The sequence below is a fragment of the Ranitomeya variabilis genome, chromosome 1, assembly GCF_051348905.1.
Source record: "Ranitomeya variabilis isolate aRanVar5 chromosome 1, aRanVar5.hap1, whole genome shotgun sequence".
Lineage (NCBI taxonomy): Eukaryota > Metazoa > Chordata > Amphibia > Anura > Dendrobatidae > Ranitomeya > Ranitomeya variabilis.
The window spans coordinates 1007869298-1008013476 of NC_135232.1; the positions used below are offsets into that span (position 1 = coordinate 1007869298).

Sequence of the window (144179 nt, forward strand, 5' to 3'; positions counted from 1 at the left end):
ATAACCAGACAAACACTAAATCAGGGATAGGGAACGGGTCTAATACAAATACAGGAGGTCAGAGGCAGAAGGATCACCAGGGTATACGGGTCAGCTGCTCTAGCCTGGAAGCCAGGCCAATGTCGCTTTTACAAAAAGACCTCCAGAATTTTGCCACAAATTGCACCCCACTATCAGACACCACACTGACAGGCACACCATGCAATCGGACCACATGCTCAATGAATAGGTTTGATAGAGTCTCAGCATTAGAGAGAACCGCCAATGGTACAAAATGCGCCTGTTTACTGAACCTATCAATAACTACCCAGATCACGGTTTTGTCATTAGAGGGGGGGAGATCGGTGATAAAATCCATGGCCAGATGAGACCATGGTCTATCTGGAATTGGCAGCGGCACCAATTCCCCGGCCGGCCAGTTACAGGGAGTTTTTGTGCGGACGTAAGTTTCACAGGAGGACACAAACCCAGTGATGTCAGAAACCAACAAGGGCCACCAAAACAGCCTAGTGATGGCTTTATGCGTGGCCGAGATTCCAGGATACCTACTCAGAGCCGAGTCATGGAACTCCCGAAGCACTCTTAATCGATTCTTAACAGGCACAAAGAGCTTATTATCAGGTATGGACAAAGGAGCAAGAGTTTGGGCCTCATGAATCTCTCGTTTCAATGTCAAGGACACCGCAGCCACCACTACTCCATACTGAAGAATGGAGGAAGAAGGTTCAGGAGGTGATATTGGATCTAGGCTATGGGACAAAGTATCAGCATTCACATTCTTGGACCCCGGTCTGAAAGTAATAAAAAACTGAAATCGGGAAAAAAAAGTGATCAGCTTGCCTGTCTCGGAGTTAAATGTTTGACGGACTCGATGTAAGACAGGTTCTTGTGATCAGTAATGACAGTGATACGTTGGACAGCCCCCTCCAAAAAATGCCTCCATTCTTCAAACGCTAATTTAATGGCCAATAGCTCCTGGTTACCCACATCATAATTCCTCTCAGCAGAGGAAAATTTTCTCAAAAAGAAGGCACAGGGTCTTAAGTTAATCAATGTGGTGAGCCCTTGAGACAACACAGCCCCTACTCCCAAATCTGAGGCATACACCTCTGTGATAAATGGTTTAAACACATCAGGTTGAACCAATATAGAGGCAGTCATGAAACAGTTCTTCAAGGAAGACAATGCCACCACAGCTGATGCTGACCACGTCTTGAGATCAGCCCTTTGAGAATTTAATCAGTGAAGGGTTTGACCACCTGAGAAAACCCCTTAATGAATTTTCTATAATAATTAGTGAAACCCAGAAAATGCTGAAGAACCTTGAGATCTCTGGGATGCACCCAATCCACAATAGCCTGTACCTTCCTAGGGTCCATGCAAAACCCCTCAGCATAAAAAATGACCCCCAAGGAAGGACAATTCTTGAGTAAACAATGAAAACTTCTCTGATTTAGCAAATAGTGAGTTCTCCCTAATCCTCAGAAGAACCGCCTGGAGGTGGCTCATGTGACTTTGTTTGTCAGAAGAATACATGAGGATGTCATACTAATAAACTGCCATGAAGCGCTCGATAAAATCTGAGAAAACATGATTCATGAAATTCTGGAACACTGCTGACATGTTAGTCAGGCCAAAGGGCATAATCACATTCTCAAACAAACTGTCAGAGGTGAGAAATGCAGTTTTCCACTCATCCCCCTCACACATTTGGATGAGATTGTATGCTCCCTTGAGGTCAAACTTAGAGAACCACCTGGCTCCCGACAATTGATTGTACAAATCGGGTATAAGTGAGAGGGAATAAGTGTTTCTTATAGTGGTTTTATTCAGTTCGTGAAAATCGAGGCATGGGCGTAAACCACCATCCTTTTTCTACACAAAAAAGAACCCTGCCACCACAGGAGATACAGATGGCCGAATGTGCCCTTTACGGAGGCTTTCAGAAATATACTCCTTCATAGTGGCCCGTTTAGGGCCGAAAAGGTTGTACAGATGGGCTTTGGGCAATTTGGCATCGGGAACAAGACCAACAGCACAATTGAATGGGCGGTATGGTGGTAGAACCTCAGCCTCTTTTTCAGAGAAAACATCCTCAAAGTTATTCATTTACTCCGGAATACCCTCCAGACTGGCAGATGACACAAGTACAGTAGTGAGGCAATTTTTTACTACAATTAGGACCCCATTTAACAATGTCCCGAGATTCCCATTTTATCACAGGATTATGTAATTGTAACCAGGGAAACCCCAACACCAGTCCCGCAGGCAGATTGTCCATAACAAAACATGAAAAAAGTTCCTGGTGTAGGGAACTCACTTTAAGAACAAACTACTCTGAAACAAACTTGATGACATTCTTACCCAGAGGTGTTTTGTCAATAGCAACAATATGAACAGTAGTCTGCAGCCTAACTGTCCCCAACTTACACTTGGACACCAAGTCAGAGTCAATAAAGTACATGGATAACCCACAATCCACAAAGGCAGAAGTGGGCACGTAGCCACTCATATAACAAAGTTCCAATTCCAACAAAATTTTTGAAACTGCAGAAAACGGTACCTGAGAGTCTGGGTGACTACCACACAATCACCCAGACTCAGCCGCTTGGTAGTCGGTGGGCAGGAGGGGCAATTCTATTTCTAATGTCCGGGATCTCCACAGTAAAAACACATCATTCCTACACGTTGCCATCTCCTCTCCTTCTCCTCGAGATTGGCAGCCCCCACCTCCATAAGTTTCAGATGGAGGCAAAATAACAGGACCAGCAGGGAGCAATGGAACCTCTTGCTGTGTAACACCTCTCCCTCATAGCCTCCGATCCATGCAGATAGCCTGATTCATAGCTTCCTCCTAAAAGTGTGGTCATGGATAATGTGATGCAGCTGCAGTGCATTGTAGCACAACCTCCACCAGGGGGTGCTGGCGAAGGAAGAGAGGCTGCACACTCACAGAGCAGCAACACTGAGCAGCCGCACAGGTGTCACAGGTAACAAGAGTGGTCAGAAGTGCTAAGTCAGAACCTGTCAGGAGAATAAGTACCAGAAGTAACAACAATGCACGTAGTCAGAGACAAGCCAGAAGTCAGAGCCAAACAGGAGCGTGGTTTCCAAAATGTGAGACGTAAGACGAAGTCGGGATACAAACCAGAGAGTCAAAGCCAGTCGGGGAACGTGGTATTAGAGACAGAAAACAACAGGTGGGGTACAGAGATCAGGACGAGTGATACACTGTAGGGAAACAACTAGAGGAACACTAAATCAGAGATAGGGAACGGGTTTAATACGGGATGTCAGAGGCAGAAGGATCACCAGGGTATACGGGTCAGCTGCTCTAGTCTGGAAGCATGAACTATCACTGACGCTGGCCATCAGATTGCAGAGGACTTAAAAAGTTCAGCCAGCTCCAAAACGAGGCCAAGGGGATTAATCACTGCATGACCAGTCCAAAGAGATGATAGCAGAAAACAAACCCCAAACTGGATCATGACACTCAAAACCTGAAATTTCATTGTTTGTTTGAGGGGTTGCATCAGTTTCTGCAAAGAACATGCTTACAACTGTGAACATTTGGTTTTCTTTTCCTTGTGACGCAAGCAACAATTAGTACAAAATTACTGAAAACTTCAGTGTGCATAACTGTTCACCCCCTAAAGTCAGTACTTTGTAGAGCCTCTTTTTGTGGCAATTACAGCTGCAAGTCGCTTTGAATAAGTCTGTATGAGCTTTTCACATCTTGCTACTGTGATTTTTGTCCGTTTCTCAAGGCAAAACTGCTCCTTCTTCTTCAAGTTAGATCGTTTCCTCTGGTGAATAGCGATCTTCAAGTCTGACCACAGATTCTCAATTGGATTAAGGTCTGGACTGTGACTAGGCCACTCCAAAACATTCGTACAAAAAGGAAACAAGGGTGCTCACTGTCCGTAGTGGGGGTGCTCAGGAGAAGTTAGAATCCAATAAATTGTATAACTCCGGCACACCACAGTGTTTCAAAATTTTGTTGCTTTTATTATTTTTCACTTCAAAAAAATGGTGGGATACCATACAAAAAACGAAAGGTCACAGTATGTAGACACATGAGAAGAATCCCCGACGTTTCGGCGCTTATTGCCTTTCTCAAGGGGTTTCTGTCTATCTGTAATATACATAGATGTAAATAAATACACAAAATAATATAATATATGCGAAATACTATATATAAAAATGGACACAATGCATATGGAAAATAAACGAAAAAAGAAGAAAAAAAAACAAAAAAAACATCATATTTACCAGTCTCAAATCATTGACACTTTGAAACAGGTTTTGCTCAAGAATATCCCTATATTTTGCACCATCCATCTTCCCCTCGACAGTGAACAGTTTTCCTGTCCCTGCTGCCAAAAAACATCCCCACAGCATATTGCTGAAAGCACCATGTTTCACTATGGGGATGCTGTTCTTGGGTGATGAGTTGAGTTGGTTTGGCGCCAGACATCACATTTACCTTGGTGGCAAAAAAGTTAAATTTTAGTCTCATCTGACCACAGCACCTTCCTCCATACATTTAGTCAGTCTTCCACATGTCTTTTGGCAAACTCAAAATGAGCTTTACAATTTTTGTGTTTAAGTAAAGGCTTTTTATTTTGCCTACTGTTCCATAAATGCCACTTCTATGGAGTGTATGGTTTTTTGTGGTCGTATTGACAGATCCTCCAGTTTCTGCTTTTGAACTCTACAGCTTCTTCAGGGTTACCTTTGCTCTCTGTGCTTTCTCTCTGATTAATGCCCTAATTTGCCTGGGCTGAGAGTTTTGGTGGGCATCCCTCTCTTAACAGGTTTGTTGTGGTACCATGTTATTTCCACTTTGATGGATTTGATGGTGCTCTGGGGATCCTCAAAGATTTGGATTTTTTTCTAACCCAATCTTGATTTGTACTTCTCAACAACTTCGTCCTTGACTTTTTTTGAGATTTCCCTGGTCTGCCTTCTGCTTAACCTCTTAACACCCAATGACATGCAGTGTTCATCATAGGATGCCTCCCCCTGTTTGGTTTAAGGTCCGATGATAAGCACGCACCGCTTCCGGCACATGACAGCTGATCTGATTAGCTGTCATATGCCCCTAACAGCTGCTGGTGGAATCGCGATCCATGCGCGGCTGTTAACATGTTAAATGCCACTGTCAATCTCTGACAGGGCATTTAACATGTCACATGACTGTGGGTCACCGAAGGGTTGGCATGACAGTCCAAGGCCTGTTTGGGACCCCTGTGGTTGTCTTAGCAAAAGAGCAGTACTGCTACACAGAGCAAGGCTGCAGCTCTGCTCTGTGTAGCACAGGCAATCAGATGATCGCAGCTTCTAGTCTCCCATGGAAACTATTGAAGCAAATAAAAAGTTAAAAAAATTGATTAAAATATACAAAAATAAAAGTTTAAATCATCCTCATTAGACTCATTTAAACTAAAGCAATAATAATAATAATAATAATAAAAAATGCACATATTTGGTATCACTGCATTCAGAATCGCCTGATCTATCAATATATAAAAATAATAAATCCGATTTATAAACAGCATAATGAAAATGCAATAACAGGCAATCAAAACATCGCATCTACTCCCCAAATAGTGTCAATAAAAATGTCAGCTCCGCATGCCAAAAGTAAGCCCTCATTCAGTCCCAGATCCCGAAAAATGGAGACGCTAAGGGTCTTGGAAAATGGCAACTTTTTTTTTACAAACTTTGTTTTTTTTACTACTTAATTACAAAAGAACCTATACATGTTTGATATCTGCGAACTTGTAATGACCTGGGTAATCATATTGGCAGGTCAGTTGTAGCATTTAGTGAACACAGTAATAAAAAAAAACAATTGTAGAATTGCACTTTTTTTGCAACTTCACCGCACTTGTCCTGTTTTCCAGTACACTATTTGGTAAAACTAATTACGTTGTTCGAAAGTACAACTCGTCCTGGAAAAATCAAGCCATCATATGGCCATTTCAACAGAAAAAAATAAAAAGTTATGGCTCTGGGAAGAAGGGGAGCAAAAACGGAGATGGAATTACGGACCCTTGGTCTTTAAGGGGTTAAGGGTGTTGTAGCCCCTTTGGCCTTTCAGAAAAGGTGTGTATATACTTACAGAACGTGTGACACTTAGATTGCACACAGGTGGACATCCTTTCACTAAGCATGTGACTTATGAAGGTAATTGCCTGCAACACCAATTTTTAGGGGCTTCATTGCAAAAGGGTGAATACAAATTTTTAGTTACTTGATCCCATAAATTAATATATATATTTCTCACTTCACCAACTTACACTATTTAGGGCTGATGCATCATACCAATAATCGGATTACAAAAATATTTGTAAGCACAGGTTGTAAACAAACAAAATAGGTAAAAGGCCAAGAGGGTGAATACTTTCGCAAGCCACTGCATAAGAAAGAAACTTCAGATTGGGCTTAGTCTATGTATTACTAATAACTAGGGTTGAGCGACTTTTATTTTTATAGGATCGGGTCGGGTTTCACGAAACCCGACTTTCTCAAAAGTCGGTTCGAGTGAAATCGGCCGATCATATAAAAAAGTCGGGGTCGGCCGAAACACGAAACCCAATGCAGTGCAATGGGATACTATGGTTCCCAGGGTCTGAAAGAGAGGAAACTCTCCTTCAGGCCCTGGGATCCATATTAATGTGTAAAATAAAGAATCAAAATAAAAAATATTGATATACTCACCCTCGGACGCGCCCTGGTACTAACTGGCAGCCTTCCTTCCTAAGAATGAGCGCGTGAATGACCTGCGGTGACGTCGCGGCTTGTGATTGGTCGCGTGAGCGGTCACATGGGCGGTCGTGACAATCACAAGCCGCGACGTCATCTAAGGCCCTTCAGGCGCTCATTCTTAGGAAGGAAGGCTGCTGGAAAGAAGCAGGGCGCGTCCGAGGGTGAGAATATTCCTATTAGGTATATACTCACCCTCGGACGCGCCCTGCTTCTTTCCGGCAGCCTTCCTTCCTAAGAATGAGCGCATGAAGGGCCTTAGATGACGTCGCGGCTTGTGATTGGTCGCGACCGCCCATGTGACCGCTCACACGACCAATCACAAGCCGCGACGTCACCGCAGGTCATTCACGCGCTCATTCTTAGGAAGGAAGGCTGCCAGTTAGTACCAGGGCGCGTCCGAGGGTGAGTATATCAATTATTTTTTATTTTGATTCTTTATTTTACACTTAAATATGAATTCTGATACCGATTCCCGATATCGCAAACATATCGGAACTCGGTATCGGAATTCCGATACCAGATTCAGAAGATCGCTGACCTCATGGCCGTCCTCACACAGGGGTCGGGTCGGGTTTCATGAAACCTGACTTTGCCAAAAGTTGGCGACTTCTGAAAATGGCCGACCCGTTTCGCTCAACCCTACTAATAACTATGCATTTGTTGTGCTTTATGAAAAATAACGTGATTCTTGGGAATAATCCTTCAAAGCAATAATTGAATATTGACAACAGTTGCATTCAAAATTATTAAACCCTCAAAATTTACAAATGTTCTGTTCACAATAATCCAAACAAACAAAAACAATTTACATAACTTAAGACAAATGATTTAACAATTGGTTTCTTAAAATTTAATGACACTTGCAATGACTTCTGTGTTCTCATAATTATTCAACTCCCTGACTAGAATCCCTCAAAAGAGGAAGCTGTCACTGACTGCTACCAGATTCATGAGGAGGCAAGTGGACAAAAAGCCTTTAGTAACTGCAAAATAACTGCTGTAAGCTATGGTGGCAGTGGCTGTTGAGGTTTCAGGGAAGGTGCATACTAAACACCGAACATGTCCATGCCTAAAGTCTAAGATGAACAACTTTACAGACACAAAATGATAAGTAAACTCAGTTTCAATATTCTCAGAAACATACAAGCCAAATTAACTTTGGATTCTGATCTATGGAGTGCTGAAACAAAACTAGAAACTTTCTGGCCAATGGTATGTCTGGAGAAGTATGAATGAAAAATACACTGAAAAAAAAACACCCTGCCTATAGTGAAGTATGGCAGTTGCTTGATGATCCTTTGAGGCTGTTTTGTTTCCTCTGGCACTGAAAACCTACAGCTTGCAGAAGACAAAATGGATTCAAATAAGTATCAGGAATTCCTAGGAGAAAACATCATGCCTCTTGTGGAAGATGAAACTTGGAGGTAGTTAGACCATCTAACAGGACAAGTATCTCAAGCATGCATCAAGTTTTCAAAGACTTGGCTTCAGATGTCAGGTGGTTGCAGCATATAAGCAAAAGAATATCATTGAATGTGAGGCCATTGCCATGAGCAATGAGCTAAGACCTATCTAAACTACTAGCATACCAAGTTATAGACAGCTAAGGAGAGTGATCCGTGTATATCTCATATCTGATGCCTTGTTGTAAATAATCTTTTATCACATAATATAAATTACATCTTAGAGGCTGTGGGGAGAATGTTGCCTGCAAGAGAACTCTGCTTTCTGAGCTTATTTTAAATAGAAGGAGAGTTACCAGGGTGATGTGTAGTGGCTGCTCTCTGCTCTCCTAATCTCACTGCAGAGCTGTGTGTTATTATACTTGACACGTCTACAGGTTCCTCTCATCTTCAGCTTCCATCTCACAGGCAAACCAAGTTGTAACATTGTTGCAATACAGCAGAGCTCAGAGAGAAGCAAAATGTCTTTGCTAGAAGATAAATTTCAGTTCTCCAGTTCTGTGTTAGTTACTTGGCTCACACTGGTAACTCTTATTATCTTCCCAAGAAGGAGTAAAAATGGCACACCTGGTAGCATAATTTACTGTTTTATATTGGTAAACATTGTATATGAGTCCAAATGGCCAAACTTCAATAGCAGATACGAAGCTGGTCCATTTATTACATTACAGTGGCACCGAGCACTTAATAGCTGCTTTGCCTTCACTCGCAGTCCAACTTACCTCAAACTTTTCTCAATTTGGTTGAGGTGGGGTAACTGTGTAGGCCATTTTGTCATATGCAGCTCTCCATCCCTCCCCTTCTTTGTTTACATAGCCTGGAATTGTATTTTCAGCATTTTTCTGTAGTAACACAAATGATGGTCCCACTAATTACAAGCCAGGAGTGATGGCATGTTGTCACAGAATGCTGTGGTAGTCACAGTAGGCAATTTGGCTTGAATTTTGAATAAATAACAATGTCATCAGCAAAGCACCCCTACACCATCAAATCTCCCCCTATGTGCTTCATAGTGTGCACTAAATTTGTAATAAACATCTGTTCACCTGAATCACCTTTTCTGAGTTTGTCATTGGTAACAAAAATCTCAAATTTTGACACAGTACAAATTTCCAATACAATAATGTTTAAGTGTTGCGTTGCTTTCCACAATGAAGTCTATTTTTGTTTGTGGTACTTATTAGTGACTCTTTTGGTCAGTTGATGTTGAAATGTCTTCTACTCATCATCATTTCTTTGGCTGGTAACTCTGGTGAGCTTATCCTCTGCAATAGAGGTAATTCTTAGTTTTCCTTTCCTCGGGCTGTCCTAATGAGAGCAGTTGTATCACAGCAATTGATTTTGTTCATGACTGCACTTGAGGATACCTTAAACGTTCTAGCAATTTTCCAGATTGACCTTCATGTATTAAAATAAGGATGGACTGTAATTTTCCTAGTTACGTTTTTTCTTTCCATATTCCATATTCCATTCCATATCTGTATAAGATAAGTTCTTATAGTCTGAATCAAAAATGTTATTATTAAAAAGATCCAATATCATGTGTCTGTGAGTGGCAAAAGTATATGAACCTTTGCTTTCAGTACCCCTTGTGCAGCAATAACTGCAGCTAAACATCTCTAGTAATTGATGATTAGTCCTGCATATTTGTTTGAAGGATTTTTAACCAATACTTCCCTACAAAACAGTGTCAACTCTTGGATACGCCCGAGATTTTCCAAAAGATTTTGCTGGAATAATTCAGAATTCATTTTTATATCAATGATGGCAAGTCAACATGCCCCAGATGCAGCAAAACAGTTCCAAAATATGATACTAAGAGCACTGTGTTTCACATCTGGTATAAGATGTTTACGCTATAATCTATTGTTTTTCTTTCTCTAAACATTATTTTTATTATTTAACTGCGGAGTTCTATTTTTGTCTCATTGATCCACAGAACATTGTTTCAAAAGATTTCAAGCTGCTCTGGTAGATTTTTACCAAACTGCAGACAGACAACAATATCCTTTAAAGGGCAGTGGCTTTCTCTTCACAGTCCTAGTGTAGGATGAAGCCAGGGCTGTAGTCAAGGCCAACAGTAGCCCCTGTATCACCCCGTGGTCCCCTCTCAGCACACGATCATGTTTTCTACCCTGAGTACCTTGGTGCTGCTTCTCTGCGTCATCTGGAATCTCCCGGTATGGGAATGTATTGTCTACAGACGGTTCCGCAATTAAAGAGTCACAGTCCGGCTTCACTTTAACTTCAACTTCTTTACTCAACACGGCATCATCCAGGGCACAATCAGTCACAACACTTGGCAATTCTTTCCCTTGCCTCTTCTCTCTGCCACTAAGCCTGTCCCTGGGACGGATCGTATCCTCCGGTCTCTCAGTGTCCTCAATGTCCAGAATTTCTGCCTCTTGTGGGGGTATTCTCAGCTGTTTCACCCCAGTTCTTAGAATAGTGGCCCTCGCAAAAATCTGCCACATGTTGGATAACTTGTTCCCATTCTGCTTAGACTTCTTCCTCTAGCAACTGCAGTCCCACTAATACTGCACCGCTAGCACTGCTGCTGCTGTTCTCTCTTCAGTGCTCTGGCCCCCTGGATGATAACTGCTGGGCCCACTCTTGTTAGAAAGTTGTGTGGCATGGTGTTGCCCTGGGCTAGCCAGCTCAAGTCAGCCACGTGGGTGCCCCAGCCCTAACTGAACTGATCAGGAAGACCTCACTTACTTATCCCACCGTGCCCCTCCTATGTTAACTATATCCTATCCTATCTAATACTGTGCTATAAGCCTAACCCTGTAATGCCCCCATCTAGTGGCCAAACTAGACTTATACTTATACTTCCCCTTTTAGAATATACTCCCATCTAGTGGCCGACCCGGGGTAACTCACTTCCCTATCCATAACAGGGATACTAAATACATTTACATGACATAAAATGTACTTAAATTGCTATATACATTTAGCAGGAATGGTAATGCACATTATTAGTGTAGCAATACCAAAGATACAAAAATGACAATACACCAGTGAGTGTAGCAGTATCACATTACATAAATAAACGGCATTTGGCAAAACAGATTAGATAAATGTCACGTCCCCTACATTGCCATGCACACCATTGTTCTTCATTGTCCTCCTGAACACTAGCTAATCTGAGAGAAGTAATTAGTGGCTTAGTAGTTACTTTGGGTTTCCCTGTGACCTCGCAGACCATTAAACACCTTGCTCTTGGCATGATGTTTGTTGAGTGCAATTGATTGAGGAATTTCGTGATTCAAAATCTGTCCTGCCAAGTGCCCAAAGTATGATCAAAGACAGATATGTGGTATGATTGCAGTTTACCAGAACAGTACCCAAAACCGAACACTGACCCCATCCTTTTTGGAAGTGCATTTGAACAGCAAGGTGGCTTGTTGTTGAAGGGAAATAGAGAAAAAAAAAATCTATAAATCTTCAGCTTAGCGAGTTTGAGCGAGCTGAGTGTGACCTGAGCGTAAGTGTGGACAGCGGTAAGTGTGACTTGTGAATCAGTGAGGAGGTATTTGGAAGGGCTTTAACAAATACCTGTGTGAATTTGTGTGAGTTGCTGTATTGGGAGTAGCTATATTCACAAGGGGTTAACTTAGGGTGGGCGGTCATAATCAAGGGTTTATAAGGGGCAGCTGTTTGGGGCTCAAGTCCTTTTTGGAAGTGCATTTGAACAGCAAGGTTGCTTGTTCTTGAAGGGAAATAGAGAAAAAAAAATCTATAAATCTTCAGCACAGCGAGTGTGAACGAGTTGAGTGTGACCTGAGTGTAAGTGTGGACGGCGGTAAGTGTGACTTGTGATTCAGTGACTTTGGAATCAGGGAGTTTCCAAGGGAGGAATTGCTGTCTGTTTTTAATTAATACTTGTATTTATTTTTTATTTAACGTTGCTGTGTGGTGCAATCCGCATTAGGAAATGTGCTCCACTATTGTTAATGCCATCCAGTGCACATCTTGCCACATGTATGCAGTCCTTGATCAGCTGGTCGAGGGTGCATACTGGTGTGCGAGATGTGAGCACGTTGTGCATTTGGAATCCCAGATTCTGGATCTAAATGTGCAGCTGGCAACACTGAGATCCATAGACAATATGGAGAGGAGTCTTCTGCTCACAGAGCAGATGCTCAATGGGATAGATGAGGAGGGGGATGGTAGGATGGAGCTGCAGGACAGTGAAGTAGGTAGCTGGGTGACAGTCAGAAAGCGGGGTAGAGGGAAGAGTGCCAGGGAGGCTAGTCCTGATCTGGCTCACCCTAATAAGTTTGCTAAGTTGGCAGATGAGGGGGGTACCAGTACAGGAGTAGCACTGCTGCAGCCAGGCATGTCCTCTGAAAGCTGGAGGAGTGACTGCTCTAGTAAGGAGGGAAATTGGAGAGCAGGGCAGGCCAGACAGGTGCTGGTAGTGGGGGACTCAATTATTAGGGGAACAGATAGGGCAATCTGTCACAAAGACAGGGATCGTCAGACGGTGTGCTGCCTACCTGGCGCTCGAGTCCGACACATCACTGATCGGGTGGACAGATTACTGGGAGGGGCTGGTGAGGACCCATTGTGCACATTGGCACAAATGACAAATTTAGAGGTAGGTGGAAGGTCCTTAAAGATGATTTCAGGGAATTAGGCAGCAAGCTGAAATCAAGGACCTCCAACGTGGTATTTTCCGAAATACTGCCTGTACCACGTGCCACGCCAAAGAGGCAACGGGAGATTAGGGAGGTTAATAAGTGGCTCAAGAATTGGTGTAGGAAGGAGGGGTTTGGGTTCCTGCAGAACTGGGCCGACTTCTCAGTTGGCTACAGGCTCTACGCTAGGGACGGGCTGCACCTCAATCGGGAAGGTGCAGCTGTGCTAGGGGAGAAAATGGCTAGAAGGTTGGAGGAGTGTTTAAACTAGGGATTGGGGGGAGGGTATTCATTTTTTAGGAGGGGAAGATAGTGCAGATAGAGACCTGGGCACAAATAAGGAAGTTGGGGGTGGCGGTGGCATGGGGGGTGGGGTTAGAACAGTTAGTAATTTAAGAAAGAATAGAGGTACAGAGAGGAACATCAAGTGCATGTATACTAATGCCAGAAGTCTCGCCAACAAAATGGAAGAATTAGAACTAATGTTGTTGGAACATAATTATGACATGGTGGGGATATCTGAAACATGGCTGGATGAGAGCCATGACTGGGCTGTTAACTTACAGGGCTATAGCCTTTTCAGAAATGACCGTGCAGATAAGCGAGGGGGAGGGGTGTGTCTATATGTAAAATCTTCCTTAAAACCCATCCTGCGTGATAATATAGGTGAATCTAATGAAAATGTAGAGTCCCTGTGGGTGGAGATAAGGGGAGGGGGAAAAAATAATAAATTACTGATAGGGGTTTGTTATAAATCTCCAAAAATAATGGAAGCAATGGAGAATATCCTTGTAAAGCAAATAGATGAAGCTGCGACTCAAGGAGAAGTCATTATTATGGGGGACTTCAACTACCCTGAAATAGATTGGGGAACAGAAACCTGCAGTTCCAGTAAAGGTAATTGGTTTTTGACAACTATGAGAGACAATTACCTTTCACAACTGGTTCAGGACCCAACAAGAAGGGGGGCACTGCTAGACCTAATATTAACCAACAGGCCAGACCGCATATCAAATATAAGGGTTGGGGGTCACTTGGGGAATAGTGATCACAAAATAATAAGTTTTCATGTCTCCTTTAATAAGATGTGTAGTAGAGGGGTGACAAGGACACTAAACTTCAGGAGGGCAAATTTCCAACAGATGAGAGAGGATCTTGGTGCAATTAACTGGGACGATATCCTGAGACATAAAAATACACAAAGAAAATGGGAGACGTTTATTAGCATCCTGGATAGGACCTGTGCACAGTATATACCGTATGGGAATAAACATACTAGAAATAGGAGGAAACCAATATGGCTAAAAAGAGCTGTAAGGGGCGCAATAAGGGACAAAAAGAAAGCATTTGAGAATTAAAGGAAGTAGGTAGTGAAGAGGCATTAAATAAATACAAAAAATTAAATAAATTCTGTAAAAAGCAAATCAAGGCAGCAAAGATTGAGACAGAGAGACTCATTGCCAGAGAGAGCAAAAATAACCCCAAAATATTCTTTAACTACATAAATAGTAAGAAACTAAAAAATGATAGTGTTGGCCCCCTTAAAAATAGTCTGGGTGAAATGGTGGATGAGGATGAGGAAAAAGCCAATATGCTAAATGACTTTTTTTCATCAGTATTTACAAAAGAAAATCCCATGGCAGCCAATATGACTAGTGATCAAAATTCCCAATTAAATGTTACCTGCTTAACCCAGCAGGAAGTACAGCGGCGTCTAAAAATCACAAAAATTGACAAATCTCCAGGCCCGGATGGGATACACCCCCGAGTACTGCAGGAATTAAGTACAGTCATTGATAGACCATTATTTTTAATCTTTAAAGAGTCCATAACAACAGGGTCTGTACCACAGGACTGGCGTATAGCAAATGTGGTGCCAATATTCAAAAAGGGGACAAAAACTGAACTCGGAAATTATAGGCCAGTAAGCTTAACCTCTACTGTGGGTAAAATCCTGGAGGGCATTCTAAGGGATACTATACTGGAGTATCTGAAGAGGAATAACCTCATGACCCAGTATCAGCACGGGTTTACTAGGGACCGTTCATGTCAGACTAATTTGATCAGCTTCTATGAAGAGGTAAGTTCCGGACTGGACCAAGGGAACCCAGTGGACGTAGTGTATATGGACTTTTCAAAAGCTTTTGATACGGTGCCACACAAAAGGTTGATACATAAAATGAGAATAATGGGGATAGGGGAAAATATGTGCAAGTGGGTTGAGAGCTGGCTCAGGGATAGGAAACAAAGGGTGGTTATTAATGGAGCACACTCGGACTGGGTCGCGGTTAGCAGTGGGGTACCACAGGGGTCAGTATTGGGCCCTCTTCTTTTTAGCATATTTATTAATGACCTTGCAGGGGGCATAGAGAGTAGAATTTCAATATTTGCAGATGACACTAAACTCTGCAGGGTAATCAATACAGAGGAGGACAATTTTATATTACAGGATGATTTATGTAAATTAGAAGCTTGGGCTGATAAATGGCAAATGAGCTTTAATGGGGATAAATGTAAGGTCATGCACTCGGGTAGAAGTAATAAGATGTATAACTATGTGCTTAATTCTAAAACTCTGGGCAAAACCGTCAATGAAAAAGACCTGGGGGTATGGGTGGATGACAAACTCATATTCAGTGGCCAGTGTCAGGCAGCTGCTACAAAGGCAAATAAAATAATGGGATGCATTAAAAGAGGCATAGATGCTCATGAGGAGAACATAATTTTACCTCTATACAAGTCACTAGTGCGACCACACTTAGAATACTGTGCACAGTTCTGGTCTCCGGTGTATAAGAAAGACATAGCTGAACTAGAGCGGGTACAGAGAAGAGCGACCAAGGTTATTAGAGGAGGACTGGGGGGTCTGCAATACCAAGATAGGTTATTACACTGGGGGCTATTTAGTTTGGAAAAACGAAGGCTAAGGGGTGATCTTATGTTAATGTATAAATATATGAGGGGACAGTACAAAGACCTTTCTGATGATCTTTTTAATCATAGACCTGAGACAGGGACAAGGGGGCATCCTCTACGTCTGGAGGAAAGAAGGTTTAAGCATAATAACAGACGCGGATTCTTTACTGTGAGAGCAGTGAGACTATGGAACTCTCTGCCGTATGATGTTGTAATGTGTGATTCATTACTTAAATTTAAGAGGGGACTGGATACCTTTCTGGAAAAGTATAATGTTACAGGGTATATATATTAGATTCCTTGATAAGGCGTTGATCCAGGGAACTAGTCTGATTGCCGTATGTGGGGTCGGGAAGGAATTTTTTTCCCCATGGTGGAGCTTACTCTTACCACATGGGTTTTTTTTGCCTTTCCCTGGATCAATATGTTAGGACATGTTAGGCTGTGGGTTGAACTAGATGGACTTAAAGTCTTCCTTCAACCTTAATAACTATGTAACATTCACTTGTGCATGACAGCATGGCAAACACTGCCTCTGATCAGCAGAAAAATCATTACCGCCATTGAGAGAAACGAGGTTCACATGCTGTCAAATGACAATGTGAGATCATAGCTACTGTATAATTGGAGATAAAAAGTTTACCCCCAGTCACTGGCTGGACTACTACTCCCATCAACCTACACCTGTTGCCGCTAATATCAGCAAGAACAGGCGGCGGCTTACAAGAGTATTCATCAGCGATTTTATTTTAAAAGGTTCCCTATTTCTATATGTTTTTTAACTTAGTTGATTATATAAATTTTAATATTATTATGTCATTAGTTTTTAGATCCTGGGTTCGTTTTCTCCATCACCACTATAAAGTTTTCCTCACTATGGTGTCGTCCTCCTGGACTTTTTTTCCTGTGGATAGCCGGTGGATGTTATGTTTGGCTATGTGCTGTGGAGCTGCGCCTATGGGTAACTACTGGACTAATGTGAAAAGAAATATCAAGAAACTAAAAGATGAAAACTATGATAACCAAGACTAATTCGTACTATTATAATTAGTGTTGAGCATTCCGATACCGCAAGTATCGGGTATCGGCCGATATTTGCGGTATCAGAATTCCGATACCGAGTTCCGATATTTACCGCATATCGGATACCAGAATCGGAAGTTCCCAGAATTCAAACTGCACGAATTCAGCCAATGAGGAATGATAACAAGTGTGGGCACATCCTGTTCAGCATGGTGGGCATGCTACTGGCAAGGCTGTGATTGGCTGCTGAAATGATGTCATGATGCACTATAAAAAACGCTGCCGCCATTTCGGGCTCACTCTGCTGTGAATTCAGTTAGGCATAGGAAGCTGTGTTCTGACTGAGGGCCAGTTGAGATAGCGATTAGCTTCATTGTGCTTTCCCCAGGCTAATTTAGCAACCGCTGTGTGAGAACGTTGCTTTTGCCTTGCAGTGCTGTTTTCACAGCTGTCTGCAAGGTCTCTGTGTGTGTGTGTGTGTGTGTGTGTGTGTGTGTGAGTGCAGCTCACTCTGTAGTCTGTGTGCAGCCATAGCCGGTTGTATTCAACTCAGGGTGGTTCACTGCCTCATACTGTTCTATCCATTGTCCTTTTTTGCTAACAGTGCAGCCTGCTGCACATTTTTTCAAATATTTCCTATTAGTGGCTTTCCACCCGTATCCAGCTAAATTGTGGAAAAACACTACATAGGATAACATAGAGGAGGTTTTTTAGGCCTTGCAGCGCCGTTTACGGCTGTCTGCATGGTCTCCGTGTGAGTGCAGCTCGCCCTGTAGTCTGTGTGCAGCTACAGCCGGTTGTATCCAGCTCAGGGTGCATCACTGCCTCATACCGTAAAATACATTGTCCTTTTTTGCTAATAGTGCAGCCTGCTGCACATTTTTTCAAATATTTCCTATTAGTGGCTTTCCACCCGTATCCAGCTAAATTGTGGAAAAACACTACATAGGATAACATAGAGGAGGTTTTTTAGTCCACACTTTAGAAAATTAGTGTTTCTTATACCTGTTAGGAGCTGTTCAGGAATAAGCACACTAAGCCCTTAGTACTTTTCTGCTTATCTTTATCAGTCAACCAAGATGAAGAGGGCAGGGAGTAATGCACGTGGGCGTAGGCATGGGCGCGGAGCAGTGAGAGGACGTGGGGATTCTGTGCCTGCTGCGGGCACCGGTGACTAATCATCACCCAGTTTCAGCAGGGAACAGTCCTTCATGCGCAGCTTTGTAGGAGAGCGCCGTACACTGCTGCTGCGTGAAGACCAAATTGAAGCCGTTGTCGGATGGATAGCAGCTAACGCATCGACTTCAATTAGTGCCACATCCTCTCAGGCACAGAGCACTGGAGAGCACCCATCTGTCTCTTCACCACCTGCCAAATTACCCAGGCAGTCAGAGAGCCCAGGACAGGAGCCGTCTCTACTTCTGTTCTCTGAATCTCTTGGCTTGGAAACAGGGGGCCAGCCAAGCAGCATTGGATAAATGGAAGAAGAGGCAGTGTGCAGTGATGCGCAACAGCTTTGTCTCTCTGACTCTGAAGAGGCGGGTGGGCCAGTGCCTCCGGTCACCACACCGCAGTACGCATCTGATGATGACACTCAGGTGCCACTTTCTGGTGCATGCTGTGCTGCTGAGACTACCCTGGAGGAGCAGTTGGTGGCAGAGGGTAGTGTAGATGATGAGGTCCTTGACCCATCGTGGCGTGAGGTACAGGAAGGTGGTGGGAGCAGCTCTGAGGAAGAGATTCCCCGAATGGGCCAAAGAGGGAGAGGGAGGGGGAAGACTGCAGAGCCTGTAGCCTCCACTTCGGCACCAGTTAGGAGCATGCCTCTTCCAAAAGCCAAAAAGTGTGCTCCCAAGACTTGCAGTGCCTGGTCCTTTTTTGACACAGTTGCAGATGACATTTGCTTTGTCAAATGCAAGGTGTTTCATTATAAAATCAAAAGAGGGAGAAATGTCAGCAACCTCAATACCTCAAATATGTGCGGCACGCGGTGGAGTTACAAAAACACACTGAAGACCTAGGCCAACCAACAGCGGCAGCTACCACCTCTTCAGCTCATGTTGCCTCTTCCTCCAGCTCACACACAGCTGGTTCGGCTTCCTCCCAGGATCGCCATGGAAGAACCTCTGGCACTGTTGTCCAGAGACCCACTGTAATTCCACCCACAGCACCATGTTCCCAGTCATCCTCACACTCCCAGCCCAGTCTACAGCCATCGGTAGTACAGGCATGGGAGAAAAGGCGGCCATTCTCGGCAAACCACCCCCGAGCACAGGCTCTGAATGCTGGCATTGCAAAACTACTGTCCCTTGAAATGCTCTCATTCAGGCTGGTGGAGACTGACAGCTTCCGTGACTTGATGGCATTGGCAGTCCCACAGTACAATGTGCCCAGCTGCTTTTATTTCAGCAGGCAAGCCGTCCCGGCCCTGCACAAGCATGTGGAGGGACACATAAAACACGCGCTACTGAACGCCGTCAGTAGCAAGGTCCACCTCACCACCGATGCGTGGACCAGTCACCATGGACAGGGGCGATAACTTTCCCTCACTGCCCATTGGGTTAATGTTGTTGAGCCGGGTACAGATCGTGCGAGTGGCGCAGGACGAGTCCTGCCCACTCCAAGGATTGCAGGAATCCAGTCTGTACGCATTGACTCCTCCTCATACACAAGTTCCTCAGAATCATCGCTGCAGGAGCCGTCGCAGTCCACCTCCACATGGACCCGTGAACGTTTACCTGTTACGACCGACATGAGCACAGCCATGGCCAAACGTCAACAGGCCGTCTTGAAATTAATTTCTTTGGGGAATCGAAGCCACACAGCGCAGGAGCTCTGGAATGCCATCAAGCAGGAGAGCGATGTGTGGTTTGTGCCAGCGAATCTCCAGCCAGGCATGGTAGTGTGTGACAATGGCCGAAATCTGGTGGCAGCTCTGGGCCTCGGCAACCTCACTCACATCCCATGTCTGGCACATGTGCTCAACTTGGTTGTGTAGAGTTTTTTGAGGGACTATCCGGATCTTGATGCACTGCTGCACAAGGTCCGCCTAGAGTGTGCTCACTTGCGGCGTTCCAGCATGGCAAGATCGCGCATTGCAGCTCTGCAGCGCCGATTCCACCTTCTGGAACATCGCATCATATGTGACCTACCTACCAGGTGGAATTTCACATTACATATGTTGGAGCAGTTGTGTGAGCAGCAGCAAGCAGTAATGGAGTACCAGCTGCATCAGGCGCAAAGAAGTCGCACTGCGCATGCCCATGGATCCCAGGCCCACAGTGTGATTAAATCAGAAGACACTGCGAGGCGGGACCTCGGGCAGTGCGGCCGCACAGGCGCAGCCAGCCTGACACCAAATGATGTCAGAAGATGGGCAGCGCTAAGTGTGCATGGCCAAGGGATAACATAACAGCACAGGCTCCGGGACAGAATCAAACAACGCTGAGGAGGCGGCACACGGCACCAAGGGGGTAGGAATGATGGCTGTGCTGCGTCCCATTATGAAGGAAAGTCCCACCTCCGGGACGGTCTCACGGTATCAGGAGACACATTTTATAAATGTTTAGTTCTGTGTTTGCAAGGAGCATAATTAAAAGAGCCACCTTTTCCTTTTGCATCCTTAGTGCTGCACAAGATGGCTCTTTCAGCTACAAATTCCTTGGGGGGGGGGGTTAAAGGTTCCCTTTCGACTTGCTCCAATCAGGCTTCGGCCTACACTGTGTTCATCTGCTCCTCCTGCTGTCCAACCGCCAGTTGGTGCCTGGAAATGCTGGCTGCACAGTTAACACTTGCTGCCGTGTTATTGGGGTTCAGTAACGTCAGCTGATTCCCAGCTGTGTATCTGGCAAAACAAATCTGCTCCTCCTGCTGTCCCTGGGCTCTAACACCGCCAGTTGGTGCCTGGAAGTGCTGTCCGCACAGTCAACAGTCGCTCCTCTGTTATTGGGGTTCAGTAACGTCAGCTGTTCCCCAGCTGTGTGTGCAGCAATACCTCCAATCTGCTCCTCCTGCTGTCCCTGGGCTCTAACACCGCCAGTTGGTGCCTGGAAGTGCTGGCTGCACAGTTAACACTTGCTGCCGTGTTATTGGGGTTCAGTAACGTCAGCTGCTCCCCTGCTGTGTATCCGGCAACGTGCCATGCGACCGTCCCGCTGGCACACTAACAGACATTTACATGCCTCCAGTGCAGGCTTTGGCCTACACTCTGCTCCTCCTGCTGTCCCTGGGCTCCAACACTGCTGGTTGCTGCCCGGAAGTGCTGTTTGCACAGAGCCAAACACCTCGCCAATGTGTTAGTGGGGTTCAGTAACGCCTGCTGCTCCCCTGCTGTGTATCCGGCAATGTGTCATGCGACCGCCACGCTGGCACAACTACTTAAATTTAAGGGAACCTGTCCCCCCCCAGGCGTTTGTTACTGAAAGAGCCACCTTGTGCAGCAGTAATGCTGCACAAGGAAAAGGTGCCCCTTTGTCCTTGAAAGGCGGGACTTTCCTTTGTAATGTGACGCAGCACAGCCGTCATTCCTACCCCCTTGGCGCCGTGCGCCGCCTCCTCAGCGTTGTTTGATTCTGTCCCGGAGCCTGCGCTGTTATGTTATCCCTTGGCCATGCACACTTAGCGCTGCCCGTCTTCTGACATCATTTGGTGTCAGGCTGGCTGCGCCTGTGCGGCCGCGCTGCCCGAGATCCCGCCTTGCAGTGTCTTCTGATTTCATCACACTGCGGGCCTGGGATCGATGGGCATGCGCAGTGCATATCTTCACCTCAGGCTCTCACTCATCTCCCTCTGCCTTCTTCAGACTGTGCGCCGTCAGCTGATCCCTAATTGCATGCCACGGCCGTGACGCCGCACAGTCTGAAGAAGCCGGAGGGAGGGGAGTGAGAGGCGAGGATATGCACTGCGCATGCCCATGGATCCCAGGCCCGCAGTGGGATTACATTAGACGACACTGAGAGGTGGGATCTCGGCCAGCGCGGCCGCACAGGCGCAGCCACCCTGGCACCAAATGATGTCAGAAGACGGGCAGCGCTAAGTGCGCCTGGCCAAGGGATAACATAACAGCGCAGGCTCTGGGACAGAATCAAACAACGCTGAGGAGGCGGCGCACCACGCCAAGGGGGTAGGAATGACGGCTGTGCTGCGTCACATTACAAAGGAAATTCCCACCTCCGGGACAGTTTTACGGTGTGAGGGGACACATTTCATAAGTGTCTAGTTCAGCGATTGAAAGGAGTATAATTAAAAGAGCCAACTTTTCCTTTTGCAGCATTAGTGCTCTACAAGATGGCTCTTTCAGCAACAAACGCCTGGGGGGGGGGTTAAAGGTTCCCTTTCAACTTGCTCCAGTGCAGGCTTCGGCCTACACTCTGCTCCTCCTGCTGTCCCTGGGCTCTAACACCACCAGTTGGTGCCCGTAAGTGCTGGCTGCACAGAGAAAAACACCAGCCAATGTGTCAGTGGGGTTCAGTAACGCCAGCTGTTCCCCTGCTGTGTAGCCAGCAACGTGTCCTGCAAACGCCACGCAGACACAAAGCTGCCGCCAATGCAGGCTTCGGCCTACACTCTGCTCCTCTGCTCCTCCTGCTGACCCTGGGCTCTAACACCGCCATTTGGTGCCCGGAAGTCCTGGCTGCACAGAGAAAAACACCAGCCAATGTGTCAGTGGGGTTCAGCAACGCCAGCTGTTCCCCTGCTGTGTAGCCGGCATTGTGTCCTGCAAACGCCACGCAGACACAACAGACCTAAAACTGCCTCCAGTGCAGGCTTCGGCCTACACTCTGCTCCCTCTCCTCCTCCTGCTGTCCCTGGGCTCTAACACCGCCAGTTGGTGCCCAGAAGTGCTGGCTGCACAGAGAAAAACACCAGCCAATGTGTCAGTGGGGTTCAGTAACGCCAGCTGTTCCCCTGCTGTGTAGCCGGCATCGTGTCCTGCAAACGCCATGCAGACACAACAACTGAAATTGAAGGGAACCTGTCCCCCCCCCCAGGCGTTTGTATGTGTAACAGCCACCTTGTACAGCAGTAATGCTGCATTTGTACAAGGTGGCTCATTAAGTTATTCTCCTTGCACACGTCGAACTCAACACGTATAAAATGTGTCCCCTGATACCATTAAACCGTCCCTGAGGTGTGACTTTCCTTTGTAATGACACGCAGCAACCCCCTTGGTAGCGCTGCCCGTCTTCTGACATCATTGGTTGGCAGGCTGGCTGCGCCTGTGCGGCCGCCCTGCCCGACACAACGCCCCTCGGTGTCTTATTTATTTTGACTGCGAGGGTGTGATTGATGGGCATGAGCAGTGCATATGTTCGCCTGTCACTCATCTCCTTCTGCCTTCTTCAGACTGTGCTGCTTCATGGCCGTGGCATGCAATAAGGGATCAGCTGACGCCGCACAGTCTGAAGCAGGTGTAAGGACATGAGTGAGAGGCGAACATATTTACTGCGCAAGGCCATGAATCCCAGCCCCGCAGTGTGAATAAATGAAAAGACACTGCGGGGCTGGGATTCTTGGGCATCTAGAACCGCACCGGCCGACATCAAATGATGTCAGAAGACGGGCAGCGCTAACAGCGCATGGCCAAGGGATAACACAACAGCGCAGACTCCTGTACAGCAAAAAACGACGCTCAGGAGGCTGCGCCCAGCACCAAGGTGGTATTTTTGACAGCTGTGCTGCGTCTCATTAAGGAAAGTCCCGCCTCCAAGACAGTTTGACTGTATAAGGGGCTAAATTTTATACGTGTTTCACTCAGCGTGTGCAAGGAACAAAATTAAAAGAGCAACCTTTTACTTGTGCAGCATTACTGCTGCACAAGGTGGCTCTTCTAGTTGGTAACACCTGAGGGGGGTTTAAAGGTTACCTTTAAAATTGGTTCAATTAGGCTTCGGCCTACACTCTGCTCCTCCTGCTGTCCCTGGGCTCTAACACCACCAGTTGGCGCCCGGAAGTGCTGGCTGCACAGAGAAAACACTCGCCACTGTGTCAGTGGGGTTCAGCAAACTCTTTTGTTGCCTTGGCTGTATGTTTTGGGTCATTTTCTTGCTGGAAGACCCAGCCACGACCCATTTTTAATGTCCTGGTGGAAGGAATGAAGTTGTCTCTCAGGATTTTACGGTACATTGCTCCATCCATTCTCCCACTGATGCTGTGAAGTAGTCCTGTTCCTTTGGCGGAGAAATACCCCTAAACATATTGTTTCCACCTCCATGCTTGACAGTGGGGATGGTGTTCTTTGGGTCATAGGCAGCATTTCTCTTCCTCCAAACATGGCGAGTTGAGTTAATAATAATAATAATAATATTTATTTTTATATAGCGCTAACATATTCCGCAGCGCTTTACAGGTTGCACACATTATCGTCGCTGTCCCCGTTGGGGCTCACAATCTAAATTCCCTATCAGTATGTCTTTGGAATGTGGGAGGAAACCGGAGTACCCGGAGGAAACCCACGCAAACACGGAGAAAACATACAAACTCTTTGCAGATGTTGTCCTTAGAGGGGCTTGAACCCAGGACTCCAGCGCTGCAAGGCTGCTGTGCTATCCACTGAGCCACCGTGCTGCCTGGAGTTAATGCCAAAGACCTCAATATTTGTATCCTCTGACCACAGCACCTTGTCCCAAACACTCACAGAATCATCCAGATGTCCATTGGCAAACTTCAGACAGGCCTGCACATGTACCTTCTTGAGCAGGGGGCCTTGCGGGCACTGCAGGATTTTAAACCTTTACGGCGTAATGTGTTAGCAATGGTTTTCTTCATGACTATGGTCCCAGCTGCCTTGAGATCATTAACAAGTTCCCCTGTGTAGTTTTAAGCTGATCTCTCACATTACTCATGATCAAGGATTGATATTGATTGACAGTCATTTTGTATTTCTTTAATTTTCTTACAATTGCACCAACAGTTGTCTCCTTCTCACCCAGCGTCATATGGTTTTGTAGCCCATTCCAGCTTTGTGCAAGTCTATGATCTTGTACCTGACATCCTTAAAATGCTCCTTGGTCTTGCCCATGTTGTAGAGGTTAGAGTCTGACTGATTTATTGAGTCTGTGGACAGGAGTCTTTTATGAAGGTGAATATGCAAGATGGCTGTCTTTAATACAGGTAACGAGTTGATTACGAGCGTTTAACTGGTCTCTTGCAGCCAGAACACTTAATTGTTGGTAAGGGATCAAATACTTATTTCTCACTGCAAAATGCAAATAAATTTATATAATTTATACAATGTGATTTTCCAGATCTTATTTTTTATATTCCATCTCTCAATGTTAAAATTAACCTACCCTTAACCCCTTCATGACCCAGCCTATTTTGGCCTTAATGACCTTGCCGTTTTTTGCAATTCTGACCAGTGTCCCTTTATGAGGTAATAACTCAGGAACGCTTCAACGGATCCTAGCGATTCTGAAATTGTTTTTTCATGACATATTGGGCTTCATGGTAGTGATAAATTTAGGTCGATAATTTCTGAGTTTATTTGTGAAAAAAACGGTAATTTGGCAAAAATTTTGAAAATTTCGCAATTTTCACATTTTGAATTTTTATTCTGTTAAACCAGAGAGTTATGTGACACAAAATAGTTAATAAATAACATTTCCCACATGTCTACTTTACATCAGCACAATTTTGGAAACAAATTTTTTTTTTGCTAGGAAGTTATAAGGGTTAAAATTTGACCAGTGATTTCTCATTTTTACAACAAAATTTACAAAACCATTTTTTTTAGGGACCACATCACATTTGAAGTCAGTTTGAGGGTTCTATTTGGCTGAAAATACCCAAAAGTGACACCATTCTAAAAACTGCACCCCTCAAGGTGCTCAAAACCACATTCAAGAAGTTTATTAACCCTCCAGGTGTTTCACAGCAGCAGAAGCAACATGGAAGTAAAAAATGAACATTTAACTTTTTAGTCACAAAAATGATCTTTTAGCAAAATTTTTTTTATTTTCCCAAGGGTAAAAGGAGAAACTGGACCACGAACGTTGTTGTCCAATTTGTCCTGAGTACGCTGATACCTCATATGTGGGGGTAAACCACTGTTTGGGTGCACGGCAGGGCTCGGAAGGGAAGGAGCGCCATTTGACTTTTTCAATGAAAAATTGGCTCCAATCTTTAGCGGACACCATGTCGCGTTTAGAGAGCCCCCGTGTGCCTAAACATTGGAGCTCCCCCACAAGTGACCCCATTTTGGAAACTAGACCCCCCAAGGAACTTATCTAGAAGCATAGTGAGCACTTTAAACCCCCAGGTGCTTCACAAATTGATCCGTAAAAATGAAAAAGTACTTTTTTTTCACACAAAATTTCTTTTAGCCTCAATTTTTTCATTTTCACATGGGCAACAGGATAAAATGGATACTAAAATTTGTTGGGCAATTTCTCCTGAGTACGCTGATACCTCATATGTGGGGGTAAACCACTGTTTGGGTGCACGGCAAGGCTCGGAAGGGGAGGCGTGCCATTTGACTTTTTTAATGGAAAATTAGCTCCAATCATTAGCGGACACCATGTCGCGTTTGGATAGCCCCTGTGTGCCTAAACATTGGAGCTCCCGCACAAGTGACTCCATTTTGGAAACTAGACCCCCCAAGGAACTTATCTAGAAGCATAGTGAGCACTTTGAAGCCCCAAGTGCTTCACAGAAGTTTATAACGCAGAGCCATGAAAATAAAAAATAATTTTTCTTTTCTCAAAAATGATTTTTTAGCCCACAATTTTTTATTTTCCCAAGGGTAACAGGAGAAATTGGACCGCAAAAGTTGTTGTCCAGTTTCTCCTGAGTACGCTGATACCCCATATGTGGGGGTAAACCACTGTTTTGGCACACGTCGGGGTTTGGAAGGGAAGTAGTGACGTTCTGAAATGCAGACATTGATGGAATGCTCTGCGGGCGTCAGGTTGCGTTTGCAGAGCCCCTGATGTGCCTAAACAGTAGGAACTCCCCACAAGTGACCCAATTTTGGCAACTAGACCCCCAAGGGAACTTATCTAGATGTGTGGTGAGCACTTTGAACCCCCAAGTGCTTCACAGAAGTTTATAACGCAGAGCCGTGAAAATAATAAATGTGTTTCCTTTCCTCAAAAATATTTTTTTAACCCAGAATTTTTTATTTTTGCAAGGGTAACAGGAGAAATTTGACCCCAAAAGTTGTTGTCCAGTTTCTCCTGAGTACGCTGATACCCCATATGTGGGGGTAAACCACTGTTTGGGCACATGCCGGGGCTCGGAAGGGAAGTAGTGACGTTTTGGAATGCAGACTTTGATGGAATGGTCTGCGGGCATCATGTTACGTTTGCACAGCCCCTGATATGCCTAAACAGTAGAAACCCCCCACAAGTAACCCCATTTTGGAAACTAGACCCCCCAAGGAACTTTTCTAGATGTGTGGTGAGCACGTTCAACCCCCAAGAGCTTCACAGAAGTTTACAACGCAGGGCCATGAAAAAAAAAAATCATTTTTCTTTCCTCAAAAAAGATGTTTTAGCAAGCAATTTTTTATTTTCACAAGGGTAACAGGAGAAATTGGGCCCCAATATTTGTTGCCCACTTTGTTGTGAGTGTGCTGGTACCCCATATGTGGGGGTAAACCACTGTTTGGGCGCACGTCAGGGCTCGGAAGGGAAGTAGTGACATTTGAAATGCAGACTTTGATGGAATGGTCTGCGGGCATCACGTTGCATTTGCAGAGCCCCTGATGTGCCTAAATAGTAGAAACACCCCACAAGTGACCCCATTTTGGAAACTAGACCCCCGAAGGATCTTATCTAGATGTGTGGTGAGCACTTTCAACCCCCAAGTAGCAAGTAATTTTTTATTTTTGCAAGGGTAACAGGAGAAATTGGACCTCAACAGTTGTTGCCCAGTTTGTCCTGAGTACGCTGGTACCCCAAATGTGGGGGTACACCACTGTTTGGGCGCACATCGGGGCTTGGAAGGGAGGGAGCACCATTTGACTTTTTGAACGCAAGATTGGCTGGAATCAATGGTGGCGCCATGTTGCGTTTGGAGACCCCTGATGTGCCTAAACAGTGGAAACCCCTCAATTCTAACTTCAACACTAACCCCAACACACCCCTAATCTTAATCCCAACTGTAGCCATAACCCTAATCACAACCCTAACCCCAACACACCCCTAACCACAACCCTAACCCCAACACACCCGTAACCCTAATTCCAACCCTAACCCTAACCCTAATCCCAACCCTAACCCTAATCCCAACCCTAACCACAACTGTAACCCCAACACACCCCTAACCCTATCCGTAACCCTAACCACAAGCCTAATCTTAACCCTATTTCCAACCCTAGCCCTAATTCCAACCCTAACTCTAATTCCAATCCTAACCCTAAGGCTATGTGCCCACGTTGCGGATTCGTGTGAGATTTTTCCGCACCATTTTTGAAAAATCTGCAGGTAAAAGGCACTGCGTTTTACCTGCGGATTTACAGCAGATTTCCAGTGTTTTTTTTGTGCGGATTTCATCTGCAGATTCCTATTGAGGAACAGGTGTAAAACGCTGCGGAATCCTCACAAAGAATTGACATGCTGCGGAAAATACAACGCAGCGTTTCTGCACGGAATTTTCCACACCATGGGCACAGCGGATTTGGGTTTCCATAGGTGTACATGGTACTGTAAACCTGATGGAAAACTGCTACAAATTCGCAGCGGCCAATCCGCTGCGGATCCGCGGCCAATCCGCTGCGGATCCGCGGCCAAATCCGCACTGTGTGCACATGCCATAACCCTACCCCTAACCCTACCCCTAACCCTACCCCTAGTTCTAACCCTAGTTCTAACCCTAACCTTAGTTCTAACCCTAACCCTAGTGGAAAAAGAAAAAAAAAATATTTTCTTTATTTTATTATTGTCCCTACCTATGGGGGTGATAAAGGGGGGGGGTTTATTCATTATTTTTTTATTTTGATCGCTGTGATAGAACCTACCACAGCGATCAAAATGTACTTTGTAATGAATCTGCCGGCCGGCAGATTCGGCGGGCGCACTGCGCATGCGCCCGCCATTTTGGAAGATGGCGGCGCCCAGGGAGAAGACGGACCGACTTCGGGAGGTTCGGTAAGTATGAGGGGGTGGTGGGGGGGTGGATCGGAGCACAGGGGGGGGATCGGAGGACGGGGGGAGCGGACAGGAGCATGGGGGAGCGGACAGGGGGACGGAGGGGGGTACCGGACAGAACGGAGGACTGGGGAGGAGATCGGGGGTGGTGGGGGGGGGCAGAACATGATTTCCAGCCATGGCAGATGCTATTGCAGCATCGGCCATGGCTGGATTGCAATATTTCACCATTTTCATAGGTGAAATATTGCAAATTGCTCTGATTGGCTGTTGCACTTTCAACAGCCAATCAGAGCGATCGTAGCCACGTGGGGGCAAAGCCACCCCCCCCCCTGGGCTGAAGTACAACTCCCCCTGTCCCTGCAGATCGGGTGAAATAGGAGTTAACCCTTTCACCCGATCTGCAGGGACGCGATCATTCCATGACGCCACATAGGCGTCATGGGTCGGATTGGCACCGACTTTCATGACGCCTAAGTGGCGTCAAAGGTCGGGAAGGGGTTAAAATTATAGACTCTTCATGTCTTTGTAAGTGGGCAAACTTACAAAATCAGCAAGGGATCAAATACTTATTTCCCCCACTGTACCTGTACTTGTTCATACCTCGGCACCTGCTCTTTATCCAGCCTTGACTTCCATTATCAATGCACAGGCATATCTCCAGGGATATGCATAATTTGAGGGTCAGTCAGGTCTCTTGTGATCACGCGAAGACTGGATTAAATTATAATCCACTCCCTTTCGGATTGCGCAATGAGTATATACAGAATTTAATTTTTCATGCATAGTCATGTACTTCATTTGGCTGCATGCTTGATTTAGGATCCTCATGTTTGTGTAATAATTTTAATAAAATAGTTCTACGTGGTTTAAAATACTCTATGGCTCCCTGGATGCTTTAAGTTCGCTTTTCTGGGATTTTTGTTGCTAATATGCTTTGCACTGTACAGAACTTTAATGAGTGGAGGAGTACCACAACTATATTTTGCTCATAATATTTGAAAGAGGTTGAAACCTTCAAGATTGTATGTATGACCATGCTTGTAATTTTTGGCAGTCTAGGAGTACCAGTACATATAAATTTGAACAGAATTTGTATGAGGCCATCCTTTATATCTATTAGAGGGTGTATCTGAGTCACTCTTACATAGCATTTTTGGCTGTTCATGCTTCCCTCATAATTTACACTGAAATTTCCAATTTTTTATCGAAAAAATTCAATTTTGGTTTACCTAAATTATTTTTTTTTAATCCTTTTTAATTTTTGCCTGATATAAAAGTCATTATAAAGGAAAGAATGTTTAAGATTTTTTTTCATGTAAACTGCAATTTATTGTCAAATTTGAATGTTTTATTTTCAGTCCTTAAAGTGGAATAAAAGTGTGACACCATTGTTCTCAGCAATGATCTCGGAGAAAGCGATGCTTCTATTATCCCCCAGACCTCTTTTTAGGGTCTGCCGGAGAAATGCTCAGATTCTCCATTGACTCCATTATACTCGTTACTCGAAACGAGAATTTGAGCATTAGGAATTGCTCCATTCAAGTTGCGAGCATCCGAGCATTTTATTTAAAATGGGAAAAGTGGGTGATTAGAATACATTTGTCAATTATATGTCAAATATATATTTTTTATTTTATATTTCTAAAAACTTTTTGTTAATTTTTTTTCACATTATTTGCAGTCCCTTTTGGAAACCTGAACCTGAGATCATTTGATCGCTTGCACTATATACTGCAATTCCATGGTATTCCACAATATTGCAGTACCCTTATAAGGAAAGAGCTTCCTTTGATCAAACCACTGGTGACCAGATTTTTCTGAGCCCGTTGTCAGAGTAACTTTAGTGACGGTCTCTTGTAAAGGCCTTCCATCCACAGAGGAAATCAGACACGGCTCCTTCAGAATCCTGACCGGAATCTGGTGCTTCTTGACCTCCTTCAGACTAATGAAGTTGCCTGCCGCGCCCGAATCCAAATACGCCAACACCGAGTAGCGCTCATTCACAGAAGTTATCTGGACAGACATAGTTAAAGCTAGAGAGGAGTCACACACACCCAGGGAGGCCTCTCCTACCTGACCTAGGTGGAGGAGTTTCCCAGCCGAACGCGGCAGGAACAGAGTAAATGCGAGGCACTACCACAATAAAAACAAATCCACCTGATCCACCTGCATAGGTTCAGGCAGGGAAACGGAAGAGGACGCCACAGATCACAGACTTAGAGATCTATTAATGGAGGAAAACGGACGATGGTATCTCCTCTCCCAGACGGACTTCTGGCAGTGCTCCTGGAAGCGTAGGTCAATACGTGTGGCCAGAGAGATCAAATCCTCTAGGGAAGTTGGCATATCCCGACCCGCTAATTCATCCTTAATTTGACCCGACAACCAACTCCAGAATGCTCAGATCAGTGTCTCCTTATTCCACTCCAGCTCCGAGGACAGAGTACGAAAATGAATAGCATATTGCCCAACTGTAAGGGAACCTTGGTGTAGATTAAAGAGAGCTTCAGTGGCCGAGGCTACATGATGAGGTTTGTCCAACACTTTGCGAAAGGTTTCTAAAAAGGTAGACAATTGAAAGGTTATGGGATCATCACGTTCCCATAAAGGATTTACCCAGGCCAGAGCCTCGCCCTCCAAATGAGAAACCACAAATGCCACTTTTGCCCGATCGGTGGGATATTGGTGTGGCAATAATTCAAAAGGTAGGCGGCTGTCACGGGGAGACTAGGTGGGCAAGAGCTAATAACCCGGGCCCCTGCAATTTCCCTCAGACTAGGGAAATCTTGACTGACCCTCTACCTAGAGTTTACACTGATGGTGTGTATGTCTAGGCCTCGACCCTCGCCCTGTCTCCTGTTTCAACCCTAGGCTGAAACCACCGCCCACCACCCAGTGAAAAGATCATACACCAATACCCACAGTTAGAACAGATAAGGATAACGGAAAATATACACCATGCCGCAGTCACTCAGGAATACACTATAAATGCGCAGGGCAAAATAAATACAAATATAGGAAGGAGTAAATAAGACAAAGGGAAATACACCACCAATAACGATACTCCAACTTCTAGCTCACCACTCCAGACCGAGATAACAACGCACAAGACAGAAGCTATAATTGGCGACGCCCAATGTTCAGGAGAACTATTTAAAGGCAATGGGCATGGCCCAGCTTCCAATCCGAGCATCAGGTAAATTAACCCCGGACCAGCTAGATAAAATCTAGCCGACGCCAATGAGCACATAGTGGTCAAAAGCGGAATTACCGCTGTCTGTCGAACGACCTGGTCTGAACAGCGTCCGACATGACAGCGGCATTGATTCAAAAAACTCTGACACAGCTTGGGGTCACCATTATATTGGGGTGGTTTACCAAGACGCGGTGGAGGATGCGGAGAGGGATCAGGGTTACGAGACTGAGCTTGGGCAGAGGCTGCGGCGGCAGACTGAAGGGAAAACAGACGGTCATCCACTGAACCCATATAACTTAATATGTGAGTCTGGGTGTCATGCTGCAGAACTAGCTCCTGTTGGAGACTGGCGAGCTTGTAAAGTGGACATCCGAGATTCTATGGACTTCATGAACGACATTATACATGTCTGATTCTTCTGCAAGTACACCAACTCCTTCTGAGCTGCAGTCGAGGCACCAGCGGGGTCCATGGCCTGATTGTTCTGTTATGATTCCTAGAGTTGACCCACTGGATCGCGGTGACGACCGCTCCCAGGCGAGCTGACCAGGTGGAACCGACCCCTAAACAGGGGCAAGCCTAGGAGGGAGACACACCACAATATATTGTGCCGGGGGGCGGCTCGAGGACAACGAGGAGAAACAGAGTATTCACCGAGGACCAGATGGATGAAGCAGCCACAGAGAAAACCCAGAACTCAGGACACAGCAGGGTTCATGCAGAGGGTACTAGATCCAGGATGGAGCAGAGCACGCACTGGAAGTGTACAGGGACTGAGCAGAGCACGCACGCACTGGAAGCATAAAGGGTCAGAGCTTGAGCACGCACTGGAAGTGTACAGGGACTGAGCAGAGCATGCACCCACTGGAAGCATACAGGGACTGAGCAGAGCTTGCATTGGAAGCGTACAGGGACAGAGCAGAGCACGCACACACTAGAAGCGTGCAGGAACAGAGCAGAGCATGCACTGGAAGTATACAGGGACTGAGCAGAGCATGCACACACTGGAAGCGTACATGGACCTGACGTGCAGAAACCTTAGTGTATCTGGAAAGAGCACGGAAAGGCACAATAACAATCAGGCGCTTCCTCTAGCAGGAAGCGACCTGATATACCCAGAGGCCGCTACCCAGACAGGACAGCGCTTCCGGGTCAGTACAACCCGGCTTCATAAAGAAGCTGGGAGTGCGCCCGACTGTGACCTAAGCGGCCTAGCGCACATGCGCGGGGAACAGGATCCCCAGCGCGGCTGAGGACCCGGAAGAGGAGGCGGGATGTGGCGAGGGACCCGGTAAGAAAGGTGAGTATCTGCACACGCTGTAATACATACGCATTCACTCAAATCACCGTAAGACTGGCAGAACCCCTCCAACTTAATAATGGCATAATGGATGGTGCTATCTATGCCATGGTTCATCTCTATAGAAAGACAAAATTGTGATAAGAAACAATATCTATGATCTAAAATTTTAGCATACCTAGCACATCCCACAAACTAGCCCCCATATGAGCTCACCAAGAGGAAGTATGAGGATGTAACCTTGATCTAATAAAAAAGCAGAATTTGGGTGTCTGCCTTGGTCATTCTGGAAGACATAGTTCGCTGTAAGAGTTGTACATTTTCCCAATTGGAGTACTTTCCTTTATAAAAAAATAAACACCACTCCTCCAACATCAGCGTTACCAAAAAGAGAAAAAAGGTAGCGTGTATAATGAAGGATCACCAAAATCAGTATAGCAAAAAGGTATATATAAATTTATTGAAACATATCAACAAAAGGCAAACAACCAGACAATTAAAAACAATGAAAAAACATAAAAAACCATAAGGGGCCTTGTAGGTGCCCCCAAAGAAAGCACCTACCTCCTCTAAATGTGCCAGAAGTATATTATGGTAAACTACACTGAACAACTGAAGTCATTAAGTGCTGGACAAGATGATCTTGCATATAAATCTAAAAAGACTCAACAGGATGCAGTATGCCCGACTGGGCAAATACAATATATGCACAAAATATATAGAATCAGAGACAAAGTTTAAATAGGATAAAAAACTGCAGGCTGACAAATGACTAAGAATGTGATAGTGCACAAAATCCCAAACTGTCCATAAAATAGTTTAATGAGGAAGGACAAATTAGTCCAAAATCAAAGACTTTCCACTGAGGAAGCCACAACTGTGTGGTGATACATGTGGGGTGTCTCCCCTCCTCCACTACCATGACCGGGTGACTCTCTTATTTCAGGATCTAACAGGTTCTGTGCAGTCCTATTCCTCCCCCTCTCTTTTTTGATTTTGGACTAAATTGTCCTTCCTCATTGAACTATTTTTAGGGAGAGTTTTGGGTTTTGTGCACTATCACATTCTTTGTCATTTGACAGCCTGCAGCTTTTTTTTTATCATTTTTAAACTTTATTTGTCTCTGATACTATATACACTGCTCAAAAAAATAAAGAGAACACTAAAATACCACATCCTAGATATCACTGAATGAAATATTTCAGTTGCAAATCTTTATTCATTACATAGTGGAATGTGTTGAGAACAATAAAACATAAAAATGATCAATGTAAATCAAAATGAATATCCCATGGAGGTCTGGATTTGGAATGATACTCAAAATCAAAGTGGAAAATCAAATTATAGGCTGATCCAACTTTAGTGGAAATGCCTTATGACAAGGAAATGATGCTCAGTAGTGTGTGTGGCCACCAAGTGCCTGTATGACCTCCCTACAATGCCTGGGCATGCTCCTAATGAGGGGGCGGATGGTCTCCTGAGGGATCTCCTCCCAGACCTGGACTAAAGCATCCGCCAACTCCTGGACAGTCTGTGGTGCAACTTGACGTTGGTGGATGGTGCGAGACATGATGTCCAGATGTGTTCAATCAGATTCAGATCTGGGGAATGGGTGGGCCAGTCCATAGCTTCAATGCCTTCATCTTGCAGGAACTGCTGACACACTCCAGCCACATGAGGTTTGGCATTGTCCTGCATTAGGAGGAATCCAGGGCCCACTGCACCAGCACATGGTCTCGCAAGGGGTCTGAGGATCTCATCTTGGTACCTAATGGCAGTCAGGCTACCTCTGGCGAGCACATGGAGGGCTCCAAAGAAATGCCACCCCATACCATTACTGACCCACTGCCAAATCGGTCATGCTGAAGGATGTTGCAGGCAGCAGATCACTCTCCATGGCGTCTCCAGATTCTTTCACGTCTGTCAAATGTGTTCAGTGTAAACCTGCTTTCATCTGTGAAGATCACAGGGTGCCAGTGGCGAATTTGCCAATCCTGGTGTTCTGTGGCAAATGCCAAGCATCCTGCACGGTGTTGGGCTGTGAACACAACCCCCATCTGTGGATGTCGGGCACTCAGACCATCCTCATGGAGTCGGTTTCTAACCATTTGTGCAGACACATGCACATTTGTGGCTTGCTGGAGGTCATTTTGCAGGGCTCTGGCAGTGCTCCTCCTGTTCCTCCTTGCACAAAGGCTGAGGTAGCAGTCCTGCTGCTGGGTTGTTGCCCTCCTTCGGCCCCCTCCACTTCTCCTGGTGTACTACACAGTCTCCTGGTAGCACCTCCAGCCTCTGAACACTACGCTGACAGACACAGCAAACCTTCTTGCCACAGCTCGCAATGATGTGTCATCCTGGATGAGCTGCACTACCTGAGCCACTTGTGTGGGTTCTAGAGTCCGTCTTATGCAACCACAAGTGTGAAAGCACAACCAACATTCAAAAGTGACCAAAACATCAGCCAGAAAGCATTGGTATTGAGATGTGATCTGTGGTCCCCATCTGCAGAACCACTCCTTTATTGAGTGTGTCTTGATAATTGCCAATAATTTTCATCTGTTGTCTATTCCATTTGCACAACAGCATGTGATATTGATTGTCAAACAGTGTTGCTTCCTAACTGGACAGTTTGATTTCACAGAAGTTTGATTTACTTGGAGTTATATTCTGTTGTTTAAGTGTTCCCTTTATTTTTTTTAGCAGTGTATTTTGTGCATATATTGTATTTGCCCATTCGGGCATATTGCATCCTGTTGAGTCTTTTTAGATTTATATGCAAGAACGACGCCCATCGGATCGGAACGCCCGCCCAGGTGAGTATAATCAAATCTCTTTTTCTCATCTTTCAGGTTACATCGGGGGCTTATCTACAGCATTCCAGAATGCTGTAGATAAGCCTGTGATGCCGGTGGGCTTAGCTCACCTTCCATTTTGGGGGTGACAGGTTCCCTATAATGACTTCAGCTGTTCAGTGTAGTTTACCATAATATACTTACCGTACATTTAGTGGAGGTAGGTGCTTTCTTTGGGGGGCACCTACAAGGCCTCCTATGGTTGCTAACCTTATGTTTTTTTTATTGTTTTTAATTGTTTAGTTGTTTGCCTTTTGTTGATGTTTCAATAAATTTATATATACCTTTTTGCTATACTGATTTTGGTGATCCTTCCTTATACACGCTACCTTTTTTCTCTTTTTGGTAACATACATGTTTCTAGCATGTGGTCAGTGATCACATAGCTATTTATTAGTAGTGCCCTCAGGTCCCCTTTTTCCCTCCTGCAACATCAGGTTTAGTAATTTTCTTTCGTTATTCCTTTTTATCACATGTAATTGCATATACTGTATTGTGTTCTCCACGTTTTGTATCATCATTGTATATTTTATATACAGTATCTTTCCATATTAAATTTAATAGCTATGTTCCTCTTGCTCCGAAAACCGCACCTTTGAAGCTTTATGCTACCAGTGTCCAATCGTCCTGTATAAACAATTGGTGATGGCAGATAGTAGTTCTTTCTCTTATTGTGGAGTTGGCACTGACCGTACAGGGGTAAATATATATTCCATGCATCGAATCAGAGCTATATATACCATACGATCACTGAGTTCCTCAATAACTAGCCTAGGAAGCAGCCGCAGCCCCATCCATTACTCCTCAGTCAATTGCGTAATTGTCCTGATGACTGGATGCAGCAGAGTTGCCTCTCCTGACAAGCTGGTGACAGCGGTGGGCTCGGTATCATTCCTGACAATCTGGTAACAGGGGTGAGATATGCGCGACCCTCCGGCTGTTATCTTTGACAGCTGCCTTTGTGATTTTATTGATCTATAAAAAAAAATACATGTAACCTTCTGTATAACACAGATATCAGAATGATGTATTTCCTTAATGGTTTATAATGCAGAAACTACATGGCAATTAGAGAGGAATGACAAATTCATAGACTGTATAAAAGAGCTGCCTTTAATTGAAACATAGTACATGCCCTGTGTAAATCAATAGTACAAGTGAGTATAACTAACTTTCTAATATATCTTATTAGAGAAAATTTTGTTTTTATCTACCTATAAGTAACACTTCTTTTAACCTCTACCTCATTCCCTGCTTATAACTCATAAACATAAACTTAAATTTGCTCCAAAAAATACCAAAATCTATCATAGGAGCCAAAGGCGTTTTTGCTGAGTGATCAGATTACACACAGACCATAAAACTCTATGGGACATTGAGAGGGAAGAAAGTTAGCTGCAAGACTGAGAAAGACAAGCCCATAAACGCAGATGCTGTTTTCTCACCTCAGAGCTGGATTTTACAGCTATACTGCTCAGTGAGATCAGAGCAAATAAAAAATATCACATCATCAAGTGTCTAACCACTAGTTTAGAGGAAATTGATAATTAGAGACATATTTTGCACAGAAGAAAACTGGCAACTAGTGATGAGCGAGTGTACTTGTTGCTCGGGTTTTCCGGAGCACGCTCGGGTGTCCCCCGAGTATTTGTAATTTCTCGGAGATTTAGTTTTCTTTGCCTCAGCTGCATGATTTATGGCTGCTAGACAGCTTGAATACATGTGGGGATTCCCTAGCAACCAGGCAACCCCCACATGTACTCAGGCTGGCTAGCAGCTGTAAATCATGCAGCTGAGGCAACGAAAACTAAATCTCCGAGCAGTTGCAAATATTCGGAGACCACCCGAGCGTGCTCTGGAAAACCCGAGCAACGAGTACACTCGCTCATCACTGCTGACAACATATGCAGGATGAATAAAAGAATAGTGGAATTACTTATGTGCACACATACACGCACAACAGTTTATTTGTAAAAATCACCTGGTATGACTTACAGGATTTAAACAAGTACTTTACTCGTGGGGACTTTTTTCAATTGCTAAAAGAATTCCAACAATTTGAACAGATTTAGCAGTATGCATTATTTACTGGACTGCATGATACACTTGGCATTTTTTACACATTTGTCAAGGTTAAACATTGGATCCTAAATTCCTGACATTTTGCCACTATAAAATGTGTATTATGATAAATGAGAAGACAAACTGACAACAAACTCAAAGAAATAAATTCACAATTAATATCACAGCATATCACTTACAATCATGAAGACTATAATTTAATTATTTACATTTGCTACATTGATTCACAATGAATGGATCAATTTACCTCTTTGCCAGTTGGAATGTGCCACGGCTAATAACATTTTTGCCGAGGCGTATACTGCAGGTTTGAACAGAAAAATATGTTGTGTGTCTAATCCTACAAAGATTTCACAGTTTATTCAAAGCTTTCTAAATATTAATCTATTGTAAGTGCAAAGGATGCACACGTCACATATACCAAGGCACAGGTCACATCTTTGGCATAAGAGTGACACATTGGGGAAATTGTTCTCATATTTAGTTAAAGGGAAAAATGGTTTTGCAATCAATTCGGTTGCTGTAGAAATGAGAAGATCAGGCATAATTCAAATTCACCTGTTCACACAGATTTTCCTAGGAAATTCAATTTCCAGTTATTCTCTGTGAATTGAATGTCCCTTACTAGGCTCTAGGGTCTCTGCAGACCCAAGAGCATAATACATGTAAAATGGAAAAATAAAAAAATGATCCTTTTAATGGTTAAGCAAGTCATCTTCTCTTTCACAACCAATGCATAGAAAGAGTAGGGGCTGGCTTAGCTATAGAAATGACCAGTCAGCCAGCTCCCATTAACTCAGGTCATACCTTTTAAATCATTTATCTATTCTAAACATTTGGAGATGTGTTATCAGAAAAGGTCTGATTGCTGTAAAAAATAATTAGCACAGAATGTTGGATAGGTGATGTCTAAGAGCAAACATTTACATTTCTTCTAACTTAATGGATTATTTTCGAAGATTTTTCATTTTTTTCCCGTCTACATCAAAAAAGGAGTATTCACTTTAGCTAGAGTTCAACAATGAATAATCTTCTGTTCGAGGATTTAAACTTTTGACTTTTGGAGGGCACTAAATTCTTCAAAATGAATTCCCAGAGATGTTGTAATTTTCATTACTGCGCCGTTTGCAGTTTCATCTTCTATGAGTCTGACGAGTCCTTCTGCAATTAGTGCTGGACTGTAGACAAAAGATAATTAAAATAATTAGATTACATTTTATAGGTAAATGAAGCTTAAATATAAATAATTAAATAATTCAGATTATTAACGCATTTTATAGCTTATGTGAAAGGTAGAAACTTCATAATTTACTTGCTGTTAAAATTCTACCTTGTTCTTGAGCTAATACGTGATCATGTCAACTCAAGCTCTTTACTTCTTGCTAACATTTGTTCAAAACACAGAGTACAGAGATTTCCTGTTTGTTCTTTGAATGGAATGTAGCCTATCAGTCCAGCAAAGCCAAGCAGATAAGAGGGGGCTCTGCAATGTGCTTTGCTCTGAATGGTGATGTTATTGGGGGCATGGCCTGTGATCTTTGTCAAATTATTGTCTTGCAATCTGTACAGCGAGGGGGTATATGAAAATATCAAAACCCATAGAGCCAGTGCAGGCTCCAAAATAAGTTAATAAGCTTGTGACTTTGACCAGAGGGGACGGTGGTGGGCGTTCCAGAATCCTAGATTACATTATAATAGGTGAATGCATTATATGACTCACTGCTTCCCTGTAGTACTTTAAGCCTATGTGGTGCTAGTCTCAGCACCTGTAACAGTATTGACTACAGGAGAGTCTCAAGGACAATTAGGATAGAGAAAAATTGTAGGCAGCAGTTTATTCATCTTCAGACTACATAGGAGTCTCACAATGGTGCTTTGTAGTTGGTGAGTGCGGGCACTGAGAGTTGGAGTGAAAGATCTCTGGGACAGACACAGCTCTGACACAGAAGTTAGAGTGCACTGCCTCCGGGGAAATGTAGTTTAGGGGTGCATAGAAACAGTTCAGAGTATAAACAATAACCGACCACAAGGATAGCTCTAGGGGACTGAAAGGGAGAAGATACAGATTAGATATTAGAAAAAAACTTTTTGTCAGTGAGGGTGATCAATGAGTGGAACTGGCTGCCATGAAAGGTGGTGAGTTCTCCATGAATGGAAGTCTTCAAACAGAGGCTGGACAGATATCTGTCTAAAATGATTTAGTGAATCATTCATTGAGCAGGGGGTTGGACATGATGACCTTAAAGGTCCCTTCCAACTCTATAACTCTATGACTGGAGGGAAACTAACAAGGGAAACTAAAGTTAACATGGTTTTTTGGGGACTCATTACAGAACAGGCCATCCTTTTTTTTCTGCTCATAAAACCACTTTAATACACTGTTTAGAGACTGTTTAGTTTACATCGTACAAATATTGGTGGTATATTGTTGGGCGTCTGATCACTGTCACTCCCACTGTGTTCTAGAAATAAGTGGCAGCAGAGTGAGAAAAGTGCTGTACAATTTTGTCTATCTCTTCAGCTAAAACGTATCAACCAAATACCCTGTTTTTTCCATCTTTTTTACTAGCACTTGCTGTCCACTGTGATTTTTTTTTTTTTTGCAACAGAGTGTTTTTGGTTTTACTGTGCTTTTTTGTATTTTCATATCTCTTCAGCTTGTATTTTCGTTGACAGGTATGTAAGAGGAATATGGATTAAGGCCTTTCATTGTGGTGACTATGACCTACTAACACAGATTACATCAGCTCTGGTTCAAAACAAAGTTGAAAGTCACAAACAATGGGCCTTAGCTTAGGGGCTTTTGTCTATGGCACACAGTTTGGCTGTTTCAATTTTTGGCATCCAAAGTAGCACAATTTATTGAACTCGGGCACAAGGAATGGCAAAGATTAAGTTATACTTTTGTCTTACTTTCTGGTCTGTGTACGGAGTCAGGAATAAGTACCTTGGAAAATTGGTTGTAGTCACTCAGCCATAATGCATAGTTACTCAAAGGAAATTCCTACTTCTCTCAGGCCCACAGATGCTCCACAGCAGTTTCTAATACACCAGTGTACACAAGTCATATGGAGCTGGTCAAGGCATGGTACAGCATCACCAACCATGATTACTGGAAATCTTCCCTGCTCAGATATCAACAAGTATACCAGTATAACATCTGTTATTTGTTTTCCTACCTTGAGAAAGGTGCCAGAATGCTGCAGAAACGAGTTGGTACAATAAAGAACAATTTTGGAACACAAAAGTCTCCTCATTTACCACAGTGCATGTGGTTCAGCGTGATATTGTCCTCTCATACTATTACTCATCTGGAAGAAGTCTTTCTCACGGGGCCGCAGCAGCAGTTACATGCTTCTATAGGTTTTGGGCCTACACACAACACCACCCGGTGAGGGCATGCTCCAACCTTTCACTCTATGTGTGCGCTGCTTTGTCCCCCAAATAGTTCTACATGAAAAGAGTGGCTCTACCAGCACTGTTGCTACTTTGTTCTAGTACATTGGTCAGACAGGCAGCAATGAGACATTGGTGCCATGTTCTAGTTGTCCTATTTTGCAAAATGAAGTTATAGCAAGAGATGACAAAGACGATATTGAAATTATTCGAGCTGGATTGGATTATCAGTGGCGTGGTTCCAGTATTTTCATGAACTATAATATATTTCAGTGACTTTTTGCTTCATATCTGTGTAAAAGAGGCAAAGACTCTACAGGGTGTACATATGCTGTGCAGGATACTCCCTAAAAAGGCAAAGCTCAAGAATAAGATACAAGATAGTATTCTTTACAACACACATAATTGAAGGAAGGATGAGATAAAGTTAGATAAAGAATAATGTGTAAACTTTGCATTCAAAGGGGATTTGTTTTAAAAGAAAATGTGAAGAAAAATACATTTTAACATTTCATTATGTGTCTGCTCATTCTCCCACTGTGTGAACTTTTATATGTAAAAAAAAAAAAATAAGCACACATGTAATAACTCTTCAGGTTTTAAAATAGACTTCCCTCGAGTTTATAACCAACAACAAATCAAGTATAAAAGAGGCCCAAGGGAGGAAACGGCAATTGTTGTATGTGCCAAATAATGTTAAACAATATTCACTATTGCTGCACAAAGCTTGCCAAGTATACAATAAATAATGATTAATATACCATACATCCAGCAAACCATGCGGATACTGTGAATAAACATAACTCTGCCACTTGCAGTAAGAAATATGCCCAGGTTAAGTGTTTAGAAGACTAAAGTGCTGTCATCAATATATTATTCTGCTGTTATAAAGACATCCCGCTTATTAAATTATTCCACTGTGTACTATTAGCATATTAATAGCTTTTTGTTTTTTTACCAAATCCAGTATAATTTATGTATTCCTATATATTCATGTTTCATACATGACAAATAAGGATACATTCAGTGGGGGGAAGAAGTATTTGATCCCTTGCTGATTATGTAAATTTGTCCACTGACAAAGACATGACGAGTCTATAATTTTAATGGTAGGTTAATTTTAACATTGAGAGACAAAATATCAAAAATAAAATCCAAAAAATCACATTGTATAAATTATATAAATGTATTAGCATTTTTCAGTATTTGATCCCTCTGGCAAACACTTAGTACTTGGTGTCAAAACCTTTGTTGGCAAGCACAGCAGTCAGATGTTTTTTGTAGTGGATGATGAGGTTTGCGCACATATCAGAAGGAATTTTGGTCCACTCCACTTCATCTTTAAATCATTAAGATTTTGAGGCTGTAGGTTAGCTTGGCAAGTTGGATTGTTATGTGTCGAGTTCCCACCGCTGCACAGGGGGAATCTCGAACCATCTCCGCTGCGGTCTACCATTCTCCTCAAGCCGCAGTGGAGCCTGCTCAGCAGACTTCGGTCCCAGCATCTGGCTCAAGCTGATACGGTGCGGCTGGTTACTGCTGTCCTTCCAGGCTCAGCCATTGTAACCAGTACTGATCAGCGGCGAGCAGGCGTCCCTGGGACTAAGTCCTGCTTTTCTTCTTCTGAGCATGCCCAAGGGATGACCTCTCATTGGAGGTTAGGGGGTCACATCCTCAGGTCCTGTAGCAGCTCCAATTGGACCACTAGGAAGGTCCTGGAGAGCTTTCGATGTAAAAGGTTTGCATGGCCGCTAGTATAAACTTATTATTGTGTGTGTGTGGATGTATGCCTGTCGATGGAAAAGCTCTGAATCATTCTCATCCCTAGTGTTGCGAATGGTGGAAGCTACCTAGCGCCTGACAGTGCTTCCGCACAGCTAGCACAAGATACAGCATCTGATAGCAGTGACCACCAGTGCAACGCTGTGCGCTAATAGAGCACTTTCCTGGCCCAAGTCTGGGTGGTGGTTAGTGGCGTCCACCAGAGCAGCACTGCACGCACTCTTGTGCAGTAAATTATTAGTTCTGTAAACCTCTGACACCCCAGTAGCGGTGTCGAGCACAAGAGGTCTAGAGGAACTCTTTCCCTGAGTCTTGGGACAGAGTTCTGTGACTCTTTGCTTGCGCTCTTTGGGCAATACTGCGGCCCTGACGCAACAGGGTTCGATTCCATCATATCGGGTGAAGCTAACCCGTGTGTGTATCCACACACCGCCATATAGTCCATCATTACTCAGCAGCAGCTTCCATCTCTGCACGGTGGACTCCGGGCTGCGAACGCACCTTATACCATCCTTATAAATATTTGGTGCGTTTCGCTAGCCCTAACACGGAGCTTCATCTTCTTCCATAAGTTTTCTATGGGAGTAAGGTCTGGAGACTGGTTAAGCCACTTTATGATCTTAATGTACTTCTTTTTGAGCCACTCATTTGTTGCCTTGGCTGAATGTTTTTGGTCATGGTCTTGCAGGAAGACCCAGGCACGACCCATTTTTAATGTCCTGGGGGAGGGAAGGAGGTTGTCACTCAGGGTTTTATGGTACATGGCTCCATCCATTCTCCCATTGATGTGGTGAAGTAGTCCTGTGCCCTTAGCAGAGAACACCCCCAAAACATAATGTTTCCACCTCCATGTTTGACAGTGGGGACACTGTCCTTTGGGTCATAGGCAGCATTTCTCTTCCTCCAAACACGGCGAGTTGAGTTAGTATCAAAGCCTTAAATTTTTGTCTCATCTGACCACAGCACCTTCTCCCAGTCACTCACAGAATCATCCAGTTGTTCATTGGCAAACTTCAGATGGGCATGCACATGTCCCTTCTTGAGCAGGGGGACCTTGCGGGCACTGTAGGATTTTAAACCTTTACGGCGTAATGTGTTACCAATGGTTTTCTTGGTGACTGTGGTTCCAGCTGCCTTGAGTTCATTAACAAGTTTCCCCCATGAAGGTTTAGGCTGATCTCACACGTTCCTCATGATCAGCGATACGCGACGAGGTGAGATTTTGCAAGGTGCCCCAGACCGATGTCGACTGACAGTCATTTTGTATTTTTTTCATTTTCTTACTATTGCACCAACAGTTGTCTCCTTCTTACCCAGCATCTCACTTATGGTTTTGTAGCCCATTCCAGCTTTGTGCAGGTCTTTTATCTTGTCCCTGACATCCTTATAAAGCTCTTTGGTCTTGCCCATGTTATAGAGGTTAGAGTGTGACTGATTAATTGAGTCTGTGGACAGTAGTCTTTTATAAAGGTGACTATGTATGACAGCTGCCTTTAATGCAGGTAACGAGTTGATTAGGAGCATCTAACTGTTCGGTATGAGCCAGAACTCTTAATGGTTTGTTATTTCTCACTGCAAAATGCAAATAAATTTATATACATTATACAATGTTATTTTCTGGATTTTATTTTTGATTTTCCATCAATGGGAAAATGGAAATAAATATTTTTTTTTATTTTATTATTTTTCCCTAACTAAGGGGGCTAACTAAGGGGGTGATAAAGGGGGGTTTGATTTACTATTTATGACGGGTTTTCATACCGGGTTTTTATGAATTACTTTTGGGTGGGGCGTTTATACCCTTCCACGTGTGGTGAAGTTGATAAGTCAGTTTTATTCTTTGTGTCAGTACGATTAGGGTATGTGGACATGTTGCAGAATGTTATGCAGACTTTTCCGCACTGATTTTGGTAAATCCGCACTGCAGATTTACTGCGGAATTACCGTGGATTTACGGCGTTTTTTCTGCGATTTTTGTGCGGATTCCACCTGTGGTTTTACTCCTGCAGATTCCTATTGAGGAGCAGGTGTAAACTGCTGTGGAATCCGCACAAAGAATTGACATGCTGCGGAATAAACAACGCAGCGTTTCCGCTTTGGTTTTTTCAGCAGCATGTGCATTGCGGATTTTGTTTTCCATAGGTTTACATGGTACTGTAAACTCATGGAAAACTGCTGCAATTCCGCAGCGGCCAATCAATCCGCAGAGTGTGCACATAGCCTGACAGCGATACCTCATTTATATAATTTTTTTATGTTTTGGCGCTTTTATACAATAAAAACTATTTTATATAAAAAATAATTGTTTTTGCATCACTTTATTCTGAGAGCTATAACTTTTGTATTTTTTTACTGATGGTGCTGTATGGCAGCTCATTTTTTGCGGGACAAGACGACGTTTTCAGCGGTACCATGTATAGTTATATCCGCCTTTTTGATCACATGTTATTCCACTTTTTGTTTGGCGGTATGATGATAAAGCATTGTTTTTTGCTTCTTTTTTTATTTATTGTTTTACAGTGTTCACTGAAGGGGTTAACTAGTGGGACAGTTTGATAGGTCGGGTCGTTACGGACGCGGCGATACTAAATATGTGTACTTTTACTTTTTTAATTTACATAAAGAAATTTATTTATTGGAAGAATATTTTTTTCTTTCTTTAGGAATTTTTAAAAAAATATTTTTACACATGTAATTTTTTTTTTTTTTTTTTTTACTTTTTTACTTTGTCCCAGGGTGGGACATCACTATATATTGTCAGATCGCTGATCTGACACTTTGCACAGCACTGTGTCAGATAAGCGATCTGACAGGCAGTGCTGGAGGCTTGCGACTGCTCTCAGCAGGCACTGACAAGCCACCTCCCTGCAAGACCCGGAAGGATCCCGTGGCCATCTTAGATCTGGGGCCTGCAGGGAGGAGGACAGAGGAGACGCTTGGAACAATGCGATCAAATCGCGTTGTTCTGAGGGTCTCAGGGAAACACACAGGGAGCCGCCTTCCTGCTCGATGCTTCCCTATGCCACCAGAACACTGCGATCTTGTTTGATCGCAGTGTTCCGAGAGTTAAAGTGCCAGGAATGGTCCATAACCGCTCCTGGCACATAGTGCCGGATGTCAACTGTGATAATCAGCTGACACCCAGTGGCAATCGGCCACGGTTCCCCCGTGAGCGCGGCGGATTGCATATGACATACTATCCCGTCGAGGGTCAGATAGGCCCAGGTCACCTCGACGGGATAGTACATCTAAGGTCAGAGAGGGGTTAATTGTCACCTCTACTGTCCACTGTTGATCAAGAAATGGGGTGATTAACCAGTTTGGAGCAGTGAAGTTTCCAAAGACTGCAAGTACACTGGTATGCCAACTAGTGCACTTGTGGACTTAAAGAGAATCTGTCATCAGCAATGTATACCCCAAACTAGTGGCATGTATGTAAAGGTGCATTAACCCCTTTGCCCCGAAGCCTGTTTTCAGCTTCCTGACCAAGCCAATTTTTACAATTCTGACCACTGTCATATTATGAGGTCATAACGCTGGAACGCTTCAATGGATCCCACTTATTCTGAGACTGTTTTCTTGTGATATATTGTACTTTATGATAGTGGTAAAGTTTCTTTTACATGACTTTCGTTTATTTGTAATAAATGGAAATTTGGCGAAAAATTTGAAAATTTCACAATTTTCAAACTTTTCATTTTTATTCCCTTAATTCAGAGAGTCATATCGCACAAAATAGTTAATTAATAACATTTCCCACATGTCTACTTTACATCAGCACAATTTTAGAAAAATATTTATTTTTTTTGTTAGGAAGTTATAAGGGTTTAAAAGTTGACCAGCGATTTCTTATTTTTACAACAAAATTTACAAAACCAACTACCGTAATTTTTTTTTGCAACGACCTCACATACAAAGTGAGTTTGAGGGGCCTATATGACAGAAAATACCCAAAGTGACACCATTCTAAAAACTGAACCCCTCGAGATGCTCAAAACCTCATTCAAGAAGTTTATTAACCCATCAGGTGCTTCACAGGAATTTTTGGAATGTGGAAGGAAAAAATAAACATTTACTTTTCTTTCACAAAATTTTTCCTTGAGACCTATATTTTCTTTCTTTTGTAAGGGATACAGGAGAAAATGAACCATACAATTTGTTGAGCAATTTCTCCTGAGTGCGCAGATACCCAATATGTGGAGGAAAACAACTGTTTGGGCGCACGGCAGGGCGTGGAAGGGAAGGAGCGCCATTTGAGTTTTTGAATGTAAAATTTGCTGGAATAATTAGCGGATGCCATGTTGCGTTTAGAGAGCCCCTGGTGTGCCTAAACAGTGGAAATCTGCAAGTGACACCATTTTGGAAACTAGACCTCTTTGGGAACTTATCTAGATGTGTTTTGAACACTTTGAACTCCCACAGAAGTGCTTCACAGTAGTTTATAACATTAAGCTGTGAAAATAAAAAACACAAAATTTTGTTTTTCTAGCTCCAAATTTTGTATTTTCACAAGGGTAACAGGAGAAAATGGACGCCAAAGTTTGTTGTGCAATTTCTCCAGAGTTCACTGCCCATATATTGTCAAAACTACTTTTGAGGCACAGTGCAAAGCTCAGAAGGGAATAAACACCATATTACAGTGAAAATTTTGCTGCACTTCTTTGAGGGTGCCATGTTACATTGGCAGAACCCTTGAGGTACGAATACAGCAGAAACCCCCCTAAGTGACCCCATTTTACATACTAAAACTCTCAATGAATCCAATTAATCCATCTAGGGGTGCAGTGATTATATTGACACCACAGGATTCTCACAGACTTTTATAACATTGAGCAGTGAAGATAAAATAATTCACATTTTTACACCAAGATTGTGTGTTAGCCCCAAGTTTTAAATTTTCATTCTGGGAAATGGGTAAAAATGGCACCAAAATTTGTCCTACAATTTCTACTGTACGTGGCAAAACCCCATATGTGGCTGTAAAGTACAACTTAGCCATACGGAGAGAATAGTTTGATTCCATATTAAGAGCCCATAAGTGACAGAAAAGTAGAATCCCCCCTCTAGTGACCCCATTTTGGAAATTACTACCCTTTGGGAATTTATCTACAGATGTAGTGACGATTTTGACTCCATGGGTGTTTTCCAGAAACACGCAGAAGTAGATATTGCCAAGTGAAAATTGCAAATTGCCGTTATAGTACATTATGCCCAGCTCATGCTTCTAGAGACACACATCTGCAAATTAGGCAGGCTCTCATCAGTACAGAAATGCCAAACATGTGGGAGCTAAATGTAGTTTAGGCACCCTGGGGCTCAGAAGGGAGGGGGGCATTTGGATTTGGGAGCGGAGAATTTGCCGAATTTCTATTGGGGGGCGAGGAGCCATTTCACTTTTCCAGAGTCTCTGTGCTACCAGTAATGTGTAAGTCCCCTATATTTCCATTAACAGATGACAGGCCTGATTCAAGTCTTGCTTTTATGTGGATTAAGTTGAAGCTCTTATTGGGAACATTTTACATAATATTTATTTGGCGCTCTACGCTGATCACTGACATGGGGGTTTCCATCTAAATCTCTGAGTGACGTGACAGATGAAACCCCCGATGGATCCATTCACTGTAATGAGGCAGCAGAGTTACTCTGGACTCCGTCTGGCCTCTGTTCAGCTGTGTCCTTCTTTTCAGAAGTGCACAAAACTGTGGCCGATGCCACTTTTACGCAATCCTAAAAAGACGGACACCACCGGATCTGTCATGATTCTCAATGGCGAGAGAACATAGCCCAGCATATATAAGAACTAGCTCTTGGAAGATGGAATCTAAACTGACCATGAACTAAACCTGCCGCACAATTAACAGTGGCCGGGTAGCGTGCCTACGTTTTATCCCTAGACGCCCAGCGCCAGCCGGAGGACTACCTAATCCTAGCAGAGGAAAATACAGTCCTGGCTCACCTCTAGAGAAATTTCCCCAAAAGGCAGACAGAGGCCCCCACATATATTGGCGGTGATTTTAGATGAAATGACAAACGTAGTATGAAAAATAGGTTTAGCAAAATCGAGGTCCGCTTACTAGATAGCAGGAAGACAGAAAGGGCACTTTCATGGTCAGCTGAAAACCCTATCAAAACACCATCCAGAAATTACTTTAAGACTCTAGTATTAACTCATAACACCAGAGTGGCAATTTCAGATCACAAGAGCTTTCCAGACACAGTAACGAAACAGCAGCTGTGAACTGGAACAAAATGCAAAAACAAACAAGGACGAAAGTCCAACTTAGCTGGGAGTTGTCTAGTAGCAGGAACATGCAAAGAAAGGCTTCTGATTACATTGTTGACCGGCATGAAACTGACAGAGGAGCAAGGTTATATAGAGACTCCCACATCCTGATGGGAACAGGTGAACAGAGAGGATGATGCACACAAGTTCAATTCCACCAGTGGCCACCGGGGGAGCCCAGAATCCAATTTCACAACACGGATCACAGGTCAGACCGCATCCACAGTGCCTCTATCTGCCTCATTTTAGAGAATCTTCCGCTGTGGGTTCTGTCTGAATCACGTATTTCAGAGATTTACACGGAAACCCCGATGTAAGCGCTCAGCGTAGAGTGCAGGATAAATGTGCGCCATGCCTTATTGCGATCTTTGGGAGGCAGAATGAAAAAATCAACAGCATGTGAAGAAGTGGTTTTATTTATTTTTGATGCCTTTCTTCATGCGGTTTAAGTGATTAGGCATATTTATTCCACGGGTTGGTGCAATTACAGCTATACCAGATTTATACCGGGTTTTTATGCTTGACTGCTGTCACACACTAAAGGTACCTTCACACTGAACAACTTAACAACGATAACGATAGCGATCCGTGACGTTGCAGCGTCCTGGATAGCGATATCGTTGTGTTTGACACGCAGCAGCGATCTGGATCCTGCTGTGATATCGCTGGTCGGAGCTAGAAGTCCAGAACTTTATTTGGTCGTCAGATCGGCGTGTACCGTTGTGTTTGACAGCAAAAGCAACGATGCCAGCAATGTTTTACAATGGCAACCAGGGTAAATATCGGGTTACTAAGCGCAGGGTCGCGCTTAGTAACCCGATATTTACCCTGGTTACCATTGTAAAAGTAAAAAAAAAACCACTACATACTCACCTTCTGATGTCTGTCGCGTCCCCCGGCATCCACAGGGTTACGCGCTGCTGCTCAGAGCTTCCTGCACTGAATGTGTCAGTGCCGGCCGTAAAGCAAAGCACATCGGTGACGTCACCGCTCTGCTTTAGGGCCGGCGCTTACACAGTGCAGGGAAGCGGACGCCGGGGGACGCGACACACACCGGAATGTAAGTATGTAGTGTTTGTTTTTTTTTACATTTACACTGGTAACCAGGGTAAACATCGGGTTACCAAGCGCGGCCCTGCGCTTAGTAACCCGATGTTTACCCTGGTTACCCGGAGACTTCAGCATCGTTGGTCGCTGGAGAGCTGTCTGTGTGACAGCTCACCAGCGACCAAACAGCGACGCTGCAGCGATCGGCATCGTTGTCGATATCGCTGCAGCATCGCTTAATGTGACGGTACCTTAAAAGACACTTTTTATTGTGAAAACTAGTTTTGCATCCCCATATTTTGAGAGTTATAATTTTTCCATATTTCGTCCGACAGAGTTATGTTATGGCTTGCTTTTTGCGGGACGAGCTGATGTTTTAATTGATACCATTTTCGGGCACCTGACATTTTTTGATTATTTTCTATTCTGATTTTTGGGAGACAGAATGATCAAATGCCAGCAATTAAGGAATTGCTTTTTGCTTTGTTTTTTTTTTTAAACCGTTCCGCGTGTGGTAAAATTGGTAAAGCAGCTTTATCCTTTGGGTCAGTACGATTACAGTGATACTCAGTTTATGTAATTTTTTTATGTTTTGGCGCTTTTACACAATAAAAACTATTTTATAGGAAAAATAATTTTTTGTGCATCACTTTATTCTGAGAGCTATAACTTTTTTTCTGCTGATAGAGCTGTGTGACATATTGTCTGTTGCGGGACAAGATGTTGCTTTCAGGTTTACCATTTTTAATTAAATTTTTTTATAGCATTTTATTGCACTTTTTGTTTGGCAGTATGATGATAAAGCATTGTTTTTTGCCTTGTTTTTTATTTATTATTTTACGGGGTTAACTAGTGGGACAGTTTTATAGAGTGGGTCTTTACAGACATGGCGATACTAAATATGTGTACTTTTATTGTTTAATTTTTATTTACATAAATAAATGTATTTATTGGAAAACACATTTTTTTCTTTATTTGGAGATTTTGTTTAAAATATTTTTACACTTTCTAATATTTTGTTACTTTTTTACATTGATCTGATGTTCTGCAATGTGCAGTGGAAAGTGATGGATACATAAGAGAATAAAATCATTAACTTTTTCTGTTATGAAATATTCACTATGTACAACTGTAATATTAATACTTACTCAAGTACACCAAACAACTTCATCATGTCCTTTATGTTATCCTTGTATTGATAATATTCTCCCATATTTTCTTCTTTATCAATGGACTCCAGGAGAGGTGTGTCTACAAATGCCGGGCACACCGTATTTACCCTCACACCATAGTTTCCAATAGATGCCAAGGCCTGAAGACGGAAACGGGATACATTTTGGATTAAAACTCTATGTTGGGTTATTATTATTTTTATTTATATAGCACCATTGATTCCATGGTGCTGCACATGAGAAGCGGTTACATACAAAATACAGATATCACTTAGAGTAGACAAACTAACAATGATAGACTGGTGCCGAGGGAAAACGACCCTGCCCTTGAGAGCGTACATTATACAGGATGATGGGGAGACAATAAGTTGGGGGGTTGCAGTAGCTCCGATGGTGTTTACAAAGCAGGGTAGTCAATGCAGATTGTAAGCTTTCTTTATGGTCTTAAAATGAATATAATAATAGGACTTGTAACATGGAGATTTCTCTGAGTCTTTGGAGACGAAACTGAGCGAAAACTCACCAAATCCTCAAAAACTTGGATCTTGTGCTCAATTTCTGTTCTGAAAACTCAGCGAAAAGACCCCGCATGCTCATAAACATGTACTGACAAATACAGTATTTCACAGAAGTGCTTAATGGAAAATGTATTTGGAGACTAACGTCAATGAAACATTGGGCAAAATAATGTGTTCAAGAAAAAATAAAGTACAATAAAATAATGAAAACCTTCAAAGGCCAGGAAAACCTAATATATAAGATTTTCAGTTAGGCAGAAACAGCGCTCAATGTTCAATCCCAGGTGAATGAGAATCTAGGGAAAGCCTTATGTCTGCTGATTAAAAAAATACTATTATAGGACCTGCTCACAGGACTGTCATAAGGAAGTATATTTTACAACATGCTGATATTACAACATACTGTATTTCAGGTTAATATATCTTCATACAGTTTACTGACACTAACGAATGGCTCTCTCGAAAGTGGATGGATATTGATTGATGACCATGCAGCCTAGATCTATGATGAAGCTTAGGTTCTGCTTGCCGTTCTATGTAAAGGTCAAGAGCAGCCATGTTAAATCAAGCGAAGAGATGATGCAATCATGTTGAAAGGGGTCAAGGTTCCTTGAAATGATTTTCTTTTTGCCAAGTAAATCCCAGAATTGTGCTGCTGCTTGTCATAAGATAGGTAGAATTAACGCCTCCATATAAGATCCAATTAGCATGAAGAGATAATGAAGGCAGTATTGTAGCCTTTTGCATTATTTATCCTTTAATTATCTTGCTATACTCGACTGAAATATATCTCAGGATATGTCTATAGTGGTCCAAAAAATAATATAATATTTTAGACATGAATTCAATAGAAGTCTATTACTACGAAGGGCCTCAAAGTGTATCGACCATAGAGTCAATAACATCGAACAATTTATCACAAGCTAAATGATAAAGCCAAATGTCTGTCTGATTGCCGGTGGCTACAGCTTTTGCGTGACTTGTGTTATAAGAGAAAAGGTCATGGCAGACAGGAACATGTTTATCTCCGTGCAACTATTCCAAGAAAGGGTGAGTGTTTGTGAACGAGTCATGTGTACACCGTAATCTAGGACTTTGCAGGCAGAGTAGCCAACGCCTGACCCTTATCATAGAATCTCTGAAAAATATTTACTTACATTAAATATTTCTTACATTTAGTTCTGAGCGAATAAGATCATCTTATTTAAAGGAAACTGGTCACCATGAGAAAGCCGTCCAATCTGCAGGCACCATGTTAGAGAGCAGGAGGAGCTGAGTACATATACTTTTGTGAGAAAAGATCAATTTATTCTGTGTTTTAATCATTTTAGTCCTCTGCTCTTTCTAGTATTTTTGGCCCAGTGGGCGGTCCTGTCAGTGGCTGATAACTTTTTTGTATAAGTGTGCACACAGAGGTAGCTGTCAGTCACTGATAGGACCTCCCACGGCACTGAAAATCACAGAAAGAGCCAAGGATTACATTATTAAAACACAGGATATACCAAACTTTTTCTCACAAAAGTATACATTAGTTTGCTCAGCTCCTTCTGCTCTATTACACGAGGCCTGCAGATTGGACAGCATTTTCATAGTGACAGGTCCCTTTAAGTTGAACAGCACAGTGTTTTTGTCTAGTCATCGCTGGAAAGCAGTGGTTTAATTAGAATCTGATGGGCCGTTGAAAAACTTTGCATTTTCTCCAAATATCCACTAAGCACTTTTCCTAGGATGCCAAAGTAATTTTTGCACCATTGAGTCCAGATATAGAGTCAGTTTGCAGCAGATAGTGTGGCGGATAACACTGAACATATCACCCTGTATATTAAAATGGTGAATTCAAGAGAAATTCTGCAGCATTTCTGAAACATAAGGAACATGTTGTTGACCTGAAAATCTGCAGCGTGCTCATATGTGGAATTTTTTTGTTATGTCTAGGTACAATTTTTGAAATGTCTAATATCTAAAATATTGAGCATTGTCAAACATTTACGGTGCAGAGTCCACACTGCAAATTTGTAGCACACCTGCCATGCCTGTATGTAGCTAAGGAATTAATGTGGCTTCTTAGTTTCTAAAATCTAAGCGACTTATTTTCTGACCTGATGTCCTTCTCCTTTATTAAATATAAGTCAGGACCTTTATGAAACCATGCCTGCCCTCAGCACACATAAGAAATGGCTCTTGTCCGTGCCGTGATGAAGTATGACAGACCGCCAGTACTACGATGTCGCAGTGAAGCTCTTGTTCCTCCTCCATTACCTGCTCCAGAGACCTTTCAGCCATCAACTCTTTTTGCCTGCTCAAGTCAGGTATTGTGGGAAATTTAAGGACCTGCTCAGGAAGTGCACGTCCATGAACTTCTTATTCTAACACTTTGGTTTGGATTCCCCTGCACCGATCGTGCGTGCTGCAGCAAAGTGTTGCTGGTCAGTTGGACATCAGAGCCTCACTAGGGCCAGGTCACTAACTCCCTTCACCCACTGAGAACACTAAGCATTTTATCTTCCCTTGTTGGTGGACCCTAGTGCAGCGCCATGCATGTGAGTGAGGCTCCTGCATTTCTCCTGCTGATTGAGATATATTGACCCCACTGCCCATTAGTAATTACACCTGCTGCAACTGTGCAACTGTTATATCCATGCTAAGAAGTAGACTGAGGATTTATTATAGAATATTGTATGCAAGATCGAGCAGTTTTTCCATTTTTTGCCCTATAGGGGCAACTATAAATGATTGAAGTAAGGCTGCAATGTGAGAAACTTGCGCGAGTCTCTCGCCTCAATACCCGGCACAGGCTGCGGTTTATTTTCCACAGCATGTCAATTCTTTGTGCGGATTCCGCAGCGTTTAACACCTGTTCTGCACACAATCCACGGTAAATCCGCAGGTAATCTGCAGGTAAAACGCAGGCAGTTTTACCTGCGGATTTTTCAAAATCCGCGCAGAAAAATGCGCAATGGAATTCGCAACATGTGCACATACCCTTAGGGGTAACCAGTGGGAGCCTGGAGATAATATGCAAGTTTGTGGAATGCAGATCGGGCGCTGATAAAGGTGGTGGTATTTGTTCATACACTAAAAAACTGGTGACAAGTTCCCTTTAAATGCTCTGTAAAGTGGGCACTTGACCATTGATATCTTATGCACTTGCCATAGAACAAGCTACAAATTTAACGGAGTACAGAATTTTCGTCATAAACAAATTACAATCAGGTCATGAAACATTCCTGTCCCTCTGTAAGTGTGCAGGAAACTGAACGCATCACAAGTAGTTTACACGTGGCAAAAATAAGCAGGATTCATTATAAACAGCATCAAGGCTGCAATTGTCTTTCTGTCAGGATGTGATGTGTATAAACATAAGGTCACTCATTTGTGGGGAATTGATCCTCGCTGGGAGCTGTTACCTTGGTTCCAGAGCTAATAACTTTCCCTGGTTTTAAACACAGTAATCATTTACTTGTTCTGAGAAAGTTTCATTTTATTTGGCACAAAGCAATCAAGCAAGGAACACATTGTTCCCGGTGTGGACGCTATTTGCTCAGTGGATGACAATGGTTATATAACCTACATAAAAACACACAGATAAAGACAGAGAGCATCATTATTATTAGCTCCGCTCTGGAGAGGTTATTTCCGTCAGTGACCCTGGAGGCACAAAGGTTCCTCTCATTATTAATCAACAACCAAACAAGGATCCACTAACAACTCTTTGTGTCATGTCCAAATGTTCAATGTCAACCCAAGGTCCTTGAGTCCGCCAGAAAAAAAGATTCTGAGAGCCCATCCTCCAGATGTGCCAAACAGGTTCATGCTTAACAGTACATCATGTTGGTATCAGATCACACACCGGCCATATATTTTATAAGATTTAATAGATTATTTATTAATGAAAAGATATAAACAGCAGAAGCATATCAGGAGACTGACCTGTGTGAATCCAATTTGCAGCCTATTACAGACAGATCATTCAAGACATTTTTATTATACCATCTCTATACACTGTATTGAGGCACAGTTGTCTGAAAGCAAGCACTAGCCTTGTAGTCTGCCTTTACAAACACTTCCAAAAGAATGGCTCGTTCCAAAGAGCTTATTAAATTCAGGCCTGGTAATGTAATAGCATAAGGATTAACCACCTCACTCCAGCTAGGCGTCCCAAGAGGCACGGATCTGCAAGGAACCACTTGTAGAAATGAAGAAAGGAGATGATCCAGCTTCCAAGCTTGCAAAAATTTATTGGATTAAAAAATATTAATAAATTCCATCATGATTGTACATACAGCTGTGTCTACACTCATGATGGAATTTATTATTATTTTTTAATCCAATACATTTTTGCAAGCTTGGAAGCTGGATCATCTCCTTTCTATCTTCACTGTAATAGCATGCCACCATTGTAACTAGTCAGTTCATTACTAGCTCAATAATTCCTGACTCAAAAAAATATCTGGCCGGGCATAGTTTTCTGTGGCTGAGCCTTACATCACTAAGCACAATGCTAAGCGTCAGATGGAGTGGTGTTTAGCCGATGCTACTGGAGCAGTGGAAGTGTGTTCTGTAGAGTGATGAATTACGCTTCTCTAGCACTTTGATGGTTGAACTTGGGTTTAGAAAATGGCAGAACAATATCTGCCTAAATACATTGTTCCAACTGTAAAATTTTGTGGCAGATGCATAATGTTGTGGGGTTAGTTTTCAGGCATTGGCCTAGGCTCCTTAGTTTCAGAAAAGGGAAATCCTAATGCTTCAGCATGCCAAGATATATTAGATAATAATAATAATGCTGCAGAAACAGTTTTGGGAATACATTTTTCTGTGCCAATATGAATGTGCCCCAGTGCAAGGACCATAAAGACAGGGTTGGGTGAGTTGGTTGTGAAAGAATTTGACTAGTCAGTACAGAGCCTTGAAGTCAAGCCCACTGATCACCTTTGGGATGAAATACAAAACAGATTGCAAGCCAGGCTCTCTCGTCTACCCTCACAAATGATCGTCTTGGTGAATGGGCAAAAGTTCCCACAGATAAACCCTAAAATATTATAGAAAGCCTGTACAGAATAGTGAACAAACTCCAAATTATATCCTATTGTTTTAGAATGCGATGTCATAAAAGCTCCTGTAGGTTTAAAGTGTAGGTAACAATTATTTTTCCCATATAAATTTTGTTGTGTTGCACTGTACATAGGAGAACAAAGTTTCTAACAATAAAAAGTGGTAACTTCTTAGAATGGAACTTTGCTGTTGGTGTTAACAAGACTGTTAAGAAGGATAGCTAGGTTTCCTCATATGGTAGGGTGCCACATTTTTCTCATAATGATTAGTATTTAAACAAAAATGACACCATGCAACAATTCTTGATTGCTATCATTTTCCAAGACTAACATGCAGCTTTGAATTAGAACAATATAGTCTGTCTGATTGTATGTAAATTTTGCCAGTGGTAGACCAGGTACTCTCCAATTCCGGGCAAGGGTACTCTTCGTTGGTACACCAAGTGATCTCCACAATCCTTCCAGGTTCCTCTACTGTTGCATGACCTTGCTGACTTCTCATTCTTCTGGTTTTCCCAGTGTGAACTCTCGGGGCACTGCAAGGAATCTTAGCTTCTCTGAAGATCTAGCAGAGAATCCTTTTTGGCTGGTGTACTTTTAGAATAAGGAAAGGAATAGGAGGCTTTCTTTGTCCTATACCATTTTGCGTTTATCGTCTTCGATCTGCCACCAAAGCCTTGCTCTTCTCACCCCCACTTTCTCTGCTGCACCCACTACTGCGTGACAGCTTCAGGAGTGGTATGGATGACTGGCTGATGCTTTATAGGGATGAAAGGGTGTTGAGGCTGATGCATTGTGCCACTGTGTTGTCAGAAGATGTCAAGGGAAAGACCACATCAGAAAGAAGTCTGGGCTAATCTGAGAAGTGAAAGATAACCACTTGTGTGCTGAGGGTCTGAAGGGAACTGGTCATAAGTGGAAGCAAGCCTAGAGAGACCCCCATAGCATAAAAAGGGACATTAAATTCATAGAGAATAACTTCTCCACCAATTTAAATTCCTAGCAAAAATTGTGTGAACTGGAAAACTAAAATATTGCCCAATCTGCTCATCTCTAATTAGAAGCAAATGAACCACTTACCTGTTAGAACCAGATCTTCAGGTAAGTCTCTTGGCTACGTCTCTTGTATTGTAGCAGAGCTATGCTACTGAGGTTTTATTATGTTTGATCATCCCTGTGAAGGGAGGGTCTACTATTCTGACTTAATTTAAACTATGGTATGCACCTAAAATATATATGTATACCGTATACATATACATATACATATATATATATATATAACTTCTATCATTATCACTGATGTCTCTCAATGTGGTAACTGTGGTCTGACATCAGGATTTAGGCAATAGTCTTTTGATTTCCTGATGTGTCTCCTATGAAACGATTGGACAAAACACATTGAGATTAAGATTTAATAGCAGAATATAGGGCCCCCTTGTTCTCATTTCCTAAATCTAGCCTGTCTTTTTTTGTATGATTATCATAGTCAATGAATCTCATCTTTAGTTGTTCTAAAATGCTAACCGGGCACATACTGGTGAACTAATTGTATGGGAGACTGGAATGTGGCCGTTGTTTTGCTTTATGTAATTTCACAAACAAAATTACAATAATTGTACAATTATGGTTTTGAAGGATATATTGATTTCTGGATAAGAACTTGTAGAGTCTTGCAATATACAACAGAAATAGGCTGTCCACAGAGAAGAAAGGGATAAGGCTGTCTCTAAATCAATTAAATGTGAAAAAGATAGATTGACTGGGGATCTAAGACTTATTCACTGCCATGAATAAGACAGAAATTCTTGATCAATGTCTAGAAATCCAAAGGGTCTGGTGGTTAAATGTGAAGCCTACACAATAAATCAATATGTCTATCTCTGCAATGTTAGCGAGCATCAATTTGACATAGTATTGATCCTGCCACCATGAGACATCACACAGATTTGGATAAAACTTTGCTATTAGATTAGGGAAGCAGACGAACATGACCATATTCCAGAGGGAAGCAAAATATGAGGAAAGAATGGAACCTTATACACAGACCTCCCCAGCTACTGTACACTAACAAACCCAAGAGATCTAGGAACAAAGTACCGTAATAATCCAACATGGGATATTTTTATAATGCATTACTTTTGAGCTCGGAGGTTTAGGTGACTAAAAAAAATGTTTTACAGCGAACCTGTTAGCAGGATTTAGCTATGTAAACTACATACACTGTCAGGTTATCCCCATCCTTGTCTGCATGGTTTCTTATTCCCATCCTTGTCTGCATGGCTCCTTATCCCCATCATTGTATGCATGGCTCCTTATCCCCATCATTGTATGCATATCTCCTTATTCCCATCATTGTCTGCATGGCTCCTTATTCCCATCATTGTCTGCATGGCTCCTTATCCCCATCATTGTATGCATGGCTCCTTATCCCCATCATTGTCTGCATGGCTCCTTATTCCCATCATTGTCTGCATGGCTCCTTATCCCCATCATTGTATGCATGGCTCCTTATCCCCATCCTTGTCTGCATGGCTCCTTATCCCCATCCTTGTCTGCATGGCTCCTTATCCCCATCATTGTCTGCCTGGCTCCTTATCCCCATCCTTGTCTGCATGGCTCCTTATCCCCATCCTTGTCTGTATGGCTCCTTATCCCCATCATTGTCTGCATGGCTCCTTATCCCCATCCTTGTCTGTATGGCTCCTTATCCCCATCATTGTATGCATATCTCCTTATTCCCATCATTGTATGCATGGCTCCTTATTCCCATCCTTGCATGCATGTCTCCTTATTCCGATCCTTGTATGCATGGCTCCTTATCCCCATCCTTGTATGCATATCTCCTTATTCCCATCATTGTATGCATATCTCCTTATTCCCATCATTGTATGCATGGCTCCTTATTTCCATCCTTGTCTGCATGGCTCCTTATTCCCATCCTCGTATGCATGTCTCCTTATTCCCATCCTTGTCTGCATGGCTCCTTATCCCCATCATTGTATGCATGGCTCCTTATTCCCATCTTTGTCTGCATGGCTCCTTATCCCCATCATTGTATGCATATCTCCTTATTCCCATCCTTGCATGCATGCCTCCTTATTCCCATCCTTGTCTGCATGGCTCCTTATCCCCATCACTGTATGCATGGCTCCTTATCCCCATCTTTGTCTGCATGGCTCCTTATTCCCATCATTGTCTGCATGGCTCCTTATTCCCATCCTTGTCTGCATGGCTCCTTATCCCCATCATTGTCTGTATGGCTCCTTATCCCCATCATTGTATGCATGGCTCCTTATCCCCATCCTTGTCTGCATGGCTCCTTATCCCCATCCTTGTCTGCATGGCTCCTTATCCCCATCATTGTATGCATATCTCCTTATTCCCATCATTGTATGCATGGCTCCTTATTTCCATCCTTGTCTGCATGGCTCCTTATTCCCATCCTCGTATGCATGGCTGCTTATCCACATCCTTGTATGCATATCTCCTTATTCCCATCATTGTATGCATGGCTCCTTATTCCCCATCATTGTATGCATATCTCCTTATTCCCATCATTGTATGCATGGCTCCTTATTCCCATCCTTGTCTGCATGGCTCCTTATCCTCATCATTGTATGCATGGCTCCTTATTCCCATCTTTGTCTGCATGGCTCCTTATCCCCATCCTTGTGTGCATGGCTCCTACTCATCTTCCCTGCGCATCCTCGCAGCATCTCGTTCTGGTGCCAGCAGCTCCTTCTTTCAATGTTCTTTTTATTAAGAAAATCAGCTATTACAAACATTTTCATAAGATAACTGCAACAGTATATAATCAATTAACTGTAATACAGGCATAGTAACCAATCAGTATCAGATAGCATTCATCCAAACCTGTATACTGGTAATTATGCTTTACTGTCATCTTCTTGTTTACAGACAAGTTTTAACTGAGTAAGAGAGGTGTAGAAATGTAAGAGAAAAAGGCCTCTAGTTAGAGGCTAAAGGGAGGTAGAGGGGGGGGAGGGAAATGAAAGGAAGGATAAGAGGGGAGCGGGTGGGGTAGGGGGGTCGTTGGGATGACACCCTGGGATGTGATCACGTTGAAATTGTCTCAATATAGGATGACTGAGACCTAAATTGGGTCCATGGTGCCCAGACGTTGAGGAATGCAGTGACAGTGTGGTTAACCCTTGCCGCAAGCTCTTCCACTTGAAATAGCTGATCAATTTTTGAGTACAGTTGCTGGCTCGTGGGTGTTGTGGATGAGTTCCAATTAATCGGGATCAATGACTTCCCAGCCGCAAGAATATATTGAGCTAGTTTAGAGGCACAATTATCATTAGGCCAGATTGGCAGATTTAGGAAAACATTTTCTGGTTTCAAAGTGACATCCTTCCTCAGCAACTTTTTTATCAATGAAGCCACCTCTTTCCAGTATAGACCCAAGAGCGGGCAAGACCACCAGATGTGTATATAATCGCCTACGCTAGATTCGCATCTCCAACAATCAGTGTTTGAGGTATGGCGCCAACTTTGAATCTGGCCAGCAGCTCCTGTAGCCGAGCGATCATTTGTCCTCGCTCATTAAAGGAAGGAATATTCACCGCTCTCCACGCCTATAGGAGTGGAGAGAGGTGAATATTCATTACCTTAATGAGTGGGCACCCATGATAGCCCGGCAGCTGCTTTGGAGCCGGTGACTGCTGCTGACATTGTGCGTCCTGTAAGAAAAATGAATGTTCACTGCAAGTGCAGTGAATATTTATTTCTTGTTAGCAGCGGGCACAGGCAGTAGGTGCAGCAGCCGGCTTCTACTTCCTGTCACCCGCTGCTTCGCCACTCCTCCTCCCCCGCTGTCTTCTGGGACAATGACTCGTGTATAAGCTGAGGGGGCATTTTCAGAAGAAAAAAATGTACTGAAAAAAAAAAAAGCTTATACACGAGTATATACAGTACTTTTCTGGATGAAAATAGGACAGATTTTTTATATACCTAACCTCTAAGATTCACAGGAGTACCAAGTTGGCAGCAATGTGGGAGTTCAGCAGGCCCTTAGCTGCCATTGTAACTATGAGATTGACAAAGGCACCTAAATGGTTAATAGCTGCATCCGCAGCTCAGTCCGTATGCTGTCTTTTTTCATTACAGATTGCACATAGACCAATCTAAGTCAATGGCAGCACACTTCAGACAAATGCTTCTCCATGCAGATCCATGGTTCTTGCAAGATGCCTTTGTAAGGATCAGATGGGCCAAGTTGTGTTGCTGCAACTCTAGACACCAGTGAAACAGGTTCCTCATGGTGTGTATGCAATGTTAATATGAATCTGTCAGTGGGATCAACCCTACTAAACCTTTTATATGGGCATGTAGGTCATAGAAGGCTGAATAAAATAACACCTTGATATCTGTGATCTGATGTATTATTTCAGAGTAATCCACATTTTTCTTTATATATAAATGGCCTGTTCAGGACTATGGGCCGGACACAGATCTCACCATTGTGAGACATGCAGATGAGGAAATCAGACTGTCAGTCATTACGTGTCTCACACTGGTAACAACTCCTTTCATTTAAACTAAGCTCTAGAGGCAGATTCATCCATTTCCTTAATTTTCTTGCCATTTTCTCCCCATTTCATCAAAAATTAAAGCAAATATAAAAATAACATATAAATGACATGCCGCATATCATAAAAAAAGGCAAAAAATATTTTAATATCCGATTTAGGAAAACATTTTATGCTCTTAAAATTAGATGTGTAAAATTACAATTGTGATATGACATGAATGTCTTGAATTAGTTAAATAAATATTCTGGGTAAAACTGGTATGTTGTATTATGCCTGATGCAAGTAATAGTGGGAGGGGGTGGAGCATGACAAAGGGACTCAAGAAGCACCAAAAAGAATCACTTTGTCACACACTGCCCCCTCAGGCCAGCCCTAAACATAACACATTCTATCAGGTTTGACCATTTTTTTTCTTTAATTCACAGGTTTCAGGGCAGAATAAAAATAGTAAGGCTGGAATGAAATACAGATAACACCGTACTCAGCGAGCTATACTTACTGGTGACATCCCAGTGCACAGTGCATGCACTTGAAGAATAGTTATTTCTTATATGACTAGATAAATATTAGAGAGGATTGTCATTAATGGTAATTCATATAGTATCATTCTACTCACCGCTATTGATCTTGTGAATCCAATTACGCCATGCTTGGAAGCAGAGTACACTGGCTGGTAGGCAGCCGGCATCAGCCCTGTGATAAAGATAACACATATCGCTTCAATCAATAAAATGCTAAAAAGAGACGAGTTTTGGTCACAGTGATACAAGCGGATTTCTGAAAAGCCCTGATCAAGTCGCATAACCTTGAATGGCTGCAGACGGCACATTAGTATTTTATTTCACCAGGAGATTGAAACAGCCATCCAAGATAATGTACACGGCAGGGCAATTCACTAGTCTCAGTCACATGCATTGGAAATTTCATTTGCCTGAAAAATACATATTCCGATTTCATTTGCACTCTAGCAAACAGTGAAGATGTAATTTTCCAGACTACATTATTTGGGAGGAAGGAAAAGGCTATTTCGTTTTCGGCTTGCACTGGGGCTTTGCTGTAGGAAGTGTTGTTTCCAGCTGATAAGATGTAAGTAATGTACTTAAGGCTCGAAATTGTGGTCTTCACAAACATTGCAGGTACATAACAGTTCAGCGGGATCACGGAGGATTAGCGGATATTTGCCTAATATTTACAGTGTACAACATACAGCTGACAATGAACAGAACAGAAATCAGAAATAAACATTCATATCTATTACTATATGATGCTTTTGGAAAAAAAAGGGCTAATCCCAAAAATAAGGTATACCTATCCCCAAGATAGGGGATAACTTGCTTATCGCTGGGGATTGGACCCCTGGGAACCCCCGAGCCTTCTCAAGATTGGGGTCCCGTTAGCCGAAGAACGTGACCGTTCTACACATAGCCAAGGTGCATGTATTCACCCTCTGCTCCATTCTTTTGGTATGGGGCTGACTAGCACTGTGGTCGGCGATTTCCAGCAGCCAAAGACAATAAATGAAGCAGTGGCCAAGCTTCTTTGGGTCTAAAGAGAAGTGATGAGCTGGCAAGAGAGCAAACCTTAAGGTAGTATTATAAAGGAAAGAATGTGGCAAGCAGGGAGAGAGGAGACCAGATCAGCCTTTAAACGGGAAATCATCGGTGATGCCTATTTCTGGGGCATACTTCATAAACTATGGGCATCTTATTTTAGAGGAAGTACTCACTAAGACTGGGATGCAAAAACATGTGTTTTAAGTTGCAGATGTTACACTATAGCATGTGATGCCCAGAGGCATAAGTACGAGGGACGAAACTGATGGGGCAGTTACCCAAATTAGACCATTTGGGTGGTGCCACTGGTACCAGCATTTACAGATAATAACTTTTTAATCACTTGGTTAAATATTGTTTTGGCTTAGCACAGAAATGTCATGCATGATGAATGAGTTACAGGCAAACATCTAACAGTGCCTGGCATGGCAAGGCAGGCTGATTATTAACTTCATGAACTATAATATCATAAATTGCAGATATTAGCATTTCTTGGTTTGTAGACATCAAACTGAATTTTGACAAATAGTAAAAAAGCAATAGTCTAATCTAAGATCATGACAATACAACATCATTTACTTTTTAATTCTGCATATTGAATTTGAGCACACTTTTTTTTCATTTCCGAAAGATTTATCACTCTTCTCGACTGCTAATCCTGGTGAAGCACATTGTGCGAAACGTGGGGTGGGCTGCTGTGTATCTGGACTTCCCCCTTACCTCTGGTTGGTATTATTATATCTGACTGTACTATATATGTGTATGATTTCACTATATATGGGCTTTCATTAGTTTGGCTGCCATCATGTCAATTAGATCTATACTTACTATTTGCTCTGTACTTTCTTCACTTGCATATATGTTTGTTTGTCCCTGGTGTCACAGATAGATAGATAGATAGATAGATAGATAGATAGATAGATAGATAGATAGATAGATAGATAGATAGAACGAACATATCCTATACAGTCACATAAGTCATTTTTAACTATGGTTTATTCTGGGGTTCTTGGGACATGCCACCTCAGCACAAGTTTGGAGAACCTGCAGGCCGTGATAGCACATTTAAGCCATGCAGGCAGTTCAGAGATGTTTTGAAAACCAGGTTTTAATTTTTCATAATTTTACATATGATGATGATGTCTGTGTAGTTAATGGTGCTATATAAGTGAGTAAAAAATAAATTAATGAACATGTCTATTGATCCTGTGATTTCCATTATTTCTCAACTTTTTCTTTCTGATGTTTCAATTTTAATGTTGAGAAGCGTATATCCAATGTTTGAGTATAAGTTTTGGATCTGAAAACTAATGTACTTTCTATGTGACTTTCAAGAATGAGGATTCTTTACTGTATCAGCAGTGAGATTATTGAGCTAATAAAGTCATCATAGTTATTTCACTAAAATAGATTTAAAGGGGCATGAGAGGTATTTCTTGAGTTTAACAATGTTAGGCCTCCTTCACGTCTCCATTTTTGTAGTATTTGTGCCATACGTTTTTTTTCACGGATGCCACACATACCCATCACAACCAATGCTGCTGCTGCTGCTATGCACATGTCCATGTTATTACACAGACTGTGTGTCCGTGTAAACCACATGGAGACTTGTCCGTTTTTTACCGGCAGCACAGATGACAAAGACTAATACAAATCTATGGATCCATGTAAAACACGTACAAAACATTGGAGTGATGAGGAGGATTTGGTAATGGGACTCATCACTCCCACTCCCTCTCTAGTATGGGTAGTACTGGAGGCTTAGCCAGCTCAGCTGAGAGAGGTGGTCTCATTGTAGACACAGTAAAGGCTGAAGGAAAAGCTTTAGAGAGACACAGCTTCTGGGCTGATATGGTATATTTTCTAAGAAGGATATGCACTGTGGTTAAATGTGCTAAACGCCGAGTTGCTGGAGAGCCAAGCCATGAATACCTCCCTGAGAGCGCAAGTTCGAAGTATGGTGTATTAGTTAGCGCCTATCGGGGCAAGTCTTTGTTGTTTTTTGGCTGCTTTGTTTGCTGCATTTTGGCTGAAAAAAAAAAACCCATTTCCTTTACATGAACTGTTTCCGTCTATGCCACTCTACAATAACCCTAGCGTGTTACGACATACAAAACATAGGACTCTGATGTGCACAGAACCTAATAATATGCACTAGATTTCTGGAGATTGGTTCCTGATCCAGGGATTTATTAGGAATCAGAATAAAATAATTTTTCTCATGATGGTTTTGCCTTCTTCTGAATCAACATTACAGGTGAACTGTCTGCACTTGCTGGATTTGTGTCTTTGTATCTTACAAACTATGAATAAGCTATGAATAAATCAGGGCGGTTATGTAACATTTGTAGAATCTCCAGTGTTAGGGATTCTTCGTATACCTTGATTTACAAATGTCTTCATTCAGTTAATGAAAATGCAATGAAGCTTTAACAGATCAAAACATTTACAGTATTTACCCATTTCAATTTTCTGTTCATTAGATAATTTTCACAGAGGCAAAATATTGAACCTGAAACTCAGTAGTCTAGAAAACATCTAAAGGCCCAATATATACTTGTGTGTGTGTATACAGTGGGGAAAATAAGTATTTGATACACTGCCGATTTTCCCACCTACAAAGAATGGAGAGGTCTGTAATTTTTATCGTAGGTACACTTCAACTGTGAGAAAAAAAAAAAATCTATAAATTCACACTGTATGATTTTTACATAATTAATTAGCATTTTATTGCATGAAATATGTATTTGATACAATAGAAAAACAGAACTTAATATTTGGTACAGAAACCTTTGTTTGCAAGTACAAAGGTTTCCTGTAGTTTTTGTCCAAGTTTTCACATACTGCAGCATGGATTTTGGGACACTCCTCCATACAGATCTTCTTCCGATCAGCTAGATTTCAGGGCTGTCGCTGGGCAACAATGAGTTTTCTCCTCCAAGATTTTCTATTTGGTCTGAAGACTGGCTAGGTCACTCCAGGACCTTGAAATGGTTCTTATGGAACCACTCCTTAGTTGCCCTGGCTTTGCGTTTTGGGTCATTGTCATGCTGGAAGACCCAGCCTCAACCCACCTTCAATGCTCTTACTGAGCAAAGGAGGTTGTTCGCCAAAAACTTGGGATACATGACCCCATCCATCCTCCTTTCAATACGGTGCAGTCGTCCTGTCCGTTTTGCAGAAAAGCACTCCCAAAGTATGATGTTTCCCCCACCATACTTCACAGTTGGTACAGTGCTCTTGGGGTTGTGCTCATCCTTCTTCTTCCTCCAAACACGGCAAGTAGAGATAATACCAAAAAGTTATATTTTGATCTCATCCGACCACATGACCTTCTCCCATGCCTCCTCTGGATCATCAAGTTAGTCATTGGCAAACTTCAAATGGGCAACGACATGTGCTGGAGTGCGCAGAAGGATTTTAAGCAATGACGGTGTAGAGTGTTACTAATGGTAATGTTTGAGACTGTGGTCCCAACTCACTTCATTGACCTGGTCTCATATAGTTCTGGATGATTCCAGACCTTCCAAATAGAGATTCATCATCCTTACGCCACAAAGAGAGTTATTGCATGGAGCCCCAGATCGAGGAAGATTGACAGACATCTTGTGTTTCTTCCATTTTCAAATAATTGTATCAACAGTTGTTGCCTTCTCACCAAGCTGCTTGCCTATTGTCCTGTAGCCCATCCCAGCCTTGTACAGGTTTACAGTTTTGTTCCTGATGTCCTTAGAAAACTCTTTGGTCTTGGCTATGGTGGTCAAGTTGGAATGTGATTGATTTAGTGTATAGGCAGGTGTCTTTATTACGAGTTTAAATAGGTGCACTTAATACAGGTAATGAATGCACTGAGATAGAATATCAAAAATACAATCCAGAAAATCACATTGTATAAATTATATACATTTATTTGCATTTTGCAGTGAGAAATAAATATTTGATCCCTCTGGCAAACAAGACTTAGTACTTGGTGGCAAAACCCTTGCTGGCAAGCACAGAAGTCAGATTTTTAGTGTACTTGATGATGAGGTTTGTGCACATGGAGAAATTTGGTCCACTCCTCTTTGCAGATCATCTCTAAATCATTAAGATTATGAGGCTGTCACTTGGCAATTCGGAGCGTCAACTTCCTCCATGAGTTTTCTATGGGATTAAGGTCTGGAGACTGGCTAGGCCACTCCATGACCTTAATGTGCTTCTTTTTGAGCCACTCCTTTGTTGCCTTAGCTGTATGTTTTGGGTCATTGTCTTGCTGGAAGACCCAGCCACCACCCATTTATAATGTCCTGGTGGAGGGAAAAAGATTGTCACTCAGGATTTTATGGTACATGGCTCCATCCATTCTCCCATTGATGCAGTGAAGTAGTCCTGTGTACTTGGCAGAGAAACACCCCCAAAACATAATGTTTCCAGCTCCATGCTTGACAGTGGAGATGGTGTTCTTTGGGTCATAGGCAGCATTTCTCTTCCTCCAATCACGGCAAGTTGAGTTAATGCCAAAGACCTAAATTTTTGTCTCATCTGACCACAGCACCTTCTCACAATGACTCACAGAATCATCCAGGTGTTCATTGGCAAACTTCAGACGGGCCTGCACATGTGCCTTCTTGAACAGAGGGACCTTGCGGGTACTGCAGGATTTTAAACCTTTACGGCGTAATGTGTTACCAATGGTTTTCTTGGTGACTGTGGTCCCAGCTGCCTTGAGGTCATTAACAAATCCCCCCAGTGTAGTTTTAGACTCATCTCTCACCTTCCTCATGATCAAGGATACCCCACGAGGTGAGATTTTGCTTGGTGCCCCATTTCAATGTCAATTGACAGTCATTTTGTACTTCTTCCATTTTCTTACTAATGCACCAACAGTTGTCACTTTCTCACCCAGCGTCTTATTTATGGTTTTGTAGCCCATTCCAGCTTTATGCAGGTCTATGATCTTGTCCCTGACATCCTTAGAAAGCTCTTTGGTTTTGCCCATGTTGTAAAGGTTAGAATCTGACTGATTAAATGAGTCTGGGGACAGGAATCTTTCATAAAGGTGACTATGTAAGACAACTGTCTTTAATGCAGGTAACGAGTTGATTAGGAGTGTCTACCCGGTCTTTAGGAGCCACAACTCTTAATGGTTGGTAGGGGATCAAATATTTATCTCTCAGTGCAAAATGCCAATAAATTTATAATTTTACTACAGGCCACTAGGCTTTATACTTCCTGTTCCAATAATAATTCCCCCCATCCAGTAAAAAAATGCCACCCATACTAGGCCCCTAACTATGACAATGTCCCCCATTCTTCCTGTAATATCGTCCTCCTTTCTGGTATAATTTTCCCCATTCTTGGCCTCTTCTAGTAAAAATGAAACCCATCCTATACCCCTTACAGTAATAATCCCCCATCCTGAGCCTTTTCCTGGTATAATGTCCCCCATCCAAGGCCCCTGCCTAGCATAATGTCCCCTTTTCTGCCACTCTTCTCCAACACATTTAAAAATAAAAGATTCTTTCCCTTGCTGCCATGATGTGCGATAAATAGCCAGCACCAGAGGCCAGCAGCTGACTTTGCCATTCCAGACCACAGGGTCACTGCTTCGCAATACATCTCAGATGACTGTGCATCCTCTGACACAAATACAGCTGAAATAATCACTGGCGTCAGTGGACCTTCCTCTTGCACATGCCCGGTCCCATTCTCTGCCACTGCATTCGTTATGCCCCTGCTCCCCCCTATATATTCACATGAAGATAATCCATGAATACAGTGATCCTAATGTTACCATAAATCACATGTAAAGTTACATAACATATATTCTAACCATTGCTCATGGCTAATTGACCTCTACTTATATACCTATCCCTATTTTGTCAGCTGCTTACGGTATCTTCCTGACACACACACTCATAACAGAGATATCTGACTTAGGGTGATGTCTAAAACACACGTGGTGCTGTAACACAAGAATTACTGTTTAGTAATGTTGGCTTGGCTCCAAAGATATACGTAATATGACTTATTTATGAGTGGAGCAAGATGATAAAAGTTGAGCTGAGGACAGTTATAGAGAAAGAATGTAATTAGAGATAAAGTTACACTTCATGAAAACCAGAACAAGTCATGTATGGATAATGGTTATCACTTCCATGACCTAGGATGCTTAACCACTGATTTGCTACTGGCAATAATTGCGGGCAGATTATCATATAGGCAGTTTGGATGGCAATAAGGATCTCCAGGGACCTATGGTGCCTAAATGGAAAGCAGCCACACCAGAGCCTATTTCAAGCTGAAGCAGGGCCGTCATAAGACCGTAAACACTTCAGGAGCGCAGCCACAAATAAAGGGGGGGCCTAAGTGGCCATACATACAGTACTAGCATTAGACTCAGATTGCCTGTAACACTAGTTTGCAGTTGGAACATTCTCTACACAATCTCCTGGGACTGGATTGTCATTCATGAATAATCGACTCTGGGGGCTAGTACAAGACAACAGAAACAAATTAATTGTTATATAAAGCTTTCAAATGGACTTAAAGGGAAACTGATAGCTTATTCCTGCTGCCCAAACCACAGGCAAGATGAATAAAATGCTGACTGTATCATTTCAGTCAGGTATGATTTACTCTACGGCAATTAAGATGTATACGTAATTAAGGTTAAAGCAGTTCACAGGCACACGGAGCTTACTGTGGGAGCTGCTGCCTGTGACCAGCGGTAACCTTAGTTATGTCACCGCTTGCCATTGCAGCCGCGTTCTCATGCTCAGCTCAGTGTGTTCCGGCTGGCACCATGGAAAGTGGGAAGAGCCAAGGCTAAGAGCAGAATTGGTGCATCTAATAGATGCGCCATTTCTGGGGCGGCTGACGTTTGATGTTCTTAGTCTGGCAGGGGCCAATATCCATGGCCCCTTCCCAGCCTATTTAATATCAGCCCACAATTTTTTTCATGTCAGCAGATAATGATGTGGGAAGGGGGCTTAAATGTGCTACTATGGCTTCCAGCATCTTTGGACTTGTCTCTCATTGAGCAAAACTGGGACATCATTGGTCACAAGTACAAATAGAGCTGCCAACAGATATGTGGGCCCATTTCACATATTACAATTATTAACCTCAGTGATTACATGCCAAAGTGTATAAGTATGTGTATTTTTGTTTGCAGCACTCATTCTTGATACTGAAAAAAATTGAGGCTTTTTTGGAAATTTTCTTTGTATTTTTCATAGTAAGTGTATCACTAACATGTCTATAAATTCTGTGATTTCCATGATTCCACGACTTTTCCTTCTTGCTGTTGCAATATCAATGTTGAAGAGTGTATTTCAATCATTATGTAATTTTGTCTGATGTTACTATTTTACCTGCCAGAGATGATATGTTTATTATGACTCCTCCTTGACCTCCATTCTTTTTGTTCATAAGTTCTAAGCCAATGTAGGTTCCTCTAATGACTGAGATCTGAAACAGAAAGTGTGGGACATGAGAATTGCAGAACAGCTCAAGATCCAATATGTTTTATTGTACAGGAACGAATACTGAAAGGTTAAATAAAATCTAAAATCTATCTAATATTTCCAACTCAATCAATATGTTTTAGCTTTTAAGGGAATCTCGCAGCCAGCAGGTTTTTGCTATGTAATCTGAGCGCAGCAAGATGTCACTTACTGGGCTTCTTGTTATTTTAATAAAATCATTGCTTTGTCAGTAGTAGAATATCACTATAGGACTAGTTGTCTCCTGGAATGTAGTCCTCCTGCTCTGTGTAACCCCGCCCCCAACCTCTGATTGGAAGCTTTCTGCCAATTTGATGTGCACACAGAATGCTGCCAATCAGTGATGTGGGCGGGGTTATACAAGGCTCAAAATTCTGATCTCTGCAAGATTTGCAGTGGATAAAATAGCGGCTTTATCAAAATAACAGCAAGCGGACCATTAAGGGACACATAACTGGAGTCCAGGTCTCTGCCCCTACATCATGTTGCTCTCTGGTTACATAGCAGAAACCTGCTGACAGATTCCATCCAAATAGTTTTATGACATTATTAAAAGGAGATATCTGGGACTTTGTCAAAAAAGGGCACTAACAGGCAAGTAGTTGATACCTACCTTTCTGTCTGGTGCGTTTTTTTGCCGATACAGACCACTCCTGCCGGCAATTCAGCTGCTTCCACTGACATCACTTTAACAGGGCAGCATTTTCTTTTCTGCTCTGTTTACAGGACAGCACTGCCAATGTTATGCCTACTGACAGCCGGCACCCACTGCCTAACTAGGGGAGTCGGCTGTCAATCAGAATGATGTCAGAAGTCCCTCCCCGTCGACGTAGCAGCCCGCAAAAGAACACTCTGCCCTGACGTCAGCAGAAGCAGCTGAATCGCTGGTAGGACCGGTCTGTGACCACTTTGCTCAGGCATTTATTTTACCAAGTCCCAGATATCCCCTTTAGAAAAATTGATTGAATAGGTGATAACACAGTGAGTTTCCATATCTTCTGATGATTTTATTACATATTTCATACTCAATGAGACAAATAGGGCACATTTAGTATTGACTTCTGCTTTTTCTTTTTATGCACTTTTTAATAAGAATTTAATACGATATCTGAAAAGTTTCTTGACTTTTTAACAATTGGTGTCAGTCATCTCAGGAACAAAAGTAATGAAATTTGTGAAAAAATTCAACTCAATCTATTTATCTTGCCCCCCTTCAAGAGCAAACGCTGAAAGAAGTGTGCAGCCCCTGGATCTCTTATGGATCCGGTTGGTGGATGGATTTAGTGTCATTTGCTTTGCTGGTAAGTTTATCCTCCGCAGACACTTTGTAATGTGCTCTGATGACATCAGCAGTTAGCATGTTATATGCTGATGACGCAGTAACCACCCAGTCTTGTGCAAGTTCCAGCTTTCTTTAATGCGTGGAGTGTACATTTTCCAAAGTATTCCTATGACTACATGGTTCTTAAAAATCATTCATGTCTGTCAGAGGCTGTCACAGATTGCCCAGGATTGGTAATTCCTTACGTGTCTGGACAGAATGTGTTTTTGGCGTGGTACCTTGTTGATACAAAGATTCAAGTATTTTAGAAACCTACTGACAGCACATAGATCAACAATCATTCTATCTGGAATTCTCTTACTGGGTTAAAGGTAACTTTCAAATTTCAGTCCCATCAGCAGTTTATCTATCTGCACCCCCCCGCGCTCTCTTAAAGAAGACATCGCTCTGCTAATTACTTTTGAGCTGTTCCCATTCCTAGTAGCATATTCTGTCTACATTATGGATATATTAATTAGATGGGAACATTTGAGGAATCAATAACGAGCTTCTGTTGTTCAAAGCAAATTATCATGGTAAATATAACCTTTGTAGATTTAGCTAAAAACACCATTAAAGGAACAAGTCCATGAAGATGATGAGGCTTTGTTGGATGCATAACTGTTTGTCAAGGATCTGTAGATATCCCAGCTCAAATCAATCAAAAAGATAATTTCACCTAATGATCAGGCAGTTGCTCATTCATCAGGTGATCTGCAGCCTGCTTACACTATAAGATAATCATGAAATAAGCAATATTAAAGGGATTCAGTCATGAGATTTTTGCCTCTAAATCAGAGTGCAGCATAACATAGTGGCAGAGACCCTGAATCCAGTGATGTATCACTTAATAAGCTGCTGAGTGTAGTTTTGGTAAAATCAGAGTTTTATCAGCAGGAGATTATCATTAAAGGGTTTGTTAACCTGCTGTAATGTAGTCAAGCATATTCATGGGCTCAGTGTAACCCCACCCACACCAATGATTGGCAGCTTTCTGTCAATCTCAGTATTCAGAGAATTTGAAGATCTGAGGCAGATAAGCAGGTATGTTATCAAAATTATATCAAGCAGCCCAGTAAATGATACATCACTGTAATCAGGATCTCTGCCCCTATATCACTGGAATCGGGATTTCTGCCCCTATATCACTGGAGTCAGGATCTCTGCCCTTATATTATGTTGCTTACAGAAGGGGTAGCAACAACCTAGTGACAGATTCTCTTTAATAACATTCTTTCAGTGTAAATGCAGCTGTATAGATGGCAGTGACAACTTGTAACATCTGTTATAAATTTTATGCATTTTTTTAATTTGCCATTTATGAGCTAAAGCTAAATCTTTCATTATTTATCTCATTCTGTCAATCTATTCTTTCATTTAAAGTTTGTTGAAATAAATGTTAAACTATGAAAAGGTCAAAGGAAGAACTTTTCTTAACCTAATAGAAGGATAAAGCAAACATTACAGAATAAAACAAACAGTTTGCAAAAAGAATGCCAAAAACAGCCATCTGGAGGCTCCGAACCTTTAGTAAGTATTCAGGCAATAAATGAAGCAGTCATCAGTGTCAATGTTTCATCGCTCAATGTACTGATGCTTAACACCAATACTAACATACTTCCAAAATGTGTTACTACAGCACCGATAGCATCTTCTACCACAATAGCAAACAAAGTGCAGAGAGGATGTGCTGGAAGAAAAAAGCAACAATAGTCTGGAGCTGAAAAGTGATTGTTGCAGAATACAGAGTAGCAGCCCAGCAGAAGACTTGGGCCCAATTCATTAAAGCAGTTTTGACAGAATTCTGGAGCAAATTGCTTTGAAAAGCCTCAAATTTTTGCGTAACTCGTTTCCATTGGATGTTCTCCCAGCTCCGTGTCACTCTGTGTGACTGCAGATTTATGAATCCCCCCAGCCCACGCACTGTGCGCTGCAGAGATCTGCCGGTATCACACCAGGGGACGGAGGGCATGTGTGAGTTATACATATCCCGGCCAGTGGGCATGACCTAGATTCCATTCACTTGTATGGAGCGAGGCCCATTGGCCTGGAGTATGTCTAACTCACAGCAAATTCATAAGTCTGCAGTCACACAGAGTCTCTGCAGACTTATCGATTTGGACCGGACAACATCTTTAAGAATTCTTTTTATCTAGTATGATATACAACATGTTCCAAATTATTATGCAAATGACATTTTTCTCGGATTTTCCTAAATGGTCAGTGCAAATGACAGTCAGTCTAATAAAAGTCCTTTTCTTTCCCATGTTACTTGAAACCTGTGGCCTGCTTAATAATGTGGAACATAATTTTTAAGTAGTTTTCCCTTTAATTAGAATCACCTGGAAAACTAATAATCACATGTGTTTAAGATTGATTTCAGTGCTCCATTGAGCCCTGAGACACAATACCATCCACGAGTTTATTTGAAAAACAAAACAATTAAATCTTTATGACACTTAAATCCAATTTGCATAATAATTTGGAACACGGTGTACTGACAGGACAAGTGGTCAGGGATTCCCATTTCATATCCATATTCCCATCATATACATATTCCTATCATCTTGGAAAAGATAGGTAAGATGTAAGAAATACCGGAACGCTGGTTATCCCAAGCAAAGTATAATTTATTAAAGCAGCCATGTCAAAGTTTTTATCCTCTTAATATATTGCAGTCATCATATTATACAGGTACTGTGTACTTACAATTGCTCATTTTGCCTTTCTACCTAGTTTATTCTTCTCTTTTGTGTTTATGTAGAATCAGGAAGTCTCTTCCCTGCAAAAATAATTCCCCTCTTCAACTATTGGCCTTGTTGCTCCTGTCTCCCCATGCCAGGGCCTTTTGAGGTGACTCATGAGTCACGATGGGAAAACAGACTTCCTGTTTCTACAAAGAGCTTAGAAGAATTCAGCTAGTCAGTTTAAATCATGTGTTGCCATAGAGCTAATGGAAAAGAGAAGAATTAGCTGGGTAGAAAGGCAAAAGGAGCAATTGGAAGTACACAGTGCTATATAATATGATGACTGCAATATATTAAGAGGATAAAAACTTCTTTAAAGCCTTTGATAAATTCTGTTTTAAAGCCTCGATTTTTATGGAATTACAGGCAGGTTTTGGTAGCGAGCCTGTCATATCCTTCCTAGCCTGGTTTTCTCTGAACCCCTGCATCACTGTCTCTTACTGCATTAAGCCCCCTTTGACTACTGCTTCACAGCCAATTTTCCTCACTAGATATGGAAAAATTAAATGTAAAGAATTTGGTAAAAAAAGGAAATATATCCTAAAAATATGATACAAGTGATAGATATTTTTTCTAGGAGAAAATATTAAATATCTAAGTGTAATGCATGTATTCCAGGTATAGTTGAAAAGAGAGGATACATTTAGTTTGAATTTTATATTGATATTATTCAATTTTTGTATTAATAATTCACAAACAACACACCCTCAAGAAACTGCCCTGTTCCTCCTCTAAGTAAACATGTAAATCCATTTTACAATAGATTTATAGATCCCCCACACCCACTTATATATTAATATTAATTAATGTGATATATATTTAATTACTACGTAATTGCCATGTATCTTTATTTCTAGGTAGTTTGAATCAATTACTTTTTGTGCTAGTACTTAGTAATGGGGCCAGTTTGTACGATGACCGATACTAGAGACAAGCTTACTTGGAAGCTTCCCTGTTTTATCGTTATTATACAGGATATGTGATTCACATAAGTTGGCTACTTGCCTGATTTATTTATTTTACTCACTTACATAGCGCCATTAATTCCACAGCACTTTACATACATAATCGTTGGGGCTCACAATCTAGATTCCCTATCAGTATGTCTTTGAAGTGTGGGAGGAAACCAGAATACGCAGAGGAAACCCACGCAAACACAGGGAGAACATACACTCTATGCAGATGTTGTCCTTGGTGGGATTTGAACCCAGGACCCCAGCGCTGCAAGGCTACAGTGCTAACCACTGAGCCACCGTGCTGCCCTGATGCCACTTTCCTCTTTTTTTTCAAGCTTTTTGCAAATCATAATGTCCGCTCTATGTCAGCACATAGTCTTAATTCTTTTTAGAAGCTGTTGCACACCAATAGTTAAACATGATTACTTAGTAACACCATGTAACTGGTTTACATTTTTACATGACCTGTGTGGACAATGGTCTAAAAATAGGAAACCAGAGTAATAATCTTTTAACCCTTATTTCTATCTTTAAACACACTATACAGTTCTTTCCAATACTTTACTTTTACTTGTCCATGCACCATCTATAGATCTAGATTGTCAATCATCTGTGGATTTACAGTCTGCAAAAACAGGGCTTTTCCTTTGGCTGTTCAAAGTGTCCAGCACAAAAAAAATGCATCCAATGTGGAGCGCATGAGAAGGGAGGACAGTCCTCCAACCAGAGGGTTGAGAGTGAGAGGCAGAGACTGGTGAGACCGCTCTTCTGCAGCCTGTGGAGGTAAGGTAGTAGTAATGTGTGTCCTGCCTCAGCTGTCTCTGGCACTGTCAGTGCGCCAGCTTGCTCTATATTCTATATGGTGCTGTGATGGTGACGTCACAGTTGTCTCCCAGTGATCGAATGTAGAGCGGCTGCGGTTTATATACTGGGAAGCGGCACTAGCTGCTGTATGGGGAGCACAGAATGTCACACAGTTGGCCATATGTAGAAACCAACCCAGTTGCATATCAAATGCTAAGAGAATGGGGCACCTATGGTGGCCCACCCTAAAACAGCTACACCAACTCCAAAAAACATGGCAAATAGGAGAAAAAGGAGCACCAGGCGATAATTTTACTAAAAAACAGTATAAATCTTTATTAAATACCAAAAAGTACAAATAAACCACATTAAATAAATTAACCCATACTCCAGGGAGGTACAGACAGGAAGAGAGGTAACCACCTCAGCAGTGCAAGGTATCAGGCATTATATTATAGTCATGATGCAAAAACAAGACCACGGAAAAAGGATGCCCCCATATTAATTAAATAAACACACATCACACAGGATAATACCTAAAAAGTGCAAGGGGACAAGCTTACCCAGGTCTGTGAGATAGAGAGGTGGTCACCCCAAGGACGGATGTCAGCCCCGACGCGCATTTCGGAATGCCTCTATATCGTGCAGCCTCTTATGCCCCCTGCCAGGGTAAGGCCAGCGTCACACTATCATTCTGAATTCCACTATTCTGTTCAATATTGTATTCTGTTTAAAATTGTGGATCTGTTACATGGTGTACCCCACTAGATTAAAATAGGGTCCATGGTGTTTCTGCTAGTCTTTTCATAATTTACCTGAAAGGATAGTGCTGCCAAAATATGCAACTGGGCCCCTAATACAAGCATTTGACCTAATGAACCATCCGGGGCAGATGTGAACCTAGGAACTTAGCGGCTCTTCATCATTCCCACTATATTCCACATGCTTGTATGGACTGACTGACATTTCTCAGATGTCTCCCATTTAAATTTTCGCTTGCTTCCCTATCTGCCTCCTTACAGACTACAGACTTTTTTTTTGTATAGCTAATTTTTTTTAGGCTGTGTGCACACGGCAATTTTTCAGGCGGATTCCAGCTGGAAAAATGCCGCAAATGTTTTATAGCACCCTTACACCCAGAAGCGGTTAAAAGAGGTGACATGCTCATTCTTCTTCATAGTCTAGAAAATAATATACTGACGGGTAAGTCAGAGCAAAAACAACGGGAAATTCGCCAGCGAAAACATTTCAGGAGAATGACAGCCAGCATTTTCCTGAAGCGGCTTCAACTGTGAGTGTCGAAAAGGAGCTGTGTTCACATAGGGTTAGGCTGAACAGCACAAGCAGTTTTTTATACAATTTTTGAGCAAGAGTTAAAAGTGGATCCAGCAAGAAAAATAAATCATTTAGTTATCTTTCTTATTCCTTTTAAAAGAAAACCTGACAGGTTCCAAATTTCTTCTATAGCGGTATACATAGCAAGTCTTTTACCTCTATAAGGTGTTTTATGCACCATACTGAAATAGCAATTATTTAAGGGTAATCTGTCAGTAGGATCATTCCTCCTAAGTGTGAGACATGTAGATCAGGAGAGCAGACTGTCAGCCATTACATGTCTCATGCTGGTAATGCTTGCTTTCATTTTAGATAATCTGTGGAGGCAGATTTAAAGGGATCTCTGTGTTTAGTCCACAGATATTAACAGCTCATTTACATTTTAAGAAAAACATGGATTTTTTGAGAATAAGACATTGGATTTCAGGAAGCAAGGTATCATTTTATTTGACTTTCTATGACCCATATGAACATATAAATGGCTTAGCAGGGTTGATCCTACTGACAGACACTGTTTGAGAAAGAACTTTAATCCTGCACTGTTGCATATGGCAATGAGGAGGGACCAGTCCAGTGGGAAGAGATGCCCACTGAATTAGTCCTGTCATTCTGTAGCAGATGCAGCCAGTCTTTCAGAGCTATGCTCTACGGTAGTTCTTCTTTTGCAGGACGGGCATGCGTAGATACGTTACAAGCAGGAAACGCGGGGTTACAATAACGTACACTAGCTTACGCTCTGTAAGGTGGGTGCGTGCACGAAAGCCGTGATCCACCAAAGGACACAATATAGGGAAGCAGCCCTGAGGACTGGTAGCCATACTTCCCTGTAGTATGGTTCTTCCAGTGTTGCCTCTCAGTGTATGTGCATATGATGTCTTTTTCAGGAGTGTACGCTCCGTATCCAGTCTGAAAAAGAGCTAAAGAAACACTAGAAAGAATGAACATATGCACTGCAATGTTAAAATGACTTGCTGTGCATATATGTTTAGTCTTTTGAGCTTCCATCAACAGCTTCAGGTCTTAAAATGGCAGTCTTATGGTAGCTTCTGCTTGGAAACCGCTATTTTATACATACAAGCAAAATAAAATGTCAGCGGGAATGCTGTAGTAAAAGTGATTTGGGAAGACGCCAAACAAGATACTTGAGGAGAAATACAGGTTTTACAGCAGCTTCTGCTAGAAAGACTTGGCAGGTTCGCCCAAGTGTAAAAGATATTGTGTGCAAAGGACACAATCCTGAGATCACAGCTTCACACAACCCCCTAACTGAACTGAGAGAATGAAAGCAATTACAGGCATTAAGGGACAGTGGATCACAGAGGGCTCATGGGAAAAGGGGGAAAGGGATACCCTACAAGACCACCCATTTCAGACTTCCCTAAGTGAAATGATATCGGAGCTGCAGGGATTCAGCAAAATAAGAAAAGAACAGTGCTTCCAACACTCGATTGGCGACTGGGAAAACATTTGAAAGTGGAAATACCCCTTTAAGAAGCTGCAGTGTAGATTATCTGATATATGAGAAGCAGGAGAGTAAGAAGACATAATTTACGCCATTTCCACAATTTATCCCAGAGGCTGCAGACTCGGACTGGAGGAGTGTCTATACTAACGTAAACTAAGCGAGTTGCTGAAAGCCCCGAGATTTGCATGCTGAAACATATTACAGTGTCCTAGTGATAACTGACGCTGCACCATGGAGAGTAGGGATGAGCACAAGCAGGGCCGGCTCCTGGTTTTTGAGGGCCCCGGGCGAAAGAGTCTCAGTGGGCCCCCCTTTAACACATACCACGACTCATGATGCCCAGATACAGCAGAGAAATATAGGTATAGTACAATGCCAGATTTCACTTCTTACATGAGTGATAGCTCTTGTAAATTCTACAATACCACACAGCAGAGGGGCTTTATATAAGTCATCCCCTTATATGCCAATTATGCGAGAGCGATGCGCGAGCCTTGCATTGCCTCACCCAAATCGTCCGTTTTTCTATGCAGCTGCACACTCCTGTCCAAAGAACGGGCGGCTGTGCAGGGTGAAGTGATGCGAGGTTCTTGCAAGTATATACACTACTATATATAGTAGTATAATTCAGCGCCATAGCGGTATAATGCACCCCCATAGTGTATAATATGCCCCATAGCGCGGCTTTACAAAAAAAATCCAAGTGTCCTCCACTCGATGCATCTGAGGCCCGGACCTTCGCTCCGGCGTATGACAGTGATGTCATATGCCGGCTAAGGGCCTCCTGATGTCAGCTGCTGGCCTGTGATTGGCTGGCAGATGTTAACTGTTGCCGTGCAGTAGCAATCTCCCACACAGGAACAAATTTTAACTGCCTGTGCGTCTGAGGACACCCGATCAGATGCTGAGGTGGCAGAAGCCTTTAGGCTATGTGCACACTTTGCGGATTCCACTGCGGATTCACAGCGGATTTGACCGCTGCGGGTCCGCACCAGTTTCCCATGAGTTTACAGTGCAATGTAAACCTATGGGAAATGAAAACCGCTGTGCACATGCTGCGGAAAAAAACGCGCGGAAACGCAGCGGATTACATTCCGCAGCATGTCACTTCTTTGTGCGGATTCCGCTGCGGGTTTCCACCTGCTCCAATAGGAAACTGCAGGTGAAAACCCGCAGAGGAAACCGCACTAAAAACCGCAATAAATCCGCAGTGAAAAACCGCAGCGGTTTTGCACTGTGGATTTAGCAAATCTGCCTGCGGAAAAATCCTCAGCAGAGTCCGCAAAGTGTGCACACAGCCTTAGCTGGGGCCCGCTGAGCAGAGGAGAGGGGGCCCATCTGCTCATCGGGCCCCATCCAGTAAGGGCAGTAATGCCCTGATGGCGGCCCTGCTTAGGTCAGTGGGTTTGGGAAGAAGGATACTTATATTATAAAGTTTTCGGGAATATTCGGAATAATTAAAATATATAAAATAATTGTCCAGCTGAAAAAAGTGTAAGGCCGGGGTCCCACGAGTGATGATTCTCTCATGTGAGAGAATCGGCTCAATTATGCCACTGACACTCGGATCAAACTCTCATCCGAGTGTCATCTGATTCTCTTGCATGAGATAATCGGAGCATATTGAGAAGACAAGGACACTTAATTTCTACATCTTCTCTACTGTCTGAGGCCGTGGATGTCAGACTGCACTCAGATGACAGCTGAGTGCAGCCTGAAGTTTCACATGCATCCATAGATTTCAATGGGTCCGTGTAATCCGAATTCCAGAGCCACTGGAAGCGTGCTGCAGATTTTTCCACAGACGATTTTTCCACACGTCCTCAGATGTGTTATACGCTCGTGTGAGCGAGGACTAAGACCCTTTATTCCCCCTGCAGATCTTCTCTCATTAGCCTCTCATGCTAAGTCCGGCCTCAATTACTTTTCTATAGTACTGTGGAATTTGTGGCATACTTTTACCATATACTGTGTTTGTATCTATCTCTCTCTCTCTATATATATATATATATATATATATATATATATATATATACAGTGTGTGGTCATGTTACATAACATCTCTAGAAGAGGAGCCTGTTCGGTGGCTATAAATCCTGACGAGCCCCCTCCAGAGAACAGAGAAGGATAAGGCTTCTGTGCCTCACATCTGCCCCCTGACAGGACACCACAGCTCCATTCTGAAGACTGAAGTTTGGAGAAGTGCAGGGAATTTTGAGAGGGGGTTGCTGTGTCCTGTCAGGGGGCAGGTTATGCTTCTCTGCAGGAGGTGAAGGTGCACTCAGCTCTGCTATTTTCATGATAGACGGGTCAGACTCAGGACATACTGTGGCAGCTGCTGTGCTGATTGACGCTGTCAATGAGCACAGTAGCCAACTCACTGATGATGGTCGGCTGCAGGGACTAGAGCCTGTCAGGACACCGTCCATAAACTTAAACAACACAGGCTCAGACAACACTCACCGGGGGAGGGGGGCTGCTCCGTGACTCACTCCTGACTGTACTGTGTGACGGGACGGGAGCACAGCACACTGGAACTGCACTAAGCCCGCTCAGCCGGGATTGGATGCTGGAAAGTCCCGCCCTCCTGTTGCTCAGCACTGGCTGCCTCTCCCAGCTGTCTGTCACAATGCTGACTCCTGCTTCCTCCGCACACACACCGCTCTGGTTTGTAAAAATTCTGACCGCGGGCCCCTCCAGCTCCTGGGTCCCTTACACCAGTGTGTGTGCGCTGTATCCCAGACAGCGTGAGTGGGCCCCCCCGTCTCCCCAGGGCCCCGGCACTTGCCCAGGTGCGCCGGGTGCTAACGCCGACCCTGAGCACAAGGCTAAGAGAGCAACCTTTCATGCTACTGTTCATCCTATTCCTGTGACATCTGGGCTGGTGCCTCATCTGAGTCCACTTCATTGCTTGTGATGCATGACTGCACCAGTCTTATTTGGAACAGAAAAAATGTGTGTTGTTTTGTGGATTGTTGGTAAAAAGAAGTAATTATAGTGATTGTTGATGCTAAGAGGTCAAAAATGATAGGTTTCCTTACATATATAGAACCAGAAACACATGGGCTGTATAAGCAGAGAGGGAATATCCATGTAGACCTGCTAGATGGAACAGCTTTAGTGCAAATGACCCACAAAGGAGTGGTGGACTCCCCAGTCTTGTAGAAACAAGAGAACAATTATAGAACCAGAAAGACATGGGCTACTTGCACATTGAACAAGTCTGTAGGAACATGTTCACACACCACCAAGAAACTTGAAAACACAAAAGAGCATAGTGAGGTCAAAAATACTCTGTTGTAAAAAAAACAGGTACTGTACAGATGATCAGGTTTTTAAATACATCAGATAGGGATTATATACATTAGTTAGGACTGCTCTATTATGGGTATACCTTGACGATTGGTGGAGCAACTTAGTATACATTTTTTTGCAAAAAAAGTATCAACTAAATACTCTGACCTTTCGCGGCGCCTGCGCACTGCAGTACTTTGCTCTGCCCTCAACAGGACAGATAAAGTATGCCTGCACCGGAGCCGCAGCGTGAAGACCAGAAGAGGATGTCATCTGATGAAGATGGGAGGCGCCGGACCCGGACCAGCAGTGGGAACGCCCCTGGGTGAGTATAAGCCAACGTCTTTTTCTCATCTTTTAGGATACATCGGGGGCTTATCTACAGCATTCCAGAATGCTGTAGATAAGCCCCTGATGCTGGTGGGCTTACCTCACCTGCGATTTTGGGGGTGACAGGTTCCCTTTAAAGAAGTATTCCCATGAAGCTTTTCCCTAAACCTATATAAATGTACAGTATATGAAATGTAGTGTAAGTGTGTTAGCATACTTACCCATCGCCATCTTCCCTGCTTTCCACCGGCGCTCCGGTCCTCTTCTCACACACGGAGGATGGTACTTGAGCAGGTGATTGAGTTACCATTTATTATGGTAGACAGAAGTCTCTTTTACAATGCAATTCTGTGGGCCATTAGAAAAAGGCCCCATAGAATTACGCTGTAAAAGTGACTTCTTGTTCACACATAAATGCCAGTGTGATCTGGCAAGTTGGAATTAAAAATGGGGAAAGATGGCAATTGGTAAGTACAGTCGTGCTCAAAAGTTTACATACCCTGGCAGAAGTTTTGCTTTCTTGGCCTTTTTTCAGAGAATATGAATGATAACACCAAAACTTTTTCTCCACTTAGAGAGCAATATGCAAAAGAAGAATGGTCCAAAATTCCATTTGAGAGTTGTAAGAAGCTTGTGGTTTGTTTTGGAAGCAACTGATTGCAGTTATTTATTCCAAGGGGTGTGCAACCAAATATTAAGTTGAGGGTGGCAACAATTTTGTCTTGCCCATTTTTGGGGTTTAGGGGAAAATTATGTCCAATTTGCCTTTTTTCAGTTTTTTTGTGATGTTCCAAAAGGAAATAAACATGTGCATAACAAAACGTGTTATTGCAATACTTTTCTAGGAGCATTTTCTGGAACAATTTCAATGGTGCCATCACTTACAGCCATGATTGTATAGTCCTTTTTATTTCTATAGCATTTGCAAATGTATGAAGAAAAAAAAAATCCTTTTATACAACTTTTAGATGTTTCAGCCTTACTATAAAATGAAATAGGGCAGAATTCTTCAAGACTGTTAAGTTTACAAAGACTAATTTCCAGTTTAATAGTCCCGCTTCATTCATAAAGCACAGTGTAAAACTCACCAAGTTAACTTCAATAGTCTTCTCCCAGTCTTTCTCATTGTTTACTCCAGCATTGTTCACCAGGATGTCCAGTCTGCCAAAATGTTCCACTGTCTTCTGAAAAGCATCTGCAACATCAAATGTGTCACATAAAGAGAAACAGACAATTTCTTTGAAGATCTGGATGGATTATATGAGACACGTACATAATTATATGCTTGTCAATGCTGCCGCAAGTCTGTAAATCATGGCGATGTATAATTTACCTCATCTGCTCCAGGTGCTGTGATTTTATGTCTTAGGCTGATCTCTCATATTAACATTATCAAACACAGTAAAATGATTTCTCCATTAAACGTATTGCTGAATTTTATTATTCTATCCAAAGTTGATTACAGAGTAACTTTTATGCCCTTTTGTTCTGTATTCTAAAGTTAATGTGATGTTTGCATTGTGCTGCATATGTTCAATAATATATTAACAGTCAATCAACTGCTTATCAGACTGTCTATAAGGAGATATCAAGTCTGTGATAACAATAACCATCCAAATAATGAAATATGTGTCCAATAATGTTCCTATATGTGCTTGATGGAGCAGAAGTTTGTACTTCAGAGCTGATATTCTTAAAAGCAGAAATGCTTCTGTTTAAACTACGGCTTGAAATAAGTACGAAATCATACCAATTGTCAACCAGTTAGAGGCTATATGCTCTGGTCACCTGGTCCCTCACACAAATCCAATATGTTCTCCCTGCCACACTTCTTCTCCTCTCCTTACATAGGTGATCCTGTGGTGTATATTACTTATGTATCTACATAATATCTCTATTCCCACTGCAGCATTATAGCTGTATAGTCGTCTTAGAAGCCCTGATTGCGCCTTTAAAAGTGTTCTTTCATTTTAGTAATTTGCTAAGGCTTGGTTCACATAGCGTTTGCCACTGCCTTCAGTGGATTCGGGGAGGTAGGGACTTACGTCTTATGCCTAAACCCCGGCAAAACAGGATTCGGGCGTAAGTTCCAACAGTGCCATTGACTATAATGATGCAGACGGAGTTGCCATGTGCTCTGTCGTGCATCATATTCGGCCTTATACGCCTATTAGAGATGGCAAGGCATATTCAACTGTGTCTTGTTATCTGCCTCCAACAGGCTGAAAATTGTATCCGACTGGGCACACTGTGACTCCGTCTGCATCATTATAATCAATGGACCTGTCGAGGCATAATGATGCTGACGGATTCACTGCGTTCTCTGTCGGACATGTTTTTTGGCCTAGTTGAGGCCAGAATCAAGACACAGTTAACTTTGCCTTACTTCCAACCTCCAATTGGCGCACACGGTTGAAAATTATAAACTAAAGAGCACATGGTGACTCCGGCTGCATCATTTTTGTCAATGGCCCCATCGGAGCTTACTCCTGAATCCCATTCTGGGGGAGTTCAGACGCTATGCGAACTCAGCTTAATATATGGTAATATACCAAGAGAATGCATTTTATCTATCTCTGATAATTATAATTGCCGCTTTACTATTCTCTGAACTCTGAGCTGCTGTTCCAGAGGTCAGGATGGATTTCTTTAGCTTCCCCTCCCCACACTTATCTTTACCTCTCAGCTGTTCTTGGTCGGTGACATCACACTGGATAAACAACGTCCGGTTACTTCCAAACTGCTCATCAAGAGACGCCTTACACTGCTCTCCGGCTATGCGATTTTGGTCCACCATTGCCAACTAGACAAGAAAGCACACGAGAACACATGAGTAATGCTACATGCGGACACGTATGCTTAGCTTCCATTATATCAGTAAGTGTGATCCTTATATTGGCCAGAGCAGAACCCTCGATACTGAAAGGTGCAGTCAGCACATTTGTGATACTGGAAGATCAATACCCTTGTCACCAACATAAATAGTGAGATTTTACTACTGGATAATAGGACGTAGACATATAAATCACATTTTGAACCACATTTAGAATAAATCTATATATTGAATGATGACCTTTGCAGTAACTCCTGAGTCCACCCCATTTATGAGTATCCAGAATATCAATAAGTATACCATAAAGTGTAAAATCATAGGTACCAAATAACATCGTGCCAAAATAACAGTGGTGTAAAACGTACAGACCCCTACCCCTATAATATAGTGTACAGTGCCCAAAGAGAAGTGCCATACAATGCAAATACGAGCATGTGGTGCTGAAATAAAACCAACATACAGTAACCAAATGACAGCTCCAAACAGAAAGGTTTAATAATAGTGCTAGAAATGTCTAAACTATACAGATAAACAAATAATATTACGAATAGGTAAAAATTTAAATTTGAAACAACAGATTTTAAGTCAAAAATTTGTCATCCTCACTTTTCTCCAAACACGTCAGCAGGTCTAATCAGTGACTAATAGAAACTAGATGTTCCATGTTTTTATTTTATTTTTGTTGAGTTGCACAAGACGTTTGCTCACGAGGTGTCCTCCTGCAGATATCACTTATTTAGACTAGCAGGAGGACCGAATCCTGCTTGGAAGAGCTCCACCACCGCACCTGCAGATGCTTGCAAACATTCCGGATTTATTAGCACAGACAAGGCCATATAATTCTTCCTACTAATGAAGATAACTGGTAGTTTTGTGCTGAATCTTAGGAATTCTATCTATTTATAGGGTACATGAAATATGGTCCTAACAAAATAGTTATACTAGATGTTTATAACAGAAAAGAATACGAACACAAAATAGGAAAGTAAGAAAACTGAATAAAAAAACATTAGATATCTTTAGCTACAAAAATGCTGATTTCACTTAGATTTGTCCCGAATACCTAAGGCTACTTTCACACATCAGGTTTTTGCCATCAGGCACAATCCGGCGAGTTTTGAAAAAAACGGATCTGTTTTTTTTCCGCCGAATCCGTTTTTTTTTCTCATGGAGTTGTATTAGCGCCGGATTGCGCCTGACGGCCACACGTTCCATCTGTTTTATGCCGGATGCATCAAAAATTATGTTTCCGGCGGACGGAGAAAACGTACAGAGGAATGTTTTTTCTGTCCGGCGAAAAACGCACAGCGACGGTTCCAGCGATAAACGGATGAAACGTGAGGTGAAATGACTGGATCCGGCTACCGATTCCGGTCTTTTTGCACTGAGCATGCCCCGTAGCTTTGTTTTCCATTCTGGAGTCTCTCCTTTCCTCTGAACAGGAAGTCCAAACTCTAGGCCCGGTAAACAAAGACTGATCCAGCAAAAAAACGGATCCAGCGCATCAGTTTTTCACAATTTGCACTGGATTCGTTTTTTTTTTAAAAAAGAGCCGGATTATGCCTGGAGGCAAAAAACTGATGTGTGAAAGTAGCCTAAAGGTACCTTCACACTGAACAACTTAACAACGATATCGCTAGCGATCCGTGACGTTGCAGCATCCTGGATAGCGATATCGTTGTGTTTGACATGCAGCAGCGATCAGGATCCTGCTGTGACATCGTTGGTCGGAGCTAGAAGGCCAGCACCTTATTTCGTCGCTGGATCTCCCGCAGACATCGCTGAGTCGGCGTGTGTGACAGGGCGTGTGTGACAGGGCCACGCTTAGTAACCCGATGTTTACCCTGGTTAACAGTGTAAATGTAAAAAAAAACAAACACTACATACTTACATTCCGATGTCTGTCGTGTCCCCCGGCGTCCGCTTCCCTGCACTGTGTCAGCGCCGGCCGGCCGTAAAGCAAAGCACAGCGGTGACGTCACCGCTGTGCTTTACGGCCGGCGCTTACAGTGCAGGGAAGCAGAACGCCTGGGAAAGCGGCAGCCACCGGAATGTAAGTATGTAGTGTTTGGTTTTTTTTACATTTACACTGGTAACCAGGGTAAACATCGGGTTACTAAGCTCGGCCCTGCACTTAGTAACCCGATGTTTACCCTGGTTACCCGGGGACTTCGGCATCGTTGGTCACTGGAGAGCTGTCTGTGTGACAGCTCTCCAGCGACCACACAACGACGAAACAGCGACGCTGCAGCGATCGGCATCATTGTCTAGATCGCTGCAGCGTCGCTAAATGTGACGGTACCTTAAGTTAAAGCAAATTGGATTGTGAGATTGAGAAAAGGAACTTGTGTGAATCGGGGTAATCTCTACACAGTGAAGCTGAAGATGCTGGCGCTATATACTGTATGAGATGGAGCAAAAAATGTGTAAAGACAAACTACTATGAAAACATATTAATATAGAAGTCAATACAATATATTGTTCTGCTGTAACGCATTCAGCTCTCAGGGTTTGTTCTGGAATGTGGGAGGAAACGAGAGAACCTGGAGGAAGCCCACGCAAACACGGGGAGAACATACAAACTCCTTGCAGATGTTATCCTTGGTGGGATTTGAACCTAGAACACAGCGTTGCAACGCTACGGTTTTAATCACTGAGCTACATGTAGAGATAAATGGGCATTTGAACAAGTGAACAGTTCAGGATAGTGAGACCCGTAAAGGTACCTTCACACGAAACGACTTTACAACGAGAACGACAACGATCCGTGACGTTGCAGCGTCCTGGATAGCGATCTCGTTGTGTTTGACACGCAGCAGCGATCTGGATCCTGCTGTGATATCGCTGGTCGGAGCTAGAAGTCCAGAACTTTATTTGGTCGTCAGATCAGCGTGTATCGTCGTGTTTGACAGCAAAAGCAACGATGCCAGCAATGTTAAACATGGAGCTAACGACCTTTGAGAACGATAAGTGCGTCACCGCTACGTCACAGGATCGCTCCTGCGTCGTTCTGGAGCTGCTGTGTTTGACATCTCTACAGCGATGTAAACAGCGACGCTGCAGCGATCAGATCGTTGTCGTTCTCGTTGTAGAGTCGTTTCGTGTGAAGGTACCTTTAGGCTGGGTGCTGGGGATTGTGATGCTACAGGACTGATAAGAACAGCTTGTCAGGAGCTGATAGGGAGGTGAACAGCTACTTGCAATAGATAAATCAGCAAGCCAAAAACATCTGACTGGTATGTTAAGAGTCAACTTTTCTCCTAAAATGTAACTACTAAAAACACTAAGCCAGGGTCTGGTGGTCAAGCTCCATGGAAACAAGCTGTACACTATGAAAAATAAAAGCTCTCATTGCATGATAATAACAGTAGATAGAAAAATCAAGTCAGTTGCAAACTTTCTTATTTTTTTCATACTGTCTAACTAATTAAAGCAGTTTAATAACTTGAGAATATCCCTTTAAGACCCAGGAGCTTTAAACTGCCCCTCTTATTCAAAGAACTTGTGATTGACCTGACAATTGTAACATAATGAGCGCAAATGCAGTCATGTTTAAACTTTTGGACTATTTTTTTCATCCAGAAGGAGGCATATTCTCACCAACACAAGTCAGTATCCATGTTCCACCATCCATAACAATATCAGAATTTCTAAAATTTATTGAAAAATAAAAATATCACCACCACTAAAATAAAAACTAGAAAAAAGCTGAAAATGATATGAATTGTTCAATGATCCTTTGCTACAGAACATCCATAGTAAATGGCAGTATACTGCTTTGGCAGATGAACTACACTAAAGCATGAGCTGCTCATGAAAATGATGGTCCTAGATAATTCATGGTCATTAAGAATTCAACAAAACGTCAATTCTTCATAATGGAACACAAATGGCAAGGACCTTGTGACTTTTCCTAATTAGGAAAGTGACATAATTACTTTCCCATGGTAAAAAAATGTGTGTAAAACGTGAAAAAGTCAAAGGGCTTGATTAATTAACACTGGCAGTTTGTATGCTGTGTTTTAATGAGGTGTGTGCAGAAGATATGCCGTAATCATTAATAAGGACTGTATGCCACTGAAAGGGAATATGGTCAGCAGGTTTTTGCTATGTAATCAGAGATCACCATGTTGTAGGGGTAGAGACCCCGATTCCAGTGATGGGTTACTTACTAGGTTTTGTTTTGTGGTTTCAATACAATTAGTGTTTAATCAGCAGAAGTTTATCACTGTAGGACAGCTGGCCTCATGCCTTGTAGTCCAACCTCACCCCCAACATTGATTAGCAACTTTCTGTCAATATACAATGTACACAGAGAGCTGCTGCCAGTCAGTGGTGTCTGAGGTGTCAGTCATTCTGAGCTCAGCTTTATCTGCACCCATGTGATACATCGCTGGAATCATGGTCTCTGTTCCTAAATCATGCTACTGTCAGATTACATAGCAAAAACCTGCTGGAAGATTCCTTATATTGAATCAGGCGCATCTTATCAGTGACGGGGGCCTCGCTAGAAATGTTATTCCAGTCAAGGTCTGGAATAACATTTCTGGTGTAAGAAATTTTGTCATTTTTCATGAATGTGACAAAAGGACACAGCCATGCCCATCCCCAGCTCCAAACATTTGGGAGGTATTAAAACTGTCAAAAGTCGCAAAAGTTTTGTACAACGTAAAAAATGTTATGACTTTTCAGAGTGCTTTAAGATTGAATTAAATTTGAATCTGGGCCAAAGATGTTTGGACTCTTGAGCCTTCTCCCCACATATAACAACAGGCAATGGTTTATGCAACATGGTTATGTAAGGAGGACATGTAACATAATTACTCATCCGGCTTAGGCTACTTTCACACATCAGGTTTTCAGTGTCAGGTTAAATCCGGCGAATGTTGGAATAACTGGATCCGGCGCGGATTTTGAAAAACTGATGCGATGGATCTGTTTTTTTGACGGATCCAGCTAGCCTATCTAGATTATTGGATAAAAAAAAAATTTGGAGCATGCTCAGTTTAAAAAACCGGATCAAGCCTCCGGATCCGGCACCTTCCGGCTCCCATTATAGCAAACAGACGGAAGCGCCGGATCCAGCGCTTCAGGCTTTTTCGCCGGAGACAAAAAACGTTGCAATGGACGTTTTTTCAAGAAACCGGAAGCGGCAGATTTGCCGGATCCGGCGAACACCGGACAAAACGCAATGTCATCCGGTGCAATCCGGCACTAATACAAGTCTATGGGAAAAAAACCTGATCCGGCGGCAACATTCGCCTGATCTGGATTTAGCCAGACACTGAAAACCTGATGTGTGAAAGTAGCCTTAATACACACGGGAGCGCTTAACTAACATGATGTACTAGTTATAGTTATTTATCCACTAGTGCTTGCATCTTGTCCTGCCAACAACAGATGAGCAAAGGCCGCAGTACCTCACCTGAGCTGCATTTTACAAATGTACAGAGACACCCAGGTCTGCACAAAGCACATGGAGCATGAGCACCTCCAGACATCAGTCAGCCTCGTCCCGTACAATATGTCCATCCCAACAACTTAATTACAGGCAATCGTCATATCTACCTTATGAGACACGTGTCTTCATACACAAGATAAATGTCTCTCAGATGTCTCACTGTATTTCACTCCTAAATAAGCGTGTACATGCCAGCTGTGGATCTACGTTGTCTCCTCGCTTGGTCACGTTGTCCTCCTGTTCCTCATAACTAACAGATAATTCCACATTCCTTCCCGCAGCTTACTCTTGTCTTGAGGGCTTAGCATTTTGTACTAGCATGCTTCCAGATGTGATAACATGAAGATGACATGTATTTACTTACGCAAAAGGAAGCATAATTCAGTCTATGCAGTGTTTGTTCTTTCAGCTTATTAGTGTGTAGTTTGGGTCGTTTCTGTATGGTTTTTCACTCACTCACTGATGAGCTTCCTCCACTTCTACTCTGAGAACCGTGGAATGTCGAGTGGCTTAGTAATGCTTGCCGTTTGGTCAACAAAAGTCACCGATTTCTACAGCCACTTCCATTTTTAGTATAAAAATGTTTTCTATTTCATGTTTTAACACCATTTTTTACTGAATCTACAGGGCATCCACACTGGTGCCTGGTCCCATAAAGGGCCAGAAGGCATTTTAGTCTATCTTGTTCAATCAATACTTGGCTGACCCCTTTCTGACATCGGGAGTAATAGTCAAAAACATCAATATACCAGAATTACGTTTTTTGGTCACCACGACATTGTATTAAAATGCAATAACCGGCAACCAAAAGATCGTATCAGCACCAAAATGGTGTTATTAAAATGTCAGCTCGGCACGCAAAAAATAAGCCCTCACCCAACCCGAGATTACTAAAAATGGAGATGCTACGGGTATTGGAAAATGACACGATTTTTTTTTTTTTAACAAAGTTTGGAAATTTTTTTTCACCACTTAGATAAAAAAAAGAACCTAGACATGTTTGGTGTCTGTGAACTTTAATGATCCGTCAGTTTTAGCATTTAGTGAATATGGTAAAAAAGCCAAACAAATACAAGTGTGGGACTGCACTTTTTATGCAATTTCTCCGCACTTGGAATTTTTTTCCCGTCTTTCAGTACACAACATGGTAAAACCAATGGTGGTGTTTAAAAGTACAACTCGTCTCGCAAAATACAAGCCCTCACATGGCCATTTTGACCAAAAAATAAAAAAGTTATGGCTCTGGGAAGATGGGGAGCAAAAAATGAAAATGCAAAACCAAAAATACCTCTGGTTGTTAAGGGGTTAAAGAGTAACTATCGTTTAGATTTTTTTTGCTTAGATTAATAATACGCGTGAAAATAACAAAATTTCTAATATATCCTATCAGAGAAATCTACTTTTTTCTCCGCCAGGACGAACATTCAATTTCAAAATTCTCAATGCCTGGGTAAAATCTGTATGCAATGAAGATGAATTGTGACATTACAGAGATAGGAGATTGTAGTTAATACTGATAAGTTTTATGCAGATGAAGGAGGAGAAGGAAAGTGGAGCTAGATGCATTCTCCTCAACATGACGTTATCAGTAGCAGCTCTCTCCTTCTGTCTTTCAGTATGGCTATACCTTGACAATCACTCCTAACGGTTGCCTGCCCTGACCTATTGCTTGTTTCCATTAGTGAACTCTACCTGCCTTGGCCATGTCTACTCTAAGTTAATTAAAAAAAAAACAAAAAAAAAAAAAAACACAGCAGCTTGCACCTGTTCACATTTGCTTCGTTGCGTTAGGAAGTACTGGCCAGACTTTTTCTCTGTAGTATAGAGGTGGTGACTATTTTCATAGTTCATTGAGCCGTCCGTTCCTAAAAAGTGCTGGATCTTACCTTCCTTTAAAAGGAACCTGTCACCCCCAAAATCGAAGATGAGCTAAGCCCACCAGCATCAGGGGCTTAAATGCTGTAGATAAGCCCCCGATGTATCCTGAAAGATGAGAAAAAGAGGTTATATTATACTCACCCAGGGGCAGTCCCGGTCTGGTTCTGGTCTGATGGGCGTCGCGGTCCGGTCCGGGGCTTCCCATCTTCTTACGATGACGTCTTCTTGTCTTCACGCTGCGGCTCTGGCCGGGAAAGGTCAGAGAGGCCAAGCATCTGCGCACTGCAGTACTTTGCTCTGCCCTCAACAGGACAGACAAAGTACGCCTGCGCCGGAGCTGCAGCGTGAAGACAAGAAGAGGACATCATTCTATGAAGATAGGAGGCCCCGGACCGGACTGCGACGCCCATCGGACCGGACCGCCCCTGGGTGAGTATAATCCAACCTTTTTCTCATCTTTCAGGATACTGTACATCGGGGGCTTATCTACAGCATTACAGAATGCTGTAGATAAGCCCCTAATGCTGGTGGGCTTAGCTCACCTTCGATTTTGGGGGTGACAGGTTCCCTTTAAATTTGTAAGCTTTTGGCCCAGGAGAGGTGCGTCTGATTGGAAAGGTTAGGGTCCCATCAAAGAAAGTTTGCCTTGTCACATCTGATGTGATCACACGAATTGGTCAATTTGTGCACTAAATACCTTCATTTACGGTATATATTCTACATTGCAGTAATGCAGTTTACATTTCATATTATCAGGCCATGTGCACACGTTGCGGAAAGTGGTGCGGATTTTTCCAGACTGATTTTAGTAAATCCACAGGTAACCCGCACTGCGGATGTCCTGCGGATTTACCGCGATTTTTGTGCGGCTTCCACCTGTGGTTTTACACCTGCGGATTCCTATTATGGAGCAGGTGTAAACCGCTGCGGAATCCACACAAAGAAGTGACATGCTGCGGAATAAACAACGCTACGTTTCCGCGCGATTTTTTTCCGCAGCATGTGCACTGCAGATTTTGTTTTCCATGGGTTTACGTGATACTGTAAACTCAGGGAAAACTGCTGCGAATCTGCAGCGGCCAATCCGCTGCGGATCTGCAGCAAAGTCCGCAACGTGTGCACATACCCTAAATGTTTGTTCATATCTTGTTGCACACAGTGCGCTGCTGCTCCTTTGGACTTGCTCTCAATTGTCTTCAGAAACCCTGCAACAAAGTTCAGATCCCTATACACATATAAAGAGGAAAACAAGGGGGTTGCAGGATTTCCACTCCTTAGTTTAAGGCCGGCGTCACACTCAGCGTATGAAAATACGGTCCGTATTTTACGGCCGTAATACGCAGAAATGTTCCAAAAATAGTGCTCCGTATGTCATCTGTAGGCAGGGTGTGTCAGCGTATTTTGCGCATGGCAGCATCCTCCGTATGTAATCCGTATGGCATCCGTACTGCGATATTTTCTCGCAGGCTTGCAAAACCGACATCTAATGGATTTATGTGCTCAAATGTTCGTTAAAACATATATACAGTATGTATATATATGTCATTGAGACACACACACATACATACATATATATATATATATACTGTATTTATATTTAATTCAGCGCGAGATATGTGAAAAGCCGGTAATTCAATTGCCAGCTTTCCATTTCTCCTTCCCAAACCCGACAGGATATGAGACATGGTTTACATACAGTAAACCATCTCATATCCCTTTTTTTTTTTTTTTTTTGCATATTCCACACTAGTGTTAGTGTGTGTGTATGTACAAAATTTAGTAGTGTGTATGTAGTAGTGTGTATGTACAAAATTTGGGCGCTGTAGCTTGTAAAATAAAGGGTTAAAAGGCGGAAAAAATTGGCTTGGGCTCCTGCGCAATTTTCTCTGCCAGAATGGTAAAGCCAGTGACTGAGGACAGATATTAATAGCCTAGAGAGGGTCCATGGTTATTGGCCCCCCTGGCTACAAACATCTGCCCCCAGCCACCCCAGAAAAGGCACATCTGGAAGATGCGCCTATTCTGGCACTTGGCCACTCTCTTCCCACTCCCATGTAGCGGTGGGATATGGGGTAATGAAGGGTTAATGTCACCTTGCTATTGTAAGGTGACATTAAGCCAGATTATTAATGGAGAGGCGTCAATTATGTCACCTATCCATTATTAATCCAATAGTACAAAATGGTTAATAAAACACACACAAACATTATTTAAAAGTATTTTAATGAAATAAAGACACAGGGTGTTGTAATATTTTATTATACTGGTAATCCACCTGAAGACCCTCGTTCTGTAACAAAGGAAAAATAAAAAAACAACAATATCTCATACCTTCCGTCGCTCAGATCACGTCCCACGAAGTAAATCCATCTGAAGGGGTTAAATCATTTTACAGCCAGGAGCTCTGCTAAAGCAGTGCTTGTGCCTGTAAAACCCCCGGGGAATGAATGGAAAGCGGGGTGACCTGTAGTTACCTTAAGTTGTGGTGAGGCGCCCTCTGCTGGATGTCCTCATATGAACTCGAGCGTGAGAACTTTTCCAAGGCTCCAGTTCATGAGGACATACAGCAGAGGGCGCATCACCGCAACTCAAGGTAACTACAGGTCATTCCCCTGCAATCCATTCATTCCCTGCTTTAGCAGAGCTCCTGGCTGTAAAATGATTTAACCCCTTCAGATGGATTTACTTCGTGGGACTTGATCTGAGCGACGGAAGGTATGTTGTTGTTTTTTTATTTTTCCTTTGTTACAGAACGAGGGTCTTCAGGTGGATTACCAGTATAATAAAAATATTACAACACCCTGTGTCTTTATTTCATTAAAATACTTTTAAATAATGTGTTTGTGTGTTTTATTAACCATTTCGTACTATTGGATTAAGAATGGATAGGTGTCATAATTGACACCTCTCCATTATTAATCTGGCTTAATGTCACCTTACAATAGCAAGGTGACATTAACCCTTCATTACCCCATATCCCACCGCTTCACGGGAGTGGGAGGAGAGTGGCCAAGTGCCAGAATAGGCGCATCTTCCAGATGTGCCTTTTCTGGGGTGGCTGGGGGCAGATGTTTGTAGCCAGGGGGGGGGGGGGACAATAACCATGGACCCTCTCTAGGCTATTAATATCTGCCCTCAGTCACTGGCTTTACCACTCTGGCGGAGAAAATTGCGCAAGAGCCCACACCAATTTTTTCCACGATTTAACCCTTTATTTTACAAGCTACAGTGTCCAAATTTTGCACATACACACTACTAACATTAGTAGTGTGGAATATGCAAAAAAAAAAGGGATATGAGATGGTTTACTGTATGTAAACCATGTCTCATATCCTGTCGGGTTTGGGAAGGAGAAATGAAAAGCCGGCAATTGAATTACCGGCTTTTCTATAGAACACCGCTGCGTATTTCTCGCAACTCACACTGCTGGTTCGTGTGTAATCCATATTTTTCTCACCCCCATAGACTTTCATTGGCGATTTTTTTTGCGCAATACGGTGACAAACGCAGCATGCTGCGATTTTCTACGGCCGTAGAAAACGGTATAATACGGATCCGTAAAATACGGCTGATAGAAGCTGGGACATAGAGAATCATTGGGCCGTGTGTTATGCGTATTTTACAGATGTATTTTCTGCGCTCATACGTCCGCAAAACTCGCTAGTGTGACGCCGGCCTAAGAGTTGAGTCCTACTTCTTAGGCCGGGTGCCCATGATTCGGAACTGGTAGCAGTTTGGATACAGCGTTTGATCGCTGCATCCAAAATGTTGCTGTATATTTGCATGTGATCACTGAACTGTGTGGATTCACCGCATCCAATACATTCTATTGATGAAATTTCTCTTGTGGACATGCTACGGTCTGAAGAGACGCGCCGCATATCCGTCTCCACAGGCGATCCATGGGCGTCTGTGTACGCATAGTGGACATGGGATTTCTTGAAGGTGGTTGGACGCTGCATAGGTTGGTCTTCTATCAAATAAATAGTGTCTCTCAGCTGAAAATAGGCACAGCGACAGGGGGGAGGGCGGCATAAAATTCAGCATTTTATCTATTGAATTAGGGTACCGTCTCACAAAACTATTTACCAACGATCACGACCAGCGATACGACCTGGCCGTGATCGTTGGTAAGTCGTTGTGTGGTCGCTGGGGAGCTGTCACACAGACAGCTCTCCAGCGACCAACGATGCCGAGGTCCCCGGGTAACCAGGGTAAACATTGGGTTACTAAGCGCAGGGCCGCGCTTAGTAACCCGATATTTACCCTGGTTACCGTCGTAAATGTAAAAAAACCCAAACCGTACATACTCACATTCCGGTGTCCGTCAGGTCCCTTGCCGTCTGCTTCCCGCACTGACTGACTCCCGGCCGTAAAGTGAAAGCAGATCACAGCGGTGACGTCACTGCTGTGCTCTGCTTTCACTTTACGGCCGGGAATCAGTCAGTGCGGGAAGCAGACGGCAAGGGACCTGACGGACACCGGAATGTGAGTATGTACGGTTTGGTTTTTTTTACATTTATGACGATAACCAGGGTAAACATCGGGTTACTAAGTGCGGCCCTGCGCTTAGTAACCCGATGTTTACCCTGGTTACAAGCGAACGCATCGTTGGATCGGTGTCACACACACCGATCCAACGATGACAGCGGGAGATCCAGCGACGAAAGAAAGTTCCAAACGATCTGCTACGACGTACGATTCTCAGCAGGGTCCCTGATCGCTGCTGCGTGTCAGACACAGCGATATCGTATGGATATCGCTGGAACGTCACGGATCGTACCGTCGTAGCGACAAAAGTGCCACTGTGAGACGGTACCCTTAGACTTGAAGACACCTTGCCCAGTGGAATCATGAACAATGGCACTGAGATAACAACTGTGATCCTTTCAACTTTGGAGCCTTCTTTTTCTGAAATATTGATGAAGAGGCTTTAAGTTTGGAGGCGTTCGGAAGTAAGATATCTCTATGGCGGTATTATGCATGCCGTTTCTTAATACTATTTGAATGTGTTTTCAAGTACGGTAATATAAAGGTTTACTCGCCCTGCTTTGCAGTCTCTGGCTGTAGTTGTGTAAGTATATTATAAATATATTATATATGGGACTGGGGGTCTGATGAGCGTGAAGAATTTCCCTGAACTAGTTGGGTGGGCTTTATTATTTATTATGCGTTGCTTATAGAGAATGCAGCATATGTATATCCAGCATATTCCATAGCGCTTTACAGACATTATCATCCCTGGCCACACCGGGCTCAAAATATATTACCGAGCTTTTGCTTCTATCCCCACATAAGAGATAGACAGGTGAATGCTTTTGATGTGGTAACGTTCACTTTATACGCAGAGGCAGCATCTCTGAGAGCAGAACAATGTGCACTGTGCAACAGACAATGACACTATAAGGAGATCACAGAGTACACCAATCCAGAGGGGCTGAGGTCATTATAAAGTACATTCAGTAACAGGAAGAGTTGCTGATGTCATTCCATTGCTACTAGATAACCAGCTGTTCCCAGTGTAATTCCACAGCAGAAACGGTACCAGCACAAGTGCCAAGGTCAATACACTATACAATGCAGGATTGTTGATCATTTCTGTGTGCACAGTTGTATTTTTGTTAGGAGCATTAAACCGGTCGTCCAGGTTTGTGATGAAAGTCTTCAGTCATTCTATGTGACTGCAGACTTCCGAATTCGCACACTGTTTGCACTGCACATTGTCAGGATTCTCCAGCACTGACAGCAAGAATGGGAGGTCACGTAACCAAAAGTGTGCATGCAATATGCATATGCACAGTCATGTGCCAACTAGAAGTTTTCTACCTCGCTCAATACACTTGCATTGCGCTAACCCGCACATGTCTAGTCACAATGTGTCAGCAGAGTGCCAACTTGTGGTCACATGACTGCCCACTCGGCATGGGAGAAAGCGGACAGCGCACAGTGCGCAAGCTGTGAGGATTCACAAAGAATGACTGCAGACTTTTGTCAGAATATTGGACAAACTCTTTTAATTATGAAATTAAGAACTGCAGCATGCCCAATCATAGCGGCATGTAATATGCTCACTGTCAGGATTTGGCTCTGCTTGCCAGTTTCAGCGGTCATCACATGGCCACTCATATGGAACTTTCATACTGGTCACTATTCTCTGCAAGAAGCAGGGACTGTAGTTTTTCACTGGACACTGAGAATTATGAAGAACAGCTTGTCGGTGCAAGACTTAGGCCGGAGTCACACTTGCGAGTCCAATGCGAGAAACTTGCGCGAGTCTCTCGTCTCAAAACCCGGCACTCGGGACCGGAGTATGCGGCTTCATGTATTTCTAAGCAGCTGAACGCTCCGGACCCGAGTGCCGGCGGCAGTGCTGGGTATTGAGGCGAGAGACTCGCGCAAGTTTCTCACATTGCTCTTACAAGTGTGACCCCGGCCTAAGTGTGCAAATCGCACGAGTGCTCACATAACGACTACTCACACTGCTTAAGCTGTGTATAGGAGGAGGACGCCAAACTGAATTCTTGCCCTTTATAAACCTACAAAAAATCCGTAGCCAGAATGGAAAACATCCCCCTGTGGCTTTAAATATATATACCAAAGATTTGCTCAAAAAAGAGCAGCGCAAGCTTAAATCCCTGTAATCAAAATAGTGATGGGCGACCGCATTTAAGCCCACATAAAGTATGTATCTCAAGGGATCACAGAACGGCAAGAGGGAGTTCGTGCGATAACCAAGTTAAATTTATTATACATATAATTTATACAAAATTGAGGACAAAAGTGTACATGGGTAGAAAGCAGCTAAAAAACGTACATGCTGGCACCATAAAGAATTGCATCAGTAGGTGCCAAAGTGTGGAGAAATGAATAAACGTGTCTCAAGGAACACGGCCGCACACACAATCTTATGAGAGGCAGAGCACACAGTGAACTATGCAGCCCTCCGGTGTAAACAGTAGCTTGCATTATAATCAGGCATGACAAACAGAGAGTCTAACGGCTTTAATTGAATATGACTATTTATTTCATAAATTGAGTACTACTTGCGCTCTCTGCCTCTCATAAGATTGTGTGCGCGGCCGTGTTCCTTGATTTGATTTGCCTCTGCCATTGGATAGGATTATTGAAGAGTTGAGGAATGTCATTATTTCTACCTTGTATGTGTCCTGTTTGCTGAAGACCTATTGTTAAGATATTACCTGTTCAAGTCTAGTGTTCCAAAACATGTAAATCTCTTAATGAGAACATGGCTGCTGTCCATGAACTAAGCTGGCAATTTGCATTCCAAATAGCAAAGTTATTCATGGTAAAGAGATGATGAAAACAATTGTTAATTGTTAATCATCTAATCCTGTTTCCTCATATTTCCCTGTGCTGAAATAGTAAACTGCCACCCCGACCATGAAAGTACCAGAAAGGTAATAATCATTGGGTCTTATATTTCCTCGCTAGGCAGTAATTTGTGTTGTGGTTGCTGGGCATATACAGCGCTGGCAAAAATCAAGAGACCACTGCAAAATGTTCAGTTTGTCTGATTTTTTCCCTTTATAGGTATATTTTTGAGTAAAATGTAAATTGTTCTTTTATTCTATAAACTTCTGACAACAAGTCTCCGAATTTCCAAGTAATAAATGTTGTACCTTTTTTTTCTGAAAAGGAGACATGGTCAAAGTAAAAAAAAAAATAACCAGTGCTTTCAGACCTCAAATAATGCAAAGAAAACAAGTTCATAATCAAACAACAATACTAATGTTTTAACTCAGGAAGAGTTCAGAAATCAATATTTTGTGGAATAACCGTGATTTTTAATCACAGCTTTCATGCGTCTTGGCATGCTTTCCACCAGTCTTTCACACTGCTCCTGGCGCAAAAATGTAATCAGTTCTTCTTTGTTTGATGGCTTGTGACTATCCATCATCCTCTTGATTACATTCCAGAGGTTTTCAATGGGGTTCAGGTCTGCAGATTGGGTTGCCCATGACGGGCTTTGATGTGGTGGTCTCTTAATTTTTGCCAGAGCTGTATATTCAGTGGTGTACCACAAAAAACAGTGGACCATGCAGCTGCTATGGGGTCCATGAGGCTGGGAGCCCGATATAGTTGAAAGCAATGATGGAAGAGGGAGCCGTCAGCTGATACTCCCTCCTTCATCATCCTCCCTGAGCATCTGACGCCTCAGCGCAGAAGGGCAATGACGTTATTACATTGCGACTACTGTACCAAGCAGTGCAGACCTCATGCTGCAGAGACCTGAGCAGCGGGGTTATTTGTTGGGCCCTCAAACTATTTGAAGGAATATTTGTGGGGCCATCATACTATCATACTACAATCATACTATTTGGAGGGCTATTTGTGGGGCCATCATACTGTTTATAGAGCTATTTGTGGGGCCATTAAACTATTTGGAGGGTTATTTGAGGAATACTAATAATTGTGTGCGCCATCATGCTACTTGGGGGTCATCATACTATTTGTAATGCTATGTGGGGATCATCAGACTATGTGGGGAACCATCATTCTATTTGAAGGGTTATCTGGGTGGCCATCATACTATATTCAGTGCTATATGGGGGCCATCAGGCAACTTGGGGGGCATCATATTAGGCAGAGGGCTATTTGCTACATCATCCTATTTGGAGGACTATGTGTGGGCCATTATACTGTGTGGAGGACTGTGTGGGGCCAATTACACTGTGTGCAGGGTTGTGTGGTGTCTAATACACTGCTTGGAGTGTTGTGTGGGGATCATTGTACTATCTGAAGGGCTATGTGGCAGGCCATTATACTATTTGGAGGGTTAGTGGGGGTCATAATAAAGTATGGCCCGCCATTATACAGTACAAAGGGTTGTGTTGGGGCCACTATACTGTATGGAGGGTCACTATACTGTATGAAGGTCTGTGCGTGGACCATCATATTGTGCAGAGGGCTGTGTCAGGGCCTTCATACTCTGTGTGGGTGAGTATGGGGACCATCATACTGGGTCAATATTATACCATGATACTGTAGAGTTATCATACTGTGCGTGTGCGGTGCACATTTGTTGGCATCATACTTTTTTGGAGCCATGAAAGGGGTATGTATCTTAGTGTTTGTGAACACTAAGGTTCTTCAATAGGGGCAACATTACTTTGTAAAGGCTGCAAAGTTGTGTGATATGCTCTACTGTGACCCCATCTATTTAGGGGTTTTAATTAGTATTTTTGTTATGGGGTCCCATGATTTCTATGTATGCCCCTGCACGTACTGTATGTTATTCTAGGGGTTATCTTGCTTAGAAAAAGCATTTTAAATTAAATTCCTGATTAGAACATTTTGTGTTTATAGGAGGAATCTCCCATATAGGATTACCATATATAAAAAACAGAGAGAGCCACAAACTGAAAAGAAACTGCTGGCACAGAGAGAGACTATGGGTTTTGCGGCACTGACCCACTGAACTGAGTAGGAGGGCACTGCAATATCCAGCACAGATAGTACTGTATACCTCATAATGTAGCAGAGCAGAGCAGGAAGCAGCAGCGCCCCCTATGTGCCACGGCCACTAAAAGCAGCTCAGATCAGATATTGATGGTCTACTCTTAGCCTAGGCTCATATGCCAATATTAATTTTCATCCAAAAATGTGGGAATATTTTTTTTCTCACTTGTCATGTGTGCTTACCTTATACAATGAGTTTTTTTTTTTTTTTACACTCAGCGGCTATTAATCTATTACAGAACTGCAATGTATCTGTAAAAATGCCACATCCATTGCCAGTGGCGAGCTCGAACAACAGGTTAATATATTTAATGTGAATGAGGTCCTTCCAATCCTTCCCCTGAGCGGTGATGCTGAGGGAGAGAAGGAGCTGGCGTCTCTGATCTCGGACTGCCGATGTTTCTGTTTTTGGTGAGAAGAGAGATGTCTGGCAGCGACTCTCATACAGAACACAGGCGTGCTGAGCGGAGCCGAGCTCCTGCGTATGGAGGAATCGGGGGAATAACGGTCGGCAGAACGATCCGCAGAACTGACTAGTGTGTATGAGGCTCCATAGTCATTGCGACTTTCTGATCAACTCCTCTGGAGATACTGGGGCCGATTCATCAAAGCTTTTGCTCCAGAAAGAAAAAGGGAAGTTGAGGGAAAAAAATGAGATTTTCAGCATTTTTTCATTTGTTTGACTTAGCCCTGTCGAAATAGGTGGAGCTGGGGGACACGGGGCCATGATCAGGCCTGTCAATTTAGCATTTCTGACACAGTGCGTGGAGGTGCCTGTCATATACTAAATACTGAATGCATTCATTCTTTAGCAAGTCTGAGGCAACTATGACGGAACTATGTATAACCAGGGCTGTGGAGTCGGAGCCCATTTTGGTGGAGTCGGTGTCATGGAAATTGAGGAGTCGGAGGTTTGGCTTACCGACTCCACAGCCCTGTGTATAACCCCATCACGTTGTGTTCGGTGGAGAGAAGAATTGGCATTTAAATGGCTGAATAGATTGTAGACGTTCATCTAACTTCTGCATATTAAAAAGTCAATATTTCCAATAAAGCAGAAAAAAAGCTATTGCTTCTCATCATAATTGTAATAATAATTATTTCTATAGCGCCAGCATATTCTGCAGCATTTTACAAATCAGAATCCCCTGAATATCCAGTTAGTGATTGGGGGGGGATCAATGGCTTATTATTATTATTATTATGTCTTTTTCATTGTATTTGTTTGTTTGTTGCTTTTTAAGAAGAGAGGGATTAATGAGCTCAGAGACTGTAATGCTCCCTCCATTCTCTGCACACTCTTGTGGAATGTTACCTCTTACCTTTGTGGCTATCTGTGCCTCCTGACTACACTGTGTCAATAGCAGTTTACAGCCCTATTGTTTTGTGATTACAAGACAGTCAAGTCTGGTGGAGGGGGATGGAGAAGAAGCCAGGAGAATTTGTCAATGGGAAAGCTCAGGGAAAATGTGCTGCAGAAAGTTCTGGGACTGTCCTATTTATCAGCATGGAGCTTGTGGAAACCCATTCACATGCTGCAGAAACGACCATTAGTGAAGCATGGAGCCGATTCCAAGTTATTATACCCAAACACAATAGTATTAGGAAGTGCAGCGAAGACTAAGATACATTTCCCATGATTTGCTGAGTGCAGCTTCTCACTGCGTCCATCTACACTTTATCTTGCCTGTAACACTGAAAGCTAACACAGATTTTTCGGATAATATCATATGGAGGAAAAAATGTCCTACACCTCTCCCATAAACTGGCGACACGCTGACTGATGTGTTAAAGGTCGTTCTAGTGTCACAGTTGAATGAATCTTCCTTTTCCTGACAATCTGGCCCTAATCCACCCTGGCTGTTGTAGGAGCAATGGCGCGTGTTCGCTGGCTGTCATGCAGGGATGTGGGGATTGAGATGACCGTGTTATTCCCTTCTCCTAATATTTCGCATCCAGTCAGATACTGTAGTAGACATGGCCCAGCTTTTCAGCTCTACGTGAAGTGTTCCTGTTCCCATCTAATCACAAAAATGAAAAATATGAAACTTTGCACTACAAGGCTCACCTGCTTGTGAGGAACTGTAAGGCCACGTTCACACGATCAGTGTTTGGGGAGTTTTTGATGGTGCAGATTTTCTGCACCCATTAAGTAAAATAGGTCACTTGTATTTTGTTTTCGAAAATATGCAAAAAGTCCCTGGTAGGAACGTAGCCTCAGCCTCGGCCATAACCCTGGAAACTGGACATATACAGGTCCTTCTCAAAAAATTAGCATATAGTGTTAAATTTCATTATTTACCATAATGTAATGATTACAATTAAACTTTCATATACTATAGATTCATTATCCACCAACTGAAATTTGTCAGGTCTTTTATTGTTTTAATACTGATGATTTTGGCATACAACTCCTGATAACCCAAAAAACCTGTCTCAATAAATTAGCATATCAAGAAAAGGTTCTCTAAACGACCTATTAACCTAATCTTATGAATCAACTAATTAACTCTAAACACATGCAAAAGATACCTGAGGCTTTTAAAAACTCCCTGCCTGGTTCATTACTCAAAACCCCCATCATGGGTAAGACTAGCGACCTGACAGATGTCAAGAAGGCCATCATTGACACCCTCAAGCAAGAGGGTAAGACCCAGAAAGAAATTTCTCAACAAATAGGCTGTTCCCAGAGTGCTGTATCAAGGCACCTCAATGGTAAGTCTGTTGGAAGGAAACAATGTGGCAGAAAACGCTGTACAACGAGAAGAGGTGACCGGACCCTGAGGAAGATTGTGGAGAAGGACCGATTCCAGACCTTGGGGAACCTGAGGAAGCAGTGGACTGAGTCTGGTGTGGAAACATCCAGAGCCACCGTGCACAGGCGTGTGCAGGAAATGGGCTACAGGTGCCGCATTCCCCAGGTAAAGCCACTTTTGAACCATAAACAGCGGCAGAAGCGCCTGACCTGGGCTACAGAGAAGCAGCACTGGACTGTTGCTAAGTGGTCCCAAGTACTTTTTTCTGATGAAAGCAAATTTTGCATGTCATTCGGAAATCAAGGTGCCAGAGTCTGGAGGAAGACTGGGGAGAAGGAAATGCCAAAATGCCTGAAGTCCAGTGTCAAGTACCCACAGTCAGTGATGGTGTGGGGTGCCATGTCAGCTGCTGGTGTTGGTCCACTGTGTTTCATCAAGGGCAGGGTCAATGCAGCTAGCTATCAGGAGATTTTGGAGCACTTCATGCTTCCATCGGCTGAAATGCTTTATGGAGATGAAGATTTCATTTTTCAGCACGACCTGGCACCTGCTCACAGTGCCAAAACCACTGGTAAATGGTTTACTGACCATGGTATTACTGTGCTCAATTGGCCTGCCAACTCTCCTGACCTGAACCCCATAGAGAATCTGTGGGATATTGTGAAGAGAAAGTTGAGAGACGCAAGACCCAACACTCTGGATGAGCTTAAGGCCGCTATTGAAGCATCCTGGGCCTCCATAACATCTCAGCAGTGTCACAGGCTGATTGCCTCCATGCCACGCCGCATTGAAGCAGTCATTTCTGCCAAAGGATTCCCGACCAAGTATTGAGTGCATAACTGAACATTATTATTTGATGGTTTTTTTGTTTGGTATTAAAAAACACTTTTATTTGATTGGTCGGGTGAAATATGCTAATTTATTGAGACAGGTTTTTTGGGTTATCAGGAGTTGTATGCCAAAATCATCAGTATTAAAACAATAAAAGACCTGACAAATTTCAGTTGGTGGATAATGAATCTATAATATATGAAAGTTTAATTGTAATCATTACATTATGGTAAATAATGAAATTTAACACTATATGCTAATTTTTTGAGAAGGACCTGTACTTCTCCAGCTGTTAAGGTTCCAGATACTAAGAAAGTAGCTCCGCAGTGATAGAGGAAGGAGAGGAAAGTGACTGCTGGGGACGGCTCCGTCCTGCTAAGTGTCAGTGATCAGCTATGGAAGGGAAACCACTATACCGTAAGAAACCACAAGTCTCATCAATGAATTCTGAGAAGGTAATCCACAGCTGCTCACCAGAGGGACTACAGGTCTCAGTAATCCGCTCTGGAAGGAAATCTATAGCCACTCATCTGAGGGACACGTCTCATCAATCAACTCTAAAGGCTCGTGATGATGACCGTATATTCTGTCCCACTGCGAGTTGGCAATACATCAGATCAAAACATCCAATCGCACTCGGACCAATGTTATTCTATGGGGCAGCGCACATGTCCCATTCTTTCCCTGGACTATGGCGGTATGAGGAACAAATCATAGCATGACCAATTATAATCAGACATTCGGATTGCACTTGGCCATGCAAGTCAATGAGTGCCTGTGAAACATGTAACTGCACTTGGATGACACCTGAGTGCAGCCTGATTTCCATGGACTGACAAAATGGAGAAGATGGGGACATTTTTTTTCCCATCGTCTTCTCATCTGAAATAATGAGATCATACTGTGATCAAACTCTGATCAGAATGGGATCAGCATAATTGTGCTGATACTCTTGGATGAGAAGATGTATATTCCGGAGTGAACATAGCCTTAAAGGAATCTGTAACTACTCACCTGAGGAACTACAAGTCTCAGAGAGAGAATCTATAGCTACTAACTTCAGAACCTACAACTTTCATGAATGATCTGCGAGATTCCATAGCTACTCATATGAGGAACTACAATTCTCAGTAATGATATCTGGGAGAGAATCTGTGTATACACACCTGGGGAACTGCAAGTCTCATCAATAAAGTCAGAACTCTATGGCTCTCCAGCTTTGTGGAACTACAAGTGTCATAGACAAACTCTTAGCTAGTCCATACAGTCAGTTATTCTAATCAGCAGTGCTGTGTGTATCCTTCACCTGATGAACACTATAATCATAACTATAAAGCAGAGAGCCTGGATAGCTATCTCCCTGATGTGGAACTACAAGTCTCAGTTTGTCATGTGCTGTCTACAGATCAAACTTCTGTCCCTGGGAAATAAATAAAAAGCTTAGATCTTTGAATGGAATTTACAAATCCCTCCTGTAGAGAAGTAAAGGAACAGAGGCACTACAAGACTCAGCAGTAAACCCCAGGTGTGTGTGATACACATACATAGACACACAAAGTATGTGTGATCAGTATTGTCGGGGAACTACACGGCTCAGCACTGCCGCTGGTTCTGCAGGACACCACTAGGTCTGGAGCTCAGTATACGGACGGGTGACCTTTGTATAAGGTCCGGTGACCCCTGTATACGGACTGGTGACCCCTGTATACAGACCGGCGACCCCTGTATACGGACGGGTGACCCCTGTATATGGAGCGGTCACCCCTGTATACGGCCAGTGACCCCTGTATACGGACCGGTGACCCCTGTACGGCCGCTGCCAGCAGAGAACCCAGTCACCCGCATACAGCAGGGGCATCCGCACTCACCGCAGCTCCCTTGTTCAAAAGTTCCTCCACCATCGCTCTGCCAATCCCCTGTGCGGCTCCAGTGACCAGCGCCACCTTCCCATTGGCATACATGATGTCCCGCGCCTGATGCCTGCAGATCCGTGCACTGAACTGCTGCGACTTCCAGTGTGTGCCCGCGGCTCCGTCCTGCCTGTGCTGTCACCTCCTCCCAGGCCGGATCAATGTGCCGAGAAGCCAGTGTTATCTCTCTGCTTTCCGTCGCTTCAAACTCTTTTACAAGGGGGAGGAACAAGTGCTGCCTGCAGATTAGAGGTAACTGGCTGCTGCCTGCACACTTCTCTCATACCTGCCCTTTAACTCTTCATTGGCCGGAGAGTAATTTAACAAGCATGGTTAATACACTTTAATGTTTATCTATTTATCTATCTATGGATCCATCTATTATCTATCTATCTATCTAGCTATCTATCTATCTATCTATCTACTATGTATCCATCTATTATCTATCTAATCTCTATCTATCTATCTATTATCTACAGGTCCTTCTCAAAAAATTAGCATATAGTGTTAAATTTCATTATTTACCATAATGTAATGATTACAATTAAACTTTCATATATTATAGATTCATTATCCACCAACTGAAATTTGTCAGGTCTTTTATTGTTTTAATACTGATGATTTTGGCATACAACTCCTGATAACCCAAAAAACCTGTCTCAATAAATTAGCATATCAAGAAAAGGTTCTCTAAACGACCTATTAACCTAATCTTATGAATCAACTAATTAACTCTAAACACATGCAAAAGATACCTGAGGCTTTTAAAAACTCCCTGCCTGGTTCATTACTCAAAACCCCCATCATGGGTAAGACTAGCGACCTGACAGATGTCAAGAAGGCCATCATTGACACCCTCAAGCAAGAGGGTAAGACCCAGAAAAAAATTTCTCAACAAATAGGCTGTTCCTAGAGTGCTGTATCAAGGCACCTCAATGGTAAGTCTGTTGGAAGGAAACAATGTGGCAGAAAACGCTGTACAACGAGAAGAGGTGACCGGACCCTGAGGAAGATTGTGGAGAAGGACTGATTCCAGACCTTGGGGAACCTGAGGAAGCAGTGGACTGAGTCTGGTGTGGAAACATCCAGAGCCACCGTGCACAGGCGTGTGCAGGAAATGGGCTACAGGTGCCGCATTCCCCAGGTAAAGCCACTTTTGAACCATAAACAGCGGCAGAAGCGCCTGACCTGGGCTACAGAGAAGCAGCACTGGACTGTTGCTAAGTGGTCCCAAGTACTTTTTTCTGATGAAAGCAAATTTTGCATGTCATTCGGAAATCAAGGTGCCAGAGTCTGGAGGAAGACTGGGGAGAAGGAAATGCCAAAATGCCTGAAGTCCAGTGTCAAGTACCCACAGTCAGTGATGGTGTGGGGTGCCATGTCAGCTGCTGGTGTTGGTCCACTGTGTTTCATCAAGGGCAGGGTCAATGCAGCTAGCTATCAGGAGATTTTGGAGCACTTCATGCTTCCATCGGCTGAAATGCTTTATGGAGATGAAGATTTCATTTTTCAGCACGACCTGGCACCTGCTCACAGTGCCAAAACCACTGGTAAATGGTTTACTGACCATGGTATTACTGTGCTCAATTGGCCTGCCAACTCTCCTGACCTGAACCCCATAGAGAATCTGTGGGATATTGTGAAGAGAAAGTTGAGAGACGCAAGACCCAACACTCTGGATGAGCTTAAGGCCGCTATTGAAGCATCCTGGGCCTCCATAACATCTCAGCAGTGTCACAGGCTGATTGCCTCCATGCCACGCCGCATTGAAGCAGTCATTTCTGCCAAAGGATTCCCGACCAAGTATTGAGTGCATAACTGAACATTATTATTTGATGGTTTTTTTGTTTGGTATTAAAAAACACTTTTATTTGATTGGTCGGGTGAAATATGCTAATTTATTGAGACAGGTTTTTTGGGTTATCAGGAGTTGTATGCCAAAATCATCAGTATTAAAACAATAAAAGACCTGACAAATTTCAGTTGGTGGATAATGAATCTATAATATATGAAAGTTTAATTGTAATCATTACATTATGGTAAATAATGAAATTTAACACTATATGCAAATTTTTTGAGAAGGACCTGTATATGTAGCGCCCCCACTGCCGCCTTCTTGCTTTGATCTCGTTTCTCACTCAGCACAATATATCTCGCTTCTGATCCTTTCTTAGGGCACCGCCGCTATGCTGAGCAGGCACGGTCCCGTGACGTTCTTTCTTGTTGCCAGGCCTCTGTCAGGGTCCCAAACCTGACAGGGACCCTACCGAATCTTCCCCCACAACACCCTCTGCCACAAGGTGTTGCCTGGTTCCAACCCAGTCAGCTTTCTGCGCTAACTTCCTGCCTGACCCCCAGTTTACCCACACGGTGAGGAGTGGCCTAATAAATAGCACCCTTAGCTCCCCCTGGAGGCCCGACTGTGAAATGTATTGGTGTATGTGATACCTGGTCAGATGAACTCCTTCAGTGCCATCAGACGTACCATAGCCTCCCTTAGTGGCGGAGCCACAGTACTGCAACGACCAGGACTCTGGGGCGCTGCACTCTCCCCCGGTTAAATCCAGTACTCCGGGACTGGGAAGAAAACAACAATACAGGTTAGCAAAAAGACATACAATTTTGTGAGTGCAATAACAATAAGCATATTTGAACAGAGCTTCCCTTTATGGGAGGTGAGGACACTTAAACGTTACAAACATGGTTAAATACTTTGAATAACTTAGTATAAATAACTTTTCTCACCCAACCGGGTATTCTACTAAGTGCAAAATTTTTAAACATTAATTCAACATTGCCTTTGAGGATGTACACTCTGAATCCACTAAAGACCTTCTTATAACACATTATAAGGCTTAAGCAACTGTGCTACATTCTCCTACTTTATGTCTGCAGGACCGCCTGTCCTAACGGCTCCAGACCTACTGCCTCTCCTTTCTATTACAGGACCGCTCCTTTCAGCCCGAGCCTTCTGTCCTTCCACTACTATACACAGTATAGAACATATCCTTTTTCCTTCAGTTTAGGATCAACAAGCCATCTCTATATGGCTCCTAGGAGGACTCACCAACTAACCCCATCCGGGTTCACTTTCTGTCCTCATTCTTCCATCAACATTATCAAACACCTTTCACAATTAACTAGTTGGTTACATTTAACGTTTTCATATCAGCATTATTACTTTCTTTCAAGACATCATTATCACTTTACTGGTTTAAGACAGTTCTACTCCTAAGTGCACAGGTAGACATCTCCTTTAAGAGGGGACCAAGTCTTTATGAGGTAGCGCAGCTTCTTCAGCTACCAGTCCGTACACCGTAAGGACTCCGGTACAAGTTCCAATAACCGTATCTTCGCAAAGAGTCCCTCTTTAAGTAAAACCAGTAGGGAGCACCTTTAAGAAGGTGCAACTATGTACAAGGAGTTTGTATCATGCATTGTTCATGATTCAGCAGTTCTTTGATAACTTGTGCAAAACGTAGAAAACAAACAAAAACAATAGGGATCCCGGGTCAACAAAGGGATCCCTTTAAGAGTTAACCCTGGACGGGTTTTAGCAGCAAAATAGCAGAGAAAAACAATGAAAACAATTAACATTTACAATGGCAAAGCGTTCAGATATTTACTTAAACCAATCAGGGGGCAGCACCGGCGGAGGCAACCCCTTAGGGTATTGCCCGCTGCCTGGCACTGCGTAAGATGGAGTACTGTCTCATCTGGGGGTTTGTGTACCCACTGTCTTCAGTGCTGCAGCAGCAGAAGCACCACCCACCTGAGGAGGCACCTCCTTGGCCACGATGGTGGTTGAAGTGACGATGCTGCACGTTGTGGTCTTGACCATAGTGCACGTTGGAGTGACCTCAGTGGTCCTGGTGGTGATCATGGGCTGGCCACATGGGGGCACCTTTGCTACAGGGGTCAGCTTCACTGGCACCTTAATCGGGGGCATCACAGGGTTCTGCCTCTTGTGGACGTTCAGGGCAAACCACCCCTTTTCCCCAAAGTGCCTGGTGTAACTAACCCCGTCCCCCGGGTAGAGATACCGGCCTGGGTGGCCCTCTCTGAGGTGCGACTCAACATCCCTCCGGTTTACAAACACCTCCGCATACAGGCCCGGCTCTTTAATGAAGCCCCAGCCTCCGCGGAGCTTGAAGGTGGTGATGATGCCCTGCCTGCGCGGGGCCTGGTGAGCGGTGGGGTCCTTGCGGGCCCGGTCCTTGACCGCCAGGTCTTTCTGATGGTAGGCCTCCAGCCCGGCCTGGTACGCCTTTTCCTCCTCCTTCCACTGCTGTTCCAGCTGGGCCTGGTATTCCTCCCAGCTCAGGGCCTGCACCATCTCCCCTTCCCGTGTCTTCACCCCGGGGAACCCCATGAGGTCGGATCCTGGGTTCACCCAGCGGCATACCGTGCGCTCCGCATGGGTCTCACACAACAGGGTGGTTGGCGTGATCGGGGCCTTCAGGCGATGTTCCATGCCCGTTGCCTCCTCCCATGGTAACAGGTGTTTGAGTCTACGGGTCCCAGGGAGAGGGGGTGCCGCAACGGGGCCTATTAACAAGTCCTCTGCCGGCGGGACAGGGTCGACGGACTCACCAGCCAATGCAGGTTCCTCCTCCGCGGCGGGTTCCGCTGGCGGTGTCGGCGAGGGCCTCAGCAGCAACTCCGGTAATGGTACAGGGTCCGATGTCAAAGGACTTCCTTCCGGCGCTACCTGGTGTGGAGCCTGGGCCCTCGCGTTCAGCTGGAGGAGCTGGTGGATCAAGTCTCCCATCTCAGCCTGCAAAAGATCAGCGTTGTCCGTGGAGAATTGGCTGCGGTACTCGTCCGGGTAGTTGGGGGAGACTTCTGCTTCCACCCCACATTCGGGTTCTGAGCTGCTGGCCATGGAGTCCTCCACGTGAGTCGCTTCCTGATCCTTATCCCGCTCTCTCCTTCGTGGGCAGTTTCGTTTTCATTGCCTCCGCCCTCCATTGAGAATCAGGAGGCGGATCTCGGCTGCTGACGGACACGTCCTCATGGTGCAGAAATATTTAGACTGGGCGGCCATCGTCGTTCGCGCTCTCCAGCTTGCCTACGCCCACTCCACGCCCCTCTTCTTCTCCTGCGCTCTCCTCAGCGCTGTAATGGCGGCGGATTTTGGCGGCAAGTGGCACAGCACAGTTTTTGCAATAAGTCACAGTCCAAGTATAATAAATCACAGTTCCAAGGCACACATGACCCGATTCCTCAGGCTTAAGTAAATCCTGTTCGTGACGCCAAGTTGTAGCGCCCCCACTGCCGCAGGGCCGAGGGGCACCCGGTACCGGGCCTCTGAGTCTCTGCTCTGGGGTTGTCACGGTGGCTAGACCCGGTCCGTGACCCTGCTGAGGGGCGTACAGTGATAGATGTAGATAGTGGTGGTGGTGCGGTGCAGTAAATAACGAGGACACCAGGTTGCAGTCTCTTTACCTCTTTACTGAAGATCTCTGGGTCCTCAGTCCGGAATCCGGATAACCAGGCTGCGCAAGTCCGGCCGGTCCGATGGCACCTCCAGAGTTCTCTTTGCAGGTGGAAATCTGTGCCTTCCTGCTAGCGCTATGTGTTGTGGTCCTCCCCTGCTGTGCTTACGGGATAGTCCCCACAACTGTTGTGTCTGTTTCTCGTGTTCCCTCACAACAACTCGATTAGATGATCTTCTGCTAATCCTCCGTCCCTCCCGGTGTTATGGTTGGGACGCACCCGTATGACGGGTAGGCTCGGAGCTCTTCCGGGACCCTAGAGTCGCCCCTCTCCACAGGTTGCTCCCCAAGTCTGCATAGGTGATTTAGGTGAGACAGCCCGCCTATGACTGACTGTCCTGCCGTTGGTTTGAAGTATTGCCTGGAGCTAGATATATGAATACTTCCTCGGCGTTCCGGCCGCCGGTTGTGCGCCTCAGTAGGATGTTGCCTCGGTCTTACAGCACGACTCCTACTGGTATTCTCCTTCTTGCTTTGATCTCGTTTCTCACTCAGCACAATATATCTCGCTTCTGATCCTTTCTTAGGGCACCGCCGCTATGCTGAGCAGGCACGGTCCCGTGACGTTCTTTCTTGTTGCCAGGCCCCTGTCAGGGTCCCAAACCTGACAGGGACCCTACCGAATCTTCCCCCACAACACCCTCTGCCACAAGGTGTTGCCTGGTTCCAACCCAGTCAGCTTTCTGTGCTAACTTCCTGCCTGACCCCCAGTTTACCCACACGGTGAGGAATGGCCTAATAAGTAGCACCCTTAGCTCCCCCTGGAGGCCCGACTGTGAAATGTATTGGTGTATGTGATACCTGGTCAGATGAACTCCTTCAGTGCCATCAGACGTACCATAGCCCCCCTTAGTGGCGGAGCCACAGTACTGCAACAACCAGGACTCTGGGGCGCTGCATATACTGTATATTATGTATCCATCTATCTATCATCTATTATCTATCTAATCTATCTCTATCTATCTCTATCTATTATCTATCTATCTAATATCTATCTATCTATCTAACTATTATCTAATATCTATCTATCTATCTATCTATCTATCTATCTATCTATCTATCTATCTATCTATCTACTATGTATCCATCTATTATCTATCTATCTAATCTAATCTATCTCTATTATCTATCTATCTATCTATCTATCTATCTATCTATCTATTATCTATCTACAGGGGTTGGACAAAACAATGGAAACACCTGGAAACATCAACAAAAGTTAGTTTAATATGGTGTAGGTCCACCTTTTGCGGCGATTACAGACTTAATTCTCTGAGGTGTGGATTCATACAAGGTGTGAATTGTTTCCAAAGGAATTTTAGCCCATTCTGCAGTTAAAACCCCCTCCAGTCTAACTTGATTCTCTAATATCGACCATAAATGTTCAATAATGTTGAGGTCTGGGGATTGTGGGGGCCAGATGAGATGCTCAACTTCATTAGAATGTTCCTCGTGCCATGCTTTAATGATTCTAGCTGTATTAATTGGTGCATTATCATCCTGAAAGATGGCGTTCCCCTCCGCCATGTTTTACGGTTGGGAGAAGGCAGTCTGGATGGAATGCTTCTTTCTGCTGTCTCCAAACATACACTCGGCCGGAGGTCGGAAATAGGGTAAACAATGATTCGCCTGAGAATATCACATGTTTCCACTGCTCAAGGGACCAATTCTGGAGGTTTCTACACCACTCTAAACGCTTGGAAACATTTGTCATTGAGAGCAGCGGTTTTCTAATTGCCGCTCCTCCGTGGAATCCAGATTTGAGCAGCTCCCGACGAACAGTTTTCATGGAAACTGGGTTCTGTAGGTGTTCATTGAGCTCAGCAGTGATTTTCGGAGCCGTGGTCTTGCGATCCTCTCTCACAATTTGCTTTAGAGTCCGACGGTCTCTCTCAGTCAACTTTGACTTTCGGCCGGACCTGTGCTTTGCTGCGGACGTTTTTCCTTCTCTTTCAAACGCAGTCATTACTTTGGAGACAGTACCTCTTCACACGCCAAGCATTCGGGCACTTTCTGTTACACTAGCGCCTGCCATACGAGCACCAACAATTTGGCTTCTTTGAAAATCCCAGAGGTCTACCATTGGTATCAGGTTCTCATCAATGGTCTTACAATTATGCAAAAGAAACAGCTAATTTACATACACATATCACATAACACACATAATCAACTACAAAACATTACCATATGTCACGGTTTGCATGTTTATAACATGTTCAAAGATTATGATGCCAAAACGTTAGGTGTTTCCATTATTGTGTCTCTGTCTATTATCTATCTATCTATCTATCTATCTATCTATCTATCTATCTATCTATCTATCTATCTATTGTCTATCTATCTATCTATCTATCTATCTATCTATCTATCTATCTATCTATCTATCTATCTATTCTATCTCTATTTATTATCTATCTCTTCCGTCGCTCCTCTTTCTTTCTTTCTTTCTTTCTTTCTTTCTTTCTTTCTTTCTTTCTTTTTTTCTTTCTTTCTTTCTCTTTCTTTCTTTTTTTCTCTTTCCTCTTATCTACCCATTTATTTGCTATTTTTCTGCTGCATCTTTATGTATGAACAGAGAATATTCACTCTTGGCATTTTAATGTTTCCCTTATTTCTTCTTAGCTGCTGTTTTTCAGATTCTTAATCCTATAAAACATCAGATTTATTTTTATATCTTTCTGTTTTTCTTGTTTCCCGTGATTAATTCAGTGATGACAGCAACAGAGAAATCAGGCCGCCATCTCCATCCATACCAGATAATAAGAGCCGTCCCAGAAGTGTCTCGGAACAATGAAGTCAGAGCGCTCGCTCACCAAGTTACAGAATGCTTTGCGTTGCCCATATCAATCAGCCCCGTATTATTCTCCCAGCAATTACTGCTGAATGCTTACAGAGAGGCTGCATTTCTCTTTATGGATTCCTTGCAATAATGGGACCAGGAGCTTTGCTATGGGGACAATTAGTTGCAGGGCTGTGTAGAGAAGAGGTCCCTGTGATGTATGAGCGCCTGTGCTCCAATATGTCATGTAGAATTCCGGTATCTTCCACTGACTCCCCAATGTCTAATGATCCCTGTGAAATGGAAATGTTTCCCTCATCCTTTCTGGCAAAACAATTGTCAGGACTGACACCGCACACATCACCTTTACTATGGTAATGCAGAGTCCAGTCTAGGGGAAGCACATGGCTGCTACCCCAGATTAATTTATTTTACTCACTTATATAACACCATTAATTACACACATTTTCAGCACTGTCCCCATTGGGGCTCACAATCTAGATCCCGTATCAGTATGTCTTTGAAATGTGGGAGGAAACCAGAATACGCAGAGGAAACCCACGCAAACACAGGGAGAACATACACACTCCTTACAGATGTTGTCCTTGGTGGGATTTGAACCCAGGACCCCAGCGCTGCAAGGCCGCTGTGCTAACCTCTGAGGGACGTCCCTTGACTATCAGCTTCATGCAAAGTTGATATGATCTGTATAATCTCATATTGTATAATATGAAGGCAGTATTTTTGGGGGGAGTGGGAGTGCATCTACAATGAAGGGCTCTTCCCGTGGGAGGAACCTGGAAGGAGAAAAATATTGTTCCACCCTGTAGAATCTGCTTAGTTTTGGGGTTTCAGTTAATATTCATTTACATGAGCTTCTGGATCTTTAAAAGGGAATTTATTACCAATAGGATATTTACAATAACATATGTATGGGAAATTTAAAGGAAAAGGGTACAGTGAAGGGGGAAAGGTAATAGGACAGGGTGGGGGAGGATGGAAAGTGGGAAGATGCCTAACTAGCTTGATGTGCTACCTTTATGTCAGCCACACAGTCATAGGCATAGCCCTTGTAACACCTCCATATAATAGTGCCATCCAATCAGGTCACAGTCTTCGGAGTTGTGTGGAAACATGCACATGGCTGCTGAAGTCCAAACTCTCCTGAAGGTGGCACTCTTAGTTCCAGAATGGATTAGAGGGTCAAGGGTCAAATGTGATTGCAGTGGCCTTCATCTTGTTACAGATGGTGTCCTTGCAGGGTGGACTGGCCTGGCAGGGTATCGGGGAAATCCACGGTGGGCCCTTGTCTCTGGGGGCAGGAGAGGAGAAGAAGACAAAAAAAATTAAAGGTCTGCGGTTTTTAGGGGCTCTGGCCCTTTAAAAGCGCAGACAGAGAAAGTGCAGGTGCACACACACACAGCGGTCATTATCTGAGTCGCGGCGCGTGTCCCGATCCTATCTGTCAAGTGCGAGCGCGGCGTATGACATCAGTGTCATGCGACGGGCGCACATCAGCCATCGGCCTCTGCTAGGTCAGCGGCCATTTTACTATGTGTGCGCCGACCTGCAGAGAGGAGGAGGAGAAAGCCGCGCTGGGAGCGCAGGAAGGTAAGAGGTATCTATTTTGTCTCTCTCTGTCTCTGTCTGTCTGTCTCTCTCTGTCTGTCTCTCTGTCACTGTCTCTATGAAGCCAGTATAAGGATATGGAGGGCAGGAAAAAAGGACCAGGATGGATATAAGGAGCCACAGGATGGATATACTGTATGTGGGCGGAAAAAAAGGACCAGGATGGATATAGGGGGGGTGTTGGCAGGATGGATATATGGGAGGCAGGAAAAAAGAACCAGGATGGATATAAGGGGCGGCAGGATTAATGTATGGGGGGCAGGAAAAAGGGCAAGAATGGATATAAGGAGGGCGGCAGGATGGATATATGGAGGGCAGGAAAAAAGGACCAGGATGGATATAAGGGGCGGAAGGATGGCTTTATGGGAGGCAGGAAAGAGGGACCAGGATGGCTATAGGGGGGAGGGGGGCAGGATGGATATATGGGTGGCAGAAAAAAGGACCATGATGGATATAGGGGGCGGGGGGAGGTGGCAAGATGGATATATGGGGAGCAGGAATAAAGGACCAGGATGGATATAAGGTGGCTGCAGGATGGATATATGGGTGGCAGGAAAAAAGGGCAAGGCTGGATATAAAGGGGGGGGGGGGAGGCTGCAGGATAGATATATGGGTGGCAGGAAAAAAGGACCAGGATGCATACAAGGGGGGCTGCAGGATGGATATATAGGTGGCAGGAAAAAAGGACCATGATGGATATAAGGGAAGGGGGGTGGCAGGATGGATTTATGATGAGCAGGAATAAAAGACCAGGATGGATATAAGGGGGACAGCAGGATGGATATATGGGGGGCAGAAAAAAGGACCAGGATGGATATAAGGGAAGGGGGCGGCAGGATGGACTTATGGGGAGCAGGAATAAAGGACCAGGATTGATATAAGGGGGGCAGTAGGATGGATATATGAGGGGCAGGAAAAAAGGACCAGGATGGATATAAGGGGGGCGGCAGGATGGATATATGGAGGGCAGGAAAAAAGAAAAATGTAGTCAGCTTACCGGTCTTCAGAGAAATCCCCAGACCTGCCAATGCCCAGCACGGATCGGGGTGAGCACCCACGCCAAATAAAATTTCACAGAAGAAAAAATGGAAATTTGGGGTAATTTATACTTAGCTCACAGAAGAAATCCCCCAAATGAATTTTTTTTTTTTTTTTTAAACCTTTATTTAAACCAATTAAAAAAAAACTTATACGTGCACTTAAAAACCATCACCGAAACACTAACATACAACAGGAAAGGCCAGGACGATGCCAAGCCCTATACTCACTTAATGTACCCTACCTGCCTGCGGAGGTTGGCACCCTATGTCCTGCGCAGTGGCGCCCCCGCTCCTCGTCGGCTCTCCCTACTATCCCTATTGAAGCCCTACTGGGATAAGGGATAGAAATGCTCATGCGCACAGTGCTCAAGTAGGAATAATTTTAGTCGATACAGATAATAGGAGAAATCTGTACCACTATTTAACTCAGACTAGTAATATCACCTATCTAAATAAACTGTGTCCCTACTATCTCATTTTTGAGCTAAAGACTTGTCCTTCTTTTAAACACGTTAGAGGCCGACACAAAAAAATTAGCAAGGTGCTATAGTGCTTATACACAGAGGTCAAAAAACCATATGTATATATCTTCAATTGGTTTTGTATATACTGGAGTTGTATACTGGGGTGCTATCCTAATGGTGTAGGAAGATATCTACTGTGATACTCAATCATACCTCAAGTAGCCATACAACAACATGATACCATGCACCAGGATAGGTATAAAAAATTCAATATACCTCCATTATATGATAGATTTCACAATGATATCAAGCTCCAGGATAGGTATAAAATAGAAATTCAATACACCTCTGTTATAGGATCATTGCTGATAAATGTCAGTATTTTAAGCTAATAGTAGATGTCACGATAGTATGACCACAGTCCCAGAGTACACCAGACCATTAAAGGACATCAGTCCATATTACTCGATACATCTTACATAAGATCCAATACATCCCTTTTAACTCAACGCGTTTCCCCTCTTCCAATTGTAAGAGGTTCATCAGGAGTAAAATCAGATATCAAAGGGTTACTTAGCTTTAGCATGTTTTCGGCATTTTTGTGATGTAATCAGCTGCACCACCGGGCCGGTCCCCTATTGATGTAGTGCTTCATGTAGTAGGGAGAGCCGACGAGGAGCGGGGGCGCCACTGCGCAGGACATAGGGTGCCAACCTCCGCAGGCAGGTAGGGTACATTCAGTGAGTATAGGGCTTGGCATCGTCCTGGCCTTTCCTGTTGTATGTTAGTGTTTTGGTGATGGTTTTTAAGTGCACGTATAAGTTTTTTTAAATTGGTTTAAATAAAGGGGTTTTTTTTAGAAAAAAAAAATTTCATTTGGGGGATTTCTTCTGTGAGCTACCCACGCCAAATAGAATCAAGAGGAGAAATGATCCAGCTGAAGGCGGAGGCGGTTCAAACTTTGTGATACTTTATTGGACAAAAAGTCAATTTAGGATATCCATTTAGGATATCCTCTATTAGAAAGACGCTCACATGTTTTCTCTGTCTCTGCCAAAAAGACATTATTTTCAGAGCAATTCATTCTTGTTCTAATAAGTTCACCATATGGAATGTTATTTATGACATGATTTGGATGACAAGAATTGGCTCTAAGAATTGAGTTACTTGAGGTCGGTTTCCTGTATATGTGTGTTTAACACACTAGCAGGTAGATCATGAGTAAGACTCTTTAGTTGAAACGCGTTGATCGTCCTCACTGGTGTGCCGGGTTTTCTGAAGAACGTTATATTGTTTTAGTTGTCCAATAAAGTATCACAAAGTTTGAACCGCCTCCGCCTTCAGCTGGATCATTTCTCCTCTTGATTCTATTTGGCAGGAAAAAAGGACCAGGATGGATATTAGGGGGGCAGTAGGATGGATATATGAGGGGCAGGAAAAAAGGACCAGGATGGTTAAAAGGGGGGCGACAGGATGAATATACGGCGGCAGGAAAGAGGGGCCAGGATGGATATAAGGGTGGCGACAGGATGAATACATGGGGGCAGGAAAATAGGGCCAGGATGGATATAAGGGGCGGCAGGATGGATATATGGGAGGCAGGAAAAAAGGACCAGGATGGCTATGGGGGGGGGGGGGGGGGGGGCAAGATGGATATATGGGGGGCAAGAAAAAAGGACCAGGCTGGATATGAGGGCGGGGGGGGGGGGGAACGGCAGGATGGATAGATGGATATATGGGTGGCAGGAAAAAAGGACCAGGATGGATATAAGGGGGGCAGCAGGATGGATATATTGGTGGCAGGAAAAGAGGACCTGGCTGGATATAAGGGGGTGGGGGGGCAGCTGGATGGATATATGGTGAGCAGAAAAAAAAGGACCAGGATGGATACATATGAGGGGCCAGGATGGGTACATATTGGGGAGCGGGGAGCCAGGATGGATACATATGGGGTGCGGAGAGCCAGGATTAATACATATGGGAAGGCCAGGATATATATATGGGGGCACCAGGATCGATATATGGGGGGCCAGGGTGGATTTATGGGGGGGCAGGACAAGGGAACAGGATGGATATATATGGAGAGCCAGGATGCAGATATATGGGGGAGCCAGTATGCATATGTATGGGGTGCCAGGATATATGTATGGTAGAGCCAAGATGCATATATATGGGGAGGCAGAATGGATTTATGGGGGGGCAGGACAAGGGACCAGGTTACATATATATGGGGAGACCAGGATGCATATATGGAGGAGCCAGGATGGATATATATTGGGGAGCCAGGATGGATATATATGGGTTACCAGGATGCATATATGAGGCAGCCAGGATGGTTATATATGGGGGAACCAGAATAGTTATGTATGGGGGAGCCAGGATGCATATATATGGGGGAGCCAGGATAGTTATATATGGGGGAGCCAGGATGGATGTATAGTAGAGCCAAGATGCACATACACTCACCGGCCACTTTATTAGGTACACCATGCTAGTAACGGGTTGGACCCCCTTTTGCCTTCAGAACTGCCTCAATTAATAAATAATAATAATAATTTTATTTATATAGCGCCAACATATTCCGCAGCGCTTTACAACTTATAGAGGGGACTTATACAGACAACAGACATTACAGCATAACAGAAATCACAGTTCAAAACAGATACCAGGAGGAATGAGGGCCCTGCTGCTCGCAAGCTTACAATCTATGAGGAAAAGGGGAGACACAAGAGGTGGATGGTAACAATTGCTTTAGTTATTTGGACCAGCCATAGTGTAAGGCTCGGGTGTTCATGTAAAGCTGCATGAACCAGTTAACTGCCTAAGTATGTAACAGTACAGACACAGAGGCTATTAACTGCATAAAGTGTATGAGAACATGATGGAGGAACGTGATTATGTTGTTGTTTTTTATTAATAGGCCACACAGGGATAATTAGGTTAATGCGTTGAGGCGGTAGGCCAATCTGAACAAATGAGTTTTTAGTGCACGCTTAAAACTGTGGGGATTGGGGATTAATCGTATTAACCTAGGTAGTGCATTCCAAAGAATCGGCGCCGCACGTGTAAAGTCTTGGAGACGGGAGTGGGAGGTTCTGATTATTGAGGATGCTAACCTGAGGTCATTAGCAGAGCGGAGGGCACGGGTAGGTTGGTAGACTGAGACCAGAGAGGAGATGTAGGGTGGTGCTGAGCCATGGAGTGCTTTGTGGATGAGGGTAGTAGTTTTGTACTGGATTCTGGATTGGATGGGTAGCCAGTGTAATGACTGGCACAAGGTAGAGGCATCGGTGTAACGGTTGGCGAGGAATATGATCCTGGCAGCAGCATTCAGGACAGATTGGAGCGGGGAGAGTCTGGTAAAAGGTAGGCCAATTAGTAGAGAGTTACAATAGTCCAGACGAGAATGAATAAGTGAGACAGTAAGAGTTTTTGCAGAGTCGAAAGTAAGAAAAGGGCGAATTCTGGAAATGTTTTTGAGATGCAGATAAGAAGAGCGAGCCAGTGATCGGATGTGGGGGGTGAATGAAAGCTCGGAATCAAGGATGACTCCAAGGCAGCGGGCATGTTGCTTTGGAGTAATGGTGGAACCGCACACAGAGATGGCAATGTCGGGCAAAGGTAGGTTTGTAGAGGGAGAGAACACGAGGCATAGATTCAACAAGGTGCTGGAAGCATTCCTCAGAGATTTTGGTCCATATTGACATGATGGCATCACACAGTTGCCGCAGATTTGTCGGCTGCACATCCCAAAGATGCTCCATACAAGGCAGGATGGATCCATGCTTTCATGTTGTTTACGCCAAATTCTGACCCTACCATCCGAATGTCGCAGCAGAAATCGAGACTCATCAGACCAAGCAACGTTTTTCCAATCTTCTACTGTCCAATTTCGATGAGCTTGTACAAATTGTAGCCTCAGTTTCCTGTTCTTAGCTGAAAGGAGTGGTACCCGGTGTGGTCTTCTGCTGCTGTAGCCCATCTGCCTCAAAGTTCGACGCACTGTGCGTTCAGAGATGCTCTTAGGCCTACCTTGGTTGTAACGGGTGGCGATTTGAGTCACTGTTGCCTTTCAATCAGCTCGAACCAGTCTGCCCATTCTCCTCTGACCTCTGGCATCAACAAGGCATTTCCGCCCACAGAACTGCCGCTCACTGGATTTTTTTTCTTTTTCGGACCATTCTCTGTAAACCCTAGAGATGGTTGTGCGTGAAAATCCCAGTAGATCAGCAGTTTCTGAAATACTCAGACCAGCCCTTCTGGCACCAACAACCATGCCACGTTCAAAGGCACTCAAATCACCTTTCTTCCCCATACTGATGCTCGGTTTGAACTGCAGGAGATTGTCTTGACCATGTCTACATGCCTAAATGCACTGAGTTGCCGCCATGTGATTGGCTGATTAGAAATTAAGTGTTAACAAGAAGTTGGACAGGTGTACCTAATAAAGTGGCCGGTGAGTGTATATGGGGAGACAGGATGGATTTATGGGGGCAGGACAAGGGACTAGGTTACATATATATGGGGGGTCCAGGATGCATATATGGAGGAGCCAGGATGAATATATATTGGGGAGCCAGGATGGATATATATGGGGACCCAGGATGCATATATGGGGCAGCCAGGATGCATATGTATGGGGGAGCCAGGATAGTTATATATGGGGGAGCCAGGATGGATTTATGGTAGAGCCAAGATGCATATATATGGGGAGGCAGGATGGATTTATGGGGGGATTACAAGGGACTAGGTTACATATATATGGGGGTCCAGCATGCATATATGGGGGAGCCAGGATGGATATTTATTGGGGAGCCAGGATGGATATATATGGGGGACCAGGATGCATATATGGGGCAGCCAGGATGGTTAAATATGGGGGAACCAGGATAGTTATATAATGGGGGAGGCAGGATAGTTGTATATGGGGGGCCAGGATAGTTATGTATGGGGGAGCCAGGATAGTTATATATGGGGGAGCCGGGATGTATATATAAGTGGGATCAGGATGTATATATGGGGGGAGCCATGATGGATTTATGGGGGGAAGCCTGGACAATGGATCAGGATGGATATATGGGGGTCCAGGAGAGATATATTTGGGGGGCAGGGCAAAGGACATATGGGGCCACTATGGATAGCTGGGGGGCAGAATGGATATCTGGGCGCCAGGCAGCACAAGGGACATAGGGGGGTAGGCTGGGGCATATTATAAAATAAAGGGGGTCAGGTTGAGCGAGATTATTAAATAAAGGGGGCCTGGAAGAGGGACTTAATTTCTGTTTGGGAGCCAGAATGAGGAACATGCTTTATTAGTATATGGTGACAAGTGGGGAGCATAATTTCTTTAGGGTCCAATTAGGGACATTATTGCTACAGTAATATAATGTACTTTTAAGGAAACTGTTTTCCATGGAGGAAACAAAAGGGGGTACTGTTACTGTGCAGGGCAGCACTATGTCGCTTTTTTTCTTCATCTGACGTAGTGTAGAAGTCAGGGAAATAGTGGGGAAAGTGCTCTGGAAGCAATCAGCTATTGATGGCTGTGTGTTATTGTTTTCAGAGATGAGTCCTGGCTGGAAGAAGTTCTGGCGGTCTGTGCTGGCTGAAGAAGAAAAGCAAAGAAGAAGGACTTCAACTAGAGATGCCACTGGTGAGTCAGTGTATTACATGTACATGCACACTATACACTGTATACTGTGTACAGAGCTCCTATATACAGAGCTCCTGTGTATAATGTCACTGGTGATCGCTGTATTACCTGCACACTACACACAAATCTCCTGTGTATAATGTCACTGGTGGTCACTGTTACCTATACACTGACACTATATACAGAGCTCCTGTGTATAATGTCACTGGTGATCACTGTATTACCTATACACTATATACAGATCTCCTGTGTATAATGTCACTGGTGGTCACTGTTACCTATACACCGACACTATATACAGAGCTTCCATGTATAATGTCACTGGTGGTCACTAGTACCTATACACCAACACTATATACAGAGCTTCTGTGTATAATGTCACTGGTGGTCACTGTTACCTATACACCGATACTATATACAGAACTCCTGTGTATAATGTCACTGTTGATCACTGTATTACCTGTACACTGACACTATATAAAGAGCTCCTGTTTATAATGTCACTGGTGATATCTGTATTATCTGTACACTGACACTATATACAGAGCTCCTGTGTATAATGTCACTGGTGATCACTGTTCCCTATACACCGACACTATATACAGAACTCCTGTGTATATTGTCACTGTTGATCACTGTATTACTTGTACACTGACACTATATACAGAGCTCCTGTGTATAATGTCACTTGATCACTGTATTACCTGTATACTGACACTATATACAGAGCTCCTGTGTATAATGTCACTGGTGATCACTGTATTACTTGTACACTATACACCATATACAAAGCTCCTATGTATAATGTCACTGGTGATCACTGTATTACATGTTCACTATACACCATATACAGAGCTCCTGTGTATAATGTCACTGGTGATCCCTGTATCATCTGTACACTGATACTATATACAGAGCTCCTATGTATAATGTCACTGGTGATCACTGTATTACCTGTACACTATACACCATATACAGAGCTCCTGTGTATAATGTCACTGGTGATCCCTGTATTATCTGTACACTGTCACTATATACAGAGCTCCTGTGTATAATGTCACTGCTGGTAATAACTGTTGTTAGTATTGTGGTTTGTATTCATGATCAGTATTGTAGTATTCAGTCACTATGTTGTTGTAATATGTTGTCTGGTCATAGCGTGGTGGTATTTTTCCCCTGTATGGGGTATTATTTGGTCACTATGTGGTGGAATGTGTAGTCTAGTTATGGTGTGGTGTTATTTCTCCTTGTATGTGGTATTATTTGGTCCCTAAATCCTGGTAATTTGTAGTAATCACCTCTCCACAGGATTACTGATAATGTATTGATTGATTGGTGTTGGGGGGTCTGACTGCTGGGACCCAGTTGGCAGAATGTGGAACTTTTATCCCCATTAGACTGGAGCAGTATGTCCGACTTGACCATTGATCCATTCATTTACTCTGTGGCTGCAATCGCTGCTCTTGTTTTTTTCTGGAAGCCCCCAGAGAGAACGAGTGGAGCTGCGGTCAGACATCTGAACTGCTGCAATATTTTAAAATGGGGGTAATTGTCATGGATAAAACTTCCCCATTCTTCCGATCGGTGCAGTTTCTAATGGTCAGACGTAAGCGACCACCTATCCTGTGGAGCCCATTGATTGGTGCTAATTTCTTTTTTTTTAACCATAGAGCCTAAAATGTAAAATACCGTAATTGTACATCCCAGTTATGGGGGCGCCAGTAGATGTGCAGGAGCCGCCGGTGTTTTACAGTCGATGCTCCACTATAATGGGCATAATGACTTACAGATATTTGCATATAGCTGTAGGGTGGGCCCCTAGAGTCCATTCCCCTGGTGGGCCCCTGATACCCCAGTCTGACCCTGTGTCCTTGTATATAGCCAAAAGATCCTTGTGTCAAAAAGGCCTGAGGATTGGATCAAATTCCATTTGGGCAGGAGACAAGATGTCCATCAAGAACAATGGTTTGCAATCCAACCACTACAGGGGTTATCTATAAGATGAGCAAGCACTAAAATACTCGGATGCTCGTTACTCGAACCGAGCAATTTCTAAGGCTAGGTTTGCATTAGCGTTTCTGTGTGCATCGTATCATCTGCATGCGCAAACGCATGCCAAAATGCATGCAAACGTATGTTTACACAGCGTTTTTTATCCGCATGATCTTACGCATGACAGTGAAAAAATGCTGCGTGTGCATGCGTTTGTATGCGTTTTTGCATGCGCATGTATACGGTATTTCCCAATTGGCGTGTCTTATGGGATTTCTATATATACACCCTGCACAAATGAAATCCTATTATTTTGATGCTGTATCCTGCTGCAAGATGGATCTTAGCGAGGACAGCTTCAATCTGAATCGGGATTTATCATTGAAATTTGCTTTTGCTTTTGCTGTGGCTTGTGAGAAAGAAAAGAGAAGAGAAAAATGGAGAAGACGTCGTCATCACTATTGGCAACACCTCATTGTTGAAGTCTGAGACAGGCATGGAGCCTACCACTCATTGTGCACAGAGCTTCATGCAAAAGTTTTTTGAGAACAGAGCTTCGATGAATTGCTGCATCGTGTCTGAGGATCCATCACCAGGCAGGACACGCAACTAAGTAGAACAATTCCTGCTGAGGAACGTCTGTTGGTGACCCTAAGGTACGTAATTTTAAAAAATAAACACCTGTCATTAATATTCTTGTTATAAAAGCAATGTACTGATTTTTTTATTCCCATTTTCTGTTCCACAGAATCCTGTCTACCAGAGAGACCTTAAGATCTTTACATATTCAATTTCGGCTTGGACTGTCCACCCTTTCTGGGATTGTTGGAGACACCTGCCATGCATTGTGTGACGTTCCCCCCCAACCCACAACTGAACTCTGGCTGAAAAATGCCGAAAAATTCAAGAAAATGTGTAATTTTCCAAACTGTGTGGGTGCTGTGGACGTCAAACACATTTGGATTCTAACAACTGCTGGAAGTGGATCCGAGTACTTTAATTATAAAAAATACTTTTCCATTGTTCTCATTGCGATTGCAGATGCTGAATGTTGATTTGTTGCCGTTGATGTTGGCTCATTTGGTAGAGGAAATGACTCACAGGCTTTCAAAAACTCTGACATTGGACAACGTTTGTATGCTAATGATTTTAATTTTCCACCGCCATAACCCATTTCCAAACACTGAAGGACCGCCAATGCCATTTGTTGTTGTTGGGGATGAGGTGTTTCAAATGTGTGCCAACCTCAAAAAACCATACTCAAGTCGGGACTTGAATCACACCAATAGGATTTTCAACTACAGACTGTCAAGGGCATGAAGAACTGTGGAGTTTGCCTTTGGTTTGCTGGCAGCAAAATGGCAAATTTTGGGAACACCAATCAATCTTAAAATAGAGACTATTGATGACGTTGTGAAAGCGTGTGTTGTTCTGCATAATTACATCCTGGCAAAAGAGCAACCCCACTTCAAACTTGAGGAACCTGTTAATACCACATTGCCGGATTATCATGCTCACCCTCTGAGGACTACTACAGTTGCCCAAATGAGGGATAAATTGGCTGCCTACTTTGTCTCTGATATTGGATGTGTGTCATGGCAAGATGAAATGGTTTAAGCTTTAAATAAGTCAAATGTACCTGTAATGTTATGTACCTGTACTTTTTTCTGAATTTAATATTGACACTTTGAATGTAACTTTAATAATAACCTTAACTGTAACACCCGTTAATACTTCACTCAACAATACACTCAACAATACACACGTTTAAATAAAGATAAATGCTTCACTCAACAATACACTCAACAATACACACATCTATATATATAATTGTCTAAGGGGTACTTCCGTCTTTCTGTCGGCAACTTCCGTCACGGAAATCCAGCATCACTGATTGGTCTCGCCAGCTGCCTGTCATGGCTGCCACGACCAATCAGCGACTGGCACAGTCCGATTAGTCCCTCCCTACTCCCCTGCAGTCAGTGCCCGGCGCCAGCGCCATACTCCCCCCCGGTCACCGCTCACACAGGGTTAATGCCAGCGGTAATGGACCGCATTATGCCGCGGTTAACGCACTCCGTTACCACTGCTATTAACCCTGTGTGTGTCTGCCTATGCAGCATCAATAGTAAAAAGATCTAATGTTAAAAATAATAAAAAAACAAAAAAACTGCTATTCTCACCTTCCGTCGTCTGATGATGCGCTCGCGCCTGCCGCCATCTTCCGTTTGCAGAGATGCACTGCGAAATTACCCAGAAGACTTAGCGGTCTCACGAGACCGCTAAGTCATCTGGGTAATTTCACATGCATCCTGGGAACGGAAGCTGGCGGCAGCCGCGCGCGCATCGCCAGAGCTTCGCTGGATCCCGGCAGGTGAGTAACTATTTTTTATTTTAATTATTTTTTTTAACAGGGATATGGTGCCCACACTGCTAAATACTGCGTGGGCTATGTTATATACCACGTGGCTGCTATATACTACATGGGCAGTGTTATATACTGCGTGGGCAGTGTGATATACTGCGTGGGCTGTGCTATATACTACGTGCCCTTTGTTATATACTGCATGGCCTGTGTTATACACTGCGTGGCCTGTGTTATATACTACGTCGCCTGTGTTATATACTGTGTGGCTGCTATATACTGAGTGGCCTGTGTTATATAGTACATGGGCTGTGTTATATACTGTTTGGGCTGAGTTATATACTGCGTGGCCACTGTTATATACTGCATGGCCTGTATTAACGCATCGGGTATTCTACAATATGTATGCATGTATATAGCAGCCACATAGTATATAGCACAGGTCATGTAGTATTTGTCTGCTATATACTACATGGCTCCTATATACTACATAGCCTGTGCTATATACTATGTGGCTGCTATATACATACATACATACATATTCTAGAATGCCCGATGAGTTAGAAACCATCTAGTGTTAAAATAAAGAGCTAAAGAAAACACAGTGAGACAGTTATTGTGAATCAAAAGAATTTTTGTTAACAAAAATAAAAACAATTTTAAATAAAAAAATTGAAATGTGATATACTTTCGGGTCCTGCGGGAGGGGGTTACATTTTTTAGCAGCTTTTCGTTTCCTGGACTTTGTTGTGCTGCTTCCTCGGCATTTTGCTTCCTGTTGCTGCGTGATGGGAGTGGAAGTCTGGGCTGCTGCACTCGGCTGCTTGGTTAAAGTAGAAGGCTGGGCTGCTGCACTCGGCTGCATGGTTGATGGGGAAGGCTGGGCCTCTGCACTCAGCTACATGGTGTAGCTGGGTACTTTTGGAACGGTCCTAATGTCCAGCAGTGGTTATGGTGGTGGTGGATAGGTTGGGAAATTTGCTGGCGGATTCTGCCACTGAGGCTGTCCTGAAGCTTGTTGCCCTGTAGGAAATGGAGTTTGTGCCTGCTGCTGATATCAGGACTGCTGCATGACCTCAGTGTAAGCAGTCTGACAGGCCTTCATCACATAGAGCTGTAGATCATGACTAAGGTTTTCCATCATGCTCTGTTCTATAGAGGAAAAATAATGTTGCGCCGGTCTATTAAGGTCTAGTGATGAGCGAATATACTCGCTACTCGAGATTTCTCAAGCATGCTCAGGGTCCTCCGAGTATTTTTTAGTGCTCAGAGATTTAGTTTTTCTTGCCACAGCTGAATGATTTACATTTGTTAGCCAGGCTGAGTATATGTGGGGGTTGCCTGGTTGCTAGGGAATCCCCACATGTACTTATGCTGGCTAACAGATGTAAATTATTCATCTGCGGCAAGAAAAACGAAATCTCCAAGCACTAAAAAATACTCGGAGGACCTCCGAGCATGCTTAAGAAATCTTGAGTAACGAGTATATTCGCTCATCACTATTAAAGTCAGCTTCCAGGCTGCCAAGGCGTCTGTGGATGTCCTGGAAAAGTGTGTTCACCTAAGTGAACCCACTATCCAGTCTTTCTACAACCGCCTTCATCCCAGCCTGGAAGACCGAGCTTAAAGGGCACCTGTCGCCCCGTTTTTTCCGTATGAGATAAAAATACTGTTAAATAGGGCCTGAGCTGTGCATTACAACAGTGTATTTTGTGGACCCCGATTCCCCACCTATGCTGCCAAAATACGTTACCAAAGTAGCCGTTTTCGCCTGTCAATCAGGCTGGTCTGGTCAAAAGGGCGTGGTGTCTTCCACCAGATCTTGCTTAGTTTTCCGTTGGTGGCGTAGTGGTTTGTGCATGCCCAAGGTCCCGAATCCACTGCACAGGGGAGTGAAAAGAGCGCAATGTGCGTTATTTCCCTGTTGATCGGTGGGGGTGGCCATCTTCCTTTGGCCGCGCGTGCGCAGATGGAGCGCTCTGCTGCCCGCAGCTTCAGGAAAATGGCCGCGGGATGCCGCGCGTGCGCAGATGGAGATCGCGGCGGCCATTTTCCTGAAGCAGAATTCGCATCTCGGCGACCCCCTCTTTGCTGTCCATAAAAGTTTGTTAGACTGTGCATTTTTGATATCTGCTATTTTCAATTATCTATATTTTGAAGGTACCAATTTAAAGCCGCATGCCACAGGGCCATAATTTTGCACTGATTGTGCCATTAAGGTCAACATTGAGGTCACTCTACTTGAGGCTCAGTGAGGCTGTTTTGTACAGTTTAGTATATATATCTTCTTTTGAACCATTTTTTATTGGATTATCCTAATCCCCTGTATCATTATTGTTCTTTATGCATCAAACTACATTCCTTAATGAATTTTGAGACACCTATATATTTGGTGTTTAGTGGGTAAGATGCTATGAGCGAATATAGGTATATTTTTACAACAGTGCCCATTCGCAATATTTATACAATTATTGTTGGTTAATTGGACAATACATGGGGTTATATTCTGTGCACCTAGTTTGGTTCTCTACACTATACCTCATCTCTTTTATTGCTCATTGTTTTCTCACCTTTAGTGCATTAGCTGGTAAATAGGGTGAGCAGTGGATAGCCGCCGTTGAGTGGGGGCGCCAGAATCATTTCTATCAGGGTGCCAACCTCCAATGCTAGGAAGGGAGAGTAGTGAAGTGTAGGGACATATGTTAGGATAGGTGCACAGTCTGATCCTGTTCAAGGTCATTTTCACTGGGAATTTGGTATTTTTATAGAAATATAATAAAAGGACTTTTTAAGGGACTACATGTTCACACACACCCCCACCGATCACCAGGGAAATAGAACACATCGCGCTGTTTTCACTCCCCTGTGCAGTGGATTCAGGACCTTGGGCATGCGCAAACCACTACGCCACCAATGGAAAACTATGCAAGATCTGGGGGAAGACACCACGCCCTTTTGACCAGACCAGCCTGATTGACAGGCGAAAACGGCTACTTTGGTAACGTATTTTGGCAGCATAGGTGGGGAATCGGGGTCCACAAAATACACTGTTGTAATGTACAGCTCAGGCCCTATTTAACAGTATTTTTATCTCATATGGAAAAAACGGGGTGACAGGTTCCCTTTAAGTGAATAAACTCGGGCATGACTGACCTCTACCAGGCCCTCTGCTGGTGGCTAGCAGACCTAAGTAAAGTAGTGGCAAAGGGCTGGGAGAGCGGAAATCCAGATGGACTGGCTTCCTGTTCCCCAGCCTGTGAAGCCTGCCTGGTTGCTCCATCACTGGTGGATGATTGGGCCTGTTCATTGGCTGGTCGATGAGGGGCCACTCCAAGAGAGGATGATCCAGGTTCTCTGGTGCTACACCAGGTTCTGTGTGGAAAATAAATAAAAAACATTAGTAAAAAAATTAAAAGTTTAAATAATAGACAACACAAAAGATACGTTCGCTGAGCAAGCACAGGCCTCAGAAAAAAAAGCCGATGATGGTACTTATATTTTCTGCCTTTTTGAGCAGCACTGCTTCAAACCCAATTCTCCTCTCTTATGTCCCTATTGAAGCGATCCTTCATCAAATGCCAACAAACTTTTACTCTCTTCACTGTGAAGGGGGAAGAAAAAAAAATAATTGTAAAAAGACACCAACATTTACAGCAAAACCGACGAAGACCACATTGCAATACTTACGAAAATCCTTTCTGACTTGTGGCCTTGCATGGTCCCAATCATCCAACAGCGAACTGGCCACTTCTTCCAAGAGTCTTCGGATCAAGGCTGTTGGAATGATTTAGATCACGGGGGTCCCACAACACTGCTCGCTCTTGCACAGCTTGAATAAGGACGTCATTATCGATATCCGGTTGTCCTTCCTCACGCTGTGGAACCTATAGATGAAATACAAAAAAAGAATTTGTAAGTAAAACTGAAAACAAATTCAATTACAACTCTGATAAAGGCTACTTACACCCATCTGTCCTCCTCAGCAACCTGAGGCCGACGACCCTGGGAAGAATCATTTCCACTAGACTGCTCCTGCTCTTCTGCAGTGTCAGGTACCTGTAAAGAAAATACATGATTTAACACATGTCTAGTATTGACGGTAAATACATACCAATCATTAAATCCAAATGTGATTACAAAGTCAGTGTCATGTCCACTTTTAGAAGCGTCAGTGGATGACATGTTGGAAGAGCAGGCAGCAGTCAAGTGAAACACTAGAGAAAAGAACAGATAAGAAAAATTTTACTTTTTAAGAGCCAAACACAATGTAGCACAAAAAAAGAACAATGGACACCAATACTTACATTACTGGCAGTAGTACAACAGCACAGCAGTCAGGTAACACCAGGACAGCTGCACCAGGATGGCAGCAACAGGACTGCAGCAACAGGACGGCAGCAACAGGATCGGAGCAGCAAACAGTCTACAAGGAACAGAAAAAAATAGTACAGAGTACAGACTGCAAAGATAAACAGACATTTTCAAAGCTTCTATACTTACATCCCGCAGCACCAGGACAGCAGCACCAGGAAGACGGCAGCAACAGGAAGACTGCAGCAGCACCAGGACGGCAGCAGCACCAGGACGGCAGCAGCACTAGGAAGGCGGCAGCACCAGGAAGATGGCAGCAACAGGAAGACGGCCGCAGTACCAGGATCGGAGCAGCAAACCGTCTACAAGGAACAGAAAAGGTTAGTACAGAGTACTCAGGACAGCAGCAACAGTACCGAAGCAACAAACAGTCTACAAGGAACAGAAAAAAATTAGTACATAGTACAGATTGCAAAGACAAACAGACATTTTCAAAGCTTCTACACTTACATCCAGCAGCACCAGGACGGCAGAACCAGGAAGACGGCAGGACCAGGAAGAAGGCAGCACCAGGAAGATGGCAACAACAGGAAGACGGCAGCAGAACGAGGATGGCAGCAGCACCAGGAAGGCGGCAGCACCAGGAAGATGGCAGCAGCACCAGGACTGAAGCAGCAAACAGTCTACAAGGAACAGAAAAAAGTTAGTACAGAGTACACAGGATGGCAGCAACAGTACCGGAGCAGCAAGCATTCTACAAGGAACAGAAAAAAATTAGTACAGAGTACAGACTGCAAAGACAAACAGACATTTTCAAAGCTTCTATACTTGCATCCAGCAGCACCAGGATGGCAGCACCAGGAAGACGACAGCAACAGGAATGCTGCAGCAGCACCAGGACCAGAGCAGCAAACAGTCTACAAGGAACAAAAAAAAAAGTACAGAGTACAGACTGAAAAGACAAACAGACATTTTGAAAGCTTCTATACTTACATTCAGCAGCACCAGGACGGTAGGACCAGGAAGGCAGGAAGGCGGCAGGACCAGGAAGACGGCAGGACCAGGAAGACAGCAACAACAGGAAGACGGCAGCAGAACCAGGACGGCAGCAGCACCAGGATGGCAGCAGCATCGGGAAGGCAGCAGCACCAGGAAGGCGGCAGCACCAGGAAGATGGCAGCAGCACCAGGACCAAAGCAGAAAACAGTCTACAAGGAACAGAAAAAGTTAGTACAGAGTACACAGGATGGCAGCAACAGTACCGGAGCAGCAAACAGTCTACAAGGAACAGAAAAAAATTAGTAGAGTACAGACTGCAAAGACAAACAGACTTTTTAAAAGCTTCTATCCTTAAATCCAGCAGCACCAGGACAGCAGTACCAGGAAGATGGCAGCAACAGGAAGACTGCAGCAGCACCAGGATAGCAGCAGCACCAGGACGGCAGCAGCACCAGGATGGCAGCAGAACTAGGAAGGCGGCAGCACCAGGAAGACGGCAGCAACAGGAAGATGGCTGCAGCACCAGGACTAGAGCAGCAAACAGTCTACAAGGAACAGAAAAAAGTTAGTACAGAGTACACAGGACGGCAGCAACAGTACCGGAGCAGCAAGCATTCCACGAGGAACAGAAAAAAATAGTACAGAGTACAGACTGCAAAGACAAACAGACATTTTCAGGAGTTTGAGCTACTTAACATGTGCCACCCTGTTTTTAAAGGGACCAAAAGTAATTGGACAATTGACTCCAAGGCTATTTCATGGACAGGTGTGGGCAATCCCTTCGTTATGTCATTCTTAATTAAGCAGATAAAAGGCCTGGAGCTGATTTGAGGTGTGGTGCTTGCATTTGGAAGGTTTTGCTGTGAAGTAAACATGCGGTCAGAGGAGCTCTCCATGCAGGTGAAGCAAACCATCCTTAAGCTGCGAAAACAGAAAAAACCCATCCGAGAAATTGCTACAATATTAGGAGTGGCAAAATCTACAGTTTGGTACATCCTGAGAAAGAAAGAAAGCACTGGTGAACTCAACAATGCAAAACGACCTGGGCGCCCACGGAAGACAACAGTGGTGGATGATCGCAGAATAATCTCCATGGTGAAGAGAAACCTCTTCACAACAGCCAACCAAGTGAACAGCACTCTCCAGGAGGTAGGCGTATCAATATCCAAATCTATCATAAAGAGAAGACTGCATGAAAGTAAATACAGAGGGTTCACTGCACGGTGCAAGCCACTCATAAGCATCAAGAATAAAAAGGCTAGACTGGACTTTGCTAAAAAACATCTAAAAAAGCCAGCACAGTTCTGGAATAACATTCTTTGGACAGATGAAACAAAGATCAACCTCTACCAGAATGATGGCAAGAGAAAAGTATGGCGAAGGCGTGGTACAGCTCATGATCCAAAGCATACCACATCATCTGTAAAACATGGTGGAGGCAGTGTGATGGCTTGGGCATGCAAGGCTGCCAGTGGCACTGGGTCACTAGTGTTTATTGATGATGTGACACAGGACAGAAGCAGCCGAATGAATTCTGAGGTATTCAGAGACATACTGTGTGCTGATCCAGCCAAATGCAGCCAAACTGATTGGTCGTCGTTTCATACTACAGATGGACAATGACCCAAAACATAAAGCCAAAGCAACCCAGGAGTTAATTAAAGCAAAGAAGTGGAATATTCTTGAATGGCCAAGTCAGTCACCTGATCTCAACCCAATTGAGCATTCATTTCACTTGTTAAAGACTAAACTTCAGACAGAAAGGCCCACAAACAAACAGCAACTGAAAACCACCGCAGTGAAGGCCTGGTGGAGCATCAAAAAGGAGGAAACACAGCGTCTGGTGATGTCCATGAGTTCAAGACTTCAGGCAGTCATTGCCAACAAAGGGTTTTCAACCAAGTATTAAAAATGAACATTTCATTTAAAATTATTGAATCTGTCCAATTACTTTTGGTCCCTTTAAAAACAGGGTGGCACATGTTAAGAAGCTGAAACTTCTAAACCCTTCATCCAATTTTAATGTGGATACCCTTAAATGAAAGCTGAAAGTCTGAACTTCAACTGCATCTGAATTGTTTTGGTTAAAATTCATTGTGGTAATGTCTATAACCAAAATAAGAAAAATGTTGTCTCTGTCCAAATATATATGGACCTAACTGTACATCCCGACTCTTGTGCTGAGTATTGTGCTTCCATCTAGAGTTTTAAGAGTAATGGACTACCTCTCTCCAGAACCTCTTTTTTACTTCAGTGATTTTGTCCGTGCTGACATTATTTCCTGGACATGGTTAGTGTGAAGTACGTATTGCGTAGCGAACGCATGCTTACGCATGTCCTTGCGTAACAAAGCGTTCCTATAGACAGTAATGCGGTTTTTTACGCACTCATCTGCAATCGTCTGCATGCGGTCGATTGTGCAATATTTGACGCCTCAAAAAATGCAACAAGTTGCATTCGTTGGACTCCGCCGCACACCTCGAAAAGATGCATGAGTACGCATCCGCATGTGAATGCATGCAAATGCATATCCCTGTGTACACCATATTAAAGATATGTACAAATTACGCATGCAGATCATACGCAGCTCTCAGAAACGCTAATGTGAACCCGGCATAATGCTTGAATGCTCTTTTCAAGTAATGAGTATACGTAATAGGAGTCAATAGAAAATCCAAGCATTTTTCCGGCAGACCCTGCAAAGAGGTCTGGGGGCAGAGAAAATGATGAAATGGATGGAAAAAGGTCTGAATGGAAGGAGAACAACATGGGGAAGACCCCTGAAAGTATCTCTGACTCTCAGATCGCTGCTGAGAACAATGGTGTCACACTTTTTCTCCACTTTAAGGACTAACAATAAAACATTCAAAATCAACGAAAAATTGGAGTCTACAGGAAAAAAAAATTAAAAAACATTCTTTCCTGTATAATGACTTGTATATAAAGATAAATTCATTTTTTTATTTAAAAAATTGGTAATTGCAGTGTAATTAATGAAGGAGGCAAGAAGTACCAAACAATAGGGACTCAGATTCACCCTGTATTAGACATAAAGAGGGCCTCATACACCTTCTCCCAAACTTCTAAAGGCTATTGGTTAAGTGCCAATCCTGCCCAAAATTAGAATAGGGTCATCCATACACCCTTGAAGGCACCAACTGTAGTACCTCATTCACATACTATGCACAAAGTATAGTTGTGGTAGTCCACCACTCATTAAAGCACTGCACAGTGTAAAGCCTGCGAAAAATTACAATCAGGGTCATCCACACAACCTTGAAGCCACTAACTGTAGTACCTCATTCAAATATTTTGAGCAAAGACTAGACTTTAATGGCTAGAAGGTTGGAGGAGTGTTTAAACTAGGGATTGGGGGGGAGGGTATTCAATTTACAGGAGGGGTAGATAGGGCAGATAGAGACCTGGGCACAAATAAGGAAGTTGGGGGTTGCGGTGGCATGGGGGGTGGGGTTAGAACAGCTAAAAATTTAAGAAAGAATAGAGGTACAGAGAGGAACATCAAGTGCATGTATACTAATGCCAGAAGCCTCGCCAACAAAATGGACGAATTAGAACTAATGTTGTTGGAGCATAATTATGACATGGTGGGGATATCTGAAACATGGCTGGATGAGAACCATGACTGGGCTGTTAACTTGCAGGGCTATAGTCTGCTCAGAAATGACCGTACAGGTAAGCGAGGGGGTGGGGTGTGTCTATATGTAAAATCATCCTTAAAACCCATCCTGCGTGATAATATAGGTGAATTTAATGAAAACGTAGAGTCCCTGTGGGTGGAGATAAGGGGAGGGGGAAAAAATAATAAATTACTGATAGGGGTTTGTTATAAATCTCCAAAAATAATGGAAGCAATGGAGAATATCCTCGTAAAACAAATAGATGAAGCTGCGACTCAAGGAGAAGTCATTATTATGGGGGACTTCAACTACCCTGAAATAGATTGGGGAACAGAAACCTGCAGTTCCAGTAAAGGTAATCGGTTTTTGACAACTATGAGAGACAATTACCTTTCACAACTGGTTCAGGACCCAACAAGAAGGAGGGCACTGCTAGACCTAACATTAACAAACAGGCCAGACCACATATCAAATATAAGGGTTGGGGGTCACTTGGGGAATAGTGATCACAAAATAATAAGTTTTCATGTATCCTTTAATAAGATGTGTAATAGAGGGGTTACAAGGACACTAAACTTCAGGAGGGCAAATTTCCAACGGATGAGAGAGGATCTTGGTGCAATTAACTGGGATGATATCCTGAGACACAAAAATACACAAAGAAAATGGGAGACGTTTATTAGCATCTTGGATAGGACCTGTGCACAGTATATACCGTATGGGAATAAACATACTAGAAATAGGAGAAAACCAATATGGCTAAATAGAGCTGTAAGGGGCGCAATAAGTGACAAAAAGAAAGCATTTAGAGAATTAAAGGAAGTAGGTAGTGATGAAGCGCTAAATAAATACAGAAAATTAAATAAATTCTGTAAAAAGCAAATCAAGGCAGCAAAAATTGAGACAGAGAGACTCATTGCCAGAGAGAGTAAAAATAACCCCAAAATATTCTTTAACTACATAAATAGTAAGAAACTAAAAAATGATAGTGTTGGACCCCTTAAAAATAGTCTGGGTGAAATGGTGGATGAAGATGAGGAAAAAGCCAATATGCTAAACGAGATGGCAGCCCGATTCTAAAGAATCGGGAGTCTAGAATCCATATATACTTTATTTATTCAAATGTAAGAATAATACAATTAATAAATAATAGTAAGAAAGAACAAAAAATGGCTGCACTCACCAGCTCTTGACAATTCTTGACAGTACGGCACATTTCTGATTGGTCGCTCGCGGCAGGTGGCAACCAATCAGAAAAGTGCCGCGCACCACGAAGGCATATATCTTTGTCCACCCTGAGCGGGTGTAGGACGCTGGTGACGTCACTTATCTCCGGACATTATCTCCGGACAAAGCCACGGAAGTTGGCACAAATTGCCGGAAGTAGTATTCTAGGCAATTATATATTAGATTTTAATGTTATCAGTGTTTACCTTTGAACGTTTATATTGTATTGTCCTGTCACCAGCCATGTGTACGATTATCGGCCGAAAGCCTCTCTGGAACCAATAATCACCCCATGTAAAGGTATCTTTATAAGTTAAAGATTCAGAATACTATGACTTTTATCATATCCTGAACAGTCAAGTTTTTTATGAACCGTTAAGGTTTTCTGGTTGAAGTAAAAAAAACTCTGAGTGTTTACAGTTTGAAACCATAAAATGTTGAAAAATTATGTCATTCTTGAGTATATCACTCAATGGTGCTCATAAACGTGTCAATTTTGATCTATAATATACTTTAATATACGTTACTTTAATCTTTAATATACTTAAGAACAGGGCCCCAGACATCACACAGGGGGTCTGAAACACCGCACAGTGGTCCAAAATATCGCTGTGCTCTGCCTGGGGCCCCATATGCTGCCTGGGGCCCCATATGCTGCCTGGGGCCCCTGTGCTCTGCCTGGGGCCCCATATGCTGCCTGGGGCCCCTGTGCTCTGCCTGGGGCCCCATGTTCTGCCTGGGGCCCCTGTGCTCTGCCTGGGGCCACTGTGCTCTGCCTGGGTGTAGGACATTAGCTCCGGACATTATCTCCGGACATTATCTCCGGACATTAGCTCCGGACATTAGCTCCGGACAAAGCCACGGAAGTTGGCACAAATTGCAGGAAGTAGTATTCTAGGCAATTATATATTAGATTACTTTTTTTCATCAGTATTTAGAAAAGAAAATCCCATGGCAGACAAAATAACTAGTGATAAAAATTCCCAATTAAATGTCACCTGCTTAACCCAGCAGGAAGTACGGTGGCGTCTAAAAATCACTAAAATTGACAAATCTCCGGGCCCGGATGGGATACACCCCCGAGTACTGCAGGAATTAAGTACAGTCATTGATAGACCATTATTTTTAATCTTTAAAGACTCCATAATAACAGGGTCTGTACCACAGGACTGGCATATAGCAAATGTGGTGCCAATATTCAAAAAGGGGACAAAAACTGAACTCGGTAATTATAGGCCAGTAAGCTTAACCTCTACTGTGGGTAAAATCCCGAAGGGCATTCTAAGGGATGTTATACTGGAGTATCTGAAGAGGAATAACCTCATGACCCAGTATCAGCTCGGGTTTACTAGGGACCGTTCCTGTCAGACTAATTTGATCAGCTTCTATGAAGAGGTAAGTTCCGGTCTGGACCAAGGGAACCCAGTAGATGTAGTGTATATGGACTTTTCAAAAGCTTTTGATACGGTGCCACACAAAAGGTTGTTACATAAAATGAGAATAATGGGGATAGGGGAAAATATGTGTAAGTGGGTTGAGAGCTGGCTCAGGGATAGGAAACAAAGGGTGGTTATTAATGGAGCACACTCGGACTGGGTCGCGGTTAGTAGTGGGGTACCACAGGGGTCAGTATTGGGCCCTCTTCTTTTTAACATATTTATTAATGACCTTGTAGGGGGCATTCAGAGTAGAATTTCAATATTTGCAGATGACACTAAATTCTGCAGGGTAATCAATACAGGGGAGGACAATTTTATATTACAGGATGATTTATGTAAACTAGAAGCTTGGGCTGACAAATGGCAAATGAGCTTTAATGGGGATAAATGTAAGGTCATGCACTTGGGTAGAAGTAATAAGATGTATAACTATGTGATTAATTCTAAAACTCTGGGTAAAACCGTCAATGAAAAAGACCTGGGTGTATGGGTGGATGACAAACTCATATTTAGTGGCCAGTGTCAGGCAGCTGCTACAAAGGCAAATAACATAAAGGGATGCATTAAAAGAGGCATAAATGCTCATGAGGAGAACATAATTTTACCTCTATACAAGTCACTAGTTCGACCACACTTAGAATACTGTGCACAGTTCTGGTCTCCGGTGTATAAGAAAGACATAGCTGAACTAGAGCGGGTGCAGAGAAGAGCGACCAAGATTATTAGAGGACTGGGGGGTCTGCAATACCAAGATAGGTTATTACACTTGGGGCTATTTAGTTTGGAAAAACGAAGACTAAGGGGTGATCTTATTTTAATGTAGAAATATATGAGGGGACAGTACAAAGACCTTTCTGATGATCTTTTTAATCGTAGACCTGAGACAGGGACAAGGGGGCATCCTCTACGTCTGGAGGAAAAAAGGTTTAAGCATAATAACAGACGCAGATTCTTTACTGTAAGAGCAGTGAGACTATGGAACTCTCTGCCATATGATGTTGTAATGAGTGATTCATTACTTAAATTTAAGAGGGGACTGGATACCTTTCTGGAAAAGTATAATGTTACAGGGTATATACCCTAGATTGCTTGATAGGGTGTTGATCCAGGGAACTAGTCTGATTGCCGTATGTGGAGTCGGGAAGGAATTTTTTTCCCCAAGGTGGAGCTTAGGGTATGTGCACACGTTGCGGATTTCTTGCAGAAAATTCCTGAAGAAAACCTGAAATTTTCTGCAAGAAATCCGCATTTTTTTTTTTGCGTTTTTTTTCCGTTTTTTTCGCGTTTTTTTAGCATTCTGCAAGCGTAATTAGCTTGCAGAATGCTAAAGTTTTCCAAGCGATCTGTAGCATCGCTTGGAAAACTGACTGACAGGTTGGTCACACTTGTCAAACATAGCGTTTGACAAGTGTGACCAACTTTTTACTATAGATGCAGCTTATGCAGCATCTATAGTAAAAGATAGAATGTTAAAAATAATAAAAAAAATAAAAAAATGCTTATACTCACCCAGACATCTCCTCAGCGGCGTCCGTTCCTCTTTCTCTAGCTGGCGT

General features: G+C 43.3%; 1 protein-coding gene across 1 annotated transcript; it reads right to left on the bottom strand.

Annotated features, from left to right (window-relative positions):
• Window positions 1-37358: 37358 nt before the first annotated feature.
• On the bottom strand, window positions 37359-109854 carry HPGD (15-hydroxyprostaglandin dehydrogenase). The gene is made up of 7 exons (XM_077279516.1): window positions 109548-109854; window positions 87120-87243; window positions 85529-85635; window positions 72057-72153; window positions 63765-63841; window positions 51998-52161; window positions 37359-39519 (listed from the first exon to the last, which is right to left on the bottom strand). The coding sequence occupies exons 1-7, from the start codon at window positions 109638-109640 to the stop codon at window positions 39387-39389; spliced, it is 795 nt and encodes a 264-aa protein (XP_077135631.1). The 5' UTR covers window positions 109641-109854; the 3' UTR covers window positions 37359-39386.
• Window positions 109855-144179: the final 34325 nt, after the last annotated feature.

Bases quoted from the DNA above. Each gene is read 5' to 3' on its own strand.
- HPGD (XM_077279516.1), bottom strand. From the start codon at position 109,640: ATGTATGCCAATGGGAAGGTGGCGCTGGTCACTGGAGCCGCACAGGGG. The intron at 72,154-85,528 runs GTGAGTTTTACA...TTTCTGTTTCAG, and splicing joins AGACTATTGAAGTTAACTTG to ATCTCAGTCATTAGAGGAAC. The intron at 39,520-51,997 runs GTAAGTATTAAT...TTTTGTCTACAG, and splicing joins AAGTTGTTTGGTGTACTTGA to TCCAGCACTAATTGCAGAAG.